Here is a 141997-nt window from a genome sequence, read left to right on the forward strand (position 1 = left end):
GAGCAGGGAGGTGAGGGGGGAAGGGACTGTCTGGAGTGGGGAGGAGGGGAGGAAGCTGGAGAAAGATCAGACTCCACCACAGCGGCATCCACCACTTTGAAGGTCTTAGAGTCCCAGGACAGCTTCACATACAGACTGTCATTTTCAGCAGGGTCAGGAAATGGAGATGCTCCATCCAGGTGCTTCACCTTGAAGTAAGGGGAGAGGAAGTTAAAGGGTTTACTCAAAATACAAAAAAAGAGTTTCTTCATTACTTCTAATACTTATTTATGCTTTATTTGTGAGGTTTGCATTTGCAGCTGTAGTAACAATTTAGTCGTTGTGCATTTAGATCAACCATCATCGGCAGGTTCCAGAATAAAGGTTCCTTTGAAGGCACATGAAGGGCCAGTACTAAGGCAGTACGTAACAGTACGACCATGCTGACGCAGAAGACATACACAGCAACACATGCTGATCTTTTGTGTCATGACTGATCAGTTTCATCCTACAGTTCACCTGCACAGGTCTGAGGATGGACTCTGCATCAACCTCATCGTCACAGCTGCGACTCTGATAGTAGAAGATCTCTTGTGGATGAGGGTCTCTGCCCAGCAGCTTCAGTTTGTTTGGAGGCACTTCGGACACCCGAACAAACCACTGCACCATGGCTTTCTTCTGCTTTCCACTCTCTGAAACAACAAGATGTAGTGTTGGGTTCTTGTGTCATATTGGAAGTATCATTATAATAATGAGCTTCTGACTTTTAAACACTGTTCCTGTCTACTTGGAAATAATAGTTATGTGTGGAAAAGCACAGATATGCAGGATTAAATTTTTACCTATAAACCTAAATCGGGAAAAAAAAAGATAATTTTGATGCTTGACATCAGACAAAGACCATTATTCTCTGCAGTTAAACCCAAGATAAGTGGATGTTGTGGGCACCTCTACCATCTCCAACTCACCATCGCCAAACAGCCTGACGACTTTGGCCACGTACGGGTTGTCTTCATCTTCGCCCTCTATGAGAATGTGCTGGCCCGTGTGAATGACGGTGGTCCTCGGGAGACCCTCCACGCTGATGGCCAAGGAGCTGGCACACACAAAATGACAAATGAACAGCTGCACTGAAACACATCCAGTTTGATTACGAAAGCTGGATTTTCACAATAAAAATATCTGCAGCCTTTGACACTACAACCTCGCTCTCAATATAAAAAAAAAAAAACTACTCTTCCACACGTTCGTATGCACTTAAATCGATTAAAAGAGGATTTCAGTTTGTGTTTGGGGTTGATTCAGTCTTGGAGGCTGTTTTTTGTGCTGCTGTTTAACTGTAGTGCAGACACAAGATTCTGTTATGTAGCCGGTCTTCACTGATATACTTAACGTGGTGAACAAAATAATAGATTTAAAAAACAGTTTCATAACATGCAGTTACAGCCAAACAATCAATCCCAATATCAGATTCTACTCTGGTTTCTATAACCATTTGTTTTGCTCACAATTTGTCACCTTCCAGCTGTGCAGACGTAGGTACAGAAACAGGTTAAAGTTGGAAGTGGGTTATTTCTCTTAATGCAAATGTCAGAATTTCACTGCTGTACCCTAACAGAGCTGAATAATTATAAATTAAATTAATTATAGTATAGGAAGATGTAGGAGGAGATTGATGGATTGAATGATAGAGAATATGAATTTAGTTGGTGTGAGAGAAGAGGATAGGATTAGATGGAGGCAGATGATTCGTTGTGGCGAATCATCTGAAAGGGAACAGCCGAAAGGAAAAGAGACATTTTGAGTCAACTGTTATTTGCTCCATTAGTTCCCCTTAGTTCAATTATGAATTCCTGGTAGATCTCAATATTTTAATATTAGAATAGTTGTCACATATTTTCTGTCGATTTGACCTTTAGGGTTTCAGGCCTGCTTCACTTTCTGTGTCTGTGTCTTTTCATTGATTGTTTATTGCTTTGTGTGGCACTGTACTTCTAATGTTTAATGCTCAAAGAATGTAGGATCATTTCATTTTTCACAATTCTTCTGCACCATAATCCATATTCTATGGATTCTAAAAATGCCACACTAAAGGCAAGAAAATACACTGGAATATATTTTGCCTTTCCACGTTCATTTTCTGTATCAGATGACTTTATAGTGATGTTGCGTGGCCCTGAGATCATTGTGTCTCTTTGTAGCAATATGAAAGTCTTTTTAAAATGGAAAACATCCAGAAATCCTTTAGTCCCTTGGCTTGTGCACTGTACACCTGCTCAGTAACCCCGGCATATTTAAAGGTTACCACGAGTTACTGGACATGTACTATATTCAATCTTGATTAATTCGATTTAATCTCAAAAACTAACTGTAACCTATATGCACGTGGCTACAGAGATGCTGAGGTTTAAGTAGAAAAAGATTAACACACCGAAGCGTGTTTAATTGTATTGCATTTTGTAAGAACAGGGCAAACCACAGTGCTACATAAATGTAACACAGGCACATAGGATGTAAAGTATCTGGACTGGAAACAAACGGTGCAGACACTGAGCCCTAGTGAGTGATGAGAGCTCTCTGAAAGCAGCCACGTAACAGCCCGCCGTCGTTTTCTGGATACGGGTGGTGTCAAATAAAGAGACAACATGCAACCGTGTAAAGAGTTCTGCTCCGACCAAAACACAAATCCTCACTGACGTTACTCACCCATAGTCATAGGTTTTTAACTTCCTGTTGAAACTCAGAGGCTCCCCAAGCCACCTGTACACTCTTCGGACTCGGAGTCTGGTGAAATATTTCATCACGATTCTTGTATCTGCTCCAAGGGCTCAGAAACCACCGAAATCACGGAAATCAACGCTAAAACACAACGAAAGCTGCGGTCTGAAGCCGCTTTAATTCAGAATAAGGAGCGAAAACGACGACTTGTGTAAACAGTCCGGAGACAAGACGCCGCCACAGCATTTCGCGCGAAAATTGCGTCGCTTCCGTTTCTTCTTCTTTGTTTCTAAAGGCGGCGAGGAACCAGCGAGTCAAGAGCTTTACCGCCACCTACTGCACCGACACCAAATAAAAGTACAAATACCTGTCTTAAGTAGTAGTACAACTAAAAAATTCTAATTCCAATTCGTATTTCAATTAATTTACTTAAGTTAAAGTACATGTTCTAAAAGTACAAGTACTCCTCTTCTCCACTCTGGCCAGGTTACTAATAGAAACAATGTATTGAAACACTGTTGAAATTGATGCTGTTGATAACATGAATGTACATACTTGTTTCACATGTGCCTCATAAATGAGGTTTCTGGAAACATCTAAAATGCTCAGGTCTTGTTAAGGTTAATTAATGTACAGATTCAAGGAGAAAACCTCATTTCTGACTTCTTCTTCTTCTTCTTTTCCTTTCGGCTGTTCTCTTTCAGGAGTCGCCACAGCGAATCATGTGCCTCCATCTAACTCTATCCTCTGCATCCTCTTCACTCACACCAACTAACTTCATGTCCTCTCTCACTACATCCATAAATGTCCTCTTTGCTCTTCCTCTAGACCTCCTGCCTGGCAGCTCCAACCTCAGCATCCTTCTACCGATATATTCACAGTTTCTCCTCTGAACATGTCCAAACCACCTCAATCTGGCCTCTCTGACTTTATCTCCAACACATCTAACATGATCTGTCCCTCTGATGTCCTCATTCCTGATCCTGTCCATCCTCGTCACTCCCAAACAGAACCTCAACATCTTAAGCTCTGCTACCTCCAGCTCTGCCTCCTGTCTTTTCTTCAGTGCCACAGTCTCTAAGCGGAACAACATCGCTGGTCTCACCACCGTCTTGAACATCTTTCCTTTCATCCTCGCTGATACTCTTTTATCACACAACACACCTGACACTTTTCTCCACCCGTTCCAACCTGCCTGCACTCGCCTCTTCACCTCTTTTCCACACTCACCGTTGCTCTGAACCGTTGACCCTAACTACTTAAAGTCCTGCACCTTCTTCACCTCTGCTCCCTGTAACCTCACCGTTCCACCTGGGTCCCTCTCATTCACACACATGTATTCTGTCTTGCTGCGGCTAAGCTTCATTCCTCTGTTTTCCAGAGCAGACCTCCACCTCTCTAGATTTTCCTCCACCTGCTCCCTGCTCTCACTACAAATAACAATGTCATCTGCAAACATCATAGTCCAGGGAGATTCTTGTCTAACCTCATCTGTCAGTCTGTCCATCACCAGAGCAAACAAGAAGGGGCTCAGAGCCGATCCTTGATGCAGACCCACCTCCACTTTGAACTCCTCTGTCACACCTACAGCACAACTCACCACTGTCTTACAGCTCTCATACATGTCCTGCACCACTCTAACATACTTCTCTGCCACTCCAGACGTCCTCATACAGTACCACAGCTCCTCTCTCGGCACCCTGTCATACGCTTTTTCTAAATCTACGAAGACACAATGCAACTCCCTATGACCCTCTCTGTACTTCTCCATCAGCGTCCTCAAAGCAAATACTGCATCTGTTGTACTCTTTCTAGGCATAAAACCATATTGCTGCTCACAAATGTTCACCTCTGCCCTTAGCCGAGCTTCCACTACTCTTTCCCACAACTTCATTGTGTGACTCATCAGCTTTATTCCTCTGTAGTTGCCACAGCTCTGCGCATCTCCCTTGTTCTTAAAAATTGGTACCAGTACACTTCTCCTCCAGTCCTCAGCATCCTCTCACTCTCCAAGATCTTGTTAAACAAACTAGTCAAAAACTCTACTGCCACCTCTCCTAGACACTTCCATACCTCCACAGGTTTGTCATCAGGACCAACTGCCTTTCCGCTCTTCATCCTCTTCAATGTCCTCCTCACTTCACTCTTACTAATCTTTGCTACTTCCTGCTCCACACCAGTCACCTCTTCTACTCTTCGTTCCCTTTCATTTTCCTCGTTCATCAACTCTTCAAAGTTCTCCTTCCATCTTCCCATCACACTCCTGGCACCTGTCAATACATTTCCATCCTTATCTTTAATCACACTAACCTGCTGCACATCCTTCCCATCTCTATCTCTTTGTCTGGCCAACCTGTACAAATCCACCTCTCCCTCTTTAGTGTCCAACCTAACATACAAGTCCTCATATGCTCTTTGTTTGGCCTTTGCCACCTCTATCTTCACCTTACGCTGTATCTCCCTGTACTCCTGTCTACTCTCTTCAGTCCTCTCAGTGTCCCACTTCTTCTTAGCTAACCTCTTTCTCTGTATACACTCCTGAACTTCCTTGTTCCACCACCAAGTCTCCTTGTCCGCTTTCCTCTTTCCAGATGACACACCGAGTACCCTCCTACCTGTCTCCCTGATCAAATTAGCTGTAGTAGTCCAGTCATCTGGAAGCACCTCCAAACCACCCAGAGTCTGTCTCAGCTCCTCCCTGAAAACTAAACGACATTCTTCCTTTTTCAACTTCCACTACTTCGTCCTCTGCTCTGCCTTAGTCCTCCTTATCTTCCTCACCACCAGCATCATTTTACACACCACCATCCTGTGTTGTCTGGCTACACTCTCCCCTACCAATGCTTTATAGTCACTGATCTCTTTCAGATTACAACGTCTACACAAGATGTAGTCTACCTGAGTGCTTCTCCCTCCGCTCTTATACGTCACCCTATGTTCCTGCCTCTTCTGAAAGAAAGTGTTTACTACAGCCATTTCCATCCTCTTTGCAAAGTCAACCACCATCTGACCTTCTGCGTTCCTGTCCTGAACACCAAACCTGCCCATAACAGTCTCATCACCTCTGTTCCCTTCACCTACATGCCCATTGAAATCTGCACCAATGACAACTCTCTCACCTCTCTGCATCACTTCATCTAACTCACTCCAGAATTTCTCCTTCTCTTCTAACTCACATCCTACCTGTGGGGCATAACCACTCACAACATTGAACATCACCCCTTCAACTTCCAGCTTCAGACTCATCAACCTGTCTGATACTCTTTTCACCTCTAGAACATTCCTCACAAAATCCTCTTTCAATATAACTCCTACTCCATTTCTCTTCCTATCTGACCCATGGTAAAACAACTTGAACCCTGCTCCTAAGCTTCTAGCCTTGCTACCTTTCCACCTGGTCTCCTGGACACACAGTATGTCCACCTTCCTTCTCTGCATCATGTCGATCAACTCTCTAGCCTTCCCTGTCATAGTCCCAACATTCAAAGTCCCTACTGTCAGTCCTACATTCTTAGCTTTCCTCTTCTCTCTCTGCCTACGAACACACCTTCCTCCTCTTCTTCTTCGTCTTCGACCAACAGTAGTCCAATTTCCACCGGTACCCTGTAGGTCAACAGCACCGGTGGCGGTCGTTGTTAACCCGGGCCCCGACCAATCCGGTATGGAAGTCTTTGTCACGATTCGCATGTTTGATTTGACATGTGTTTTACGTCGGATGCCCTTCCTGCCACAACCCTCTGCATTTATCCAGACTTGGGACTGGCACAAGAAGAAACTGGCTTGTGGCCCCTTGTGGTTGCATTAAAACCTCATTTCTGATTATTAACTGTAAAAAATAAAAAATTCACTATTCACTAATCGACCCTTTTAGTTATTAGCAATAGAAATGTTGGAACATTTGAACAGAACATTTGAAAATAAGAAAATGTTTATTTTTGAACCAATTTCACAATGAGATTAATTCCTGGTTTTAAAAAAGAGAAGATAAAAAAAGTTCTCAGATCCCTAGTATCTTAGAGTGGACGAATAATAGCTGCTGTCATGCAACAGTCATAGGACATATTCTATTTGCCATTTCTGTGTCTCATTTTCTGGCACTAATAAGAAATACTCAGATTACTCAGATACAATTAAACTGGATGTATTATTACCACAGTGCAGAAACACCCTGTTCCAACTACAAGACCTGCATTAAAGACCTTAGACTTCTTAGTGAATAAACATATCTAATAACTCAGATAGTTAAAAAAAAACACACTTGCTTTATCCGTAATAACGCAGCAATCCTACGATCATGTTTGACATTTTTTTCTTTTATTTGTGACCCGGAAGTGTTATTTTCGTTTCCGGTGGCGGTAGCGTTCTGTAGCTGTTTGTGTTTGTGCTAGCATAAAGCGATACCACATTTTTGGCGATGGCAAACAGAACGGTTAAAGATGCAAACAGTATTCATGGCACTAATCCGCAGTATCTGGTGGAGAAAATCATCCGGACTCGAATCTACGAATCTAAATACTGGAAGGAGGAGTGCTTCGGTCTCACCGGTCAGTAGCACGTTAGCCCTTTAGCCAGTGAGATAACGTCGGTTATTTCCTGTCGATAAATGTTTGCTAACTCATCGACAACTTGGGTTTCAAACAATCCTTTTTTTTTTAAGTCAGCGTTAACAGAACTCATAATCCGAAATTACGAAAGTATTACCAGAGGGTTACAAAAAATCCGTTTTAAGTGTTTGTGTCATTGCAACGTCCAGAGATGTTGAGCTCACACACACGATGAGCGGCTGAAACCCGTGAGTGTGTGTTTGTGTTTTAGCTGAAAAATGAACCGCTCTTCAGTTATTTACTGGATATATGACACCGAATGATTGAAAATGTACATGGCTTGCAAAATACCTTTGTCCTCATATTGTTTTTAACTTTTGTTCTAATTCCCATTCTCCCTTTGTCAGTAAGAGATTTTAATGCTACAGCACAAGTTGTCATTTCACAGTGACGGTAAATGTGAACGATGTCAGTGTTGTGTTCTCATTCACAGCTGAGCTGGTTGTTGACAAAGCCATGGAGCTGAAATTTGTTGGAGGAGTTTACGGCGGGAACATCAAACCAACTCCTTTCCTCTGCCTCACGCTGAAGATGCTGCAGATTCAACCAGAGAAAGACATCATTGTTGAGTTCATAAAAAATGAGGATTTTAAGTGAGTTGTCACATATTCATAGGATAAAATGTGAAAAGTGAATGTTTCCATCAGCACCAGCGTCATCACAACCACCGGACCACAACATATGGTCACTTTGTATGTATGTGGCCAAACCAATGGTTACGTAAATTACCTGGTTAAAATCACTTCTCTCCCATAGCAGATCTCTTAACTGCCATGTAACAGGAAGCTCAATTACTGTGACCAGATTTGGGAGATTTCCCCTGCTACAGTCTGTCTTGTATACATGTAACCAGGTTTATAATTCACTTTTTACAAGTTCACATATGCAGACAGGGAAGGTACTGGACTGGAGTGTCTGAATTTAAAAAAGTAAAAGAAATTATAAAAGTTAAAATTATCAAAGTCAAATTATTATTTATTAGCATTAGTATTTGTTAAAGTGATACGGTTCCATTTTAACCTAAGATGGCAACCGGAAGTTTTAAGCACCTGCTTAATCTGAGAATGCTGTACCTTTTCTCACCTTTTAGCCTTTTTCTTCCATCTTTTCTAAGATATGTTCGTCTACTCGGAGCAATGTACATGAGATTAACTGGGACTGCAGTGGATTGTTACAAATACCTTGAGCCTCTGTACAATGACTACAGAAAGGTCAAGGGTCAGAACAGAAATGGAGGTGAGTTTTAAAAGTCTGTGTGAATTTTCAAGTTGTACCGTATATCTGTAGGCTGTACAGACTCAAAAAGGCTAGATTTCCCTGTGTTCTCTCTTCGACTCGGCTATTTGAATGGACTAAGATAAAACTTCAGGTGGCATTTGGTGAGGTGTCCGAGCACTGACGAGACTCTGATTTAGTTGTAGATTTACAGTTGGAGCTATAACAAAACGAGTCCGTCAACAGAAAACGTATTCCAATAGTTTTAGTTTTAGTAATTTGTCTTAGCCAAAATATCAAACGTCCTCAGGATTAGGCTTCTTGAATCTGATTTTAGATGAGGCTTTTCTAGGTTCCACTTTTGTGTGCAGTTGTGAAACACCAAACCCATTTGTAGAAAAGTTGGGACACTGTTTAAAAAGCCAAGAGAGAGAATTAAATGATATTAGTAAGAAACTGTCAGTACTAAATCACGTAGATGGTAAATGGTACAAGACAACATATCAAAAGTTTAACCATTGAAATCAATGATGATCAATCAATGGAGAAGTTACATCACGTCGTGTTAACTGTTGTGGGATGCAGGTGCCATCTTGTGATCTATGCAGTCTGTTTCCTGATGCCTGCTACACGGGTTAGAATAGGTTGCCTGCATATCTTTAGCTAAATAGCTGTTTAAACCTTTCAAATTTAGGTAGGTAAGGCAGCAATGCTTTTTAGATTACCACAGAAAGTCGGAACACAGATTCCAACTCACCAACAGGGAGGCAGGGGGAACCTCACAAGATGAGGTCAACGTGCCCGAACAGTTAATACAGCGACAACAAAAACTATTTTTAGTTGTAGCCCCAGATACACTAAAACACTCCAGTTGCCAACATATGTCTTTATTTTTCCCCCTTATTCAGAGTTCGAATTGATGCATGTGGATGAGTTCATTGATGATCTTCTTCATGCAGAGAGGATGTGTGACATCATTCTGCCCCGGCTTCAGGTATGTTAACATCGTGTTTATGTTCAGAGTTTGGTTCACTTGCCCAACACGCTGATGTTTCTTTGTGTGTGCTTATTACAGAAAAGGCAAGTCCTGGAAGAGGCTGAGATGTTGGATCCACGGATCAGCGCTCTAGAAGAAGACCTGGATGAGGTGGAGAGCAGTGAAGACGAGGACGAGGACGATGAGAAGGTAAGAGAACCTTGTTTCCTGAGTAATCTGATCTGCTGTGGAGTGAATAAAGTGCTTTTAGACATCTTGTTTCACAAATGGCAGTTTGTTGTTTGTTGGCTATAGTGACAAACTGAATTGGTCAGCATGGTAAAATTCACCTTTTTCCACCTTCAACCTCTTGGGTCTCTGAGGCTTGATCTGCCCAGTAGGCCCATTCGATATTCTGCACACAGACAGAGAAACAGTCAAGGAAGTAAAACAGGTTTTGAACGGTGATGTCTGAAAACTGTCGCCTTAACAGACGGGCAAATCCACTTCTGAAAAAGTACTTTCAGAACTAATTTGTGGTCCCTTTAATGGTCTTTGAAATTTCTTGTTTTCTCCACCTCTAGATGGAGAGACCCCAGACCCCTGAACCCCACAGACGTGGTTACCGTGACAACGACAGACCTCGCCGCTCTCCGTCACCTCGGTACAGACGGAGCCGCTCACCTCGACGGTTTGTGTTTTAATTATATTTCCATCTACCTACGGAAACCGCTGGAAAATGCAAATTTTCTCCTAATAATAATGGATGTGGTTTTATTTCCTTCCAGGAGGAGCAGGTCTCCGAAAAGGCGAAGGTATGTCTGCTTCTGTATGTAATGACTACTTTAAACGGAAAAGCTCACAGTTCATTCTGAATAGATTTTTGATTTGTGTTGCTGTCTTTACTCAGTCCGTCACCCCGGAGAGAGCGCCATCGCAGCAAGAGCCCTCGCCGTCACCGCAGCAGATCCAGAGACAGACGCCACCGCTCCAAATCCCCAGGTAAACAAAGAGACACCAGCTCTGTCACGTAGGGATCAAAACTGTTAGACAGATTTTTTTCGGTCATGGTCTTGACGTTGTGTCTGATCAAAATTCACTGTTTGTTCTTTAAACACACTTTCATTGTTTACATATGTTAAAATTCCAATGTTGTTTAGTTTTGTTTTTTTCACAAACTTTTTTCTAATGTCATGTAAGAAAGGCAAAAACTTGGTGTACGTGCTTATGTTGGATAATGGTCGACTCTCATTCTGACATCTGCTTATTGTTGTGAACCAGGTCACCACAGAAGCCACAGACATCGCAGCCACTCAAAGACCCCAGAGAGGTGAGTGTTAACATTCATGTAAACACATTTTACATCAGCTCACCTGGTTGGAACAATTTCCTATTTTCCAAACGTTGTATGATGCAGTTTTAGAGTGTCAGTGCTGATATGACAGTAATCCCTTTTTCTTATCCCTATCATCTTATTTTAAAATATAAAAAGTTTCTCTCTGTTAAAGGATTTTTTCTCTTTTAACAAAAGAAACCAAAGTTACTAAATGTCAAGCACATGAACCAGTTAACAGTTTGAACATAAAGCCTGTACTTACATTTTTAATTTGTTCGATGCCACGTACAGTAGCTTAAGTCTCTCAGTGTTATTACTCTGTCCATTTAAAATCCCTTTGTTTTCTGTTACATCACAGGAGTTCAAAAAAGAGCCACAAGAAGAGTCGAAGAGGAAATGAGTGATCCCCATCCCTTTTTATACCTTCCTTTTTTTACCTCCAAACTGTCGGATATATTTGCTCTAAGTCTTGTGAGTTTTTCTTTTTCTTTTTTTTTTTTCTTTTAAAAGGGCAAGTAATTTTTTTTTTATATTGTTCCATTGCCCTCCGTGTAATATGTTGCAAATGTAAACCCGGGTCTCTGCAGCATTGATGTAGAGAGTCTAATCACTCTGTGGTTCAAACCCCTTTGACAGAAAAACCTCGGAATACTTTTCAAATAATTATGGTTATAACACTTTTGGCTATGTGTAAATATAGAAAATATGTTCCTGTATGTTAATGAGTTTCATTTGTCTCACAAATAAAGACCCTGACTCATAAGTTTTGTTGTGGAAGTTTAATTGAGAAAAATTAGAATTTACAATTTATGTTCTGTTCTGATGAGGGAACTTTGTCAAAACACAACATGGTGAAATATGACACCTGTAGTCACAGCTTTGTGCAATAAGACAACAACACAATAATATATTTATAATGAATTAATATTTACTTGACTTAAATTATGCTTGTTTTATTTTTATTTTCAAGGACCCCAGAATACCTCCTGATGATTACATTAGTACAAGAACAGGTTTGAAGGAAATATTGTGAAACATCAGGCAAGTAAAATAAACTTTTGCCAGAACTTTTCCGAAATCTTTGGACAAATGCTTTGACTAGATTTCAAAGCTGTCACTTGTGCACATTCCTAGTCTAGATAATGACTATTGTGCACAACACACACGCATCCAAACATGAAAATCATTAGGTTTTACATCAGGTTAATCATTAACATAAGTTTATTATTTTTTACTACAAATTGTATATAGAGTTTACTATGTATAAAGGTTTTACATAAACTATGCTTAGAAAAAGGGAATACAACAAGAATATACCAACTAGAAATGCTGCTCAGCCTGTGATGGGATGCTTTGATTGAGTATACAAGTGGCCATGTCGCAGCAAAGAAGGAGAAATTACTACAGACCACTATCTAGATGTTATTGTGTTTTGTTACTGTGACCAAATGGCTCCACTAACTTGGCTAGAAAATGTAAAGACCTTCATTTAAAGGACAAAATACTGATATTTTTATTTTGTGTTATCTTTCCAATATTTTCAAGTTTTCTTAATATGTACACTTTTACTGGGTAATGTAATAACTCATTTGCTCTGGACTTAGAGCTGGTGCTGTTAAAAACATTAATGCTTTATATCTAAAATCCTAAGAAACTCGTCTACCCTTCCCGCCATTCGGCGCTGGCTTCTCGCTTCAATCCTCTCCAGGGTTTCAATGCTGTTGTCTTGAAAGAAGGATTTGTGTGGTATCGCTACTGCCTTCTTGTGATACTGTATTGACCTCCGGTGGTCGCGCCGATCAAAGTGTAAATACTTTGCATACTGGTTGTAAAGCATCTGTCTTTCTCCAGGTTCCAGATCACTCTCCAGCAGCTCCTGGTACATCTCCTCAGCTTGTCCCAGGCCATCTTTCGACTTTGCGTAAATATTTGCAAGGTCTATTTTCTTCAAAATTGAAACATGATGGTAAAGAGAAATGACCTCCTTAAGGAGACTGATGGCTCTGTCAATCATGCTTTGCTGTGGACTGTCCCTGTAAAAAATGATCCTCCATTTGTAGCAGAGTGCAGCACATCTCTTCAGATAACGTTCATCTGGATGATGTTTCAGAGCCTCCTCTGCCAAATCAACGGCGTCATCAGCAGAGATGTAGTGTCTGTAAATCCTAAGTAGTGCTTTTATTCCACTGTAGCTGCTGACAGGATTCCTCAAAACCTTAACTGCCAACTCACGTGCTTCATGTTTGATTCTTTCTCCTTTCTTAGCAAGTTGTTCAAGGAAGTGAACAGCAAGGTACAAGTTCTCTGGATCCTGTTCCTTGGCCTTTCTCATCTTCTCCAAGTTATCAGCATCCACTCCTTCGTTGCTGTGTGTAAAACCCTTCACTAACCCTATGGCGTGGCTGGTCCGCCACTCCACCATGTCCGGCCGCATCCTGATGGCTCTTTCAAAGTGATCTCTAGCCAGTAGCCTTTTGTTTTCATTGAACTTCATCAGGGTCCAGGCTTTTTCAGCGTAGATCTCAGGGTGCAGCTCCTCCTGGGATGGAGATGGGTATTTATTCATCAGGGCGTCCACCTTTGACAGGTAAGCCTGACTCTCCGCTTCTTGTCCCAGGTGGTGGTGCAGCCAAGCCTGGTTCCCGTAGTTCACCATCAACCAGGGTCCCTCATCTGAGGCTGCTTTTCTCATCTGGTGGAAGCCCTCTGCAGCCCTGCGGAAGAAACTCTGGGCGTCTTCAGTGAGCCCCAGTTTGTAGTGGATGAACCCCTGCAGGTTGTAAATGTGACACAGCCAGCTGTTACCCTCATCTGCACCAATGTCCACCAACTTGTCCCTTAAACGGAAAAACTTGGACCTGCCGCAGTCGATGTCCCAGGTGAAGTGGCACTGCAGGGCCTCCAGTTTGGACTCCATTGGTGTTTGACTCTGAGCAGCACTGATTTCAAAACACAAAATCAATAGGTCAGTAGTTGCTCTGAGCTTGGATGTGTTTGGATAAAGACTGTTCCTCACAAGAAAAGAGAGCTGAGTAGGCAAGAAATTCAGTCAGCATTCAGCTGATGGCAAAAGAATATTAGGAGGAAAGGAACTGAGTTAGGAAGTGAGGAAATGGAAGGAGGGGAGAAGCATGTACTGACCAAAAATGAGACTTGGAAATGAAAAAAGGGGGGAAGAAAAGATGTGCACACAGTCATGAGGAGAAATGTGTGATTAAATGAAAATAAAATGAAATACGTGAAAAATAGAAAACAGCTGATCATCAGAACTATGACAAGGAGGGAAACAACAGGCAAATCAAGAAAAATAAGGAAATTATAAGGAAAAGAGGAGGCAGCAGTACACACACGTTATTACCGGTGCAGCTGCTACTCACCTCATAATGTGACTGTTTCCTTCAGCAGTTCTCTTAATATTAGTTCGTTTGAAGATTTGTGCAGGTTTGGGTTCGCTGTTGCTGGTCCAAGGTCTGTCCTGCTGTTTACGTGTAAAATATGTGATTGTGACAACAGATCAGATTCCTGACTGAGATTCTTATAGGTGGAGCATCACGTGAACTAAAAGGAGCCGCGAACAAACGGGAGTTCGCTGCAGCGGCGCCCAAACTGAAGCGACGGTGCGTCCGTGCGAGCGGAAAAGCTGAAGGAAGCTCAGTCCATTTATGTTAGGAGAAACCACACCGCATACGAGAGAAGCTGCAAGAAAAACACTGAAATTTTGAGAGATCATGTGGAATTTTGAGCCCCGTGAGAAGATTCGCGAGAACCAAGCGAAGCGGAAAGGCTTCGTGTTTGCAGCTCGGCGACTCTTAGGTTTCGTTTCCCCTGATTAGAAACTGGACACTGGACAAAAACAAAAGTCATCACTCAGCAGTTACTCCCTTAAGTTTCTATTCAGGTAATTTAAAGTCTTAAATCGTTTTTTGTTTTTTTTTTGGTTAAGCTTTAATGTCAGTTCAGTTTTACTTTGTCATATTACACAATTACAACCTAAACACGAGCAAAACATTGTTATATTACAAACCGTCTTCTACCACAGGCTCAGCACATAAAGATTCTGTCATTAAACACAATTCAAGTTTCTTAAAGTCACTAATCCACAAAAACCCATCAGAAATTATGTCCGTTGTATAAAAAGCACAGCCCTCATTTAAATGAACAATAGTGAATAAATGGACCTGAACCAAACACATGGGGTCTTTGCCTTTTAGCTCCATTGTTTCACACAAGGCTTTACACTAAAGTTGTCTTTTATCAAACAATATGTACAAACTTCAGGTTTACAGCACACTTCTTTTGCCCCCCAACAGCTTCAGCTGTGCTGTTCCATCCAGTCTCCGTAACCGCGTGTCCTGTTTATGGCCATGTGTTCAGTGGCACTGACAGCTCAAACTGAGAAAACACATGCAACAGAAAACAAAAAAAATAAATAAACAACTTCAGCAATTTGACAACAGAGACGCAGCTTTAATCTAAATGTCCGTCCCTTTTTAGTGTCTCCCAGATGTTTCCAGGGGACGTTATAAAAAGGAATAATATACATCAGAGATAACCATGGAGGTTTCAGGCAATTTCCAGGCTCTTTAAAGGCCTCCTCTAAGTGTTGTCCCTCTCTGTCGAAAATGAAGCATTTCAATAAGACGAATATCCTCTTTTCTTTTTACAAATGAATGTATAATTAATACATAATAATTAATAATGTATAATATTAGCATAAATGCGATGATTTTTTTATTTTGACGTTACGCTGAATTTGTGATGGAGCACAAAGTATGCATTGTTTTTCTTAAGAGAAGCTTGATGGGAAGTAGCAGTTCTGCTGTGAGAAGGTCAACACTCTGCACAGATACAGTCGATTCTATTTATCAGCATCCTCCCTCTTGGGTAACTGTAGGAAACTCCCTGCATGTTGAAGGACACAGCTGCAAGGTGCAGTGTAAGAGTGTAACAAGTGTAAAATACCAACGTGTCCATGTTTTCTCCAGAGCATTGAAAATGAGATTTTTTCCTGCTCTTGGTTTGTTCATGTAAGTGACAGTGTTAGGCACAGAATTTAATGACTTTTAATGGAAATGCCCATAAAAGGCTTAATTACTGTAGTCCCAACGTGTATGCTGTCAGATACTACAGTATGTACAATAGATTTCATATGATTGTGGATGACAGCTTTTGCTGCTGAGCCAGAAACTCCTCTATGTCTCCACACAGAAAGGTCCTGTTTCTGTCTTTAATCCTCTCCAGAACTCTGATGCTATTGCTTCGAAAAAAGGATTGTTGTGGTATCTCTGCTGCCTTCATGTGATATTTTATTGAACCCTTACCGTCGTGTTGATCGAAGTTTAAGTATTTTGCATAATGATTGTAAAGCATCTGTCTGTCTGCAGGTTCCAGATCACTCTCCAGCAGCTCCTGGTACATCCTCTCGGCTTGTTCCAGGCCATCTTTCGACTTTGCGTAAATGTTTGCAAGGTCTATTTTCTTCACAAGTGAAGAATGAGGGTAAAGAGAAATCACCTCCTTATGCAGAATGATGGCTCTGTCAATCATGCTTTTGTCTGAGCTCTGACTGTCCCTGAAATAAATGATCCTCCATTTGTAGCAGAGTGCAACACATCTCTTCAGATAACGTTCATCTGGATGTTGTTTCAGAGCCTCCTCAGCTAAATCAATGGCCTCATTAGCTGAGATATATTTCATAAAAACCATAAGTAGTGCTTTCATTCCACTGTAGCTGCTGACAGGATTCCTCAAAACCTTAATGGCCAACTCACGTGCTTCATGTTTGATATTCTCTCCTTTCTTAGCCAGTTGATTTAGGTACTGTACAGCGAGGTACAAGTTCTCTGGATGCTGTTCCTTGGCCTTTCTTATTTTTTCCAAGATGTCAGTGTGCGACCCTGTGTTGCCGTCGCTAAAGCCATGCAACAATGCTAAGGTGTGACTGGTCCCCCACTCCACCATGTCCGGCTGCATCCTGATGGCTCTCTCAAAGTAATCTACGACCAGCGCCTTTGTGTATCTGCTGAACTTCATCAGGGTCCAGGCTTTTTCAGCGTAGATCTCAGGGTGCAGCTCCTCCTGGGATGGAGATGGGTATTTATTCATCAGGGCGTCCACCTTTGACAGGTAAGCCTGACTCTCCGCTTCTTGTCCCAGGTGGTGGTGCAGCCAAGCCTGGTTCCCGTAGTTCACCATCAACCAGGGTCCCTCATCTGAGGCTGCTTTTCTCATCTGGTGGAAGCCCTCTGCAGCCCTGCTGAAGAAACTCTGGGCGTCTTCAGTGAGCCCCAGTTTGTAGTGGATGAACCCCTGCAGGTTGTAAATGTGACCCAGCCAGCTGTTACCCTCATCGGCCACAATGTCCTCCAACTTGTCCGTGAAACGAAAAAGCGTGGCCCTGCTAAGGTTGATGCCCCAGGTGAAGTGGCACTGCAGGGCCTCCAGTTTGGACTCCATTGGTGTTTGACTCTTAGCAGCACTGATGGAAAATAGTAAAAGGTGAAAAACAATGTTGGGAAATAATAAATTACGTTTGCATTGTTAGATAATGGTCATCTCGTTTGGGGAGAAGGACAATTTAGTACAGAGTATAAGACTGAAGGAAAAGAAAGGAGGAAAAAAGCAGTTATGAGTGTGCAATAGACAGTGCACAATAGGTAGGAAAGGAAGAAGGAGGCAGGAAAGTGGAGTAAGTTGCATTGTTTGGATATGAAGGAATTAGGGAGGAGAGAAGACAGAAAGGGAGGATGGAGTAGGAGATATTTCTGTCAATTAAATATACATGAAAACTCTTCGTATTTATACACTTTGAAATGCAAACTCACCTCATTATCAAGTGTGTTCTTACTCCTCTCTATGTTTTTAATGGGTATTCCAGCTTCTGCTTCTCTGTGTCTGCTGTGGATGTTGAGCACAGGTCTTTGCATGAGCACTCTGAAGCCAAGACGCTTTTTAAAGGGGCAGAGTCTATTTCAGCTCTGACTTTCATTTGTCATCAACCGAAACCAGAAGTCCTCATCCACTGATCACCGACAACATTAACACCACCTGGTGCTTTTAATGTGACTCCCCAAATTAGTGTCCTTTGTAAGGACACTTACCATAAAATGCATGTCTTTGGACTGTGGGAGGAAAACCACACAAACACTGGGAGAACACGCAAACTCCACACAGAAAGGCTAGATGTGCTGTGTTAGTGGTTGTTGTTGGCCTTGTTTCTGTGTGTCCGAGTGCTTTTACTGTAAGTATGTGTAAGGGCGATGCCAGCTGTTGCGCCAGGCCATTATCATGGGTTGGCCTGCAGAGGCCAGTAGAGCCCACACCCCACCGGAAAAGGAGGAGATCTGAGCTTTTTGACAAAGACATTAACATGGTCAGTGACAGTAATTTAATTCAATTGGATTTATGACCTAGAAGAGGTCAGAAGTTGAAATCTTTCTTCCTCATTTTATATGTCAGAAAGTCATGTGACCTAATTAGTGTTAATGTAGACCTATTATTTCCATAAAAATATAACAGATTTCTGGTGCATTATATCAGATCTTTCTGTTAATCTGTGTAACAAAATGAATAATATTTTGTAAATATAATATTAAATTTAAGTGGTGGGTATGAAGAGCAGGAGTTGACCAGGAGCCATCTGCAATATAACTACAACTGCTGACACCAGGTTCCCGTTTGAGCACCACTGTATAGTCACAGGTTTCTTATTAAATATTAAACATTTATGTTAGAAATAAAGGCTTATGTTCAACAACAAAAAACCTTTTCTCGTTTTGTATTTGTTAAGATTTTAACTGTAACACACTTTTTAACTTCATCATCATCAAACCAAACGTCACCAATATTCACCAATAGTTTACGTATAAAGACTACGCACGCTACGTAACGTAGTAACGACCAATCGCTTCCTGCGTGTGTCGTTGTAGTTCGTAATGGCGGAGCTCAAGGAGGCGGATGCTACTCAGCTACACCAGGAGGACGTTAATATTAAACGTATGTAAAGTGCAGCAGTTTGTCGATTTTTTTGTGTGATTTCAGGGCCGTAAAGTGCAGCAAAAACTGCCGTTCAGTGGTTGTCGGCGCTGTGCGGTGAATTCACGAAGATTTCGAGTTCGTAACTGCTGAACTAAACAAGGGCCTCACCATGGAGCTCCGTCGTAGGACCTAAATAGTCAACAACAACGGCGACAAAAGGGCTAGTGCTAATGGTAGCTCAGCTGCGGTCGTTACCAATTACCTACATTAGTGGAAACGGATTCGTAGACTCTTTGACAGAGCGTTGCGTTCATGTTGAAGCACACTTTAGCATTTCGCGGTCTCCTCACGGAGCTGCACATCAGGGCCGCTCGGTTTGGACTCTCCGAACTGTCCCGTTTTCTAACGGTTACACGTCCACGGAGCCGCTGCCCACAGCACAACACGGTGCCAGCGTCTCCTCACTGGGGCAGGAAACCGTCCGGGACTAGATGTGATGTGAACTTAATTTGGGACGTTTTATTTCGTCATTTAACAGTTAAAACTACATTTGCTGCAGATGAAGTTTGAAATTAAGTAAAAATTGTAATTGTAATTAATCAGCTAAAACAGTCAAACTCATATGAGTCAGATAGTTCATGTCTTTATGTTGCGGTATTGAACACTTCTTACAACTGTGGTTTTAAATGTCTGCTAGTATCTGATGTGTGTCATTTACTCCTTAACTATTACCTGTATGTTTTAATAAATATTAAATATCGAAAGCAAATATAACCTCAGTTGACCTGTAAACTGGACATCTTTTGGTTTTAGCCTTATGGTCAAACAGAACAAGACACTTGTGATGGATATTTCTCAGAATTGTATTAATGAAACACAGGCTTCTTCATGCACGAATCTCACTGGACTCGTTGTAAAACCTGCAGCTGTCAGAATGGTTTTCTTTCCTTCTTGCGTCTGCAGGTGGTGAAGCTGGTGACCAGGATGCAGAACAGGCTGTGAAGACTGAAGCTGCTGCAGATAATGATGCTAAACCCTCCACCACAACTACTGGTAATTGAATAACCGCTGCAAACCTGAGTTTAAACGACCTAATGCTTCTTATGGAGGAATATCAACAGGATGCAGGTTTACAGAACACATTTTCTGACAATGTAGTAAGTTTTCCCTTTTCCTGCAAACAGAGAGACACATCTCCATCCAGACTAAAGTGGAGGGCCTCGAGATGCTCGTCGACCTCAACGGTGGTAAGTTCAGTTCGTAACATGTTCATTGTTCTTCTCTTCATTTTTGGTTCTAATTTTCTGACAAAGAAGGAGAATTGGAAATTTTCCTTGGAATTGTAAAAAAAAAAACCTATTCATTCTATGTGTCTGAGTTAACACTTTTTGCTGCTCTTTATATTATTTTAGCTGACAGCAAAAACGATGTCTTTGCATTTTAAAGACAAAAAAGAATTGGCTTTAGGAAACAGCATTACAATTGGTACAATTTCTGACTTTTAAAAATACACAAATGTCCACTAATTAATATAGAAACTGAATCAGGAACTGAATTAATAATAGAATAACTCAGTGATTTTTGCGTTGTTACTCCTCAGCAGGACGTAAATCGTGTCCTCTGTGTCCAGAGGAGAAGTTTAAAGCCTGCTACAGCTACAAACTGAGACGACACCTGCAGAACCTCCACTGGAAAGTTTATGTGGAGTTTGAAGGTAGGACATCATCACTCGTCAGCGTTCGTTCTCTGCATCAGATCTTAAACATGTTGCCGGAAGTTGCTCAATCTTGATAGAAGCGGCATGTTTTCTTAGCAGTATATTGTATCCATTCAAACTATCAAACAGTTATTGGTGATAGCTTCATAAAATCTTGCTTTTAATCCTTTCAGATTGTTGCAGGCGGTGGTGGAAAAAAAGTGCGATTTTAAAAAAAGAAAAAAAAAATTAAGTTACTGTACCTGCAGTGTAGAAAGGTTTAACTGTTGGTTAAACACAGCAACACACGAACAAACACACATTCTAATAACATAAAGAACAATTAAATGAAATGACATAAGTAAAACCAGAGTTCCTGTTCAGGTTTTGTGCTGCCAGCTCCCACAATATCAATACAAAGATGCTATGTCCAAAGAAACAGTCCAATATAAGAGAACAACAGATTACAAAAGTTGCAGCAGGTTCATCTCAAAGTCAGTCCCACTGACATCAAATATTGTTTGCTTACATAAATGGAAATGCTGCAATGGCCAGTGAATACTTTGTACTTTGTACTTGTATTTGGTAACAATGAGCCTTATAGAAGCAGAACCTGCTAACTAGACATCATAAAACTACAATGTAGCACATGAATCTTATCCAAAGTCTCTGGTAGCTTTCATTTAAAATTGTAAGCGTCTGGACTCCCTTGCGTTAAAGGCATCTATGGTATCATCAAATGATACCTGCCTATAAACCTCATGAAAGCTGCACCTGAGGACTTGGACCAGCTTTTCATCATGACTATAGCAACATGATAAATATAAGGTATTGATCCCACAGCAGGGAAATTCACTCATTAAGCAGCTCAAAGGAACGGTATCAAGTTCAAAGATTGAAAAGTGGAATATACAGTGTGTATCCAAAAGCATTTATGCTGACAAAGCACTGCAGGGCATAATTTAAACCTTCTGAATGACTTACTGTGATTGAAATTTACTGTATATACAGTAGAATACAGGGAACACTTAATTTTATCTAAAATATCTTTGTTAAAATTCATTTTCACATTATCAGCCAATTTCTAGATCACTTCATAGTAATAATTATATCTTGATCTTTAGTCTATTCAGCTTTTAGGCTACAGCAGTCCAATGCTGACATTTGCTTTAAGAGAAATAACCCACTTTCTTCCAACTTTAACCTGTTTCTGTACCTACGACTGCAGCAGCATGACAAATGGTTATAGCAGCTAGAGTAGAATCTGATATTAGCATTTTTTATTTAGCTGGAAACTGCATGTTATAAACTGTTTCAAACAGTTTTCTCTATTTGTCTGTCCAGCACCGTGATTATATCAGTGAGGACTGGCTCCATAACAGAACCTCCTGTCTGCACTACAGTTAAGCTACAGTCTGTGCAGTAAACAAATTAACGGGATCAAAACACCTAAAGTAATTAATGAGGTTGACGTGTCGCCGCACCCTTAACATGTACTCAGTTACTTTCCACCATTGGTTGCAGCTTGTATTACTTTGACTTTTAGCTGTTAGTTGACCGAGAAAATAAGCAGCTTCAAAACGTTAACTTTGAGTGTTTTTTAGTATTTGTGCTATTTTTATAGACTTTAGAGTAAATGTATATACTGTAATGCTATGGATAAGACTTACAGAGAGTGCACACATAAGACCAGCACATCTCTGGAACATCTGGAAAAGTATACCCAGTTAAAATATGTTCCAGATGTGTAAAGCTATAGAAAGTTTGTATGACAGGAAATCATCAAATCCTGATTGAAACACATTAACTGCTGATCTTTGACCCATGATGTTAAACAGGTCAGAGGATGTGTATCTGCCACCTGCCCTGCAGAAACCTGAAGCCCAGTCTCAGTGGAGATCAGGTGAGGTGTCCGACACAGATCACGTTTAGTCTCAACCCTGTGGCTTCATACAGACTCACTACAGACAGAGTTCTTATCGAGCACCTTGCAGTTTCTTTTGTCTCTCAGTCTGCAGGATAAATTCACGCTGCTGTCTCACTTTACGCTGCGGCTCCTACTGTTTCTTACTAATTTACTTGACTGTTTGGTGCTAATTGAAAGGAAATGTTGAGTTAAAACTGATTAATGCATATACTTCATTTATTGTTGTGGTATGTTTTGAGGCATTTTTGCTTTTATTTCCACGCTTGTAAGAGAAGAGCTGGACAGGAAAGATAATAGAGATGAAGAGAATGAAATACCAATAAAAATTTTCAGTTCAAATTCAGTTTATTTTTAAATCATTGTTAAGACTGCATGAAACATTTAATAGGAATTCTCAAAATCTTACTACAGATTAGGAAGAGATTGCAGTTTGTGATGCAGTGAATGACCCTGCTGATAATTAGTATCACATAAACATGAGCTCACATAGAGGCCTGAGTCAGTTCCCACGACCTGTAAAATAAAGTGTTACTGTCATAAAAACTGTAGCTGAAGCTCCTTTGTTTCCTTCTTTTAGAGATAAATTGAGTATATTTCATGTTTTGTTTTGCATGAACACCTTCCAGGTGTCGGGGAGACACGTTGCTCACTACCATTGTGTGGTGTGTTCTGTCACCATCGCCCGAAAGACCGACATGATCAGTCACCTGAAGCGCCACGTCAACAAAGGAGAGACTGAGGCCAGCTACTCCGTTACCTCAGATGTGCCATTTGAAGAGCCAGGTGAATGATGTGTCCCTCACATCATTTCACACTGACTAGACGTTGTCTGGAGCTTTTTATCACTGGCATGCTAGTATTTGATAAACATGGGTTTCACTGGTTTTAAAAGCTGCATGTTGGTCAAACTTACTTGGTGACATGGTGTAACTGGTTGTGGTCACAGTTTCTAGATAAGTGGTCATTCATCCAACCTTTCATTTATTATCTGGAATTGCTTATCATCTTTAGTGTCTTGGGGGTTGGAGCTTATCCCAGCCATCATTGAGGGAAAGGGGATTTGAACGGAGCGTTGACTGAAGTTTCCAAAAATGAATACATGATTCAATAAATTCAAAGATTTTTAACTTTAGTCAACAAATTCCAAAAAAAAACGTTATTTTAATTTTAGCTCATTGCAGTGTGTTTTAGGGTGTGAAGTAAGCTAAGAGACCCCATCTACTAGAAAAGGGTGGACAAATGTCCAGCTTAGTTACCTTAAGGCTAAACTGGCTTATTTGTAATTCACACAAAAAAAAACAGCAGCTGTGTGCAGTGAATTTTTATTTATGCTAATAATGACTTAATCAATCATCAAATGTTTTTGATACGTTTTTTTAATTTCTATTGTTAGATTAACAAAACATACGTCTTTATAGTTATAAGATAGACCAGTAATATGGACTAATGTGTCCGCAGCTCCATCCGGTCAGGCCTATGAAATCATGAAAGAACTTGGAACGAACGTCCAGCTCCTCCCGAATCACACCACCCCGCAGAAGAGCGACACCTACTTCAACCGCAAGATGAAGACCAACAGGTGGGCACGGACAGGACATGAGTTCTCACACACCTGTTTCCAGGTGTTTGCTCTGAGTACAAACCTGCATCTACACAGTGTGTTTCTGTCTTAGGCAGCTGGTGTTCTGTTCACTTGCTGTTCTGGCTGAAGAGCGAAGCCCACTCGAGTGTCTGGATGCTTTTGGAGCCACAGGTGAGGCTGTAGAGATTTACTGTGATAACAAAGCAGCACTGGACTTTCATGTATGTGAAACGACGGCTTATTTGTAAGACGGCATTTTTTTTTAAATGAAGGGAAAAACTATGAGTGTAGCCTGAAATGAATCCTATCAGGAGGATGTTAGCATGCTGCTTAAACAAATGCGATTGATTCCTTTACCCAGTCTGTTCGCTTCTGATCAATTTTCAAAATTTCCTATGATTTCTGAGGATTTTTGTGTCGTTCACTAGTTTTCAAACTCTTTATGCAAAGTATCCAGCTGTAATGTGATGTCGCAGCTCAAAAATTGTTGATGTATGATTTCTTTAGGGGATCAAATCAGGTAATTTAGTGATTACGTGATTGGGCATTTTTTACCAGACAAGTGTGAGATGGTTTATGAGAAATGCAGTGTTCACATTACAAGAGGTCCAGGGGGTCCTGAAAACTGTAAACGTCTTTATATCTAAGCTCTATCTAATTTTATTTTTCATAGCTCATGAGCTGCTTGCTAACTTTGTGTGCATATGCTTAATTAGTGGGATTTAATGTCACGTCAAAGAGAACAGAGACCCCACCCCAACGCTAGTTGAAAGCCTAAATGTACATCGTGCTTCAGTTCAGTCCACTGTAGAACACAAATCTCCACCTCTGTGTTTCCTCTAAGGGATAATGGGCCTCCAGTGGGCAAAGCACCTTCGTAATGCAGTGAAAGTGACCATAACAGACATCAGCGACACATGCATCAAAATGATCAAGGAGAACTGCGAGCTCAACCGCATCAGGGTGGAAGGAAGCCCACGGGGCTCCCGGGCGCCTGAGGGGAGCAGCAGCAGCAGCGACGGCGACGGCGACGGCGATGGAGTTGCTACAGTGGAGGTCGCCAAGATGGACGCCAACGTCATCATGCACCTTCGTCCCTTTGATTACATGTTAGTGTTGTAATCCGATTATTCTGAGAGCTTTATTATTATAACTCTTTCTAACACGTGAAAGATTTAATTCATTTTCAGAACAATGATTTAGTCTTTACTGTATAATGGCTGGTTTGGGCCTCAATACTGTTTTTCAAAAAAATATCTATTCACACCACAGCAGAATGATCCTTTAAGCACTTAGGAAATGCCACAGTAGTAGCTGCCTGAGTCTGATTAGTGTAACAGAAATTAGGTTAACTAACTATGAAATAAGCATATTTTTACATTATTTAACATTTTCCTAATAACGATATGACCTGCTGAGGCTGTGACTGTGGCTCAAATGTAACATGAGTTTCTGAAACTCTATTTACTGTTTCAACCAATGAACTGAATTTTTTATCTTTGGGCAGCTTCATCCTTTATTTTTAATTCTTTTAAGAGTCAAGAAATTGTTTAGTATTTGCCCCACTGACAGATTTCTGTCTTAATGCTATATTTCTATCGTTTGCACCATATTTGCTTATGCTTGAGAGGTTTTGCATTCTGTATCATAAAACACACATCTTTTTAATTGAATCTGGCACTTTATCTTTTGAATCCTTCAGCCACTTGGATCCATTTGGTACAGCGGTGAACTACCTGGACGCCGCCTTCAGAAACGTCCGTAACCTGGGCATCATCTCCGTGACGTCCACAGACACCGGCTCCTTGTACGCCAAGTCTCCCAACGTCACCCTGCGTCACTACGGCTGCCACATCGTACGAACAGAGTACTACAAAGAGCTGGCTGCGCGCATGGTCGTTGCCACCGTCGCCAGGTAGAACTTCGAAACGTGTGTGTGTGTGTCCTGTCAGATGTGGAAATTCCCATGACAATTAAATCCTGATTCCTGGCTGCGTGTTTGTGTTCGGTCCAGAGCGGCTGCTCGTTGTAACAAAGGCATCGAGGTGCTGCTGGCAGTGGCACTGGAGCATTTCGTCCTGGTGGTGGTGAGAGTCCTCAGAGGTCCCACGCAGGCTGATGAGTCGGCCAAGAAGTTACGAAAACTGGTCCACTGTCAGTGGTGTGAGGAGAGAGTCTTCCTCAAACTAGGAAACATGGTGGATGGTGAGTGCAGCCGAGGTGTGTGTGTGTGTGTGTGTGTGTGTGTGTGTGTGTGTGTGTGTGTGTGTGTGTGTGTGTGTGTGTGTGATAAGATGACGTGATAAAAACATCTGCCAAATGATAAATGTAATAAAAATTCATCTAACTCCTCCTTTAAATTATTTCGGCCATAACAACATATGAGATCATGATTGTAGAGGTGGTCTTACTCGAATCTGACACTCCAGCAAAACTTTCCCTCCAAAGATCGTTGTTTGACGAACATTAAACATTTATTGTACTTGCTTCTCCACTTAGCCGATGACGGTTTAAGTACAGTAATCCCATCGTGTCACGTCGGCTCCCTTCAGTAGCTTCTTTCCGCAAACTTAAAAGATAAACTACAAAGGCAAACTATCTAAGCTGTATGATGTCACTAATGACATCATCAGTACGCAGAAACATAACACAACACATATTACAGTACAGTTCACAATACACACTACATAAAACAAAAACCTAAACTGAGGAAACCCTTGGTTGGCTCATGCAATGATAATGCACAACATTTTTATTTCAAATTGTTTTCCTACCAGGCTCACTATGAATGTACGAGTACTCACCTAAAATGCACCGATCACTTGTTAAATCCTGCACATTGCTGCGACCTTAGTTTTTTTTGCAGTCGCAATTTTAACACGTAATTTTAATCATAACCTACATTAGAGTGTTAGACGGTGTCTGCGGCTGCAGCAGCTCCTGATTGGAATGGATATTTAACTTTATATATATATGTTGTCTACAAGGAATAGTTTAATAATAGACTTGCACCAAGATAGTATTCAAGTCATTAGTTTCTACTAAACATCTTGGACTTTGCAATATATCGACTCTTGCTGTGTAAGCAGAGATTTTGCACAGATATTCTATTATTTGTCTGTTAATTTCCCGCCACATACAGACAGTTTATTATTGTTGAGCCAATGCAATGAAATGTCGTAAAAATGGGCACTTTTGTTATTTCAAGAAAAATAAAGTTATCTATCTATTATTGGCAAAGTCTTGACGCTTGCTGTAGTATCTGTTGCTCAACCTGCTTTATTTAAACTGAAGATGAGCGCAGGAAGCTAACGACAGAAAACTAAATCCCGTTCTTTCCTGTGTTTCTTCCAGACACGCTGCCCTGTAACTGTCATGGGAGTCTGCCTGGAAAGACGGCAGTGCAGCTGGGACCGTTGTGGTAAAACATCTACAGACACACGTCACCGCGAATAAATCCTACGTTATTGTTGATGTGGTCTGAGCTCGTCAGATGTCATGTACATAGAGGTCCCTGTGCTGTGTTTAGGTCCGGTCCTCTCTTTAACACGGGCTTCCTGAGGAGGATGCTGTCAGCCGCGGTGCAACACAGCATGGACGACATTCAGCCTCTCGTCAAAACTCTGATCTGCGAGTCTGAGTGCACCACCCTCAAGTCTTTAGTCCACGGGTCGTCGGCTCTCACCAACCAGGGTAAATGTCTGATTTCCCGCTAATCGTCTATTGTGATGTTTTGTCGCACAAACTTGTTCACAGAACTTTGTGTTTTCTGCACAGTGGAGTGTGGAGTTGTCATTAAGACCTTACAGAGCGGAGAGGAGTCGGGTCCTGCTGATCAGTCTGGTCAGTCACATTGTTTTATAAACCTTATGGATTTAGATAAGATTTAGTGCCAGTTTCTATCAGATTCCACACTGATATTTGTAAATTGTGATGATACTGTGATACAAACTAGAATCCACATCACATAAAAAACAACACTCTATGAAGGCACATTGTACATACTCGTAATATTCTTATAGTTCCTGGTGAGATTACATTTGCCCTATTTCGGCTTTTCTTTCTTTACATGAAGCGTGTGTCCACAGGTTTTTAACTCTGTAAATTACACAAAATACTATGTGAGGACGAGGAAGCTGGTAAAGCCTACAACTCCCTTCATCCACATCTGCTGTAAATACTGTAGCTCTCATTTCGCCCTCTGGGGGGCAGTATAGCCAAAATGTGTTGTTAAACTTAGATTTCCTCCTTTTTATGCTCCAAAAAAACCAAATCCCCCACACAGACAGTTCGACCTACTGTCTATCTGCTTGTTCCCACACTGAAGCCACAAGATGCCAGGACTCCTGACATCTGATGTTAAAGGCTGCACCATTATAGAACAGATCCAATCCCAGCTCTCTTCTGCTATATTTAGTGTCTTTAGAAACTCTCCACTAGGTTTTAAAATAAAGTTCTATGGTCAAAACAACGTGAGCTTAGTTCAAACAATGTACCACGTTTGACACAAATCCCTCCCAGTGTAGTTTTCTGTTCAGGTCTAATTGTTGTTTTTCTGCAGGGAAGAGAAAGACCGGAGAGGAGTCTGGGAATGTAGTAAAGAAGTTGAAGTCCGATGCACCTCTGGAACATCCACCTTTCTACTACAGCATCCACCGCCACAGCATCCGAGGCATGAACATGCCCAAGTGAGTGACCCTCATCCTCTTTCCCTCTGGGCTTCAAATCCCAGAAATACAAAACACCAAACCTCATTATTTCTCTGTATAGGTTAAACAAGTTCCTGCAGTACCTGACGGAGGCCGGCTTCAGGGTGAGTCGGACGCACTTTGACCCAACGGGGGTTCGAACGGACGGCACGCTAGTACAGTTTAAATCTGTCCTCACCAAGTACAGCGTCCCCACGTGCACCACCGCCACTCAGACCAGTGTGAGCGCAGAGAAAACGATGTGAGAACATCTGGGAGGAAACATGCCGCCTGCTCTCGGCCTCAGTTCGACTCCACCGCTGCTTCTTCAAATCTAAACAAAGTTCTGACTGCACTGATATCTACAGACTGCTTTCATTTGCTTTTTGAATCAAACCAAAACACGTGTGAATGTAGAATTTTATTAAAACTGCGAACCAACCCTACAGCACAGATGGATAAAATATATTCACTTTGTTCGAAGATTTGTATTGTACAAGTATTTCATTCTTTTCTAGTTCATTTATTTTTGTGCTTCTCTTGTCTTATACAATCATAATAAATTCTTTCTATAGAGGTTGACCTACTGTGAGCTTCTGTTGGCGAAGAAACAGGAAGTCAGCTCTTGACTTTGTCATTTTACATGAATTGAAGCAAATGTTTACAGTAAACAGAAGTATGTAAAGTCCAAAAGAGGCCAAAAGCTTTTTGCTCCTATCATGAAGCTGCTAAACCCGAGACGCTAGAGCCCATAACGCATGTAAATAAAAACTACATCACTCCACGTATGGGTGTAGAGGCAGTCGTACTCCCATCCGGTGGTCCAACAATCATCCACACAAGAGAGCCGTTGTATGAAGAAGACTGAACATTTATTGAATTCCACGTTTCTCAGCTCAGCCGATGACGGAGTAATTCTACAGTACACGTTTGCTGCCATGAACCTTTTTATCACAAAAATAAGGCCGAACTTTCATCTGCACTCAAAACTGCAGTCACCAAGCCGCTTCTTAAAAAGAAAAACACCTGAAACCTGGTTGGCACCTGACATCTGTCATCTCTCCTAAACGCAGGACATTCCTCTCTCATCTACAGTCCCCAACCTTGGTGTGAGCCTGGACCCTCAGCTAACATTCAGTAACCTGTGTAAATCATCTTTTGTCCACCTCAAAAACATTGCTAAACTCCCAGTTCCAATCTCAACCTTTCCGATGCAGAAAAGCTCGTCCATGCCACGGCAACCTGGAGACCCACCAACACTCTGAGACGAAGACTCATCCACTCGAAAGACCAAACATAGCGTATGCAGTCCAGTGCAGTGAGGAGTGTTCAGAGCTCTACAATGGAGAAACCAAACAGCCTCTACACAAGAAGATGGCCCAGCACCGGAGAAGCAACCTACACCTGAAGGACAAAGGACACTCATTTGAAGATGACAATGTCCACATTTTGGACGGAGAAGACAGATGGTATGAGAGAGTAATATATGACGCTGTTTATGTTCTCATGGAGAATCCTTCTCTCAGCAGAAGAGGAGGCCTCAGGCTCAACCTGTCTCCCATTTTTCCATCCATCCCCAGGAAGTTCAAGACCACTTCACACATCCACCTAACTATCTCCATCTTAGGGGTTCAGGGAGTTGGGGATGTAATCTTGATGACTCCACCCTGTTCCCACCTCCCACCCTAACCAGCTTATTCAGGCCAGGGTGGAACAAAGGCTACTCTGGAGGAAATAACTGGGTTCACAAGCCACTTTTATTCAGACTGAAGAAGCTGCTTGGATAAGTACGTAACGTTACTAACCAAGGAAAAGACAGAAGTCCAGTTGACATGAGTCAACCTTCAGATAACCAAACCTTGATGACTGAGAATCTAACTTTCAGCAACTTTCTATATACTTTGTTTCTACGCCAACTGCTTAAAAAAACTTAAAAGGTAAAGTTTAAAGGCAGTTGTCTGACGTCACTAACGACATCAAATAGAATTATACATATGCTTCTTAAAAGACCTAACCTACAATCCACAATATAAACAAAAATAGAGGACACACTGTTTGGCTTATAAATATCTGGGCCCATATTGTTCTCCAATATCAGAAACAATTAGTGAATTACTTAAAAAACACAAAAACAAATCATGCAATAAACTATAAACATGACCAATCTATGGTTCTAGGATCAAATTTTGGTTGTCTTGTGCCCATTTCTGGGCTCTGGCAGATATTCCTTAGTCCAAAGTTTCCAAAAGAAGTCTGCCATATTCTGGACTTGTCTCCATGTACGATGGGCATAAAGATCATCTTTCAGGAAAATTCCCGGAGGCAGAGATGGTTCGGTTTTTAAGAGAAAAATGTGATTTGGTGTCGATGCCTCCAAGTCATTTGGATCATTGGAAGTTGTAGTTCCAAAGTTTTTTGACGGCTTCCACTTCACAGAGTAATGTCTGCAGACCCTCTTCATCCAAACGTTGATCTTTCAATGAGTATTTTCCTAATGGAACAGATTAAACATCCACTTGATGCCATGCTGGATCAGCATATTTTCTATTTTTGACATGTTCCATTGTTTTAGAGACCTTTTGAGCTCTCGCTCAGTCCAAAATAAGTTTGTTCCATTGTCTGAACGTATTTCCAAAACCTTGACCTCTTTTTGTAATGAAGTATCGAAGAGCATTAATAAACGAGTCCGTGTCCAGTGATGCTGCCACCTCTATGTGGACAGCTCGGGCAGCCAGACATGTAAATATGACACCACATCTTTTTGCAGTTGTTCTTCCTTGGACCAAAGCAATCAGCTCCTGCTCTGGTACATATTGGTGAGACTGTTGAGGTCTCCTGAATCACTGAAACCCTATTAGCTGCAAATGTGCGAAACCTTGACGTGTCATTGATGCTGTATTTCAGCACTGCTGCACTAGCAGTCCAATATATGGAGTCCTCCTTAGCCTTGTGTCCACACGTACTGCCAGGGGACGATTGTTTGACATGTCTTTTAATGGAAGATTAATGCAGTACTGTCTGTTAACCCGTTTGGTGTCACTCAGACAGGAACTATGGCAAGATGCCCTCAGTGTTCCCCCCAGTATCCAAATGTTGATTACGTCAACTGTTCACAAATCAGCTGATCACTGTCTGTTCTTCCCCATCCACAGACTGCCTTTCCTCAACGGTTTTCTTTTCCTCGGGAGAGAGCAGGAGTCCACAATATGTCCAGCCTGCACACTTTTCATGTTTGCTCAGTTGAGACTGGAATCAAAGGGTGTTGGTGGAGGAACAGTAAACTCTTTTCTTTCGGCTTCATTATTTCGAGGCCTGTGCACATAAACTGGCTGCACTTCAGGAGCCAGGTCGAGCAGGTTCTGCGTGGTTCCACAAAATGCCACATTTATCCGGAATGATTAGTTTTGTTATTTATAACTTTACTTTGGGCAATTTTTCCACACACAAATGCTGCTTTCAGGTCTGTCGTTGCAGTCAGCAGTCAGGGATGTACAGTAGTCATTAGGCCTCTGGACCAGACCCTCTGACTTGACTCCTATTGGAAAACAACCAAAATAAGAAAAATGTAACTGAGAAGGCAAACGAGAAGAAAGTAACTTTAAACAACGTGGCTGCTTTCTAAGGGCTGATTGTCTTTAGGTCTGGGGGTCCTGTGGACAGCTGAGGGACCCTGAGCCGCTTCTCTCATAATCTGTGTGTGTGCACCGATGAAGACGAGGTCAAAACTCCAGGACTCCCATCACAGGAAGTGTTGCCGTGTTGATGTCACTTTTTAAATCAGCTGACGAAGCAACGGGAGCAGCTGCTGGTTCCCCGTGTTCCACCTTTTATCTGGAAAGAATTTATTTGCTGAAAAAACGATGAACTATCTTGGACCGATTGACGCTGTAGCTCCTTAAATGGGAGCTGCGGACATTGTAAAAGACGAACTTTTGCGCAAACATTCCTTCAGAAAATTTGGCCACGGATTCAGAGATGTGCGACACAAATACAAAACGTTTGCGTGAGGACTTTGTGTGTTGGATGTGTGTGTGTCCAAAGAGCTGTGGGTTAATTCCTGTTGCATCACATCATCGCAGCCTCGGTGATCACATCGGTTCCCGCGCAGGACGTGGGCGTGGAGGCGTCTGAAGGCTGGTGTGAGGACTGAGTCCAGACTTGACTTACCCCAGGATCTACTCCCAAGCTTTGGGATCATAACGGCCACTGCTCCTAAATCAGACACTCGGACTGAAACGGTCATTGTCAGACTTCGTGTGTCTCCGTAATCGTGTAATTTAATGTGTCTATTTTTGGTCATTATTTTTTTTTCATGTCTATGTTGGTTTGTTTAAGTGCCCACGTGCTCACGTTTCATCTCTGTGCATTTCTGCCACCTTTTGTGCACATTTGTGTCTGTTTTCTGTCTCATTTTGAGGATTTCATTTTCATATGTCTTTGCACCTTGAAACTCTTTTAGCAGAACAAATATTTACAGTCAGTCCACAGACATTCAGATCTCGGGGCCTTGTGGTTCCTCTGGCTGAGCGTCAGTGAATGACACAGTGTTCAGAGGAGGGGGAGGAGGCGTTTCCTCCTCCCTGCGTCCTCCCTCTCTCCCTTCTTCACTGCCGCAGACCTCTGTGACGCTGTTTGCACCTGAGGACTGAGCCCTACTTGTAGATCTTGTCCCGGCAGCAGCACCATGGGGAACTCCGCGTCCAGTCTGCTGGATGACAACGCGTCCAACTTCATTAAAGGTAAGAAAGCGAGAACGCGCGCTGGAGCGGCGCGGCGAGGACGCACCGCGTTCATCGCGTTTGTGTTGATTCAAAGGGGACTTTTCTAACTCCGCGTTGTTGTGAAGCTTCGTGTCCAACTGCTATCGAATGGTAGAAATCGGCCAATCGACCCGAGAAGCGCATTGTTCGAGTGCGCGTCAGAGGAGATCGGTGTCATTTGTCGTCTTCTCACGTGTTTCACACTCCGCTCAAACGGAAAACGGTGTTTTTTACTTCAGCATGTGTGGAGAAAGGTCATTGGTACATTAATGCTGCCCAGAAACCAGTCGGGCTGGTTCCTGAATCTTTCCACAGAGAGAGTCTCCGAGATTTACGTCCATGTTCCTGTGTGGAGTCTGTCTGACAGAGTAGAGACTCGGGAGGGGATTTAGTGCTTCTTTCAGCGTTTACAGCTCCCCGATGTGCGGGAAACAATCTGCTCACTCTGGACTTTCCAGTCCTACATGGGGAAAGGGAAAAACAAACGGAGAAAGGAAAAATTCCACGTTGTTAAGACCTGTTTGGGTTTCGACTGTGACCGTGTGTGGATGTGCAGACAGGCAATTAGCAGGTGTAGGTGCCAACAGGTGTCACCGAACAGGATGCTGCTCAACGAAGTCCCGCATCACTCATGAAGATCTGAGCAGAAAGTTGCTCGTTAGGCAAAATGATGCTGCTAGGACGTCATTCTCTGCATCTGTGCAAATAAGACGCAGCAGGAGGTCGTTTGGGGACAGGGCTGAAAGAAAACGTCAGTCAGAGTGTTGCAGTGTGTGTTCGTCGTGTTATCCAGGAGCAGCTGAAGCTCTGTGCAGACTGGTTAGGTGACAGTGTCTGAGCAGCTGCTAAAATCACCTGTGCAATGATTGAAAATTCATCCTCGTCCTCATCCTCTGTGTCCTCGGCAGGTACTGGACAGAATAAGAATCAGGCTCTGGCCTCAACTGTTCACGTGATCCCGATCAACGGATGTGTTCGGTGATAAACAGTTTAAGGACGTTTTCTCTGTAGTGGCTTTGTGTAGGAGTAAGAAGGGAGAAGTTATTAGAAGTGTCAGCGTGATTATGAATTAGGATTTTTCATTTGTGGAAACTTGATGCAGAATAAGTGGAAAGTCTCTTTTTTCCCTTCCTCTTCTTTCCAAAGTTTTGGTTTTATCCAGATTTGACAAAAAACAAAACAAAACACACCTCTGAACAGTTTATGTCCGACTTCACCTCAGCTCTCACTTCCTGATGGTGTTTCCATGTGATGTGTTCAGGTGCCCCCCTGACTAAAACCTTAGATGGACCCTCGGTGACCCCGTGGTGTTCAGCTGAGCGTCGGCTTCGATCTGGCACTGGAGGACTAAAATTGTCCCCCTGATCTGGAGCTGATAGAGCGTGGCTGCTAAAATAAATGTGGCCAGTTTTCGACTCGAGAATCACCTCATTGTCAAGACTGGCTCCACATCGACCCTCAGACGTGGAGCAGCAAACTCTGCCTGTTCTGCCACAAACAGATGCTAAAAGCAACAAGGAGGTGACTGTTCTCGCGTTTAGTGTCTGTCAGTCTGCAGCCTCAGGGTTCAGCTACTGCAGCAGATCAGAATGTGGAGGTTGGGTCTTTAGCATCAAATCTTGATTTCTGTGGATGGATCACAGGAATCTGACTGTAAACCAAACAGTGGGAGCAGAGCAGCTTTCAGATTCTTGGTTAATTAGTTTTTGTTTTTTTTTTATTCCTGCAGCTTGTCTGTGCTTTCGTGTTTGCCCCATCACTTTTTCCTGGCTGCCATTGAGCAGAGGGCTACACTCAGAAGTCGGGGCGGTTGGCAGAGCAGTGACACTTTAGATCAATTCCTCACGATGTGAAATGTTCCTGCTCAGTCTCTCTGTGTGTCTGTGTGACAGGGTGGAGACGGGTGTGTTGACTGTTTGCTGGTGGTTTACTGGGCTGGGCTGGTGCATTAAATGATCCTGCTTCAGTAAATATGACGAATGAGTTGACAGTGGTCCAGTTCTGGTGGAGGCTGATCTGATGCTGTGAATCCGTTTTTTTTTTTTTCTGATTGATGTTGTTTGTCCCGGTTGTGTTCGGGCTGTTCAGTGTTGGAAAATGTTTCTTCATTTCCAACTGCAGTTTGACATTTTCACACAGTTGTTCAATTGCTTGTGTCTGATCGTCCTCTGCAGCACCGTGCTGCCCGTCGTCCTTTTGTGTTGCTGCAAAAACTTGGTGGAAGAGTAGATGCACAACAAAGATCCGTGGATGCTCCAGTAATTTAATGTTTTTGTTTTTCAGTGAAGTCGGTTCATATTTCCATATTTTTAGCTGGTGTTTAGCTGATTGCTGTACAGTCACAGGGTTGTGAAGAAAATATCATCTCTGACTTGAAATACTTTATAATGAGGTTCTGGAGGGTGTTCAGCACTAATTGCTTCCACATGTGTGAGGAGTTTTATGGCGTCTCAGAGGATGTTTTTCCAGATAGAAACCTCCACATTGTGAGTGAGGATGTGAAACAGTGGTAAATACTCCAAACCCCAGGTAGAGCGGTTATTCACAGGAGCGATGAAGGTTTGAACGTTTATTTGTCAGAGCAGAAACGTTGATTGTCCACATCTGGCACAGCTGTGCTCCATGTTTATGGTTCACATATTTCATCCAAGAGGCTCAGCATGGAGCACCGTCTGCTCTGTGGAGTGTCTGCATTACTCAACAGTTGAATAGTTTCCTTCAGAGCGCCGCTCATCTCGCCGCGGCCACTCGGTGAGTCACGGACGCGCGCCGGGCACCACCAAGCACCAGTGGTGCGTTGGGAGTCTTTTCCCTGTGCTCCTCCCTCTGTGGCTGTGGTCAGGTCTCCGGTTCCCGACTGGTCCAAATGGAAATCCTGATGCTGTTACAGTCTCTTTGTAGCCGTCTCCTACGTTGTGGTCGTGGTTACATCCTGTGTGCTGGTGCATGGACACATCACAGGAAATGAAAACCCAGCTAATTGTGCATGTGTAGTAGTTGTGTTAATGCACACTGATGACCACATCCGGTGACTGTAAAATGCTGTTTCCTGGCTGTGACTCTGTAGTGGTCGTTAGGACAGTGTCCACATCATGATACAGATCCTAATTGGGCACAGGTTGTGTAAACACACGTGGAAAGACTTAATTCTTATTATATTTTCAATGACACCATTGATATAAATGAGGCCACGTGTTTGCACCTGCCAACCAAACCTCTGTTTCTCCACCGTGGGAACTGGGCTCTGTCTACCAGGGGCTGATGTAGAAATTAGTTTTATGTCGTGGTCACACTGGGGCACACAGTCAATACAGCGGCACGTTTGGAAAAAAGGTTTAGAAATAATAAACTGTGTATTAAGAGGCCGATGGTGTGTATTCGGTGTCAGAAATGTTAAATATGGAACTTGTTTATCATTTAAACTCCGACAAGCACCAAAGCATCTTTGCACATACACAATGTTTAGTCGCCGCCAGATGTTTCACCGCTGCTGATTTGACCTGATGCCGTTGGAGGTTGTGAGGGGTGAGCTGGTGTTTTCAGTGTGATGGAAGTGCAGAGAAGAAATGCAGATTTAAGTCATTACATCATCAGTTAGGACTGCACATAACTCACCTGTGTGTTCAAATATTCCCCACAGCAAAAGTACTGGTGGCTGCAGCAGCTGCAGAGACTCTGCTGTTCACGGCCTTTGTTTTTGCTGTCAGCGTGCCATTCTTCATGCTGTGTCACTCTGCCTCCAGCTGCCATTACACAATTGCTCAGACATCCAGAGGAGCTGAGAAACTGAGAGACTTTCCCCCCGTTTAGAGCTGAAGCCACAGCTCTGCACAAAGAGAGGAAGCTCTCTGCTGGAAACCCACCTGGTGTTTACCCAGACTGAGGCCCACGAAACAATGTGAGAGCAGCAAAACGTGCTGCCATGCAAACAACGTTTCGCCACGAGGCCACGAGTGTGTAACGGTATGTCTGTATGAGTCAGACTCAGCCAGATTTGCTGAGCTTCTGTGGGCCGTGTGCAGAGCTGGAGTCAGGATGTGGTTCGTGCAACTTTGCGTGAAGACAGGAAGCAGGGAAACAGCCTGAAGGATCCAGGATAAGTTTGGCTTCAGTTTGGAACTTAGAAACATGCTCATCCACTTTATGTGAACAGAAATGGATGATGTGCACATGTCATACTTCTTATAGCTGAGGATCAGGTCCAGAGTGATCGGTAATGGACAAAAGCTTAGTTTTAGTTCAAAATCTATGGTTTAAAAAGAAACACAAGTGGTTCAGGCTTCCAGCTGAAATTCATTTGTGTGTGTGTGTGTGTGTGTGTGTGTGTGTGTGTAGGCTGCTGTGACTGTGAAGGAATTTGGAGATGTCAAGGATAAATTCAGAAGTGGGTGTGAAGACCTCGACTTCATCTTGGTATGATGTTTGCGCGAGTGTCAAACAGGCTCTGCAGCTCGTAAGAGTCGCTGAAAGGCGGAGCGATCGTTGTTTTACAGCCAGTGGCATCAGATGGCGACGGTCGGCCGTGAGTGCAGCTCGTTATTGAAGCGCGCGAGACGTTTTCTCCCTGTGTTTTGTAACAACACTGCATTAAATTAGAGAAAGCTCAGACATTTCTCACGTGCTGAAAAACGAGATATGTTCTGCTTCACGGCAAAAAGTGAAAGAGTTCAGAATTTTTCATACAGATTTAGAATCTGAACTCTCTGACATGAAATGCTTCCTGAGGACGTCTCCAATGTTTGTTTTTAATAAATGAGACCCTCTTTAAACTCAGCAAGAGTCTGATGAGGTTCATCAGGTTCAGATGTTTTCCTCTGTGTCACAGTAATCCTGTGGGGGTTGTGAGCTGCTAATTCAGCACATTTTTAATGTAAACAGAGTGAAACTAAGCCGGGCTCCAACTAAAACCTGGAGCAAGATTATCCCCCAAGTACACCTGAGACAACCGTCCATTGGTGTTTGGTGACTGGAGCTGAAGTTTTGCACCTGAAGACGAGTTTAGAGCCTCACAGAGCTGCTGGCACGGCTGCAAACTCACTGCAGCTGCGGTGTACAAACCTTGTGGGGACATTAGACGTTTTCTGTTGATGGACCCATCGATCAACCCGGTGAATCTGTGAGACTCGGGTGATACAGTGCATTAATTTAGTTTTGAATGTGCGTGAGAGTCGCCCTCCGACGGCCTGATGAGGACAAACAACCTGAGGAATAAGTCACGTTGCGCTGGACATAGCTGCAGAACTCCAGCACCTGTCCACCTGTCCCCGTCCTGTCTCTTCTCTGGAGGCTCCTTATGCACATTTGTGCACATTGCAGCGTTGGGTAACGTGTGGGATGCTTTTTTTGGTGGGTGCTGACATGAGGTGCATTTTCTGCTGTGACTGATTCAGTGGAAACCTTGAACCATTGAGTCGACGTCAGCACATACTTGTAACTTTAGTCAGACAATGAGAGACAAAGTCTTTGTTTCATACCAAATGATGTCAGTCACAAGCCCTTTTCCATGTCATGTTGACCCTGCTTTGAGGCGGCTTTGGTTACATGTTGGAAAACCACTGCCGCTTTTAAAACAATCATGGTGGATCGACTGAGCAATCATAAGCTTACTTTTGCACTTTTACAACATAAAAAAAGCCCAAACTCTCAGTAGTTATGGTCACGGATTCAGTTTCCTGTAAGCAACATGCAGCAATAATCCCAATCTTTTCCAGAAGGTGCACACAAGGTGCCAGATTGTCCATCTTTGTGTTGGTTGAGCTAAAAGTCGCACCCTGGTCTCATTTGAATATTGTTTATTCCTGTAACTAGGCCAAGGACGTGTTGTTTTCCTGCCTGTCTGAGAACTTATCAACAGATTTCATTAATATTTGACGGAGAGCTCTGATCCAGGGTGAAATGAGAGGGACCGTGTGTGTGAACAGATTCAGGTGTGAGTTCAGCAGAAGCTGAAATGTTTCCCACCACAGTGCATGTGGGCGCAGCTCCAGTGAGGACTGTTCTGTTGAAAAGATAACGTGATGAAACCTGAATGGGTGTAAAGACTTGGCTGTGACGTTTGCTTAAGCTGGAAGAGCAGGTCTCTCCAGTGAAACGGGGGCTCGTGGTGAAGCTGCACACAGCCGTCCTTCATAGTTCACATACCAGCATACAGTATGTTTCATCTAAAGAAAATGCTGGCGTGTGTTCAGGCATCTTGTTGTAAAACTCTCATGCTAATATGTCAGAGCTGTAATCAATAGGCCACCAGCTGGTGTTTAGGTGGAGCAAACTAACAGATGCTGACTTACGTCTTGGAGCTGGGACGTCAGCCTCTGTTTGCATGACTGAATATATTCGGCATCTACAAAATCAAGTCCTTCACCCAAACTCGGCAGGATGCTAACATTTTTATTGAAGTGATCATTTGCAGCCGCGTCTAACCTGGCAGGGGAGCAACTAACTAGGGACTCAAGGACACACAAATGTTTTTTATGTTTATGTTGCTCTATGAGCTGGCAGCTTTAGCCAAGCAGCAGCTTTTATCGTATTAATTGACTGTCAGCACATGTTAACATGTCATCCACATCACTTTCAGTGTTTCCAGGCCAGAACGCCCCCGTTCAAAGGATTAGAATGATAGATGTTCACACATCTGACTCTGACAGAAACTGAGTGTAAAGTGACAGTAGAGCATGAGCCTAACCAGAGTCTGTGGTTAAGGTCACTGCCTGGACCACAGACGGACTCTGCTCACGCTGCTGTATGAGGACGGGACTGTGTGCTGCAGTCGCTTTCCTGGCACTTTGTCTTTATACGATGCCTCAGTTCAGCAGATAAATGGGCACATGGCTCATCAACAGTGATGCTGAATAATGAGACCTGTCTCTGAAAAGTAAGAAAACTGAAGCGTACGTTCAGCATAAGCCAGACAGTGAGTGGGTTTCTGCTGCTGTTGTTGTGCTGCTGACTTATTGCTTCCTCCTCTCATTTGACGCATAGCACTCATTTCTGAGCTGTTGTGATGGATTAGTCCTTATTAAAACCATTGTGGACAATGTCGTAAATCAGCACGTTGAACTGTGACATCTAATGTTTGCTTCGCTGTGATGAAGCTTCTTCCATATTTTCCAATTCCAGATGCGAGTGCTGCTCCTCTTCTTTCATATTAATCTGTCTTTTTATTGTTTTTGCAATGCAGCTAGAAGAATCTTCACAAGAACACATGGAAAAGCTTATTAGAGCATCTGTGCTTTCACTTGCTGAAGGACGTCAGTTTGTCTGATTATGTATTTTCCCCTCTGGCCACTTCTCTGTGTTTACATAAGCTCTTATTGTGAAAAGAGAAGCCATCAGACAAAAGCACCATCGGCAGCCAAATCCACTGGGAGCAGATGAACTCACAGGAGCGTTCATTGAAGGAGCTCCTCCTCCTTCATCCCGAGTTGGTGTCAAACAGCTGGAGTAGAGCAGACAGAGCCAGCTGACACTTATTTCTGCAGAGCTCCTTTCAAAGTCGGAGCAGAAGAATAAAACTGTTTGTCTGAAAGAAGAAACCTGCTGCATTAATGAGCCTCCTGAGTGAATCGTGGCTCCAGCGTCACCGGGAAAAAAGCTTGACCTTAACCCTGACTGGATGCTGCCGTGCACAAGTAGGACACCAGCTCCACAGACAGTGTTACAGCGAATCGCATGGAGATGTTGGCGTCTTACCTTCTAAAATCAGGCCTTGGAAAAGGCCCTCGACTGGGAGCAGGATGTCCACTCTGATTGGCTGATCATTGAGGGAAAGGGAGACGAGAGCAGGATTAACCTGTGCGAGGATCCTCTGCCTTACTTTCACCTCAAAACCACAATCCCTTAAAATACTCCAAATACTCTTAATTAATACTTTATTCCTTTAAATCACACAAAGTACAGTTTTCAAACACTGCTTAAGTAGTAACAAGCTGTTTAAAGGACTTATTTATGTATTTATTTTTAATTTAGTGTATTTGCTCCTTAAACTCTAAACAGATGTCTTGTATGGACTTCTATTAATTTACAGGTTCAATTAGGGTCAACTAACAAATTAATGTCCTAATTGATTATTAGAAGGTGTCTAAAGATCTTTTATCTTTTTTAGTGAATTCTTCCTACTTTAATATCACCCATCTAATTAAAACATTGTAATGGAATGTTGATTAAAACATCAAGGATTTCAACTTAGAACTTTTAAATGTCCTTCAAGTAATCACCTTAAAAACACTAAAAACAGCCTTAAGTCATGTAAAAGTCATGTAAGACTTAATGTACGACATTTATCATTTCAAATATCCACTGTCCAAACATGTTCAATATGTTAACTCATCACATTTCTGTAGTAATTAAGGTATTTTTCTCACACAGACCTGTAAAAGAGACATTTAGTCGTAAAGAAACTAATGAAGTTGACCCTCGTTTATACCTGCTCACACTGTTGTTTGTCTGTACTGTGGGATTTAAGGCTGTTTTTCTTTTTTAAATCTACTAATTAAACGTCTGTTACTGTCCACGTGATGGGTCTTTGGGAAATTTTAAAGGTGACTCTTCTTCTGTGCCTGTGGTGTGTAACTGAGCTACAAACCACATGTGTTTTCATTTCTCGACTTGAAACGCTTCAACCTCAGGATCTGTTTCCATGGGGATCTGACAGCGGCATCAACTCTACCATTAGCATCAGCTGAACCCAGAGCAGAAACGGACACGTTCATTCATCAGGTGTAGGACGTGTCAGTGGGACTGAATATCTACAGACTCTTACAGGTTGTTTAACGCTGCTAAACACTTGCTAAATGTTTTCCTTCTTCTCTCTTGAGGACGAGATGGGGTTTGACGAAATGACACAAAATGGGAGAAAATGAGTGACTGTGCGCCGAGGTTTGTTTTGTTTTGCTAAGAAACTGAATTTCTTTGGAAAAACCCTCCAGGAACCTGATCTGGTTTAGTAAGAACAGAGAGAAATCTGAGGGGACTTTCTTTCCTCCCCATAAAATCATGTTAATGTTCTTCCAGCAGTTGCACGCTGACAAACCACAGGAGCCACTGAAGAGAGAGGAAGGGGATCTGGTGGATGGTCTGTAGTGGGAGGAGGGGCCTTGGGGACTTGGACTGAGACACTGAGTCTGATTGGACGCTACGGAGACGACAGTAAGAGCCTGAGTGACCTGATTACAGCAGAATGCAGCGATCGCCTCTGGTGCAGGGTGATATCATCTGGTGTTTGTTATCCAGCCTGGAGGAAGACTTTTCCTCTGTGCTGTGACACACCAGAGATGGAAAATGAGCGTAGCAGTGAGCTCAGATTGGGTTTTTGGAGCACTCTGTTGTGTGGGAAGCTTTTGACTAAATTCTAAATGCGTCCAAAAAGTTCTGACCAGTGTCATGTGGCTTCTTTTCAAACAGATCGTATTTTAGTCTTTTTGTTTCAGATGAATGTTTTCCAGCACAGATAATTTGAATGTTCTCTGTTGTATTGCACTTAATGCTGATTATTGTATTGATAATTATCAGGCCTAACTATTAGGCACAGGTGCACCACCCAAAGGTGTTCGGGGGCTGCTGCTCGTCGCCTGCACAACGTCCCAGATCAAAATGACACAAATAAGCAAAAGATACAGTAAACGAACACAAAACGATTCAAAATGACGACAAACCTCTGCAGACTGACAGAAGTGATGCACAGAAGCCACAAAGCCACAAAAGATGCCAACAAACAGACCGAAGGGACATCGTCCACATAACTTCTATTGAAGGTTTCAGTCTGCATGGTCCCAAGACCACAGCTTTGGTTGGACTTTATAGATAGTGAGTCTGGTGTTTTCGTGCTTCAGTGTCCGGCCTGCAGGGGCAGAGGGAGCAGACCCTCCCAGAACACACTGCAGTCTTTCCCTTCATTCACAGTCCCTGTTAGGTTCTGTGGTGTTTAGGATTAGACTCTGAGCATCATGTTACAGTGACACTACTAACCCCCCTCAGCCACATTTCTCCCATTACATCCCACTCAGTTCCCCTAAATGTGGCCTATGTGGACGTTTGTGCCGGCTGGTTGTAGTCGTATGACGCGTGTTTTCCCGTCACGGTAGAGCCGAGCTGTTGACAGGTGGAGCTGCTCGTTGATGACAGGGTCCTGGGTTCTCTCCTCTTCGTTACAGAGCTCCGTCCTGTTGGGTTTGCTTCATTTAAGGCTGATTCTCACTCGTTTCATGCAGTTGTTCTGTCTTCAGCTTTCAGCATCCACTGATTTGATGTGTCAGTCAACTTGTGACAGAGCTTTCATTTGGACACGCTTTAGTATTGACATCTGCAGAAATTGAATCCTTAAAAAATCGAAACGAAGAACTGATCGTTCAGGTCTGTGGTTTGTCCGTTGGGCCCTGGATCTGTCCAGGTCCCTGCAGTATTCAGCCCCAGTAACAGATGTTTTCAGCGTGATGCATTTCTTTTCTCTCTGTGTGTTTGTGCAGCTCAGGCCGAGGCCGACCTACAGGAGTTCAGCACGTACTTCAGGAAGCAGTTCTCCGTGGCTCGGTTCTCTCAGGTCCAAGATGATCTGGAGCAGCACAAAGAGAAGATCACACAGCTGCTCCAGCAGAGGGTACGAGTCCTGATAGTCCAACTGCTCCCTGAGAAAATGTGCTTTAATGAATCACAGGTTTGGTAACAGGCTGGACCACAAAATCTGCAGCAATCAGCTCTTTTGCAGGTGTGAACAACATGTGCTGGAGCCGGAGTGAGATGCTCCACGTGTCACTGCAGCCACATCACAAACGCAGATTTTCTCAAAAATGCACTTAACAGTTTAATAACAGCTTTTTGTGTGAACCCGACTGCCCCAAATCTACAGAATATGATCAAATTTTTACTCAAGTGCCTGAAAATGTAATAATTTAATCCACAAGCCAAATGTCTCGCCACTCTGGTGAATCCTTGTATTACACTCATTGAACGTCTCAGCATTGACCGGTCTTCTCTTACATCATCAGAACAGGAACTTGAAAAGCAATAATGAATGACCAGCTCTTTGTGAGCACGTTTGGAATAGCTGTGTTCACTAAACGTGTCGCGTTGGTTGTGCAGGAAGCTCCTGAGGAGGCTGTGCTGCTTTATGAAGGGGACGTCTTTTACTTTGACGACAGCAGGAAGTGGAAGGAGAGGTACGTGGTGGTGAGAGCCAACTACTCCCTGGAGTGTCACGACAGCCTGCAGGTGAGCTCGAGCGTCGAGGGACAAACACGCACTCCCACACAACAGGAGGGTTTCTGCTGTTGTCCTCTCACCCTCCGTCTTCCGTCCTCTTTTTTGTTTTGTTTTTTTTCCAGAGTTTTGTTAAAGGGCTTCCTCCGCGCTACAAGCTGCTGCCCACAGGGGGCACGGTCCTGACCACAGAGGCCTCGTACATGGACATGGTGGACAAGTGTTTCCCCGATGATGCCAGTGAGTAGAAGACTTCACATTACAGCTGAGCAACAACAGAGTCGAAACATTTCAGTAAAAATCTAAACATGATGTCAAAGGATTTTTAGGTTTTTAGGGTTTAACCTCATAGATTACAAGTAATTTAGCATTTTTCCAGCATTTTATTACACAAAAAACTACTGTACTAAAATCTGTCTGTTATTACAGACACATTACACATATCACACGTCCATATCTTATTACAAAATATTACTGTGTATTATAATTATTACTATTATCTTGTTATTGAAGGGTTACCACTGCTTATCACTACCTAAATGTTACAGACCTATTATCTTATTACTGTATTATCTTTTTTAATGACCCGAGAACTAAAAAAACATCCCACCGTTATATATTTCAGAATGCTACACCTGTTACCTCATTATCATTCAAACTTTATTAATGAGATTTTTCTCTCATTACCTTATTACTATATTACCCTAAATAAAGGTTTGAAACAAATACTGAGTTATACTGTAAAGTGCTAAGTATCTGCTAAAAATGTGACAAAGATGAGCAAACAGCAACCGCGTTTAAGTGACCGGGGTAAATAAGCAGGATACAGCACCTGGGCCTAATTTTATTGAAGCCAGCTCACAGATTTATACTGTATAGTGACAGAAAATGGTGTGTGTGTGTGTGTGTGTGGGGGGGGGGGAGATAGAGAAACCTCATTTAACTATGAAGCCATTTGCCTCCATGTGGCTTATTTTCAACTCTGTTACCATGTTACTTTTATGACCTTGTTTTCCTCATAGTTGTAGATTAACCGTTTTCTCAACGGGAAGTTTATCTTTGCAAAACGTGGCTGTGCAGCCAGGATCCAACAATGCAGACAAAGTCATTACTGTGTCGCCCTTTTTTGCCTTCACTGGGACTTTGGCAAGAATTCCCTCAGTGTCCAAGTGCTGATTACGTCTGGGGATCACTGCCTGTTCATCACCGTGTGTTTTCACTGTGTTCTGGTCCTTGAGCAAATCTGGCAGTTTACTCTCTCCTCACAAAGTTTCAGGCACCTGAAGCACAAGTCTTTGCTGTGGAGGAAGTCTAGCTTATCATTATGAAGAGAATTCTGGACTTTTTTACACTCGCATCCTTTTGAACATTTACATTACACATTTGTCATTGCATTTCCACAACTGGTCAGGAAAAGAGCAAATGAGTTGAGTGCTTCACTATCATCAGCCTTAATTGTTGGCCAACTTAAAGCCTCATCCCTGTTGCTTGGCTTGAGGCATGAAAGATTTCTTGCTTGCGTTGTACCTCACTTGCTCTGGATAAAAGCCTCAACTATTGGCTAAATGTGAACGTAGGCTACAGAGATCTTCTATTCATCCCCAAAATGCTCCTTTAAAAGGCTCTTGGCTTTTTTTTTTTTTTTGGTACCCATGCTGGGTTGCCCACTTGTAAACTGCTCTAAAAACTAGAGTCTAAAAAAAAGTTAGGAATATTTTGAGGAGGTAGAGTAGACGACCCTTGATGTTTAACTCGAAATTCAGTAATGTGGCTCTGGCACTGTGTTACCGTGGCTAACGGCACTTTTGAGAACCCCAGTGGCCTGTTTCTGCCTCTGCATTCCCACTGGACTTGGTACTGAAATACCTTATATTAGGCCTTTATATTTATATAAGGCAGAGCCTTTTATATTTCTGCAAGATCTTAAGTTGAGCATCACAAGCAGCAAGAGCACCTTTCACCTCCAGCTCTTTTTAAAGCGTGTTTTAGCCCCAATGCTTCAGCCTTAGTTAATGAAGTTGCCCTTTCTAGTTCAAACTCAAGGCGTATTGTTGAAGCTGAGGATGCTACAGAGCGCAGAGGACGTGTTTTGGATTTTCTGGATGTTCCAGAGGACGCACTGTTTTCAGGACTCACACCGTCACTCGCCTCTTTAATCCAATGACCAACATCGTCACAAAATTCTCTGAAGGATTTTGCCCTTGGCTCAAACCAGCATTGCTGATCACTCTTTATTTCCTCTTCAGATTTAAGCTTGTGGAGTCGTCACAAAACTCCCCAAACAGTTGGTTGAACTCAGTCATCACTGTTTGGTTTCCAGCAGCTCCATCATCATCATCCATTAAACTAAGTATCTTGTTCTTTTTTACCTTCTGCTGACCTGATTTGGCCTTTCTTGCGTTTATCCGACCTTGCAAAGGATTCTCCATGGCCTTAAGACTTGGCTTTGTCTCTGGTTTTTCCTCTAGTTTCTATATTATTCACACCCAATGTTAATCCATGTGTTTAGTCCATGTGGAGACTGTGTAGTGTGTGAAAATGAATTATATCGACAGGATGTTTGAGTTAGAATCTGATATAAACTGACCCCAATATACAAACTGATTATTTAGATTAACCCAGAGGTGCTTCCCCTCAAAGACTGTAGTGTTTGCATGTTGCTCAGACTCTACAATTACCTTCCCATGTCAGAGCCCCATTTAAAAAAAAATAAAAAAATAAAATTGACTTCTCATGATCAGCCCTTAAACCCAAAAGTCATTTTAAAAATCTCAAATCCTCTTCCCTGCATCTGATATGTCCCAACATGACCACAGCCAGTGCAGCCTGATCATCCGTGGAGCAGTTTGGTTCGTTGGTGTGTGTGATGAAGATTACATCCTGACAGGCTTATGGAGGCTTATTGAAACAAAATGTCATAGCAGGCGTGTGAAAAACAATCCACTGAGTAAACAGCTGCTTCCAGAAGTGTCATTTAAATGTTTGCACACAAACATGTGCACAAAGATCACTGTGAACCGAATGAGACATCTACACACCCCTTTTTTTCTTTATGCTTTATCTGTGTGACTTCCTTCATACTAACAAGTATGATGAAGGAAGTCATGCAGACTTCAATTATAACATAAAAGAAGAAGTTTTGCTCAGTAACGCTAAAAGCAGCTCGGGGGGGAAACGATGAACTGAAGGAGTCGTCCTTCTCTTTACCTTTTATCATGTTCAGGACTTTAGTCTGGATTTGTTTTGCCTGAGCCTTATTTAAATAATGAAAATGCCACATTCAGGGGAATTAACAATGTTTAATCCTACCCACCACTGTCTACGTGGTCAGCTGTAGAACTGGTTTCCTCTGTAAATGGAAGCAGGTTTGAACAGGCGCCGGGCCAGACTGTTGAGTTTCCCACAAAGAGAAGTGGTGTGATTAGCACCATGACACAGTCCCTTCACACCACCACAAACACCAGATAAACATACTGTCAACATGCTCGATCCTTTTTACTTTCAGGAGCCATTTTCTCATGATGGGACTGAGTAAATGTACATTTCCATTTAGTCCTTTAGCAGACGCCTTTATCCAAAGCGACTTCCAAGTGAGGTACAAGGCAAAAATCTAAGTCAAGGAGAGAACATCCAAGCAAAGTGCTATCAGAGAAGTTTTTTTTTTTTTTTAATAGACTTAAGTGCATAGGCAGCTGCCTAATTGGCCTGTTAACAGGGCTCCACAAATCAAGGTTAACTAAAGTTTTATCAGCATTTCAGTTCATCCAGATTTCACTTTGAACCAAAGTACTAAACTCTCAAATGGATCAACTGCTGCTCGTGAGATTCATGTATGAGCTTGTTAAACGGTTTGTCACATTATATTTGTGTTTCAGATGTGAAGGAGGACTATGGTCCCCCTCTGTCTGGGCTGCCAGGTGAGTATCCGGTCTACCTGTATCTGCCCTACAGGAGCGACTCTTACTTCTGCTTCAAACAAGAGGACAAACAGGCCACCTTCCTGTCCATCCTGTCGGACTGCATCAGACACCAGAACCAAGGTACAAGTTTGAAATCCTCACACTGATAAAACCTACAGAAAAAAATCTGTAGTAGTTCTGCAACTTCAAAAAAAAAAGGTTCACTTTTTTCCCCCTTTGACTCAGTATTATGGGAAATCTTGGATATTAACTTTTTAAAATGCTGCCATTATGTTTCCTGAGCGGCAACTAATTAACACATTTTCATCATAATCACGTCTGACCAACAGTCAAAAGCCCCTAAATGAGTTCTCAGAAGTCTGTCAAAGCTTTCGAGAAGGTGTGAACTATGCATTTTTGGCATTTGCACTCACTGAAAAGACCTGGCTGCCCGAGGAAGGGCTGCCACGGTCATGCACAGTGAGGGTCAACAGGGTCTGTGCAGGCATGACTGACTGTATGAGTCATATCTGACTACAGCCCCTGGAATTCATGAGTGAGGGAGCTGCAAACTTTTCCATCCAACAAACGTTGGTTGTACAGCATCACCTAAATCCGTTTGGACAGTTGCTGTGGCAACAATCACTACACCGTTTCTGATCATTAATAATGTCAATGCCACCACTGAACAAAGCTGAACGTGTTGATGATGTAACACGTTGTAATTCAGCTGATAATGTTGCGTTGCTGTGCTTCATCGAAGCGAACACGCTGGCGTCTGGTGACGTGACATCGTGTTGGCAGTTTATTTGTTAATACCTTGTCTCCCCACATGTCTTCCCTCTCTGTCAGACTTCCTAAAGAAGATTACGTGTGAGGTGCAGGCGTTTCTCAAAGCCATCCAGCTCTACAGACAGGACAAGGGCAAATACGAGGCCTGGGACATGCTGATAGGAAGTGATGTCAGGGTACGTCACCATCTTTAAACTCACACAACAAACCCAGTATAAGTTTAAGTTTAGATAGTATACAACAAAACAATTCCAATTCAACCAAGTCTTTTCTGCTAATACGGCCTACGATCTGTACTGCCCCTGAATGCCTCACAGCAGAGCTGCAGGTGACAGCTCGCTAATGCTACTGTAGTGTTACTGTCTTACACTAAAACTTAGCAGAAAGACAAAATAAGACCAAAAGAACAAAAACAGACTGAGGAAACTCTCAGAATGTCCAGGAGAGGTAGAATTTCAAAAGCTAAAAACTGTACAAGGCCTGATTTTCTGTGCACGAGTGAGTGCGCTGCTCTTCAACCTGATGAAAACCTTCAAGTGACAAACACTTTACTGCAAAATGCACCTTGAGAACCACTGAAAAGCAATGACGACAGAACAGTGTATTCTTACTGGAACAAGTTGCAACAACTATTTTGACAAATTTTACTTGATCCCGCAGTGTTAATGCTAAACCAAGCCAACATGCATCGCAGTTTTTGCTGCAATCACACATTTTAGTTTGCAACAAGACCAAAACAGCTCTACAAATCCTGTAGGGACTGATGATGCAGGTTCAAAGTTCCTAGATGTTCAAGAAATCCATGTGGAATAAAGAGCAGATCTGACTGTGATGTGAACCCAGCCCATTTCCTGTAAACAGAAACCGTGCGTTTTCCTCACACGAGCTGATATTTATTTAAAAACAGAATATGTGGTGAGGACTTTCAATTCAACTTTATTTATATAGCACCTATTTACAACAAAGTCAAGATTATCAAGATGTATAGAGAAAACCCAACAATCCCCCCTTGAACAAGCCCTAAGCAACAGTGCAGAGGAAAAACTCCATTTAACGGAAGAAACCTTACAGCTGTGGTACATATCCAGTTTCTAAACGTAGATTGATATCTAATACGAACGTATCTATTAAGGGTAAAGCTTCATGAGCAGTCTAGTCAGAATAGGGTCTAACAGACAGGTTGTTAATTTAGATCAGGTAATATTCGAAGTTAGCTCTGGTTAATTCTTTATTTAGGAATAAAATTGTAGCTATTACAGAAAGTCATGAAGTCATTGCTGCTCAGAGTTAAGGGAAAACTGGGCTCAACAGAACTATGGCTCTTAGTCAGAATGAAAAGAAACCGGGGTTGTCACATTGATGATGAATAATGTGTTGTTCTGGCATCACATTTTCCAGGCCACGCGTGAATCTTCTAAATTTCTGGAACTCCACTTCCCTTTCTAACTTTCGTGACGCCTGCTTTCAGTTGCAAGTTCTGGTTTACTGCCTTCTTTTTCAGAGGGGCACTATTGAGGTTCCAGGGTGTGAGTGAAAAGGTGAGTGGGTTTATTTAGTCAGGAAATCTCAATGTGGACAAGATCTCTTCTGCTAGAGAACCTCAGTGACGAGTCAGCAGTTCATGTAAAAAATGAAAGTGGCTCCTGATGATAAGCTTGAGAGAAAACTGCACCGCTGTGTTTGTTTTTCTATCAGAGGCACCGTTTCCTTTTATGATGTAATATCAGTACATTATACTTAATCCATGATTAAAGCTCAGTGTGTGTGTAGTTAATTAGTGAAAGCAACTGCTGCATAATGATGATGGCTTCACCTGTGTGACACAATTAGTGAGATCATGTTCATTCTCAGGACTAACAGTAATTAGGTGGTGTTTGTACCCGTTAATGGCTAACGAGGGTCATCACGCATAATAAATGCATATTCATTTTCTGTGCGCACACTTCTGCTGTAATTTAACCTGAATTTTTAATATTCATAGTTGTAGTTATTAATTTAGATCACATACGCTGTAGTTTGGAAACGAGACAGAAAAACGGTTCCACTTTATTTACTGCAGACGATGCGTTTTCATGATGGAACAATGATTCAGTCACATCTGTGCCCTTCACTCAGTTTGCTCTATTCAATGGGCAGCAGCAGAATAAATGGAGCATTTAACCGAGAATCTTTTATTTGCTCTTTTCCTCCTCCTCCTCCTCCTCCACCTTCCTTCTGCTTTGTCACTGTGGTTCCTGCTCTGTTCCCTTTAAACCAGCAGCAGGAATGAAAGCATAATGCTCCATTGTGCTGTTGTTCATTCACAAGCGTGTTTGTTCAAAATTAGCCAGAGGTGAAAGGAAGTTTGAGTTAATGTAGAAAACCTTCCCTGGGGTCACAGCGCACAAACACACATACCAGTCAGTTTTAGACATTTCCTGTTGTTTCTGCTTTCAGCGTGTTGGTCACTCACTGACTTGTGTGTTCACATTTTTTAGTTGCATATTTAATTAAACGCCACCGATCTACTAAGCTGCAGCATCCACCCAGAGCCCAGGGCTGTAGCTAAGGTTTTAGAAAAACCCTGCGTTAACGAGTGCATTTTTGTGTGGTTTGACTTAGAAAAATGACTGTGAAACAGGTTCTTGCTTTTTGCAGCCAGACGGTGTCTAAAGCTCTTAGTGAACGGCAACGGAAAAATGCTTGGATGCAAAGAAAGCAGATGCCTCAGTAAAGTCAGTTATACGCAGATGAATCTCCTCATTGTTCATATGAACTTGGACTGTCTGTCTGTGACCCTCAGGGACCCTAAATTAATTGGAAATGAATTAAATGTATGTATATTTAGGTGGAAGCCCAGTTTCAAAATGCAGTAACTCCAGTTGACTTATTGGACAAAAAACAATGAATGAATAATCATGTCAGTCCTGTTTGTTTGTAGGTGATGGCTAACCTGCTGATGGAGCAGCTGCTGCCATCGCTGGAGAAGGACCTGCTGCCCCGTCTCAAAGCCAAGAAGGCAGAGAGGAAGAGGGTTTGGTTTGCTGTGAGTCAAACTGCTGGAATTTTCCACACACACTCTGACCTCAGATCATGCTGATGTTAATGGCTTTTCATTTTCAATCTGGAATTTTAAGAGCTGAACACCGAGAACAATCACTTGAGTTAGGGGGGGCTTTTTATTTCTGGTTGTGACTAATGCATGATTGCACTCAGACCGTTGAGGCAGCATACATCCTGGTCCAGGAGCACCAGTTAGAGGGACTGTCTGCATTGAAGGAGGAATGTCGGACGTCAGTCCAGCAGCAGGAGGTGCTCATGCACTCTGACCTGGACCAGATTCTCAACTCCAGGCGGCAGCTGGAGGAAAAAATCAGAGGTAATTATTATTCTTCTGTTCTGTTTCTTGCTAATATTCTCTGTGGTTAATGTGAATGAACCTGCCTCGGCTTTCTTCCTTCAAGCATGAGCTGAAAAAGGTTTGCGTTTCCTTCTGCAGCCAAAGTGTCTGAGCCGGCAGAGAAGCTGTGCTCTGAGTCTGTCCAGCCGTACCTGGGCTCAGTCTTGGATGAACTGATGGAGCCAATCAGCTCTGGTTTTGAGGACGGGCGACAGCTGAGTGAGAACATGATGGAGCAGGTGTGTCAGCACTTCCTGGTGGGAGGAGAGTACGACAAAGTCCAAAAGGTTTGTTCGTCTTTGGATTCACTGTAAATAGAAAGGCTGCAACTCTGCCACTCCGTTGTACAACAGAGCTGAACTGATGAGTTGTCCAGAACAACAAATGATGCCAGTGGATGTTATTACAGATTTACTGCTATACATTTTTATGAAACATAACTGCAGTGGAGAAATTGCCATCATCAAAAAAGGTTTTTTATAAAAACTATATTGCAGGACTATAAAATCTGCAACTCCACACGTATTTGGGGAAAAAAGTTGTATCTAGATGTGTCTGATTCGGTATTTGCCTCAAAATCTGTTGGAATCGGTTTTAAAACCCTAAAGTTGACCTTTCACCTACAGCTGTTTCCTCCAAGTACTTTCTGATCACAAAAGGCTTTAACGTCTCATGTAGCAAATAGTTTTCTATATTTAAAGCCGGTGTGAAGCTGGACTTCAGAATCTATAAAACGAATCCATCCTATTGCTTCAACAAGTGAGTTAATCCGACATGTGGGATGGAGGCTAAGAATCAGGCAGCAGAGCAGTTTGGGAGGATTCGCCTGCAGATGCTAATGCTAACAACGTAGCACAAATTGCAATACTAATTATGTTTGTGTACTTCAAATAACTGAAAACAACCTCTCCACTGTTTTTTTACAACTCCTAGTGGACATTTTAGAGCAATTGTTGTGCTACAAATATTTGCATAGATGCTGTCACCTATTGGAGGAACTGAACATTAAACATAATTTTACACCGACCTGTGTTTGAAATCAAACCTAATTTAAGAAAAGGAAGTAATTTCACAACTTATGGGAACCCTGTCACTGTTCTCACAGGCTCTTGCTGACATGGCAAGACCAAACCTGTTGAACTGCTACCAAAAGATTGGCTCCCTCCAGGAGAAGTTGCAGCACCTGCAGGAGAGATTTGGTTTCTGTAATGTCACAGGAGTCGTCCACAGCGCTCAGATCGACCTCCAGCAGGTACAGCTGCTCTCTCACTCAGCCCCTGAACATGAGTTCAACCTAGGCCCTAAGACTAAGCCTGAACCTTCACACACAGTCTCCTCCTTCAGCGAAGCTCCCGTGTCTCTGCTCATAGGTGCTGGGGGGGATTTTCTGACTCATTCCTTTGACAGCTACACACTCGTGACTGTAACCTGTTAGTACAATCATGACATTGACTCAGCATTTCAGTGCTTAAACTATTTGAGGGATGTTGATACCTGACACTAAAGTGATGGGTTTCCATTATTAAACTGCACACTGGTCTGACCTCTTGCTCTCTGTCTGTTTCAGCTGATGGAGAACGCAGCGTATACGTTTGAGCAGCTGCTGCACAAAGCAGTCCAGGACCACCCTGACAACGCAGGCCCCGCTATACAGAAGGCCAAACACAGAGTGCTCAAGGTCAGATTGCTGCTCATAGCGTGCAGAAACAAATGTGCCGATGCTGCAATGAAGTTTTAGTCAACAGTTTTTAAAAGGCCACAGAGATCATTCTGGAATCCTGTACATTTCTGACCTTTATTACAGAATTATGGAAGCCCACTTAGAGGTTGGGTTATTTGGTATCATAAGCTGTTCTTCACTAACATTACACACTAACTCTAGGAAAAAAAATTAAATCTCACGTACCACACATAGGATATATGAAGTATGATAACAGTCATGATTTGTCCTGGTGGAGGAAAGTTGTACCCCAGTCAGCCTCAACATTCATACCACCTTTAATGTTGTGGCTGATCAATGGATGATACGTCCAACTATAGTAATCAGATGGATATATCCTTTTGGTAAATACTACCATTTACAGCATTCTTGTAAATGTCTCACACCAAATTCCCCATTTGATGGACTGTGTTGCCATCGCGCCTGTAAAAGTGAGTATGCAACACCCAGCAAGGGCTTAGTGGTGGGGACAACTTCACTGAGAAGATTTTGAGCTGGTTATGAATGTTTTCATAGCTGAGACGGATGAGCTCTATATCAAAATGTTAAGAGTAAGAGCCAGGTAAAAAAAATAAATAAATCTAGTGATGATGAACTGACCTTTGACTTGTTATCTCCGGTGTTTTGCAGCAATATGATTATGACAGCAGCACAGTGAGGAAGAGAATCTTCCAGGATGCTCTGGTGTCCATCACTCTGCCCTTCATAAAGAAGAACCTTGCTCCCATCTGCAAATCTGTGAGTGTCTCTCACAAACACACACTGTATGCATGTAAATAGCATTTATAATTCCTGCATACACAAGGTAGTGTTTCATAAGTACTGTGCCTCCAAGTGAAATTATGCACAAATGCAATACACCCAAAATGCAAAATGACAGAATTTAACTCCTAACACTCTAACAATTACATTTAGAAACCATATTTACCACTGTCAGTGACTTCTGGATGGGACAACTTGATTTCTGCTTGTAGTTCTGAAGATGTTTTACCTCATGTAAATGGCTTCATCAGTTCATTTCAGACCTGATGCATTAACAATTATTGTTTTAGTAATTAAAGCTTGCTTCAAAAACATGCTGGAAATAGATTTAACTTCTGATCAAATCTGAAAAATAATAAAAAATCAGACTCCTGCAGGTATTTGTCAGGGGAAAAATTCCCAGGGAATACTGTACAGGGATCTCAGTTCCTGGTATTCAACTAAACTAGCCACTACTGACCCATCTGTCTTTGCTCCTCTGTGCAGGAGCTTCAGGGTCTGGAACAGTTCATCTATGCCGATTACTCCAACTTCATCCATGTGGAAAACGTTTATGAGAGCGTCCTACTGCAAATTCTTGACAAAGAGGTCACCAAAGGTACAATAAAACACACTTTTGATGTCAAATGAGCTAAACTCGCAGGGTGAGTCATCTCTAATCCATCATTTTCACTTTGGTCCTGCAGTTATGAAGGAGGCAGCAAACCTGAAGAAGTATAACTTGTTCACAGACAGCAAAGACCTGGTCAGCCAATCTAGCCGCTCCAGCCTCTCCTCGCCCTCCCCATCCATATCCACTCCTGGCAGCCCTGCCATGCCACTTGCCTCTCCTCCTAAATCATCCTACGAGCCCCAGCCACCCTCCCCCCTTGTGGTGAACTGTCTAAAGAGGATCAGTCAGAGGGCGGATGTCAGCCAGGAGAAGGAGACATCTGCACCCAAAGCCGAAGAAGTCAACCAAAATCTGAAGACGGAAAAAGACACATCTGTTACGCTTGAGACAGGAGATACAGTCAATCTCAGTGAGACAGTTAATGTAGCAGCAACCCCAGAGACTCTGGTCCAAGAAGAAGCGATCTTTGTTGAGACAGCTGCTGAGCCTGAGATGCAGAGCACAGATGTTCTACAAGACACAGAAAAAGCAATTTCAGAAATTCCAACAGTTACAGAAAACGCAAAGACAGATGCAGAAGAAGCAGCAGCACAAACAGAAGCTCCTGATCAGACAAATGAAACCGTATCTACAACAACTGCTTCTCAGCCCGTAGCCAGCAGTGAAGGAGAGACACCTTGTGAGAGCTCAGAAGTTGAGTGTGAAGCCCCCCCTAGTGGTGAAGCACGGGCAGCCACGCCTGAAGAAGTAAGCCTGGACATGATGGAACAGAAAGAGCCAGTTACCGAGTCAGATCCTAATTCTCTGGATGTGTCGGTAGGAAGTGCATCACCCGTCTCAGATATAGAGTCCACAGAGGAAGTCAAAGTGACACAGAGCAGCGAGGATGAAGTCTCGACAGCCTCTGATGTCTTGGAGCACGAGGCCTATGCTAGTGAATTACCAGCGAGCTTAGACAAAAGCACGAGCGACCAGCAGACCGAGGCTGGGAGCGGTGATGTTGGTGCAAACTGTGGAGCAGCAGAGAGTGTGAATGTGGAGGCATCAGTGGCAGCAATGGGCAACTCAAGCTCTCCGTCTTCTCAGCCTTCAAGCCCTGCAGATCGCCCGCCGGACTGCATCAAGGAGATCCGTGACCTGGTGGTGGAGGTGATCGAGGTGGTGGAGCCGATGCAGCATTACCCCAGTGGAGAGGAATAAAGCATCATGACCAATCATTAATACATTCTTCTTTCAGCAGGACAAGGGACAAATAATGATGTTCTGCTTAGATCTGCTGAGCCAAACGAATCCCTAAATATAACTATAGCTATTTCTGACAAGAAGCAGGAAGTGACTCCTGAGAAACCTTTACAAAGCTTTCGTGAACTATAACACATGAAGTTATCCTAAATTATTTATACAATCAGTATCTATTACACAAATGATCAGTTGTGGCAGGTGTATAAAAAAAAAAAAAAAAAAAATTAAATCCATCCGTTTCATCATTGAGTTTGACAGGATTGTTTGACACTTACTATTTTTGCACCAAATTGTTTTAGAGAATGTAGATTTAGAATTTTATTAAAAGATTGTAAATAAATATCTGAAAATATATCTTGTTGTGGTTGATTAAGGATTTTAGAGACTTTAAAAGGAGCCGGCAAACATTTGAGAATACACTTAAGAGGCATGTTGAGATTGAATGAGCTCCGTTAAAAGTTCAGAAATACTTTTTTATTCAATGTTGCTTAAAGCCGTCTACAGACATTACACTAAAAATGGTGATTTTAAAGGAGTTATTACATATTTGAATAATTTCTTGGCAAACAAGCCAGTTACAATGCTACAGTTATAGTAATTATAGCTGTTAATTATCTAGTAAAGCATAATAGTTCTCTGTAATATGAAATGGCACAAAATGCTAGTGAAGTACCAGTAAAAGTACAGTACGTTTTAAAAATACACTTCAGTTCATTACTTGCATTAGTGGTAAAATGTAACACACCTTTCGCTCCTTGTTGTTACAGATAAGCTTGTTTAGGCGTAAAACTCACCCTGAAATGACAAACTAATCTTTACTTTCAGGTTTGTGAAGAAAGAAAGAAAACTGAGCACATGACTGTTGAACAGGTGATAAAAGTGAAAGCACACTGAACAGGTAAAGCTGTCTCCCCCTTCTTCTAGTCTTATTTCGTGCCAACCACAGTAACTGCTGATTCCAGTTTAGCACCTAATCCCTAAATATCAACTGCTCGTTTGAACAGACCTGAAGATGCATTTGCACCACTGCCCCAAGGTTATTTGTACTGTTTTTATATTATTAAACCACAGCTCCCGTCAAACTCACTAAAATAATTTTAGAACATTTTCCATAGACTCATTGTTGACTTTGAGGGATTTGTTTAGAGGAGACTAGTGGCTTGTGAATCTTCTTTCAGCACCTCCCTGTTGCTTCCTTGGATCTCACAACGAAGGAAATCAGCTGCCCTTTGACAAACTGAAATCTGTGGACACCAAGCGACGTCTATCTGGACTAAGCATCTTGTAAAGACAGGGTTAGTGAGACACTTTACAGGATAAGTACACGGAAGACTTTGGCCTGTGCAGCGGTTTGTGTAGGTTAATGAAACGATAATTAATAAAATGAGTCTCAACCAAACTATTTCTGTACGAATGCATCATGCTCTGGTTTGTAATGTGTTAATGGTTTTATTTGCTGGTAAAACAAATACAGCCTGATGCTTCGACTATTTATTTATGGTCCACAACAACTATTAACAGATACTCTGTAGTGAGAACAAGTGAGCTGACATCTGTGACACATTAAACACTAATACGGTTTGACTGCAATAATATTCTATTGACCTGATATATCGTAGCGCAGACAAAATGTGTTTTATATTTCAGAGAGCAGAGGAATAATGGAATAAAAAAATAATGCAGCATATCCTTCGACATTTGTTTATATTTAAAAACACATTTTTCAAGATAAGACAAAGGCAGTTACACTTAAATTACATTCACAAAGATAAATTACATGTTGATCCAGTGCTTTTTACTGCAGCATTTCTTAGGTGGAGACATAAAAAATTTACAGTTCATTATGTTCTTGGACGTATCCTGGAATGAACTATGTAAATTGACAGCAACTATGTGGAAAAAAGGGAGACAAAAATGTGTGACTCGTTTCAGTTTGTAGGAAATAAATTACTTGAAAGGAGAAGCTCCATTTAAAAATGCATCTATGTATTTAGTATTAAAACATCAACATTTTCTATTTGCCAGATTCCAGGTTACATTAGTAAATAAATGGCATATGGCTAAACACTGCTAAAGTATTTTCACTACAATCTGTACCATATTACATAGCAGTAGCAGATGTCAAAAGGAAGAAAAAAAAACACCGAGTTGTATAATAAAGTGTTACCAAAACCAGAACCAGTTTGCCGAGAGCCACCGACAGAGTAGAAAAGAAAAATGTACTGAGACACTGCTGGTTTAACTCTGCTTATGGAATTTGTTGAAAAATGAGGAATAACACCAGACTTACATTTCAAAACACTCCATTCTGCTGTTTTTCCCCTAAAATAAATTTTGTGAGTCATCCCATTAGGCTGAGTGTGGTAAACTTTCAGTCGTGTAAAACCTAAAAAAGTCGGAGTGCAACTCAGTGTTAAATCAACAGCTGATAACAGTAGTTTATCATGACAGCTGTATGTAAAACTGCAGCTGAGACTGAACTAAATTAGAGAGGTCAAAGGTTGCAAGACTACATATGACTATATTAGTAAGTTGTATATTTCAATTTTGACTATTAAGGATTTGGTTATGGCTAAAAGAATTAAGATATTACATTTGGTAATAATTACTTGATTCTAAAAATGACAGACTGAAAATTGGGTGGTTTCTCTTCACAGTAAGTGCAGAATAAAAATAAGTGAACACAGAAAACACACATGTTGATAATTTTCCTCTCCAGCAGCACAGGCAGGACATCAGGGACACAGACTGAGCAGTGACTGGACAATATTCACCGGATGTATGAGACAGTGTGTAAGAAGGTCTGAGTTTACCGAGAGGCAGTGGTGTAGCTATAGAAGAACTGTTCCTCAGGACGGAAGCCATAGGCACTGACAGGTCGGTCTGTTGGGATCTGAACTGATGGGACAAATTGGTTTGACACACTGGAAAGACAAGAAAATGGGAGAGATAGGCAAAATGTATATAATGTGATACAGCAAATATACATGCAAATCCTCTAAGAAACGTACTGGTCCCCATTCCACAACATCTGGGATGAAGTGAACATTGACTGTGAGCCAGACCTGTGTTAGATTGGAAGCAGCCAAGTCCAACATCCGATCCAGAGACTAACACCAGAAGAGCTCAGGCTGTTAGATCAGTCCGCACAGTCAGAGTGACACATTCGACTATTAAATATGCTCGGGATAATTGGCCGTCCGCTTAATGTGATTTAGAAGACAGGAAGCTCACGTTGACAATTCATGGACCTTCTTAAACATGTAGCACACCACTAGGTGGAGCTCTGACACCAGACATATCCAGGGGAAACCCCCAACCCTGGGCCCAGACCAGTCACTCTGTGAAAGTACTGGACTCCAAAAAAAAAAAAATACACCAAAAGAAAAAAAAAGGCTCATAAAAAGTTAATGTAATATTCATCTGCCTTGATGCAGGTGTTGGACATCCACAGCGAGTCTGAGTTACAGACTGCTAATGGCTGGAGGGGTAAACAGCAGAGCAGCCAAGTCATAAAAAGCGCAGAGATGTCAAAACACAACGGTGTGACGGGGGCGGCGGCTGACAGCCAAACTTGGAGGACCTGGTTGCCCTCCGCCCCAGCACCAGAGGCCTGTTGAGGGGGATGATAAAAGACACCGTATCTACAGTGTATAAATCACTTACTATGGGGATGTGGATACGGAGGGAGGCGGCAGATTTCATGGCCCATCTTCTGAGCAGCTGCTGGGAGTTTGTATCTGGTTTTAGGGGTCAGAGTGATGGGCTCGGCTGCCTTGTCAGGACAGAGCGGCTGATGGATAAACTGGGCTCTGATGGATGACACCCTCTCTCACATGCTGGGAGAGTTTGCCGGCTGGCCCCTCGTCCTCTCCTGGCCCTCTAAAATATGAGCTGTTTGCTTTGCCCCTGCAAGCGCCTATAATGACGTGTTGTTTTTAGCCAAATCACTTCCAGCAATCAGTAACACAGCTGGCAGCATATCCCCCACCCATCCCACTCTCTCCGCCTTCACCCCCCTGTTGCCCCCCTGCCCCAACCCCAGTGCCATCTACTCGCTCTCCTCTCGGAGCAGAAATATGTCTTTTTCCTCTCGGCATGCTATGACTGTCAGGGGGGGATTTGAAAACCAGGCTAAAGGAGGAACACTGAGCTCTGAGTCCCACCATCTGCCTCCCTGCCTGCTTGTCGGCCTTCTCCTGTGGCTGACTGACTGCTTACAACCAGGCCTGGACTTTCAGGACTTGTGCAGGACCCGTATGACTGCTGAAGTATGGCAATGATACACGGGAATTCTTTACATCTGTCATCACTACTTAATAATATTGGTTTATTGTAATCAGGGTGGGAACATATGGTTTTCACTGATTAACCTTTTTTTTTTTTCTGATTGCAAAAAAATTAAGAGCTGTGATACAATAACTCAGGAAAGAAAAGACATGTCTTCACTAGTATAAATGTATTTTTTAAACAAGCTGTAGCTTTATTCCACAGGGTCAGTAATACTTTGTTACTTCTGTACATGTACCTGCGAAGCGATGTTCCAGGTAACTTCTATAGGACGTGTGTGAAATAAGTTTTAAGCCCAGCGGATCTGGAACAAGAGATGTTGGCTGACACAGCTGCCATCAGCTGGAACATGTCTCATTACAAAACATGCAAATCAAGCCGCCTGCCACCTTATTCACTTTGTGTGTGTCAGTGCGTTTTGTGACATGCTGACAAAATGAGGAAGGGTTGGCCGAGGGTCAATAAGACAAAAGGGCCCAGTGTTCCCACAAATGCCAGTTTGGCCCCAAGGGAGCAGCTGCTGGAGGCAGCAGGCTAAGCCGCAGGGACACGTCCCATCCCACTGAGAACATTCCTCGCTAGTGAACAGGAAAAGGAATCATGAGTCGTTCCTCCTCGGGTGCGACCCTTCGCCCTCTGCATCTGTCTCTTTCGGGGCCCTGGCCAGGACCTGCTTTGATCTCTCCTTTCTGTCACCGCTCAGGTTACAGCTAGCCAACACACCGGCACTGGTAAAGCTCCAGGTCTCTCCCCTGCTGCCCCTCCCTCCCGGCATATCCCCACGTCTCACCTGATTGTCCAGCCGTTGGGCTTTTCCTTCTCTTACTTCATTTTTGCATCAGTTCACTTTCTGGCGCCTCGTCACATCCTGACAGCTTCTCAAAGGGCTCATTGATTCTCCTGTTTGTGTGTTCATGTCCCCCCCTCCCACACTATCACGCCTCTTTCTATCGAAACCCTCCTTTACCTGACTACAACACTTTCTTGACATTATGTTGCATTTAATCAGAGCCAGAGCCTAACTTGAGTTATTAGCTCAATTCCAAAATCAATATTTGACTTTTTTAAGTAAATGATATCAGCACATATCCACCATGTAAACTCAGTAAGCATTGGATAGACTTCCATAACATGTGCTTCAGACATTGTTGTCCAGCAAACTCAGAGGACAACCACAGTAACATTGGTGATGCTCTGATTTGGAATATTGTACCACCATCTGGCCAAAGTGTACATTTTCACTTTACTTCATACTAAACACGTCAACACACTTCAAATTTGCAAGCGTGTGCATACAGCCAGCCTGAACCAGGAGGCTGTGTATTATAGCTCCCAAACATCAAAACACTGTATGGACATTGTAATCTGTTCACAAGCGTGTTCGCACGTCTTTGAGCACGGCTGCTTTTATAGCAATACAGGACATTTGTATTTTAATTTGTCATATTTTTACTTGATAGCACAAAACAAATTTGCTTTCTGGTTGTAGAATATAGAAATAATTTCACCATTCATTTTTCAAATTAATAAGTACACTCCACCTGGTGTACTGTCGCTAAAACAACGCAGTCCCACAATGAATCCTAGTTCTTGTTTATAATGACATGATTAGTACCATTTACCTTAGACAAAATAATAAAAGCATCTGTTAGTATAATGCAGCATTGTCACAAACGTCTCCTCTCCAAAAAGCAAACAAAACACCGATTATAACCTTGTTTTTATGAAAAAAACCCCGTTCATTGATTTGCCTGACTCTTTATTTTATATCATTGGTATAAAAGCTCACTGCGATTTTCACATTAGTAGCTTTGACTCAACAATACTAAGTCCACTTTAAAAGGTCCCATTCACACCATGTTTCACACAGTTTAAAATAAGAGGCTGAGCTGGCTTTGATTATTATGTTAACCTGGATCACTCAGAGTACAGCGGCCAAATTAAAACAGTCTCACAGACGTTAATTCCCCTGGCGTTTGCAGTATATTTAAACGGTATCGGTTACAAAAGCTGAGGGAGTGAGGAAAAGTGACTGAGAGAGAAAAGAAACAGACCAAAAACAGACACAATAAAGATTGTGATTGGGATTTATCTCTCGGATGCTAAGTCGCCGTCCTCTAACTGCACTGTGTGATGGACCAGTCACAGTTGGCCTCTCAACAGCAGCCAAGCTAAACATCACTGCTGGCAAAGGAGAACAAAAAAAAAAAATCTATTGACACGAGTTTATCGCACACAAAAAAAGGTTTGATAATAAATAGGACAAATTACTCACAATAAAATCTCTACTTCCTCAACTATTCTTCATCTCAGCAGCATATTGAATTAGCTGCTGCTGGGGAACAGAAACGGACACAGAAGAAACTAAGTCCGTTTTAGTGATAACAGGACTGATTTCTAATTCCCAGACTTCAGTTTCGTGTTTCAGACAGTGGAATGTCAGCAGTGTACTGGGACTAATGAAATATTGGAGCCAGGGAGGAATGAGAGTCAGAAAAACAGGGACATGGAGACACTGAGACAGCCAGAGAGTGTTTGTTCTCAAAGCTGGAGTATTGCTGTTGAGGGTGGAGCAATGCCTTTTGGGATTGGCAAGGGTTGTTGACTCAGACCCGGCCTGGTTCAATAACACCCATCTCAGCGAATAGCGATTCAGAATAACAATAAATGGAGGGCAGCACTGGCTGGTGGACAAGCCGACAGAGACACCGAGAGCCGAAGGTAAACACTCCGAGTTTAGCGTTTCCTCTCTGATGCAGCCAGTGTTTCTGGACAAAGACAACCTGCCCAGCTGACAGTCTCCACCATATACTCACTCACATTTACAATCCCGCTGGGATACACAGGGATCACGTCGCCTGTGTCTGGGTGTGTATTATTTGCATCGTTGGGTTCGGTTCTGATAAATGAATAAAATTTGCCTGGTGTCTGGTTATCGTACTGTAACATTTTCCTGCACAGCACAAAGATGGTTTACTAGACATAGAAGCTTGGAAGACGAAATCTGTCGCCATCAGCCTTGAGTTATGAATCAGTATTTGGATCTTGAAATATTAAAAATAAGATGTGCATATTTTAGCTGGTACAGCTGGTGTGTTTATCTGTGAAAAGCATATTTAATAAAAACCTCTAGATTTTTTCTTATATTTTTGAGGTTGTCGACAATTACGAAGGTGCTATATAGACCTTAGTGTTATAGCAGTGTTCCCGTTATTAAACAGGTGTGATAACTGATTTGACAAAAGCCCACCCTAGTTGCAGGAGAGAGGGTGGGTAAAGAGGTTTAGTACCTGCTCATGTATCCCGTCTGTCCCAACTCTCCGTTTTGTAATTCAGTGTAGAACTCAGGACTGATGGCACCATCTGCTGAGATGATCCCATCTGTACAGAGAAAAACAAGAAATTGGGAAGGAACAGTGAAGATTTACAACCACCAGCCCTGGCTGGGATACACACTGCAAAAGTTAGCTTTTCATATTTCACAGAACATTTGTTTCAGCTAAGCCACACTTGTCCTTGTGTTTAAAGTCCTCAGTACCTGCACTATAAAACAGATCATGTCTGTCCAGGATGTCTCCGTTGCCAATAAAGGATTCTGCGTCCTCCTCATACAGAAAAGGCTCTCCTGCTTCGTCCATCTGACGATTCTCCACCATCTCCAGCCACTGAGCGTTGTACCAGCGGAACTTCTCAGTCTGGATCTTCCTTCCCCACTCCTCGTCATATTCCTGGAGTGGTATAGAAGGATGACAGAGTTGGGTGGAGAAAGCAGCAGCAGGTAACAAAAAGCTAAAAAAGGTCAATAATATATTAGTTACTCAACCTCTGGATAAATAGAGGTTTTTATAAACATCTCCATGTTTAATGTTTGTATGGTAATGCAGCAACAGCCTCTATCTGGAATAAAACACATTATTACATTGAGCGGTTCAAACGAGTGGCAGCAGGACACGGATGTTTAACCTCAAGTAGTAGAGGAAGGTTGTTGTTGCCGTGTAAAAGTGTATCTCAGAAGAGCTTCTATCCATGTTGTACTGTACAAATACTCAACCATTACAACAACCCCAGACAATGGCCAAACGTGCACGTGACAAGTACATTCTCAGCACATATTTACTTACAACTTGGATTAACTTTTTCATTTTTATATCGTCTGTAGCCGTTAGTCTTAAACTTTTCTTTTGTTTTACTGAAGCAAATTGCTTATACGTATGTATTAGATACTTGGCAAATAACAGGCAGACAAATCACTAATTCGCATTTTCTCAATTTCAATACACCCTCTTTTCCAACTCATACTGGTGTAAAAAAAAATAAAAATAAAAAATCTGACATTTCTCTTAAGATCTTGGATGTATACATGGTTGAAAGAGCACAAAGCCAGATGTGTTAATGTTATATATAGAGCACATTTACAGTGACTTAAAGTGGCCCATCAACAACTGGCATATAATGGTTATTTACAAGAGACGTACACGTGTTAAAATCAACAACATCTATGAAGGTTATTTTAAAGTTATGGGTGTATTTTTTTGTGATTGTACTTGAAGACAGAAATGCTAAAATAATATGGACATTGACATTGGAGAGTTATTTTTTAATGACCTGCCTTTATCCCACAGTTTGCCAAGCTGAGGACTGGAATTTACCATTAGTAAGTAGGAAACAGCTTTGAAATAAAAATAATCAAATACTGCATGATAACATCATTTAAAAAATGATTTAGCTGAAAAGCTTCTAAAAGGACATCAAAAGCAGAAACCAACAAGTCAGTGAGCACCAGCACCACTAATCCAATTATTGAACACAAAGGATGTATAACCAAATATTATCTGTTCTAAAAAGGTTTGGAAGAGAGACATTTTGAGTAGCCTGAAACAAAAGGTGCCATTTTTTATGTTGTTCAACACAACATGAGAGGTGTCATCCAAAACTCTCGTTTGACATCCAGCCTTTGAGCTTAAATCCACATTTTTTTAGCCAACAACAAAACACTGAATAGACCTTGCAGTTCAAATACTTTTACGTGACTACACACCGTCTCCATCCTCTCTGCTGCAGGGAATATATAAACCTCCATCTGGCCTGCTTGAGTGTGTAGCTCAGTTGAGGACAAGCAGAGAGTTGCTTTCTCTTCTCTGCAGGGGCTAAAGGGGGAGCAATAAAGGTAGGCTTTGAGACTGCAGCACCCTGACCCAAAAGATTAATCATTCAGAGGCAAAGCAGAGCCCAAAAGGCCATGACAACCACCTGAGGCCAGGGACTCAAACAGGCCAATTGACAATCATACAGAAACCCCTGCCCTCCTACTGCCCCTGCATCGGAGTGGCAGTGACACATTCTGACATGAAACCAATTCATCAGCAGCTAAAGCGGCGTCAGAACTGAGAAATGACGTCTTTAGTTTAATATTACTGACCAGTTATTAGCAGCTGAGCTCATGACAGAATGAGCTCATTTCGGCACAGATGACAAAACGCACAACAGTCGTGGGCACTTCAACATATTCCTACAGAAATACGTCCAGGCTAAGAATATCCCCGTGAATTAGGCTGCTGTCCCACTTGGAGCACCCACAAAGGCTCTGGTGAATCCACGTGTGTTTGTACATGAGCAGGGCCACAATGATCAAAGGCCAACATTTCAGGACTGCACAGTTATGGCGTGTGCTGCCAAAAGGATCCCGCACAGCCAAGGACTAATGATTGTGTGTGTTTGTGTCCACAGCTCTGCTTTCTCTCTCATTTTGCCGTCCAGCTGCTGACACATTCCAGAGCACACTGGCTGCCTTTCATGTGGTTCACAGCTTAATAGGTCTCACTGATAATTTCAATGAAACACTTCCTTTGCCCTGCTACTCTGCCTGGTTATAATCTACAGCTAATTACGCTGATCTGAGGTCTGGCAGTAATCACACATCGACTGGGAGCTGACCACACCTGTCAGTCACAAGGTGATTCAGGGATTCATCGCTCAGGTAATCGCTGATGTCAAATATGACCAGAGAAGATCAAGAGAAGGAGATACTCTGTGTGACAGCTGAAAGAACATTTGAGCAGAAGGTTCAAAGGTTTGTTGAAATGAAATGAGTTATGTAAGAACATTGCAGAAATTAATGACTTGTAATTTTTGTGTTTATTAATAATTTGAATGAAAATCTCAAACATAATTACATCATTATTTTAGTATATTTATATTTGAATCCCATTGTATGACTTGCAAAATAATAAGTTTAAGAATGATTACAAACAAACCACTATCTTGGTAAGAACAGTGCCTGTCAGACAATATACAAATTGCTTCTGTATTCTATTTTTTGTTTTCCTCTTTTGACCCCGGGTGTTTGCAATGCAGTGAGAGAGATGAGGTTAAATGTGAGGACAGCGTATACATTTTGTACTCGAATATATGTCTACAACATTTTTATAGCTGATTTAAATATTAATTAGGAGGGTTTCCAAATACTCACAGCAATGATGTCCAGAGTGTTGTCACACACTTTGCGGATCTCTGCATTGTTATCATGCATCAGGTCAATGAGGTAAGCAGGAGCCTCTGCAATTAGGATTCAGTAAAGGAAAACTTCTCAGGGATTCTTTGATGCTGAATTAGTTATTTCTCTGCCCTTAAATCACCCGACGAAGGGAAAGATGAGGACATGGAAAGATGCAACAGCTTTGTCTGTATCATTCAAAGAGAGACAAGAAGCACAACGGTACTACATCAAAAAACAAAAAAACAAAAAAAACATTCACAATAAAGAAAAGGAAAAAAAAAAAAAAGAACATCAGAACATGCCAAAAGAGAACATATTTGTAATTTGACACAAACCACCACCAAAAACAACTCAGTACAATTACAGGCAGCTTATATATATTCAGGCTTTTAAAAAAATCTAAATCCACGGGTTAAATGGAGACAGATGGCAGCAGTGAGGAGGGGCACTTAAAGGGAGGCACTAGTAGTTAAAGTTCAAAACAGGAGTATTTCTGGAGTGCACCTTGGAGAAGTATGTAGTCAGTTTCACCACAACTGTCCTGAAAAGTATTTATAAGATTCTCTGTTATGTCCCTCAGCCTGTGTCTCATTCACAGCAGTTAAATGTTTACAATACTTTAGCAATGTGCAAAAGGATACGTGTGTCTTTGATGATAACATCTCTTGTAGCTTTGTGGAAAACCATCTGGTAGAAGACGTAGACGATCTGACACACAAACTCATCGTCCTCCTGCTGGGCTGAGATGGAAACAGGTATAAACATTATGCGTCATCGTTTACTATTGGGGAATCCAACCTGGGTTTTGGTTTGGACCTCGTTGGTGGGGGGCTTGAAACCCAAGGTTACCTAGCAGATTTTTCTTTCTCAATTATTCTAGTTCATCTGACTACTTTTAAACCTTTTAAAATAAATTACATTTAATTATTCAGGTCTACTCCAGCAGTTCACTGTTGCATATATTTGGGCGACTTTCAAAAGATATATCTGTAATTTATGCACAGATCTAATGACTTCGCTGGATCCTAATTGATGCCCAGTGGCTTCTCTTCAGTAGCCCTGGTGTGTCTGGTACTAAAACTTCTGACAACTTTCAAACTTAACACCCACAGTTTGTAATTTTGAATCATTTCATTTCAAACTGCGAGTATAAATCTCCCCTGGAGTCACATTACATCATACGTTTTAAATGTGGAGAAAAAAAAAGAAAAACCTAACAAGTGAAACTGAACTTTGTGTGTCAAATTGATGGTCATAATTCCAACCCAATTAATTTTAAAACTGATAGTGTCACATGACATAACACACACAAAATACAAACTAATATGCTGATCAGAAAACATTAACAGTCACAACCATTTCAAGTTATATTACTAAATATTAATAAAAGAGCTTGAGTTGTGTGCAATCAACCATGGGGCGCCTGTAGCTCAGTTGTAAGGCAGTTGACCATGGACCATAGGGTCAGTGGTTCGATCCTTGGACAAGACACTGACCCCAAGTTGCTCCCGGTGGGTCAGGTGAGCACCTCGCATGGCAGCCACCGCCATCGGTGTGTGAGTGAATGGGTGAATGGGAATCAACATTGTGAAGCGCTTTGGATAAAAGCGCTATATGAGCAACTATTTGACATTTACCATAAGCGAGAATGTAACTTTTGGTTCCTAACCCAAAAGCTACTTAAATAATGAAGCAATTGATGATTCTTACCATTGAGCAGCTCAATGAGAGCAGGAATGATGCCAGACTTGGCCAGCATGGCTGCACAAGAGTCATCCATGGAGACTGTGCCGATCATGATCACCACCTCCAGAATGAGATCATCCTCAGCAGAACCTGACATCAGGGAGCAGTACAAGTTGAGTGGATGACTGCACTGGCAAAGAAGCCTTACAGATCCTCGAAAACATCTGGCCAATGAATATGAAGAAAAGAGAACCCCGAGCCAGGGAAAACATGTCCTAATGCAAAGGCATTCTGGAAAACTATGTTCAGAGAATATACGATTCTTTTCCGATTATATTTTATGATATGACTTTGTTTTACAGAATCACTGAGGGCTCGAAAAAAGATCAAATAATAACTAGATATAATCCACAGTCCAGTACTGAAAGGGAGCTGGCAATGTAAGGTTCCATGCATTTTGCACCTTATGCATTTCTTGGCCATTTAAATCATAGTTTTGACAATTCTTGAACAATGACTCCTTCAAATTACTTTGAAAAACAAAACAAAACACAATAACCGCAAATTATTTTTTTCAATTAGTTACCCAAGTCAAAAAAAACAACACTACCCAGACTGTGGCAGAACTGAATAAATCCAAACTGAATGCGAACAGCTACAGTGCCAAAGCAAAACAATTAATAAGCAGAATTATTAAAATTATTTTACTCTTCAGTTTAGACTAAAAAAAAAAACCAACAAAAAAATGCAGTTTTCTGTGTTTAGATTCGTTTGGATACACACAGTAGTAATCGTTTCTTATGCTGAAAGTCTGTATGTTGTTAGTCTGTCCTGCTGTAGTGCAAAGAGTCTAAAACAAGTTACTACACTGGAACAGACCTTCTGAAAAAAGCTCCAAAGTTTTGTATTTTCATGTCAAATACGTCCTTTTATTTAGCTTTCGTCGTTCCTTACTGTTTGATGCCAGGCAATGCCAATATTTTGCTATAATTAAGAAAAAAAAATGAGGAGCCAAGGTTAGAAGGTCAGAATTCATTGACGGTAAAGATAATGTCCAGAATTTAGTGAATGTTCTCTGTCCTCACATCATCTATGTCCACTGACAAGTCACAGATAATGTGATTTAGAGTAAGTAGAGGTTAAGTCAGGGCATGGGAGAGACCTGACTTCATGTTTAAAAGCCAGTACTCTATTACTGTAACGTTTGGGTTAAGAATTATTTTGACACTTTTGTAAAAAAAAAAAAAAAAACAACTATCACGCAAAAAAACTATCACAAATGTGTGTTTCACAAACACCTGGTTTGAGTCGGTCCTTCAGATACGTCACCAAGTTGTACTCTTTGAGCACCAGCGCCCAGTCCAAGTCTGGAATGGTCAGGTTGGCCAATGTGCCCAGACACTCTATCACAAACTCCTCCGGCTCCTGCTCAGTGATCTGTATTGCGAGGTCTCCCACATGGTCCTATAAGCAGACACAGGAACATGAGTGGATAATCAGCAAGATTGCTGCTGCTCTCCATTTTTTAGGATAGTCATCAGAGAAATGTGTCTTCAATGGTAATGTTAAGGGATGTTAATATGTACTTTAAGCTTTTCAAACTTAATGTAGAAAACGTCTGTTAGCTGCAGGCTAAACCTGAGGTCTGTGACCTCATCACATTCACAATTTTGTGAAAATATATCAGATCAAAAGCCTAAATGCATTAGATGCTACTGACACTGCTCCTGCACTGTTACAACTGATGTATTAAAAACTTTGAATCAATGGATAACATCTGATATTAAGACATAGTGTACACAGACAGTTGGTGGCTGTAAGGCCACAGGTCAAGCAGTAAGAAGAGCCTTTATATGATTTCTAACCAAATATTATTGGCATTCAGAGGAAAATCTACTTTCCTAAACAAGAGCCAGTTGCAGGATCCAAGCAGTATATTGCAAGATTTGGATGCATCAGGGTTTGTCTGTATGAGGAAACTATAGAATGGGCTTAATTCTCTTTGCTTGTGCTGTAAGTGATTCTGGCTGGACTGATCTAAGTGCTGACCAGGAAGCAGCTCTTAGTGGGTCCAGTGTGTTGAGAAAGGTTCCTGATCATCTTCATCACCAGAACATCCTTCAGTTTCATAGCACGCTTCATCAGCATCCTCAGACCAGCACCTAAGGCAGCAAAGAAGACAACAAGTGTATTGGAAGATAATTTTTAAAAGTTACAAAAAATAAGTTGGTTAAAATGCCTATAGGTTCATACGAAGATTAATCTGTCTCCTGAACTTACCTTCACAGATGATCTGGGCATTACTCCTGTTAGCTGCTAGGTTAATGCAGAGCGAGATGAGTTCAACATCCATCTCCTCCCCACATTCAAACACCATCTTCATCAGCTGTCAGTGAGCAGTACAAGATATCAATTGACCAGTTTGTTTACACTAAAGCAAAACTAATTTGTAATGCACATAATTAAAGACGTTTTGTGCTCAGCAAGGCAGAATAACGTATCATCGGGTTTCTGTAATGTCCTGGAAAGTGGTAAGTTTGCCCCTTTGTGTCCTGGTAGTTGTGGTAGGTGAACAACCTTTGGATGACAAAGCTTTTAGATAAATATATACTCATGTGACCAACATGTCACCTTAATAAATTGTTTTGATCAACTACTTCTGCACTTCTCTAAAGTGAGATAAAAACTAACAGGTAGATGTGTAAGCCAACATCATACTGTGTATATTTGTGTTGATAGATTTAAATGGCAATTGAACAAAACAAAACAAAACAAACAAAAAAATATCCCTGTGTGGGGGGTTACATCATTTGGAAAATGATGTGCGAGTTTGTGGGTTACAAAGAGAAAAAGAGTGGTATAGATAAAGGAGAGGCAAACCCCCCAACACCCACTCCATCCTCCCTCTGTCTATCAGTCTCCCCTGCACTGATTTAACATTAAACAGGAAAAGCTTTGAGCTGGGGTGTGGGCGGCTGGTGTTGGTGCAAAGCTTCCCTGTGAGGAGTCAGGAATCAGAGAGTGAGAAAAAGGTTGGCCCAGGCCTGGGTTAGGTATCACATACCAGGGGCCCTGGACCCCAAATCAGCACTGTCTAGACTCTCTGGCACCTGCCTCTGCTTATTTACCACAGACAGCCACTGGAGGCCCCGTCAGGGCCGCAGTGCCATACTGCAATCAAACAACACAGCCACCTCCACCTCTAATCATCACTCCCTCACTCATGACATCCCTGTTCTGGAAACCCCACATCCAGTACACCAAATGTTGACCCCAATAAAAGCTGCATGGGGGGGCCAGGGCCAGGTCTGATTACCAAAGCATCTAGTTAGCAGTGAGTTACACAGAGAAAAATCCACCTGAAAAAAATTCTGGTTTACCTGATCCCCTTCCCAATGACCAATTTCACATTTACATGACAGTTCAGAAGAATTCGGACTGTAACCTCGTACTTTAAGTTTATGTAAATGCACTGAATCACAGATAGGGCAGTCTGCGTAATTGCAGGGCCACATAGCCTCTGAATTTGAAGCAGGTGTGTGTGAGTGTGTGTGTGTGTATAATATAATATGCATAAATATATATATATTTGGACTTTGAGCAAGAGTTAGCAGGCCTCAGGGTGGGGTCAGAGGTCACATCCTGGTCATGCTGGTAGCCAGCATCCCTTCTACCACAGGGGACCCTGATGTTCAGATTTGCTGCTGATGTGAGCTTCTGAACAAACAGCTGGCTCCCCTGACCACATGCCTAGTTTTACACCCAACCTCAACAAACAAAGATGAAATGCATTTAGCTAATCAGTGACTATGAGGGAAGTAAGTGAATGGGTCAACATACAGTGTTAATCTTAGGATTTAAAGCTCAAAGCAATCAGCCTGAGGGTGTTTCATATTCACCAATAAACTTCATTTCCATCATCACAAGTATTCAGTTTAAGACAAACCCTATTGTTTCAGTGCTCCTGTTTTCAGGAGGCGGAAAAGACAGAATGAGCGTGACTAAGCAGCAGTCCTCTGGTGAAGTTTTGTTCCAGAGGTGGTGTACGTTCTCGCTTTTTTCTTGTATTCATTCTTGAGTGTTGTTAGCTGCGGATGCCAGTGTTTTCTGGTCTGTTGGTGCTGTACATTAGCCAGCCTTACCTGCGGTATGCAGTCTGTGTTGGCAAACATGGACTTGAATCTGTCGTCCATGCTGATGTGGTACAGAATGCACATGCTGAGCTGCCTCTGGCCCTCATCAGCTGCAATATAAACAGAGGAGGAGGGAAGTCAATGGATAAATGACTGGTTGTGCTGTAATGCTCTCTGGGATGCCAATGACCACATGTAGGAGAGCTGTGTGTTTTCTGAAAATATTAATGGTCTGAATAGCCTTTTACACAGAGATTCCTGTTGAAGGTCAGTTCGCATTGAGAGCCGAATCAGCACCAGTCAACTGCAGTTTCTCAGTGTGTCGTGTCTCTTGGGCAGCTTAGCAGACAAAAAACAAAGTAGATGTGAACCAGGATACTGGCTTAACAATGCATGCTTTTCATGCTGCTTAAGAAGTAGTGGCAGATTACCAAAGGTAAAAAAAAAAATTACATTATCTTCATTTTTTTCAGTGCACGAAACATTCAGATTTCTACTTCTATGCCAAAACAATGGAAATAAATGGAAAATGGTTTGTGGTGCCGACATTATTTAATGACATTTTCTCAGGTAAAGTGTTGCCAACAAACTATTTAACGCACCCGGCCGTTGCATTTGGAGAGAGGTTTCCTTCATTAGTTTTTATTTTTACCAAATTACACTATGCTGTTTCCCCAAATACTCACCACAGCAACACACATGGATTTATATGTGACTGATAATAGCCCCTAACAAATACTCCATTTCCTCCTGTCTGCTTCCTATAAACTACAGCGAGCAGCTGTTTTATAAAAGTTTTTTAGTGGGAACCAATGGACATGAAAAGCCACAAAGAGTACGGAAGTCAGAAAGTACTACATCCTACAAATAATACTACAATAAATGTTTCTATTGGGAATGGAAAAGAGATTTCATGGATGGATTTTGAAGAATTCTAGCCGTATAATCAAAAAAATGTCTTGGTTAATCTAGATAACACTCAGACCTCTCAGAACAATTTCCAGTTACCATTTCTTTGGTAGAAAGCTTTTCCTAGTTAAACTGTTGACTATGACGTCTGTGGATTATCCTGTGTTACCAGTGACATTACTTTAAATCACACATTTACATTTACTTATTATTTAACATTAAAATATTGATTATTGCAACTTTTTTTTGTGTGTTATGAGTACCCAGAAAAAAAAAAACCTTTCATGTCTAGATATGTTGGAGACTCAATTATGAAACCTTGTAGTCCAAAAAAACAAAAAACAAAAAAAAAACACACAAACTATCTATTTATGGATACATACCGATAAAATACGTTTTTTTGGTTATGCTGTGTAATTTGGGGCTAATTGAGCTTTCAAGATTTGTCTAATAAAATAAGCATAATCCTTGTCCCTGGACTATTGAGATCTTATCAAGTATCAACCGCAGTAAACCTAAGAAAAAGGATTGAGTGTTAGACTGTCACTGAGCCCAGAACCTTTATGAGATTGACCTCTGACCACCTCTGGAGGCCTAGGGGCCTGAAGGAGGAGCCAGACAGGGACAACTAATAGTGTATAGACTACAGTTTGACCCAGGGACTTTTCATTAAGTAAAGTGTTAAGAGAGAAGCTCTTCATTGGACCATAACTACTGACAAACCTTCTGTAATGTCCACCTGTCTCAAAAGCCCAACATTGTCCTGTTAAAACTGGTCCCATGTTTGGTCACTGGTCATACCAGGAGCCTTATTGCTGAGTATTAGATCCAGATGTGCTCAGTGAACCCTGGGGAAAACATGAGGGAGCAAGGACCAAGGGGAGACAGCTTCTAGCTTTAATTGGGAAAACAGGAGGAAGCATCAATTTTACTACCTTTAATAAGTTTAAACTATGCTGCTCGCTGTTCTGGCCATGCATCCAGCGATTGGCCTGTACATGTGCTTCTCATTAGCAATCCTTTACCTCAGCCAGTATCTTAATATGCACATGAAAACAGGCACAGAGGCGCGTGGACACACACATACACACACACACACACACACACACACACAATAAGCTGATCCAGAGCTGCAGAACTTTTTCTCTGCTGGTAGGAACATGGAGGATCCTTTATGGCTGAAGAGAGAGATGCCATTAAATGTTCAAAACACTAGTAGGGTTGGGGCAACAGAAAAAAAAAGAAAAGAAAGAAAAGGTGACGGGAAACTGTTAAGCATTAACTAGACTGTTCAGGGACAGTTAGTGGGAGAGCTAAATTCCAATTACACCCCAGCCTGATTTAAACCTTCGTAAAATTACACCAGCGCACATTAAGAGGCGTCTAGGCTTGGTGTGTGAACAGCACTGCTCCATTTTTATGGCATTTTTTGGATAAATAAGCAAGCTGGTTTAGTCCTCCAAGACATCACACACCACATAACTGGGTAAAATGGTTGCCACCCCCACAAGTCTCCATATTTGTCTTTCCAATGTAGCAACAATCAATCTGCTGCATTACAGAAGGGAAGGGTTGGGTGAGGGGCAATGCTGAAAATAAGGCTGAAGTTATTTTGGTTTTAATTGAATTAAACCCATATTCTTTAAAGCTATGGTCTATAAAATATCATAAAGTGACAAAGTCTCATTTAAAAGCATCGAAAAGGTGAGACGGACTTCTTCTTTTTCCTTTGGGCTGTTTCCTTTCAGAGGTCTCCACAGCGAATCACGTGCCTCCATCTAACCCCGTCCTCTGCATCCGCTTCTCTCACACCGACTAACTTCATGTCCTCCCTCACTACATCCATAAATCTCTTCAAGGTGACACAGACTGAGTTTCTTAATTATCTAACAACTCTTGAGAATCTTTCTCTGTTAATTTCATTTAATTTGATTTTTCACTATCATACTGTAAGCAGGCGTGGAGATGTCAGAAAGAAGTCTGCATTTGCTTTCCTGGACATTGGCAGAGAATAAAACGTCATCACTCGAACCCTAAGCCATTGGATGATGTGCATGCATAAAGAACACGTTGAGTTAAAGGCCATGACCTTTGGTCAACTAAAAGGTCAAAAGTGTCAGTGTGAGCAGGATTTATATTCTTTCTGACATGGGATGGGCTTTTTGTGCCTGACGGCCTCTGTGACTTCATCCACTTTACTCAATGATTAACCAGTTGAGTTGAGGTGAGAAAGAAGCCAGAATATAGATTTTCATATGCACAACCAAATGCTACATAATGAAAGATTTCTTTGGTCAAAAATGCTCAGCATTATTCATGATTTTGAAATGCCATCACGTCCAATAGCTCTCCACAACAGCTGGATTGACCTGTTGGTCTGACTGTTCAAAAAACTACAACTATGCTTTGAATTTAATGATGTACACATCCTGCAATATACAGTAAAACACAAAGAAACAACAGAAGTGTCAGCTTTTCTGGGGTTTCTGCTTCAACAGCTGCCCAAACTTGAAAAAGGCATAAGCCAACCACACTGACTTGAACAGTTTCAGATTTAATTCACAACTCTTATCACGCAATCTGCATTTGCAGCCTGCTGCATCCAGATCACTTACACTACACGTTTGTTTTCCATCTTCCTGGAAACCATGCTTAAGTAGTCACATCCCCTTCCTCCTCTTCTCAATTACTATTATTAATAAGTTCCCCCCCCCATTTCTTGTAGCATTGCAGAGAGCATTTTATTGATCTCATTTTAGGTTGACATGACTTTTTTCCAAGTTTAACCTCACAGTAAGCTCACGCTGACACCAGACTATGTTTGGCATTTTTGCTTTTTGAGGAACTCAAACAAGAAACAGATTTTCATAAAAGATAAAAACCTATTTATTTAATTGAGGTGAATGACCCGCTGTTTAACATGCAGTTGGGAGCCTAGCTTTTCAACAGGTATGAAAACAATAAATGCAGCTGAGAAAGTGGAATCTTCTTATTCTTTTCAGTTTAGGTGTTGGTGGAATGAATCAAGTGGGAGTGGTGCCAAGTGGGGGCTCCCTTTATACTTTCATCTTATCATAAGAGGTTGTGACCTAAGGTCAGATCTGGATGGAGAGAGTGGAGGCTGACAGACCAGCCTCCTCCTTGTCTCTTCTTTTGGGAGATAAGACCAGAGTCCTCATGCACACTGTGTCAGTTCAAAAGAGGACAGCTGGCAGTGAGAGTGGATGATTAATGACACTGCAGCTCTCACACACAGAGAAATACACAGAGACAAAAATACACAAATACAGGCAAACTCAACAGTGTCAGAACTGTGAGCACGCGTGATATTTCAGTGTTAACTTATATTATATGTGTGCATTACTTCCTGAATGAGCAACCCCCACCCCTCACTTCCCAACAAAACAGCCCTCCCTAAATCTCTGAAGACCTCCACCTCTCCGGCCTGCTCCTACAAAAACAACATTTGTGCTGAGGCTCTGGCATGTTATTCTAACAAATATATTATATTAATTATGCACCGTTACCCGAGCCTCCCCCTGAGAGGCTTCAAAAGGCTCGTCAGAGATGCTTCTGACGTGTCATATGACCCCGTGTACTTCCCAGACCTAAAGCCACCTCTGTGTAAAAGCTGCACCTGCACACATATATCTCAGTAATAACAGATTAGAGGCTTCTTTACCGGCTCAGGTGAGTGTTTCTCATGTTTTGGTTTCGGTCTGCAGGACCCTGAAATATTAGTTCCCCTGACACTGAGGCAAACGCATACAATAGAACCCGAGCCATAAACACACAAATACACACACAATAAATCAGTCTAAAACACAACTGCAGGAATAAATGCAAAAACAAACACACGGTGGGGAACACTAACACAGAAACAGTAGTAAGAAGCCAGATTGGTTACCGAGCAGAGAGGAGAGTTTGGGAATGAGACAGGCCTGGACCATCTGGCTGCGCAGCAATGTGTCGAAGGAGAGGTTGAGCAGGAGGCGTAAGGTGGTGCTCAGAAGCTCCTTGTGCTCGGAGGGAACCAGCCGGGCCAACTTCTCAACAGCAAATGTCTCAGCCTGTGGACAACACAGATGGCCTAGATTTTTTCCTTCTCTGAAATACTGTAAGTAATGGAACATAAATCAGTCCCTCCAGGACTTCGGGGACATTTCTGTGATTGTTGCGGCCTGAAATGTCTGATTTTGTGACAGCTTTTCTAAAATACGTTTTTTAAAAAGTAATGCAATTTACATTGTTCATGAGGTTCATGGGAGATAGTTGAATTGATCACTACATTTCACACTCCTGGACAGACCTGGACATGGTTAAGTACAAATGTTTATGTTAAATTATATTTATTAGAATTATATTTAAATGGATGTACAACATAAGATATTGTGAGGTGTAGAAGTATTTAGAACCTTTAGATTTAACAGTGATTAAACTGTGCTTGCTGATTATTGTACAAAAATAAACAATGGGGTTATTGTTACATTACTGTCCCAACATGCAGAAAGTCTATCACAATTTTGTTGTATGAGGAAATTATAAAATACCCCGACAGAAGTTTCTCATCTAAAGCAACAGTGGCAATTTAGGAAGATTTGCACAGAATAGTGCATATGTTGCTAAAGGGTCTCAATGACCGCAGCCCTGCTTGTCTTCCAACTATTCCTGCTCTATCCACTGCTGATTACCTGGATCGTGTGTGCTCAGACAATCAGCAGTGAGTAGGAAATGGATAGTTGGAAAACAAACAGGCCTCTGACCCTTGAGGACCTGGAATGACTACCACTAGCATAAAAGCATTTAATTGACCTTTAGAAGTCTAGTCTTAGGAAAAGGTTCGCAGAACCTACAGGCAGGTGGAGGTGTTGAGCTGATGACACTAAATACAGTTCAAGCACCAACTTTCGACTGGTGACTCTCCATTAAGACGCTGTCCCTGAGATGGGAACATATTTAGATTGCATGCACAAGTTATTACTGTGACTCAGTGTGACACAGTCATGCCAATCTGTCCAGTCCTGCTTGTTAATATGTCAGCTTCCCTCTCCTGTGGTCTCCCCACAACCAGACGTCCCTGTGACGCAACCTGTTCCCAGTTAAAATGCACTCACTGCTACTGTTTGCAAAACCACCTCCAGTCTCACCATCACAAACCAGACCTCGAGTAGTGTAATCAACTGCAGCTTGTGTCAATTACCATTGACATTCCCCTTCCATTAGTGACAGCAGCAGGGGAAAAAAAAAAAAAAAGTCTTATCTGATTAGGAGAAACTATTTGAAACATATTTGCTGAGTAAATAAAACTCGTTGACATACTGTATTATTATGTGATCAGTCTTTTTTTTTTTTTTAAATAAATTAAACCTCAATGGTTATAAATTGAAAAATGCTTTCCCCCCTTGTGTAAACTGATAAATAAAACCTAACTAAGTTAAATAGAAGTCAAAGTGATGAAACCACTATTTTCCTGCTGGACACATGCTTGAGCGGGCCTAAACCCCCAGAAGGGTTCTTTAATCTGAATCAAAGATACACTGAGGGGAAAACAAGGAGATAAAACCAGTTCCTAACTGGGTCTGGCTTTGATAAAGACCTACAGACTGACTAAAATTGGAAACAGGTGGAGCTAGATTAGGGAAAAGTCAGAGTGGTTAGGTTCCTATAGAAGCGCTATGGGACATGTGGCCAAAAGTGGTCCCTCTTAGCATTTTTAAATTGAAATATGATCAGCAGGGTTTCCATGCTATTTCTAAAGAGTAACAGCTATTTGTCAAAATTTTCTTTGGAGTGTTTTACAGAACAAATAAATAATGTGCTTCCTTTAAATGTGACTAATTGAGTTTAAATTACACAAAACATTGTACATTAATTAGAGCACATTAGTTATATATATAAAGAATTAGGTGATTGATTTTATTGGATCAGTATAAATCCATGACTCATGAAAACCTCAAATGATGCCAGGTATTTTAAGAAAAAAGATGTTGGGCTGAGCTGCTCCAACAATCAGCTAATAAACCTACAAACGGAATGAAAAGTAAAAGACCAGACAAACTAGCAGTGAGTCTTTTAACAACGTGTTTGGTTAAATATAAATACTATGTATATTACCTCCAATGTGTAGAGTCTACCCACAATAACATTACTACTCATCTCCTTTTTTGCTCTGTTTCAATCTCACCATGTCATTCTTGTTCTCCAGGAAGATGGAGAGCTTCTTGAGGAAGGAGACGCTGACCAGCAGCAACTCCTCGTCGTCTCGGTCGAGAATCTTCACCAGCATGTGCACAATGTTTTTATTCCTCATCTTCAGCTCCGTGCGAGTGTCCTCAGCCAGGTTCAGCAGCAGACACAGAGCAACTGCAGGGTCAAAGATGACAGAGAGAAATGAGAGAATGAGCTACGAGAAAAGGATTCATATTCTCGGTTTAAGAGCAATTTCATATAGTGCCAAAAAAATAAAACTCAGACCCATATAACCCACCTCTACATTGCAGCATCGGGGATCATAGAATAATACTGTATGTACGTCCCTGGATATTCGATAAAGTTCACTGTACCTCTCAGAAGCTGCTCCTGTTTGGTAAGAAGGCTCTGGTACTTTTTGATTGACTTCTCATGTTCTTTCTTTAGATTTTGGTTCTCAGAGGATTCTTCATGTGAAATCAGTCAAGGAACTTACAATGTACTTAACGAAATAGCATAACCCCCAGGATTTGTCTTCTTATTTTCTGTGTGTTTAAATTCTAAAACACTTGCATCATCAATAAAATCTTTTACAGCTGAAACTCCTCCCAGGGATGCTTCCTAAGAAAGGATATAGGCCTTCTTCTTCTTCTGCAGCTCATCTTGCCAGAGGTCATACCTCTTCAGCTCATGCTCGATGATGTTCATGCACAGGGCCCCAATCTTGAAATGTGTGACCAGGCCGTGGAACTGGGAGAAACTAAAGAGGCAAATTATGAGGGAGAAAGAAAGAGACCTACATTTATCCTAAAGTGGATCTTAAAAACTAAAATCATATTTTGGATTCCAACTGGGAGCTGTCATTAAAATGACCCAATCAGTCACCCCTGAAGTAGTTTACAAAGTAAACCGTCAAAGTCAAAACACATTCAGTCAAACCGTGTGTCCTGGTCTGGCGTATAATCAGCCTAACTTGAAATGTTTCACAATCCAAATAACATAACATGGAGATGGACCCAAGCCAAGAATGACTATCAGTTTTCAGACGTACACGTCCTCTCGCAGCCTAAATCAGCTCTGACAGACGTTTATGTATTATTGGAGTGAGGGCTAATTTTAGTGTTTCCGAAGCCCCAGTTGGAGAGTGAAACTTCAGTACTAGGTACGCAGCCAAAGGTAGAGAACTACTGTAGAAGAGTGGGAGAGCAGTGAAATCAGAAGTATGCAGAGACAACTGACTATGAGGACCAGTGATGTTTAAACATAAAGTCAGACGTAGTGCTCACAAAGAGGCAAAATGTTTTGGACGGCCCTAACTTGAATTAGGGTTGTGTTCCAAATCTATAAAAACAACAACCCAAAAGTATGTAGATATACTTATGGCTCAGTTGGATCAGTTTTTCTTGGTTTGAGCTCCTTAGTTTTATTGAAGGCTAATCTTAATGCTACAGGATTTTTTTTTTGTTATTTTTTGTCCTTTCGCTTTATCCTGTGAGTTCAGGGTCGGAACAGCGGATCATTTGTCTGCATGTTGATTTGTTACAGTTTTCACGCCCTTCCTGACGCAACCCTCCCCAATTTCTACCGGGCTTGGGACCCGCACTGAACAGCTGGGGAGGGGAAAGGGCTGTTGGCGGTTCAGTGTCTTGTCCAGAGACACTTTGACATATAGCTGAGACCGGGATAACAGTGTTAATCAAGCATTGTTGGTCTGTTCCATTCAACATTTTAATTCCCCAATTTAAACAGCTCTGTGACGAAATGTACAGAACCTGACTGTACTGCACCGAACCTAGAACCTTCCAAAACCTCTGGGGTGAGTTACAATACTGTTTGCACGCTGGACTTCATGCTCATAGACGTAGACCTGATAATGATAACATGGCTGTAATGTTCTGCTGTCAATAAAACAAGTTCGGTTCGGTTTAAAAAAAAACAAAAAAGTTAACAGTGTGTTGGTACCACTTTGGTTTGTTAAGGTAGATTATTAGGTGATTGGCAGCAAAGTGGAAGAGTGGTAAGCACTCTTGCCTCACAGGTCCAGGGTTCGATTCCCGGACCAGACCTTTCCGTTTGTTTCCCCCGTGTTTGCGTACTGTAGGTTTTCACCGGACGCGCCGCAATGTTGTTGTACACCTTGTATGTACACTGACAAAATGAAGCTCTTAAAAGTTACGGAGGTTTGGTGTAACAACTGTGTTTCATGGACAAACACAGCCCCATTTATACAGTACATTTAGTATTTGCGTATCCAATACATTCACAGTTTTGTCAGTGTGTATGGATATGGGTGTATACATTTTCAGCAGCACATGGACAGTCTAATCCTCAAAACCCATAGCCGCTGCTACTGACTCCAACAAAAACATATATTGGAAGAACAGTCTATGTCATGCTAGAAAAGCATGGGCTGCTTTTCTGCTTTAAAACGATATGACACAACAAGGTACATCCGGTCTTCTGCATGTGTTGTGAATAGGTTTACCTGGAGAAGCAGAAGAAGACATAAATGATGGTTGTTGCTAGGTCAACGCTCTGCTTCCAGTCCTCCCTCAGGACTCTGGCCAGGGCTCCAAGGGCCGTCTCTGACATAATCAACAAAGATACACATAATGCACATACACAGAGATACTGAAATTGAACAGAACAAAGAGTCAGTTCAAATTAGAGCAAAGCGGCTGTGTGTGAAAGTCAGTCAGACTGAGCAGATGCGAGTGCAGCTGGAGGTTAATTTAAAGAAGCATGTGGGAATGTGATGAGATTGGAGTTCCTAGGGGTTTTGAGCTGTGGGTGCTTCTCAACATATTGTGCATCCCAAGGTTTTTCTCTTCTTTCCAGGCTGACCCCAGCCCTCTGGGTTCACACGAACACTTGGCTCTTATCAACACTGGACCGGTTGATGCTGTGCGACAGACAGATTGAGCTGACAATGCTTCATGACAGATACAAATGAAACTGTGCCATCTCACGAAGGCTGCAGAAGTTGATGGCTCCGTGCTGTTGCTCAAGAAACAGCCCAGTTGTCACGGAAGGGAGCAGAACTGAAGCTGAGCTGTTTTCTTTGCAAGTCAAGGAGGAGCAGATTGGACAAGCTGATAAAATTGAGCTCATATTAGCAGGCAACATATTATGTTCTTTGAATGATTTTCCTCCAAATATTAGGTTTGCACTTGATAACTGATGACTTGGTTTCCAAGGAATTAAAAGCATTCAAAAAAATAAAGGAAATAGTACTATGTCAAACAACACTTCACATGGAGCATTCATTTCCCTCCCATGGTCTTTCTCAGCAGATGAAATCAACAGCTGACTGTTTGTTCAGCTGTTTGCTCAGTTAGAACTTCAAATGATAACTGTACCAACAGTCAGCAGATGGCCATAACACCAAACCCTTCTTTAAACAAATACAGGAGATATCAACGATTTACTCCCCATATGTAACCACCTGACAAAGGCTTCAAGTAATTACTAAAAAAAATTAAAAAAAGTATTACTACGAGCCCAATTCCAAAGAAGTTGGGACAGTATGTAAAACCTAATTAAAAACAGAATGCAATGTTTTGAAAATCTGATGAACCTAGATTGTATTCACAATAGAACATAAACACCATATCAGATGATGAAACAGATATTTTGCCATTTCATAGAAAATATTATCTCAGGCGCAACAAAAGGCTGGAAAAGTAATTGGTACAAATCAAAAACAAATGGAGCACTTGACAACTAATTCGGTTAACTGGCAACAGCTCAGTAACACGACGGGGTATAAAAGGAAAATTTCAGAGAGGCAGAGCCTGTAAAGATGAGCAGGGCTTCAATAATCTGTGACACACTACGCCTAAACTGGTGGAACAATTTCAGAAAAATGTTCCTCACTGTAAAACTATGAAGACTTTGGACAAAACTGGATGCGTAGGAGCTTTATTACAGACAGTTGTTAAAGGAAGAGGGGATGCTACACAATCGCAAACACCCTCCTGTTCCAACTCATTTGGGATATGTTGCTGCCATCAAATTCAAAATGATCTAATATTTTTTAGAAAATGTATGTACATCTGATATGTATTATGTCCTATTCTATGTTATGTTCTATTATGAATAAAATATGGGTTGATAAGATTTGCAAATCATTGCATCCCAACTTCTTTGGAATTGGAGTTGTATTATTGTCATCAATAAATATTGCAAATTATTCTCTCATTTAATTTATTGATCGGTCAATGAGAGGACCTTAAAAAATGTCCTTGATTGTGTCCTGGAGCCAGCCATAATGCCAAAACATATTATTTGACAACCAAGCCAGAAAAACAACAGGAAGAAGTAATAAGAAGTGGGAGACAGCTGTTTAAGATGCTTTTATCCAAAGCGACTTACTGTACAAGTAAAAGTCAAGGAGAAGATATTGAAGCAAAGTGCTATGAGAAGAAGCATTTCTGTGTCATGAGATCCAAGCGCAAAAAAGGACAGATTAAAAAAAGTTCTAAGATTTAGGTGCATGAGAGGTTGCGGAGGAGTATTGTTGTCAGTTATTTGAATACTGGGAGTGAGGCTGCTGAGTGTGCAATGTTAGGTGGCTTGTTACACCTTTGTGGGACCACAGAGCTGAAGACTTGTGTTTGGGAGCTTTTGTGATGGGATCATCAGATGCCAATCATTGGCAGAATATTTGCAGATACAACCTTGTGTTGGTGCACAGACGACTTCCAGGACTTTGTACTACAGACATATTTTAGTTACTACCAAAAAGTGGTATTGGGATTCAATACGCAGCCTTTTGGATCAGCAGTTAGAGAGCATCAACATGCTACATACTTGCAAGCCATTTTTAATACTTTAAAAGTACATAAAATACATAGTATTCTATATTATACTAAATGGGAAATATTTTTCTTTTTTAATTTGGGTGACCTGAATATTTACACTCAAAGTGCCAACTAAAACAGAACAAGGTACCGTTCTGTAAGAGTTCCTCCAGGTTGTCAGGATTACGAGCAAGCTGGAAGATGAGTGTGGCTCCTCTGATCTTCTCCTGGATGTCCTCATAGAGCAGCTCCACATACTCATCAATGTTGTTGATGCTTGCCTCCTCATCCAGCTGGAGGAAGTAAAAACCACACAGTACGCTCAGCGTCAGGACTGGGTGACTTCTATATTGTACTCACGAGTATAATTTACAATGGAATGTACTAAACACAATATGGACATCAATCATTCCTCTCTGATCCTACCTCTACTCCTGTGTAGGGCTTGAAGTCTCGTGGTGAAATGCATTTCTTTTCTTGGTTTTCTGTAAATGGCAAAGCTAAGCATCACAAAGAGGCCTGTGGTGACAGAACGATTACAATGTGGAACACTTTTAATGATGAATGTATCGGCGTGTAACATTAACTTGATGCGGTCACACTAAACTCTCCAGTACCATTTGACTGTTTTCGGTTTTGCAGATAGAAGAGCAGCTGCTCCACCTCGCGGAGTTTAGACGGGTGAATCAGCCGACATTCCTCCACCACCTTCTGAGCCAAGGACGAGGTGTCTGTGTTCGCATTTAGGCTTTTCAGGCGAATACTGAGGGCAGCAAAGATGAAAACAACAATAAATCCCAGGTTTTCAGAGAGTACAAGCTTCAAAAACACTATCTGGATGACAAAATCATGATCCTAAAAAAGATGCAACCTGGGACTTTGATAATCACACACAGAGGTAGTTGCTCTTTACTACAATAATCTGTGTCAAAGGTAATATTCAAAATGGCATTATTTAGACAACGTGTGCCATTTTTACATTTTCTGACACTCTTTGCGTTCTCCAACCATGGGGTCTCCCAGCTCCCCCAGGATAGTTGCCTCCACCTCATACTGAACAACCAGAGCTTTCTCAGTTGGGTGGACATCCAGAGTACAGCCCCTCACGCGCCTGTGGGTAACACACAAAGATACAATTCACATTGACTAAAACTCAAATAAGGGTATGTAACAACATTTGCCATGTTGGCCTCCGACTGTGGTAAGTAGATCTTGAGGCCACTGCATGTTTATGTGACACGCAGAGCTGGAGAAGACAATGATGCTCTGCCAGCTTCCAGATTGTGATGGTTCCAACGGGACTGAGCTGCATCAGAGCTACACGTTTCCACAGCAACACAGATGAGGCCTGTAAAATCTCCCTAATCAGGTTAACGTTGAAAAAGCCCATTGGAAACACCAGGTCAATGTTAACGTTGCCGCTGCACCTTTTCTCCCTCTATTCAAACATTTTCACAGAACCCGAACGTTATTTTAAGCAAAAGTGAAAACGGTCACCAGCCAGACGATAACAACAGCTCGATTATCTTTGGATGTCACGCGTCTTTTGTTCGTTCACATCCTCAAATGACTGGATCTCGTTGCCCCGTTGCCGTTAGCCGGTACACGGCTAACACTGGGCTCTGACGGCTAATGTTAGCGGTGGCCACTATAATCTGCCAACAAACGCTCTGTCATTGCTCTAAGTCATATAAAAAAATAGAATTATTATCAATATTTTTGCTGTCACTTGGGTCCATAGTCAGTTATCGCTGCAGTCATTCAATTAAATGTGCTGTCGTGCTGTCAACGAACATCCCGCGGGCGTTTTATTGACGAACCTAAGGATTAAGCTCCCAGAGTAAACGCGCTAGCAGCCGCCGTTACCTTTTCAGATAGCGCGGGTCTCCGGGTTCCATGTTAGATGAAAAACTAAGAGCGAGTTTCTCTCATGTCAGGCGGCCACGGCTGCTGGTGAGGGGCGGATGTTATTTATCTCCTCAGCTTGTTGCCTAGGAGGCGGCGCCGCTCCCCGGCATCCGAAACAAGCGTCCCGGAGACACTGCTGCCACCTGTGGCTCCGGAGGCTGGAAGTCCGCTGGAACTCACCCCCATCGGATTCACGTTCAGAAACTATGGGAAAACATACACATTTAAAATTGGTAAATAAAATGTATATAACAAAGCCTAATATAATATACTACCCGTGTAAAATAAAATGTTATAATATAAAATGTTATATATAAAATAATATATACATACTTCTGTTAATATTAAGTTACATTTTTTATTTTAGGTTATTTCATTTTCCACTCGAGAAAGATATGAGAATAGGCCCAGAGCTGAATAGAATCATTTAGTTGAAGAATGAGTTATTAAAGCATTAGCAACATATTAGTAACCGCTGTCATCTCCAGACTGTCCTCCGATGACTCAGCTGTGTCTTTCATCATGGACTTTGTGAACTGCTGTGAGCACATCCACCTCTGCTTAAACACCAGTAAGACGAAGGCGATGGTGATAGAGATCCGGTGAAGGACACTACCTCGAACACCAGTGAACTTCCAGGGCCTGGACGTTAAGAGAGTGGACAGTTCTAAGTACCTGGGTGTTCAGCTCAAGCATAAACTGGACTGGTCCCACAACACAGGCCCCCTGTACAAGAAGGGCCAAAGTCTGAGGAGACTGATCCCCCTTGGAGTGTGCAGGCCTCTGCCAAGGACATTCTATGATTCCCCACTGTGGAATTAATAAAGCTTGATCTGATCTTCTATATTTTTAAAAGGTCCGACAGGAAATAACTCGAAATAAGTTTTAAATTATGTGTAAATGTGTTCAACAAAATACAAAACAAATATCTGATTTACCTTGTTACATATGCTAGAAATACTCGGGTAGGCGCTATAACAACTTCAGAAACACCTTGATAGTTTTTAAAACCTGTTTTAAGGAGCCAGGCTTTGTTATTTGGAACCTATCAATAGATTTTATTGGGCATGGACCACAAAAACACAGGAGTTGAACTAAGTCTGTATGTAGTGTGTTTGTGCACTGGAGTACACTCGGAGATCATTCTATGATAAAACACTGAACATTCATTGAATTCCACGTCCCACAATTGAGCTGATAACCAGAAAATTCTAAAGAACACGTTCCACAAATTAATTCCACAGAAACTTCAAAGGTAAAACACTTCAAAGGCAGTTATGTGACACTTTACATACATTTCTTTATTTACCGAACCTTTTAAGACGCAGTACAAACGGAGAACCAACACAGAGAAAACTCCCGTTGGCTCGTACAAAACCCCTGAGTCCAATAAACCAACACCTCTGTGCAACGTTAATTAAAAATGTTTCACACAGGACTGTTGTGTTGAATCCCAAAACAGTACAGTACCATATTTTCTTTCCAAGTGAAAGTGCAGTACACACGTGTTTTAAAGCAACAGAACCAAATTTAGGAAGAAATTTTAGGATGAAAGTCAGAAACTCTCCTTCACTGTGGTTATTAAAATGAAACAAATCTGGGCTCCGTGTGCAGATGATGGATAGTCTGGCTACAGGGTGAAGTCACAGAGGCCACCAGGGTGAGTCTGGGTTATAACACTGAACATAACCTGAAGTAAGGTTAAAGAAAAGGACACGTGAGCTTGAGACTAATTAGAATTTTTATGCAGCCTGAATTTTCTCTTTATGACACATTGTATCTCTGTGTATGGATTCCGTTTAAAATCCAAACATTAGGTCACTGACTGCAGCTTATCACGTAACTTAACAGCAAACAGTGGAAAGTCTTAAAAAAACCAGAACTCTCGCACATGTGCTTATTTATGCTCACTGTACTTTGTGTTGTAGAGAAGCTTATCAGAAAAGTTCCTAAATCGAAAACATTTAGAACAATCTGTTTATTTCCAATATAATGCAATTGATTTATTACAAGCCTGAAATCAGCATTGTGAATGAAGGCAGAATGCAGCAGATCACGGAACAAATCACGGAATATCCACCATCCAACTCCTGTATTTACTGTAGTTAAGTAAGAAATAAACAAAGGCCCATTACATAGAATAGATAGAGTAACATGGTAGATCTGCTCTCCAGGAGCTATTTGCTTGTCTCTGCATCAGTCATTCCCGAGCTATGTGACAGCTGATGTCACCTCTCTAAATTTGGCTTGTGGCTCATGATTGATACATCAGAATATTATTTGTGTTAGAGGTCAAATATAAAGTGTTCCCTGCTCATTAGGTGAATGACTGTGTTACAAGAATATGTTCCCCTAATTAGTTCAAAAGTCAGTATCAGTTGCTGCGTTTCTCTCAGGCACAAATCAGGCACATCTACACCTGTTATGGATGTTTTCCGCAAAGCTGCAAAGTGAATTTATTTGTTGGGTCAAGATTGGGAAGTGCTAACAGCTCGTTAAACCATCAACCTACTGTAACTCACCCCAACCTGAGCAGGTAGTGGAATAAGTGGTGAGATGACAGAAGTGAGAAACTCAGGCAGAAATGCTGCATGTTGAACCTCTAAAGGAAAAGATGAATGAATGATGAATGTCGTCTAAGATATCTCACAAATATGTAGTTTTATTTTTATAAACAAGGGTAATTTATTCCTTAAAACTGTCGGCTAGCGTAGTTTTCAACAGGTTGACAGGAGGAAATGGAGCATTTGTTGGAGACTATTTTCAGAGGCGAGCAAATCTACTGTTGGTGCTCAAGTTCTTTTTTTTTTGGTCTTGGGAAGAAAGTGAATAAATGCATAAATGTTGAACTAATTTAGCCTGGCTGGTTACCATTCCAATACTATTACTTAACAGGTACAAACTGGGGTTAAGTGATACAAAGGCTGTAGTGACAACCGATAGTACATTTGCATGCAAACAGGAGAAGACGTGACTAATTTTAGTGCTGCATTACATGACAGGCAAGGCTTAAGGTTGGATATACGTCCACTCATGTTCTTCTGGCCATTGCTGCCTGCAGTCCAGTCACCTTTGTGCATGCATGTTTGTTCCCCCCCACTCCTCATAAGTGTCCCTAGCAGGTGATCTGTAAATCTGGCGGGATGTCCTGAGCACTGCCCACTGAAAAAGATCTCTGCTTATCACTTGAACTGGGCAGAGACGTGCTGAACACTCCGCTAGACAGATATAGCAGCAGCTGGAGAAACAGTCTCCCAGACGGGCACCATAACACGCAGAGTGTTTCTCGATTCTGACAGTACTAAGGCAAAATCTTCTGGATAACGCACAGCCAAAATGGACATTTCACTTGAAGATGACGGCAGCAGCTCAACACCCAACGTTGAGTACAAGGGGGCTCACTTGGCGTTCAGGGATCGTTGGAAAGGAACCGATGACACCATGTGCCGCCACAGCATGTCCTTCCACCTGCACCACACGCTGAGGAGCGAGTTCTTTGCCAGCTACCTGTACCTGCTGGAGAAGATTCCACTGGGTAAGGAGAGCCTCACAAAGGCCCACCCTGACATAGTCAAAAGGTCCAGATTTACAAGCGTTGACCCTTCTGAGGAATGGACCAAACAAACAGCATGTTGGTTGCTTTGCATCTTTTGGTTTTGACGTATACAGTAAAAGTTTAAATATTGTAGTTCACTTTCCTTTTCAGTCAGTCACAGACTTCTGGTCAAAAACTTATAAGGACTTTGAACTTGCACCTCTTTAACAAATATCTTCATCGCACACGATGTGAACGTGGATATAAGTTTTTGCCGTAGAGGATTCTGCAACACGAAGTTGCAATGTTTAGCAAAATTCAACATGCATCATTCATGCAAGGTGATTTTCACATTGAAATAAAGAGACCGAATCACTGCCTGGGAAGTAGGAAAGTACTTTGACATGCTTCCATATTTTGAAAATGGCTAAAAGGAACGTAAAGTATGCAGGATTTGAGCCAGATAGTTTGAACTGCAACCAACTGAAGAGCGTCCTGTTTTATAAGAATATTAAAATGACTATCAATGAATACATAAACATCTTCAAAATGCTAATATTTTGGAATTCACTAATATAGAATTCTTTCATTTTTATTTTCTATAAAACACACGACAGTGAAGCTTTGCCAAAGGAAGTTTCAGACAGTTGCCCTACAAAGGACATTTAAAACCAAACACACGTGTCAACACAGGGGGTCTGTACTTACTCATGCTTGTGTGTGAACATGATTGTTTGTGCTGAGACCAAATACCATGTGCATCTGTTACTGTTGTGTTTATCACATTTTAAATCAAGAGAATCTTGGACAAATAACAAAATATACAGTTTACATTGTCCTGTAAGTCCAAACGACCCACTCCTCAGTAAAAGGTATATTATCTGACTTGAACAAGGAGCATTTTGTTAGCATTGAACGATATATTTAGTTACTAATCTCTCTATGGGTAATTAGAAGTTGCTGAGTCAAACTGAGAAGCTGGTGCTTGCACTTCCAGAACACCGACATGTCGCACTGACTATTTAAACCCAGATACAGTAGCTGCTTCCAGTCTGATGTTCATAAGAAAGAGGTACTGTACTGTTACCAACATAATGCTGAATTGGAAGTGGTGGCTTCAATTGTTCTTATAAGACACATTGCAGCAGTGCAAACAGCTCTCGCTCTATTGTAACTCACCACCTATTCATAAATAAAGGCATCACTGAGTTTGTTGAAGCTTCCAGGACCTGCCAGTCTGGACGTACAGACAGTAACGAGGTGTAGGTGTGTTTGTGACTCGCCCCTCTCTGTTCACTAGCAGCCAGTGTCTGTGTTGCTGAGTCTTTAACAATGTATTTGTCGGCACCAGATACTACTGCATTATACTGTCGGACCCTCTATTACTTCTACTTTGTGATACTTCTAACACAGTCAGCATTTTCTTGTTGAATTCCACTTTTTCAACTTTATACACACTAACTTTTGAAAATCTGCATGTTTTTTCCGTCTCATCTCTCTCCACATAATTTCTTCAGAAACTGCTGAAGCTTTTCTAGTGACAGAATAAATATGTCAGTGAGTGAACTGATGGAAGGTCTTTTCTAAGCATTTCCAGTCATTAACTACCCAAGAATTAGCTAGTGAATCTACATATTCTCTTAACATAAAGGCAACGAGTGGAGGCTTTGGTTTTGAGTCAGTTACCAAGCATATCATAATTGTGAAAATACTCTTCGTTGATGAAGGTGTGAAGTTTGAGTGGAAGCTTTTCCTCTCTAGTGTGTCACTTGTTCATCATGTGATCAAGCTGCATAAAACAGGAGAACTCAATCTGCTGGCCACTCTGCCTCACAGACGCTTTACTTTCTTACCACTAACTCGATACAAGGCCCATTAATGGTTTGGCGTGTCAAGCATGAAAGCATTAAATCATGTCACTAAGTGCTATACAAGGCAGCCAGAATACTGCAATCAGACTAGGGAACTTTAAATGAACTTCACCAAATATTTGTTGTTCTTTTTTCAATGCCTTCATGCACTGAGTGACAAGCAAAAGATAAAACGTGTCAGACGGGCGTGATTATATTTAAAACATAAGCCTAAGACTTTAAACTCCAGACTCATTTAACCACATCTTCTTCGGTAACATGAGGTAGTAGGTCAAAGGTCATCTTGTGTTGAACTTGTCCACTTTGAAGGTGAGTGATAAGACAGACTCGGTGGCACTGGATTGACACTTCCTTGGCAGACGTCCTTCCTCCCTTCTCGGTCTTGCTCGATGTTTCTATACTTACCCTTCCTGAGGGGTCACATGATACGTGGCAGGATTTGTCTGATTCTACACCTTGTTTTTAGCGTGAATCTCGGCTCTCTGCCTCACACTGAGGCTTCTAGCATGGAGGAGGGAGTCCAGCTGGTAATGAATCCCCCCTGGTTATATTTCACTGCAGTCTCATGAATTCTGCCCCTTGAGATTCTTGACAAGTGGACACACATTCCCCATGACCCCCACCTCTCTTATATCAGGAACATGTCACCTAAGCCTGTAGAAACGGTGCATTCATCCTGCAGGATTTATTCTTTTCTTACGGCTGGGATCATTTAGGCAGCCAGATGTGACGTTTATTAATGTCAGTGTCGTTAAAAACAGATTATTAACAAAAAAAGTTGTAGTAAACCTTTGAAACAGTATCTGCCCTGAGTGAGAACTCTTGTAGTTTGGCTACAGAAGGATCCTTTGAGGCTCGTAGTTTCGTAGTAACACTGTAGTAACTAATTATCCACCTACAAACATTCAGAAATGCACAACGGTGTATTCGCATCAGCAAATCTTAGAACATGTAACAGGTGGACCGAGTGCAGGATTAGAGCAGCGTCTTTATTTATAGTCTTTGGGTAATCAAATTATCATTCTACATTTCCTGTGAGATTACAGTGATCTTCTCCATGCAGGGCCAGTCCACTGCTGTGGTGTATGTTGCAAATAGCCTGGCCGTACATCATTATGAGCAGCCTAAAACTGGATCTAATTTACCTTTTTCATCTATCCACGGCCACTAGCCGGCAGCTTATATAGTGTTAAGGGTCCAGGGGAGCCAGTCGCTGCTGTCACTGAGCAGCCACTATACTGTAACCTTACATTTTAGCAGTCATCATTAACCATTTTTGATTGGTGGCGATATTTTCCACTGCGTGAGTCTGTTAAAGGCTAAAATTACAATTCACTGTGGATTTTCATGGTCTCCAGAGAATGTGTCAGTGGTTTGGGCAGACTGTTATAAAATTGATTAAACGTGGTCATGCTGGCTATCACATAAATAAATAAATAACAAGCGAAGATGAGGCAACATTACATTTCCCGGATTACAAGTGTGTGAATTCCCACTTCTTTTTTTTCTTGTTTAAAAAAAAAGAACACAACATGTGTGTTCCTAACATCTTTCATAGTCACGGATGGATCACCAAGTGGTCCTAGGGAGCCTGACAGGACAACAACTGGCACATTACAACTACAATACAAAAAAGAAGAGAAAATGTAATTAAAGACACACAAAATGACCACAAACAGTTGTTAAACATCAAGAAGACACAAACATTCAGAGACAACAACAGACAGTTGCAAAATAATTTCAATTAAATGACTAAAACACTATGCTTGCGCTAGTTCCGTGGCCCTTCTGTGTCTTCGGTCTGGGCGTCCTCAGGGTGGGGGGCTTTTTACCTCTATCTCTGAATCAGTCCATGGTTATAGTGAGAGCCGCTTTTGTAAACTGACATACGGGTGAATGCTTGTACATGCACATGTAGCTGCAGTACCCAAAAGAGAGCTCAGGATATTAGTGAACAACAGTGAGACGAGGAACTAATTAAGGTCACTTTTCTGTCACAACCGATCCTCATCTGGACTCAGTGTCGACTGTAACTTCTGTTGGACGTCTCTTAAATAGTCCAGACAGCAGCCCAGTTTGTACTGTGTTTGCTTCATCCTACCCACCTGTCTTCTGATGTGTCTCTGTGTGTCCGTGTGTCCCCACAGTGAAGCTCTACCCACTCACCTGTGAGTACATCAAAGGAGAGAAACAGTTCTACTACAGAGCTCAGAAGTTTTACGAGGACGTCCCTGCCTCCGAAGAGGGCATGATGGGAGATTTTGTTGAGATATCCAATATTGATCTCGAGGCATCGCGGCAGTTTCTCAAGAGGTTTGTGGTGAGTCACAGCTCACGTTTTAACTTTATAATCAGGCTTGGGGGGAATCTGGGACACGCGAGAAGCTCCGCTGCATCTCCATCGTCTGTATACTACTGTCCACCAATATAGTGATTTACAAGCTCTGTGTCAAAACCTATTTTAGGTTTTACTGTATAAAAAGATTTCCACCTTTTTTCATGTGGGAGGAGGCCTTGGTGCAGTGTCTAATAGTAGGACAGACTTGATGCCAGCCTCATAAACACCCACACAGAGCACGCTGAGCCTGTAGCTGTTAATCAGCTGGTACTAGGGTCATTTTTACAAGCACTAATTTGTTCATAGTTAAAAGGGAGGGACACTCTTCTTAATTTTCCAGAGGAACTACATTTTCTGCATTATGAAAACCTCCTGTGTGCACACATGCATCTCTTTGTGCACTCAGTGTGGACTGAGGTTTTTTTTTAGATGTTGGGAGAGTGCAAGTGCTAATTCAGGAGAATGGTTTGGCCAGGAAGCTAGGTTATTCAGAGGATCAGTTTTACAGAAGCTCTAATTATAAACTGCTTTAAAGGGACTACAGATGACTAAGTGGCTCCATTTCCACTGGTGCTAATGTAAACACAACAAGCTCTGGTTTAACGCAGCTCAGTTTCGATCCAGTGTTCACCACTAGTGGTGAGCACAATACCGTACAGTGGATATGTTAAATGTCACTTTTCTATTCTCAGCATTCAAGTTATGTCTGTCACAAGATTGTAGTCACTCGCAAAGTAGGCTTCATAATAATGACTATAAATAAGGTTCAGGGATTTTCATGGCAAAAAACGGGATCAGTGCTGCAGTCAAATTATTTATTCATTAATCTGTATGGAATAGCAAATAAAATATTTGAAAAAAAATAAAAAATAAATGGCAATTTGAAATGTTTAAAACTAAACCACAAAAGGCTGCAAATTTGTGCTTCGTACATTACTTACAATGCTGATTATTGATTAACTTTACTGATTAATTGTGATGATTGTTGAAATTTACTGGCCTAACCAGTGCTCTGCCGGGCTGATGTTAGGGCCAGTGAGAAGCTGCAGAACAGCACTGTTAGATAATGGAAAACGAATGATTATCAGTAAACTATAATGCATTCAGATTCAGACTGCAGCACATTCAAATCTGAGTTTGAGTTTTATAAATCAATCAGAACAATCCACAATTGCACAGGGAGCACGTTTGCACCACAAAACGTGGACCTAATCATCCACAACTAAGTGGAATAAAACTAAACAAAACTCGTGGCTGACTGACATTGTTTACATATAGTGAAGACCATTAATCATAGAAATATGGTAATGGTGCTAATATGCTAATGTCTGGCGCTGGAAATTCTTTCTCATTGAAAGTTTCTTTTAACTTTGACTTTTGTTTCTGTTGAATGTACAGAAGGTCTGTTTTTAACTTCCCTCTTGAATGCAAAGAACCTGACTGATGAACCAAAAACTTGTGAATCAACTTGTGTAGCGTGTGCTCAGCTGCACATCACCCTCGTCTCCGCCTTGGCTGTGAACAGCTCCTGTTTATACCTGACATCTCCATTAAAAATAAGCCCGGTAGCAAATATATTTTAAATACATACAGATTAAACCAAGTTACATACACATGGAGCAATATGGCAGTAATTCACAGAAACCAGGAAGCCTGTAACAAACTCGGAGCTCCTCGGGGCCCCATTTTTCATATAATGATACAATGGGGCCCCTGGTGTGGAGGGGTTGGAGTGAGGTCAGAATAGCAAATGCGGAGTTAAAACCCAGCAGGCTTCATGTGAGGGGACTTTTGGTTTGTCTGTGATAAAGTTCATAGTTTCTTTGCCCTGAGGAACTGAGCTCAACTCGTTTGTTCTATCGGTGCTTTTGAGGATCTGAGTCTTGACATCTGGCAACACACAATATATATATATAGCCCCTTTATGACATGTCATGTGCTGCAGGAAAACTGAAATTAATATGTACTTTTTAGTTTTTTGTGAAATGAAAATGTCTAATTTTTCTTCTGTGGCTAAACCTTTAAATAAAGTTGTATTTTCTTACCCGTAGGGTCCTGGTAAGGCTGGCACACATTGCGCCCTGGACTGTGGCTCCGGGATCGGCCGTGTAGCTAAAGGCGTCCTCCTTCCTGTGTTTGAGAAACTAGAGATGGCAGACATGATGGAGCACTTCCTGTTGCACGCACACGAGGAGTACCTTGGCGATGACGCCGACCGGATTGAGACGTACTACTGCTACAACCTGCAAGATTTTACACCCCCAAAAGACAAGTATGATGTCATCTGGATACAGTGGGTGGCGTGTAAGTACAAGAGCCATATGTAGAGTAGGTGCATAAATCCGACAACTGAAGCTGGATGAATAATAAGAGCGAATGGGCAGAAACATTATACTGTAGAACTGTGGAACCACTCCCTCTAAGCTGCAGTTACAGTCCCCCAGTTTAGAGTCTTTCTTCACTCGAACCTGAACCGTGACTAGCGATGTCCTTAGTCGTCCCACAGTCCTGTGCTGCAGGAAGTGGCTCCATAGACACAAGCGTCCTCAGACCGGACGAAACCCCTCCACTTCCCTTTATGGAGTCGGCCAACGCTTCTGTACCTGCACTGCCCCATAACCCCCCATCTCTGCTGTCTAAAACTCCTTAGCTTGATACTCCTTGTTCCTCAGCCAGCTGGCGTCTCCACATGCGAGCCCAAAAGTGTGTCGCCCAGGTGGATGTGTATTCCAGTGAGCCATCCAGCTGCCCCCTTACCTCACTACTAAATTCCTTGTTCGCAGTCACTCTCTGCTGGGATCAGACCTTTGTTAACTGGATCTCCTTGCCTCGGACCTTGGTGGCCTTTCTCCCTTCTTTACTGTGCTGTAACTAATCCTCTACTCGGTAATATTCCTTCTGTTCGCTTCGGGCCGACTCTGCCTCCGCCTGCAGCATTACTTTTGGACAAATATATTCTGAGTAAGCAGAAGGCCTTTGGTTTCGTGGCTGGCAGCTCCAAGAAACAGTTGTCCTTGTTTGTTTCCTTGCTCTTGTTAAAATTCTGCTTGTTGTTCGAGTGGTTATTTAGGTTTGTTGTTCATGTAAGAGAAGTTAGGTTTTGCTAATGTTATTATGTAAATGAACTCTAGTTATAAGCACCGTGGACCGTTCAGGTGGTCCTGCATTTGAGTCCATATACTGAATCATGACAACAAAGTAAGAGGTGAGACTGATATTTGTTCGTGTGCAGAGGAGAGTTCAACCTTTGATCCATTTGATTTTTCCATAATCATTTAACTTTCCTCTGCTATTTCCAATGATTCTCTCAATGATAAAGTACTTAATATATAAATGAATTCAAATTAAATACCTCAAATGTTTCTTTTATTTTATATAAATATTTTACAGCCAATAAAATCTAAGTATTTAGCAGCAAAGGACTTGCAGAGCAATAAAGCTAAAAAAAAGAGAGAAAATAAATGCATTATATCCTTCGTGTTACCTTTTAACATCGAGACCCATGACTTTTTTTCAAATTTGTAATGATAAATGATCAGTTTAACTTGCTGTATCTAGACCACAACTTTGCTGTTTTGGTTCCACCTACTCTAAAGAGCACTACAAAGCCACTGAACACACAAACAGACACCTAGAAACCACATGGTGAAGAGAGTGAAACCTTTAGCAGCTGAAGAGCCAGAAATCTAAACACTTGTCCAAATCCTCACCTGTCATCAGGAGCTTTAGGTAGTGTCCAAAAGATCGAGACAACCGACAGCAGGTGGGCAGTGTTTCTGCGGATCTGAACACCCACAGGGAGCTTTAAGTGCACTTTCTGTTCCTTTGAGATGAAAGGAGCCCGCTCAGGTTGTTCAGGGGCCCCATGTTGTATTTCTCTAGGAGGAGCTGGGCAGAAGGATTTGGGGCCTAATTTGCTTGAATGAATGACTGGGAACAAATGCAGATGTAATGTCCACGCCTGTCCTGACCACACGAAACAAAGAGTGCTGTGTCTCTGTTGTGATGGTTTTGTTTCTTGATTCCTTGTGTGTTTTCCACTCCAGGTCACCTAACAGACAAGGACCTGATGAATTTCCTGATTCGCTGTAAGAAGAGCCTGCGTCCAAATGGCGTCATTATAATAAAGGACAATATGGCACGGGAGGGCTGCAAGCTGGACCCCATCGACAGCAGCATCAGCCGCCACATAGACATCATGAGGAGCATCATTGTTACGGCTGGTCTGGAGGTCCTGGCTGTCCAGAGGCAGGAAGGCTTCCCTGAGATCATCATGCCAGTCTGGATGATCGGGATGAAATAGAAGAGGCATTATTGCCGTAAGAACGTTAATATGAAACACCAAGAGGAGAGGTCATCGTAATGCTGAATCCACATTGGTCCACTTGTGTTAAAGTCTAAATTTGTGATTAATTCTCCAACCGTTAGAACATAACAGAACTAAATCTTCACTATGTCACCAAGAGATAAATTATGAAACGGCAGCAAGGAGGGTGTGATGGCACCCAGGGAGATTTTATGGACAGAGGAAGATTTTGTCTGCTTAGTGCGGATATGAAATAATGCTGTTACCGGGAAATTAAACCTCCACAGTAACACCGCGTCCACAAAGCCCGACCGTAATTTATCGTCTGGCCAACCACCTCCAGGTTTTCAGTCTTGATGAAATCCAGGACAGAGACTCAGTTCTCAGTGGGAGAAGCTTTTTCCTGTGCCTGAACCACAACAATGGGAATTCAGAGTTACTGTGGTTTCTCCTCTCAGGGAGTGACTTGTATCGATTGTTGAATAAATTAAACATGTTACACTGTGAGCCCAGCATATCAACAACTATCAGGTTAGACGAGATTTAAAAATTGTACATTTATGTGTTCAGTACAGTTAACATGTGTATCTACATTTATCTGGATAGTGACATCTTCTAACAGGCCTTGACATTTACACCTGGTTATGACGGGAACGTGGACCATCCAAGGTGGGATGGCAGAGAACTCCTAAGAGATTGCAAAGCAAGGGTCAACAGATGGGCAGTTAATGACTGAATTTTCATCAGTTGGCCAATCTGAAAGAGAAAATCGTGCAGAGAATGAAAAGCAGCACAAAACCTTTCAGCAGATGACGAGGAGGTTGTGGAGGCAACATGGGAAAAGTACAAAACTCACAATGAAAAACTGAATTGAACAAACCTGCCTCCTAAACTGAACTGCAAATGTGACACACTGGATGAATTAAATTCCCATTAAAACATAATTTTTCACTAAATACATTCACTGACAGAAAGAAAATATTTCCATGTATTGGGGAGTACAAGTACAAACACACACACACAAAAGCAGTATAAATCACTCAGCTATGTAAAGTCTAAGAAAATGCCTTCAGCTGGTTAGTCGGTATCATTTCAGGCTGAACACTTGCTGTTCAGTCTCCTCTGTAGCTGCTCCTCATCTCTACATGAGGCTCGAGCAGTTTTTAGACCCCCCCTTCCCTTTTTTCATGAACACTTACGTACATGTGATGTCTGTTTTTTTTTTTTAAACATTCTGTTTTCACTTTGTCATTTTGAGGGTATGAGTGTAGATTAATGAGAAAAAAATGAATACAAACATCTGTGATATCAGCATAACATAAAAAAAGGGAAGTGGATCTGAGACGTTCCAAATGCTGCTTTTCAACTTTGCCTACTTTTTTACAAACGTGTCTGTACTGTACTCGTTTCGTTCAAATCTTCATTTTTGTGTTTCTCCACATCCAGACCACATGGTGATACCAGGTGGAGATCGGGCCTTATTGTAAATGCCATGTAGACACTGTCCTTTAATTTGGCAGAGGAAATAATATGAATTAAGTGCATGGAACAGAGACTAATCAGGTGTAAATATTTCATTTGTATCAAAGTGTGTGTTTTATACTTTTGTGTGATGCTCAGACTTTGACTCAGTGTGTGTTGCTTTAAATTTCCAGTAAAGCATCAATGTCATCAAACTTCGGTATATTTGATGTTCCTGGGCTGAAGGGATTTAGTGGCATTGTTTTGCATGGAGAAAAATTCAGAAAGCATATGGATGTAGTTTTATGATTTTTGAATGCTCTTTTGGTTTATAATGTTTTTCTTCCCATGTTTCAAACAAAGGGTAACTGGATTAGAGATGGCTAATCACCGCTGACCATTACAATCAAGGCTGGAACATAAACGCTGCCCAATTTTCCCTAAACATTCCTTCAGTCGCTCCACACCCCTGACAGTGACCAAGCCGCAGTCTTCCAGGATCAAAACACACCAGATAATTGAGATCCTTTCAAATGGTTATGGTAATTCTCCTTAGTATTATAACCATTTTTAAGACCAACAGTAGAACCAGCACATTGTTTGGGGCTAATGACTTTCAGCTGGGCCCTTGAGGTGAATGGAGGGGGTCGATTATTTCCTGCTTTTGACAGACAGTGCCCGCTTTCATATCTGCCCTGGCTTCATTTTCAGGCCTGTCAGGTTGTCTGCATGAAACACATCCAGGAGTCGCCTCAAATATTCCCCATGTGCGTGCGTGAGCTCTCAACGGGAGCAGCGTGGAGTTGTTGCTCCCTCAACTTTTTATGAAAGGATAGTTTGTCAATGAGTAGCTCGACACTGAGAACGCGCAAAATCGTCTAAAGTGTCAAAGGCGAGATGGCGTGAGATGATCTCGGCGGCGTGTTTCCCTCGTCAGAATGACTCTTTTGAGATGTGAATAGACCGAACACATTTTCCACATCCCGTATGAATTATAGTTCAAAATGCCCCAAAGTTAAACTTGTAGGTGTTTTTTTTTTTTTTTCTCTCTCTCTCCCTGAGCAAATAGCAGCCAAATGTGCTGTCACCTTTTCAGGAATGGTTAGCATCGCTGACAGTCAAGCCTATCATTTCTAATACTGCTCAATATCCTTTGCAGCCGTTTGGCAGCAGTTTGAATATATTAACCGAGTTACATTAATTTGTCCAGTCACATCAGCGGAGCAGAGCTTTGGGCTCGAGTCCAGATCGAGTCTGTCTCAGGCGGCTTTCAGAGGTGAGGAAGAAGAGCACAGGGGGGAGAGACCAAGACTGTTTGCAAGTCAAGTGTGATTAAGACACGAAAGTCTGCTGGGAAGAGTTCAGCTCGAAGCCAGAGCATCAACTGCACAAGTAAAATGTCAAAATACGGGATCAGAAGTGGACAGACTCTTCTAACGGCTTGATTAACGCTGATTAAGGCAGAAACATTTTGTCTGGTTTGGGTGGAGCCCCCATGACTGGAGGGAACTGGATTGCAAACAGCAAAGAGGCAGATGGCAGACAGTCATGATGTTTGTGTAGATGCATTGTTCCATCGTGGATTAAGACTGAATATGTTGCGATCATCTAAGGCAACATTAGATTTTTACAGTTTTAAGAAATCTGCACACACAAAGAACAATATGCATAAAAGCTGAGCAAAAAAGTTTATTTTTCATGCAACCACAGCAGCAGAAAATCTATCTATCCAGGCGTCAAGGGGTTTAAACACAGGACAACATGAACCACTGTCTGCCACTAAATGTTGCATGTAAACTGTTAGATGATTTTTTTTTTTTTGGAGAATCACTACAGGACCACAAACATAACGTTTCAATACTCAAGCGTATCAATAGTTTTTTCCACACCTGATAACTAGCTGAGACTAACCAGTACCAGTATACACAGATTACAATTCTTGAGTCATTATCTCATATGAACTCCACACACTCATGAGGACGTTAGGTTTATGAAATGATGCACAGTATGCTGGGAAATCAGTTGTCTTGGGGCTTAGAGCACATCAAAGCAGATCCAGTCACATGATGGAAACCATTCTCCGGACAGTGACCTGCTCTATTCACACATGGGCTCCATTATTACTAATTACAGGCTTTGTACTAAGGAGCTGGCAGAGTGAAGTCCAACTAATGTCCGGTCCAAGTGATTCATACATCAGCTCCTCCAGGTGTCTACAAACATTCAGGACTGCGCTGTGTGTCTGGAAGGATCATGCACCTCAAAACCGAGGTCGAGTGTGAGCAACACACTGTCTGCAACCACTGGGGGCTCTGGCAGTGGACAAACCCACAAATCGTGGGAGCAAAAAATAAAATCACGTGGTCTTGTGCCAAACAAATGATGTGCAGTGCAGTTTGCACAGGAGTTCAGAGCCACGCTTTGTGATTTTCTCTGCTGACTGTCAGCACAGAGTCACCCGCACTGGAACACACGCTGTCTCCTAAAAAACATGTCTCTGTGCATCTAAACTGTACTTACAAATACGTTTTCCCGGAAAAATTAGACTCCAGACATTTGGACCACTACTGGCCATAATCTCATAGCATTTGGAGGAAATACTAATGGTCCCCAGAGGATGTTTGTGAGTGTCTGTGACATCTTCTTTGTCCAGTGCCACCCTCAGGTAACAACTGTCAACTTTGTCCAAGTCTCAAAGTGTAGAACAGGTCTGAAATCCTGTATACTGGTTTGTAATTTACTAAGGAAGACAGACAAAAGTTATTGGACTGAAAAGCCCTGAATACTTTAGCCTCCCTCACCAGGCTTTAGCCTTATTCTAGCACTTTTACTCCATGTAGTACACACACTAGTACTGGTACTTCTAAGTAACACGTCTAGAGGTTCCAAACGAGCTGAATGTATATCAGGTGATGTGAAAACACCACAGACTAGTGCAGCATCACTGCTACTGTGCTCACTGTCTGCTCATCTACAACAGAGTATTTTAAAAACTCTCCTGACAACAGCACTTTGTCTTGCTGCCTTCAGCCTCTTCTAAAAAAAGGTCTTTTTGCTGTAACAAACAGCCACTTCTGACAGTTAAGTGCAGCATTTCTTGGATATGATCCATTGTTTCTGTGTGTTTCTGTGCGTCGTGTTGACAGTGACATCACCACATGCGGCAATCAGGCATAAGATTACGACCACCTGTGCAATTTAATACAATCCAATACAGCAGCTCCGCCATGAATTCTACTTTTACAAGGTTGTTCCTTCCTCAGTATTTAGGTTGAAACTGTCAGAAAGGTCATAATTCTACCATGTGTTTATTATTGAGGTCAAAGCGGGTGGTGGAGTCGTACTGGAGTGCATTAGAAGAAGAGGTGGTTCTATTGTTTTGGCCTGCTCGTTCATTTTAAACAGGCCTGATGGGTTCAGTTGCAGCAGAAAACAGAGCACCTGATACCAAAGTGAGTAGATCTGAGGTGAGCTGGTACCGCTGTTACCCCCAGACTGAAAGAGAAACAAAGCCACTAAATGTCATTTGGGATTTTCTAATGTCTTTTTAGTCTTTTTTGCTTGTTTTCCTCTTTCTCTCCTTTTTTTGTCTCAAGTTGATTATTTCATTGTCACTTTTTATTTATTTTTTTTGGACAGTTTGTCTCAGTTTGTCTTTTGGGTCTTCTTTGTCTCATTTTGCTAATTGTCTCTCTTTTGGGATCATTTTGCTTCTTTATAGTATGAATAGACCCCAGTGAGCATCTTTGATGAGAATGAATGGACGCCATGGTTTCCACTTCTTATAATACATTAGTGGTATTTACTGTAGGCTGAGAACATGGAACATACTACAGGTATTGCTTCCTCCCGCATGTGAACACAGTCAACAACTGCCGCAAGTCGAGTTTTTGTGAAATCCCTGGAGGGAAGGGAGTCGGTCTGTGGATCTGGGAGACAGAGAGAGAAGCAAGCCTGTCCTCGACTCCCTGGGAGAATTCAGACTGAAGGAATGTGCTTTCTCTTCATCTTCAGTTCTCATAGTAAATCATGTCACTGAAAGGAGAAAAAAAAATCAGACGTGATGATTTTTGGGCTTCTTTTTCTTTGGCTGCCCATCCAGGGTTTTAACTCTCCCAGCATGCATGTCGATGAGGGTCTGAGGGTGGGTGTTTTTTTTCTTTTTTGCCCCTCTCAGCTCTCCTCAGCTCAGAGGGCAGGGATTAGTTACACTGACTTTTTGTTGGCTCGGCCCTGAACATGTAATATTTCATTTAGCAGTGTGGGTTTGGAGCCTGGATCAGGTGCTGCTGACTTTAAGGGTTTAATCTCGGAGCCACACAAACGATGACGAATGACGACATCCTGACTGCCCTAAAGCCCATACAGTAGGCTGTAACTCCAGCCCAATGTACTGTAATGACTAAAGCTGTTCACTCATAAGGAATCTGTGCAACACAAAGAAGGAATCATTCCTCTTCCTGAAAATGACCTTCCTGCTGAGCAAAGTTTGACGGAAAGCATTGCTCACAACAACAAAAAACAAGGAATTTATTCCCATCTGGAGCTGGCATGAAAGACTTAGGGTGTGTGTGTGTGTGTTTGGGTGGGTGGGTGTATATGCGTGCGTGAGTATATGTGATTCACTGTGACTGTGATGAAGCAATGCTGGGTCAGTATGTTCTTGGCTATATGCACAGACCCTGAGGCCTATACGCAATAAGACACCAGTGTGACATTTCTGCAATGTGTGTGTTCTGCCTTCTAGAAAGATTTCACAACAGAAAAACAACTTTTCTGTCGACAACAACTGGTCTTTTGTGTAATTGTGTGGCTGTTTGTTTCAGTGTAGTTAAAAAAAGGTACACGGGCTAAGTGACACTTACTGTGGTGGAGGAGTGAAGTGGTTCGCACTGCTGCCTCAAAGCCAGAAGGTCCCCGTCCAGATCCCGGGCAGCTTGCGTTGGTTTCCTCCAGGTACCACAGTCCAAAGACATGTTAGGTTAATTGGTTTAAATTTTAAAAAAACTGCCTGTAGCTGTGAATGTGAGTGTGAAAAGTTGTCTGTCTGTGTATGTCTCTCTGTGTTGGCCCTGAGACAGACTGGAGACCTGTCCAGGTGGACCCCACCTCCCACCCTATGACAACTTGGATAGGATCCAGCCCCCATGACCCTGAACAGAATAGGTGGTACAGATAATGGCTGGATGTATATGCCATCATGGAGGAAATGTTCAAGAACAGTTCTGTTCCTAAGATACTGAGATAGTTGGAAAAGTGAATCCTCACACTTTCTCTCTGATATTTAGTACTTCTGCTCTTGGTTTGTTATTCCAGGTCCCCTTTGATCCAAAGAAGGTCCTCTGATAAAACCTCGTAAAGCAGCATGGTTAACTTAAAGGAAATAATTTGTTAGGGTTTGGGTTGGGGATCGGGTTAGTGAAAGACTGAGTTTATAGTCTTTAAGAAAGACTAACTTAGATTGCAGAACATCATCATGTCCATCCAGGACATCACAGCGCTGGACAAAAATCACAAGCTATGTAATCAACAAGGCAACGCCTCTCTGCTTCTTTAAGAAATGGGTGGACAGGACCCTGACCTCCACCCTATCCTGCACTGACTGTGAGCCTGGTTCATCACACAACCGCAGTGTTAGATCCCGCTAATGTAGCTGAGTTGGAAAAACTCTTGGAACAGGTTCTAAAAGATGCTCTCAAGATAAAGAAGAGTCAAAAAGTCACTGGAGAACATAATCGTTAAAAAATATAATCGTGTTTGGAGTTTAGTTGCATTGGAAGATCAAAAAAGTTGAGTGTCTTTGATCCATAAACATAATCAGTGTCTACTAATGAAACCATTCTGATGATGAAACTACCTTAGATTTAACAAAACCACGATCTTTACCTGGTTAAAGAAGCTGTTTTGGTGACAGATCCTTATTCTTTACACATGCAAACACAATCGCTGTAAGCGTTCGACACATGTGCACCACAAAACACAATTGTGACTCCGAACATAGGGAATAATTGTTAATTGTATTTGACTGAACAACATGAAAAGAGAAAAAAAAAATGAAATGAAATCAAACAGGATGTCGATGGGGAGGTTATGAAATTACCATCACGGGCAAACATCAGACTATAGAACAGGTTTACTTTTCAGCACTGATTTACAGAGACATCCACTGATGGGTGTCAGATCAAAACACACTGGTGACTCACTGGAGAGGGCACGGACAAAGAACATGTTTTATCATTTAATCCGGAGGACTTGCGCCAAAATGTGGTGCAAAGCCTGAAACCACAAAAGTGGAGCAGCAGACGCCCACTGTGTCGCAACCACATGTTCACATGAGCGAGATGTTTGAGTATCCAAATAATTTTGGCCTTGTGGTGCATGATCTGTAAACAAATACATTTGGCCTCCAAAAAACAATCAGCAGGCAGGTTTGAGCCCCACGCAGCCAATCACAGCTGGAAACAAACACCCAAAGTGTGTGTGTGTGTGGTAAGTGCAAGTGTAGACATGAGTTCAGTGTAATTTGGTACAACAAACACCTCATTTCATTGCTCGCAGTGAGGTTTGAGAGCAGAGCCACCCAATTAGATTTACCCACAATTCACGCTGCTATCCCCCCCACCCGTCTGTGTTGCCGTGGCAGCGAGCTGTCTGACAACATGTGGAGCCGCTCTCGATGCCCTTGCAAGCTTCGTCCCCTCATGCTGTTTTCAATTCCATAACCTTTCAGATCACAGTGTAATGAGTCGAAATGGCTCGCACATGCACGTTATGCCCAGACGAATCATTCTTCCACCGAGCCAATTTACTCCCATGATTAAGTCTCTTTTTCCTACATGAGTCAGAGCAGAGAGCCAGGCGAGGCAGAGGCTCGGAGAGGGTTGTGTGTCTTCTGGGAGTCAAGTGTGTGTCAAATGTTTGTGCGAGAGTCAAGTGTGCGCGAACACGTTTGGACGGCGATGGAGTCGCTGTGTTCTCACAGTGCAGTTGGGAGGATTTGATGTTGAGACGCTTCAACCTTTACTGCTGTGGCGTCTCAGATGGAGGTGTTCGTTCAGTGGCACTGTGTTTATCTGAGGCCTGAGTTACTCTTCAGTTAGCACATTAACTAATGTGACATTAAGGCGTTTTCCCGCTTTTTTATCGTATGTGTCTTTTTCACATTTTGTTCCCGTAATTTCCTTTTTCTTTGCTTTTTACTCTTTTTTAAATATTCCTGGATTCATTTACTTTTTCCTTCCTTCCTTTCCTACCTCCTCTCTATTTTCCCTGTTTTTCTCAGCTGAAACATTTTTATTCACACACATATAACCATAATCTGATAACTCTTCCTTCTTTCCTTCTTTGCTGCTCCTTTATTCCTTCAGGTAGAGGAAAGATCCTCTTTTTTTTATCCCCTCTTCCTTTTAACCTAATCTGTTCTGCAGGGTCAGTCTGGCTGAACCTCCGGCAACATTTACATGAACTCAAATATTGTTTACGTAATGTAAAAAAATGTGTATAGCTGTATTCTGTCCACCGTCGGTAGAAAACAAAATAACCTATTTAAATGGACAGTAAAAGCTCCTGGGTGGCAGTGTTGTGGGGGAGGGAGGTTGTGCCACCTCAAACTCAGTCCTAGGCCCAGTCTGGCCCACTACTAAAACTGGTCTGGTACCTTCGCTACTGTTATAAGAGCATGACACCCCCCCCCGACCCCCCAAAATCCTACGCCAAATGTCTTCATAGCAAGCATGTTTGTGGGTTGTGGTCCCTGTAAAGGGTCTCCAGATAAATGAGAGGGTCGATGCAATCATCACACTGCATGACCAGCTCACCACTCAATTAAACTTTGGCCATAAATAGTGATGAGGAGCAACATGTGCCTAATTGATTATGTTATTCAAATAAAAAAACGTTGCAGAATCATTTGTTATTTACATACTTAAAATGATAGAAAAAATGTGTTATTTAGCATTTAAAAGTGTGTGTGTGTGTGCATTGATGTTTGAGTGCGACATATTCATGAGGAGGAGGCCAGAGAAACAGGCCTCGCTGCTGGAACCATTAGCTGCTCTAGTAAATCTGCTGGGACCTGAGAGTCGGCCTTTCGGCAGCAGGTATTTCCTGTCTCTTGATCTCAGGAGGCAGAGCTCATTTCTGCTGGTGGGGGGCTCAGCCTTAATAATAAGTTGCAGTTTGATGCCAACAGTTTATTATTCAATTTCATTTTGTGGAGCCTGATGTGTGAATGTCCCCCCCGCTACATATTATACTCACTGGCAAATGTTTTGAATATTTACAGCCAATTAAAGCAAAAACCAATTATTGCTGCAATATTCCTACATTACAACTACAGTATAATAAAGTATGGCTATTAAAGGCAAAACACATATTTAAAGTTTCACTAATCACATTTTTATATTACCAATGACTTTCCGTTCTCCCCTCTTTCACTCCTTGTTCTGGCTTTGCAGCACATTTTAACTCTTATATCTTTTCTGCCTCAGTTTCTGTGTTTCCAGCAGCAGCAGCAGGAAGCCGCTTTATTAAAGCAGCTCTGATAAACCCTGTCCCTTTGTCTCCATACTACAAATACAGGTAGATGTAAATGGTCTGCGCTTGTATCGTGCTTATATATTCTACCTCAAAGTACTTTATGGTGTTTCTCATTCAACCATTCACACTCACAGTCACACACCGACGGGGGAGCAGCTGGCCAACGCCCACCCGGAGCAAATAACTTGGGGTTCAGTGTCAGGGTCAAGGACAATTTGACATGTGACAGGAGGAGCCAGCCAACATTCCTGGGATTGGCGGACAACTGCTCTACGTCCTGCAGTCGCCATGTAGGTGAACGCAAACCACACCAGACCACTAATCACAAACCTGTTAGTTACATTTACCTGAACCATGTTAAAAAATGAAAAGAGAGTCCATGTTAGTTTGGAGGCACATCGATGCCTTCACTGTATTTAGGTCCATTGTGGAACAGTCATGGTGGAGCATTTAGGACCTAAAGGTCCTCAGAAACTGGTGGAGACCAAAGCAGAGCTACAAAGAGGATCATGTTGCCTTACAGTTTATCCATCCATCCATTACCAATGCCACTGATCCTGATTAGGGTTGCAGGGGGGACAGAGCCAATCCCAGCTGCCACTGGATGCACTGTCCATACACAGGACATACTGCATGTGACATCACATTTCCATTTATGCCACATTTAAACAATAATGTGAACAGACACAAAAAAGTTTGATCTCAGCAAAAAAAGCATTAAGAGCTGCAGTCTGAACGGATGCTGTTTGCAAATCCGTCGTTCATTTGCTCTGTTGGGAATCAGTGGACTAGTTTGTAAACTTGGTCCAACATCTACCTTTCTGCTCTTTCTCGCACTTGCATCTTGTGAACTGTGAACACTTTTCTAATAGGACTTTGCTTTGATGTTTTCTCCTTGACTTAGATTTTTGCTGCCTTGTACCTCACTTGTACGTCGCTTTGGATAAAAGCGTCTGCTAAATGACTAAATGTCTAAATGTCCATAACAATGCCACTTCTGTCTTGAAGGAGACACACAGGTTGTCTTAGGTCTTTCTGGTGAGTCTGGGTGTTCCCGTTGCTTCAACTACACTAACCAAAGGACAAACCCGACCCCTGGTTCAGTCTGCAATGCCTCCCCAGTCTCTTCCTACCACACAGGAACAGACAACAGCATCTTCAAGTTTCTTGTGTGTTTTTGTTTCCTCTCCTGGTTTTAAGGCGCTCAAAGCTCCGCAACCACAAGCAGGGTTTTTGCATTTAGAGAAAAACAGGATGTGAACTTTTAAGACCACACTAAAGGAGTTTATTATGGAGGGAGACATTGTTCCAGCATGTTCCTGGGCTTGTATACAAGGGGAACATTGAAACACCCCAGCGGTTAAGATTTGAGGGGGGAATTTATTGGACTCACATGGGCGACATTTTAGTCAAACCTAATAGTAATTTGCATGTCATATGGGAGGACTGTTCTAGGGAAGTAGGACAGTTAGAAGTAATTTGGGTATGACTGAGATGCTAATTGTGTAGCTAATGACTGAGTAAAAGCCTGCTTCAAAGAGTTTCACAGCTAACATTAAATATTTCTGAGTGATGTGGATAGAAAAATACCTTTCTTCGGCTATTAAATTGTAGTTTACTTCTTACAAGTGTCAGTCGAGGTTTATTTGTCTGGTTGGTTACACATATGAAAGCAAAAAAGAGAAACTGCAGTGGTTTTAAAAATGGAATGTGAGGTAGAACTGTAAAAACCCACTGGATTCAGCGAATAAGTGAAGGTTTATTCATGTAACACCTCGGAAGAGAAGACGTCTTTGGCTGCTTTTCAGTAATAAGTCATCGGCAGAAACTGTAGGAAAACAGCCTTTTCTGCAGCCTCATCTAAATTATGACAAAGCTGCATGAATTGACTTTTTCGGCACTTGAGGGCAGTGCGTTAAAGGCCAGAAACATTAGTCCTACTCAGACTTTGAACATTGCTAATATTTAAAAATTGAAACAACATTTTGCCAAACACTGTGTCTCATGGATTTATAGTGTTGACTTTGTTCTGTAAAGTGCCTTGTGATGACTTTGTTGTGAATTGGCACAATACGAATAAAGCTGAATTTAATTAAATTAAGATAGAACTGTATTTTCCTTAGATGAGAGCTACTTGGATGTGTTACAGAGAAGTCCCTTATTTTGAAATGGCAAAAAGAGTAAAACATTTTTTACCAACATTTCTGCCTTTGGATAAAAGCTTCTGCTAAATTACAAAATATAAATGGAAGTTTGTATCCACTTACATGTCCTTTCAAAATGAGGGGATGATAACTTTTGCACCAACCTGCATGAAAAAATAAGCTGTAGTTTTTCAGATGTTGAAACAAATTCACTGATACACTTCAAGAAAAAGTGATCAACATTGCTAAATGACAGGCTGCATTAAAGCTACAGTTAGTAACTTTTATTATATATTACTATTATTTATTACTACAAATTTGTTCCAAAACATGTAATGTGGTTTTTGAGTGAGGCACACTTTACCAACCATGTGTCATGCGTGTGTCATGTGTGAGCTATGTCATACCTTACACATCTAGAATGAAGTCAAGTATTCTGGTTCTTTAGATGCTTGGTGTTGCACTTAGTGGATTAATTCAAGCTGATTTGATGAAAGCAGCCATCAATACACTCAACAACCAGTAATAACAAGTGATACCTTGCTTAAAAAATGTTGGGGTGGGGTTTGGGGACTGGACACCCTGACCCTTAGTCCTGCCTCCCCTATGAAAATGGTCTCCAACCGCAAGTGTTCACATTACAGCCATTTGCAATTCAATATAAACACATAGAACTAGATTATTCAAATCTGTTGTTATGCAGCTAAACATTGAGCCACTGTGGGAAATTGGGCCTACAAGCCATCTAACAGGCCCGACATGATGTCAGGTCCACTACGGGAAGAACAACCTGTTCTCAAACGTCGGCCTGATAATAAAATGTTTCAAGGGGCAAAAATATCAATTTTAGATTTTTTTCCTCAGGCCTGCAGCAGCAGGTTGCTGAGCAGTGGGCCTGTATCTGTGCAGGCTGACGCTCTGTCCCACTAAAGTCTCAATCATCACAGTATTAATGGTTTGTGGAAATTTGCTGCCATGTGTACTGGAGCCCAGACCTAAACCTGAACCTGATGTGAGCTGAGTGAGCCTGACCTGGGATGGCAGCTCACAGGTCATAGCAAAAACTACCGCCAACTCATCTTCCTCTGTGACAGAGGAAGACGGTGGGGGGGGGGGGGGCAGCCCTACTAATTTGAAGCAAGTTGGGAGATTTTATGAACTAAGCTGTGAAATATGACTTTAATAATGGTTGCAAATGGCAGCGCTGGCGTCTAGGAGCACGGGAGGGAGATCAGCATGGAGGGAATAAGAGTGTGGAAAATAAAGAAGTCAAGATTCCAACACTGGGATCAACACCAGCTTGCCGCCGCCTCCCTCTGCCTCCACCACCACCCTGGCAAAGCCCACAGGCTAATGAAATGTGAAAATACTTGTGGGTGCGGCGACTATGGGCTCAGCAAAATCCTGCTCCATAAACTGATGATTAAAATCGATGTCCCTGCGGCGGGGGCCTAATTCTGAATAGATGCTCCACTTTGCTTTGCAGGACGAAGCTTCGGCCTCGGAGAAGAGGAGCGGAGCGAGACAACCGACGTCTGACGAGATGGTTTAACGGGTACCGCGGTGCAGTTTAATGGGGCTCTGCGGCACCACCCTGGCTTCACCCCTGTCCTGTGGTTGGAGTTTTAAAACCATGATGTTGATGCTCGGCCTCTTTTTATAGCTTTTCTGGCCTATATTTAGAAAGTGTGAAACAAACTCAAAATAATGATTCTACAAAGTTGTACTAACAAGCTTTTAATCAACTCAGCCCGTTTTCTTGTTCAGAGTAATGTGGAGCATTTCTCCCCCTTCCAGCAGAGACACCTCCCTGACAACATAAAAAGCACATGTTGGGAAAGTCCCCCAGCCTCATGATCCTCCTCTTCCGGTGGACAGCATCGACGTCTGTGTGTGTGTGTAAACAAACACAGGACGCCTGTCATTTGGGGCTCAATGGAAAACATTTCTCCGATGAGAAATGAGAGTTTAATAACCGCGCCACCACGGGCTGCTCCCATCGACCAGCCATCCTGAAAAAGAGTTAAGGGATGTTGTTCATTGTCACATGACATTAGGAGCACCGACAGAAACTCTCCACCTCCTCATGCTCTAAACCGCCTCCTCCCTCCACCCTCTTCCCTCCCTCTGAACCCCCAGCCCCTCTATGCACATCTTGCCTGCAGATGTGGCGAAACCACAAACACTTCAAAGTGCCTCCCCTCAGACCAACAGCGTACCCTGACGCCAACTGTAAATGTCCTGGACACAGTGCACGGAAAATATTAAGCACCCCACCACCACCCCCACCACCCCCCCACTTGCAATGAACAGCCGGGCTGAACAGGGCCGGCAGGGGACTGGAGGTGGGGAGGGAAGCAGACATCTAAAAAGGCCTCCTAAAATCACTTAATGACTCATCATTCTGCTACGCAACAACAAGGCAGAGTCATCTCTGCTGTCCGTGGGCCAGAAACACGGCAACGCTGCGGCTTCTTGTGTTGTGACTGCATCACTCGCTCACCTGGCATCACAGAATCTCTGCTGTGAGTCAAAAGGAAAGCGTGCAGAAAAAGAGGCGAGGAAGCAGGAGAGAAAAGGGGCTTTTGCTCTATGATGAATGTTCATCTGATTGTGTTTGGAGAGAAAAGGTCTCGAGGCCTCTCCTCAGTCAACTTGGTTAAAATAATGATGTAATTGGCTGGGGCCCCTAAAGGGTTCTATTACACACACCCAGTTTGAAAGAAAAAAGAAAATTTGAGTCTCATTTGGTAGTTTTCACAATTATTCTTGTGTGTTTTAAGATTTTACACGGCAGCTTTACAATGTGGGCGTTGTGTTGTCTCAGGAGCAAAAGTCCAATTCAACACACTGATTTCACTGAACTCAGTGCTGAAGCTGATTTTTTTATTATTATTTTTTTTTTACATCTGTCGAATCAATAACACTCCACCGAACGTTTGATGCTGTATTTGTCTTTACTCTGAAGTAAGTGAAGAAGAGTAAGAAAAAGAAAATAGTGAGTATTGAGCAACATCTACGTTTGGGTGTGTGAAATCCTCTGCACCAGCACATGTGCTTGCTGGCATGCTTTGCATGTGCATAATATGTGGGATTGCGTGCTTGCACAGAACTCTGCACGCCACCTCGACTCTGCAGCTCTCTGCTGTTTCTCATGGAAGATGAAATGCGCTGCTCGCTATCCCAGAGGGGGTGCTGGGAAGGGTTGGAAAACGAGGGGGGTGGGGAACATGGCAACATCTCTTCTGATTCCACATCCCAGAGAACTTTGACCTCCAGCAGAGAAACCAAAATAAAAATCCCCTTCTCACCGCCAAGCCAGCACAACAGGAAGATGGGGTCGTGGAGGAGAGGTGGAGGGAGGGAGAACAATGAAGCCTCTCTCTTTGCCTCCAGATGGGTGCTTTCTGACAGCTCAAAGCTTTTGTTCCACTCAAATAAAGGGGCATTGGTGTGCTTTGCAAAGTTGCCAGACATTCTAGGTTTCTCATGATGAAGCACACTGCCAGGATCCTCACAGCACACAAGGCCCTCTACCAAGGAGAAGATGTGGTAAGGAGGGAGCTCTCGCCACTGTGATGCATTACCGCTTCTCTGGGTTTTTATTCCCGTCACCATGCAATGCACACACGGCGCAGCATGCATGCATACACAGACAACACGGTCTCTGCACATACGCACCGATAAAGGAGCCACAAAGACAGAAAGGTGAACCCTCTCTTTGTGTTCACGTTGTTGTTTCGTGTGAAACTTTTAAAAAACCCTCATTTGGATGATGCAAATAATCAATATCAATCAATCAACCTCTATTTATATGGAACCTTTCGTACACATATTTAAGTGTTTTACAGATGATTAAAAGTTGAAAGTTGATCAAAAGGTGAACCAAGCAAAGGCAGATAGGAGATAAAAACGGACAAAACCGTGATAAAGTTGCCCACAAACAGGATTTAAACTAAAACAATAAGAATAACAGAAAAGGTGACAACAATGTGGGAGACATCCGAGATCAAATATATGAAAAATCGTAACAACTACCAGATGTGCGATACTGAATTTTGGCATTGGGGCTGTTGTAACAACACTTGGATGCAAGACACTTATTTTAAAGTTCGGCTTTTCTATGCTTCGCTAAGTGGATTTGTTTTTTTCCTTAGGGTCCCAGGAGGCCTCGGGCCTGTCCTGGGAGTGTGCACTCCTCTGGGTAAATGTGTGTGTGGCTGTTGTCCAAAGGTTGGATGGATGAGGTGTGATGCCGGCTCTATTCTCCCATGACAGAGGAGCAGCCAAGACACAGGGCAGCAATTCGCGTGTCTCCGTCTCACATGATTCCTCACTCTGACTGACGGAGTGGAGGAGGCAAATAATGACTTAACCTCATTATAACTTAGGGAAAGAAAAGGAAACTACTATGTGGATTTGTTTTCAATTACAGTCTAATTTAGAGCCAGTACCCGTCCCTGAACACACACAATAAGACCAATCTATACTTTTCTCATACTGAATATGAAATGTCTGTGTGTGCAGCCATAAACATTTTATGGCACAAATGGGATTCAGATCTGATTATGGGTTTAGAGACTGTGTGTGTGTGCGTGCGTGTGTGTGTACATGTCACGACCTTGGACATCGTTAAGCCAACAGATCCTCCATTTATAAAATCAAAGTGGATCCATGTGTTTTTGTTTTCCCTTGTCCTCATAAAGCATATCACACATTTGACTCACAGCGTTGCTGTAATCTCCATTGCAAGTCATTCTTCCTGTGATGGCTTAATGTGTGTGTGTGTCTGTTTTCATTAAGCTAAATTCTTGTAATAATCTGCCTTCTGCAGGCCAGAGGTTAGTCAACTTGTTGTACAAAGCTCGGCAGCGGCAGCAGTGATCTCTTCACCATAATTCAAGCCATACTTGTGCACAGTAACAGACGTGAATGTTAACAGGTGTCGTAGTTTGGCGTCAGAATTACTTCAATCATGGCAAAGCCGTGTGTCTGTATGTGTGTTTGTTTTGAGGGGAAACAGTGATCAAAGCTCTGCTTGTTTGCTGTAAGACACATGGAGAAATGTGAGCATGCTAGTGGCCCCGGGACCAGTACTGATGTGTCCCCTTGCCCTACCACACCCCATATGCTCCTTTGGTGCCATTTTGCTCTGAGTGACTGACCACCTGCTCGGCCCTAACGGCCAGTATTTGGCCCACTTCAATACTCCTTGGCTGATTCCTAGCACCATCTTGTTGGATAATGGCCTTTATCAGATCAGGAAGTCAGCAAGTCCCCTCTGGTTGGTCTTTTAAGTACAGCATGGTACTCAGGGGACCCCATTTTAAGCCATATCGCTATGACTGGCTCAGATGCCTCCATACTGCTCCACTCCCTGGTCCAAAGATTGCTATGATTTCCCAGTGTCCCTAAACAGGCCAAGTTCGAACGTTTTTCTGATTGGGCTGTTTGCCTCAAAGGTGGCCTTCGAAACCCTAAATGAGACCCTGGTTCTCCATGCAAAAGTGGAGCCTCCTTCTCCCTTTTACCCCTGCATTTCAGAAATTCTTCAGACCTCCACAGACACTCACACACAGACACACAAACACGCACAGTGATTGTCAGCCGTATCTATTACCAATTTCCATGTCCGTGGATTTGGATTGCAGGAATAAGACAGTACGTGTAATGACAGCTTTGAGGCTTGTTCTGCATATATAGTGTTTCACAGAAAACGAAGACAGATGCTTTTCCCTCGCTGCTCTTACACGTCAACAGAAATAAGGCAAAAACACATTCCTGGTGGCTGTGTGTGTGTGTGTGTGTGTGTGTGTGTGCGTGTGTTCTGCCTCGGCACTTGAAGGGACCAAATAACAGGCGATGCTGGATGTCTTGACTTGGAGCCGAGGCTCCTTGCCATCGTCAGCCGGTAACGTGAGTAATGAGCTCTGTCAGAGTCTGAATGCTGACTGATGTTTTCCACCGCAGACGAACCTCCCTGAGAGCTAACGGCCACACGCTAACGAAAGATCGCTGCATGCAAACGGCAGCATAACTGAGCAGTCCCTACGGACCAAGGTGATGAGATGATTGGTGTGAAACGCCCACCGGAGTCTCAGCTCAAGGTCACGACCTGGTGGAGTATTCGGTACTGTATGAGTACAGCAGTGGGAAGAGAGCACGCCGTCAGGACCAGCGTCCACTTCTGTCACCTGTAAGACTTTTGTGTCTGAACAATTTCAACTTACAACTGCCAAAACTTGTTGCAACATCAATATGCGTGAATGTGACTTAAGTGGTTTTGAGTGGGAAACGCACAAGAAGTTCAAAACTCTGAGAGACCACAGTGGGGTTTCTGAAAATTATAAGTCAAGAAAATGGGACTTGTTTTTGTCAAATTGCTTGGAAAGAGCAGGAGCTCAACTCCATTTGCACGTTAATATACACAAAACCCTGTCAAGTCCTGCACCAATATGTTTCCAATTTTTCACTAAGCCTCTGACTTGTAGCATCTTCTGCACCTATAGTCTATCACAGCCCATCATCTTCACATAGACTGAGGTTCTTACACCACAATGTGGGTTCACCCAGAGAATCAACGAATCAGCATCTCTTACAGAGAACAACATGAATATTTTCAGGGACTTCTCCTTAAATGGCCACACTCGCACTGATGTGACCGACTTTTTACCCTTTAGGGATGAAGCTTGCAAATTTCACCTCTCATCCTGCTGTGACTCAAACTAATGACGCCTCATTTTTTTTCCCCTGTCACGTCAGAACCCGACTGACGCAGACTAATGACCGTAGAGATAATGACACAGCACAATGAAAGCTGGTTTGGTGTGAAGGCCTGCAACAGTTTGATTCCCACTGACAGCCGAGGTTCCAACAATGAAGAAAAAAAAAAAAAAGGTTTTACAGTGAGTGATTGTTTCCCTCGTTGGGCTGGTGGAAATGTAAAGAGAAGAAACCAAACAAACAAAACAGCATTAAGGACGTCTCCTCACAGGACACACCCTTTGTGTTTCTAACACATTAAGGAAACCTGGAGGCGGCTCGTAAAATAAAACAACATCTTTTTCTCTCAGCCATAAAATAAAACAAGATTGGCTGCCTCTGCAAAAAAAAACAGGCAGCACTTTTCTCCCTGTTTTTCCTCTGAGAAGAACGATTGTAAAGCTGCAATTAAATAAATAAAATAGTCCCAGGTAGTAAATCACTGTCCCGCACGGCTGTGTGTGTTTGTGTGTGTGCATAATGGCGAGCAAACAAAATGTATAGAGACGTAGGTGCATGCAGTTTGTGGTTAAGGGTGAGCAGGCTTCATAAATGCTCCCCAGTCCTGAGGGCAAGGCGCTCACTCAGCATTTACCTCTGGCGGTTAGTTAGTTAGGTGAGGTGGTGGGGGGGGGCATTAGGTTTTGATGCATGGTGCCACTTTCTGCCATAAAGGCATTAAAACGCTCCTCATTAAGCTATTTTGGGCACAGGGGTTGGTGTGGTGGGGAGTGTTGGGAGGGGGCACAGACGTTAAGGCAGAGGCACTGGCTGCCAGTGATTTTGTGCCAGGGCACCTCTATGTCACTGGTGGCTGCAGGGATGTAATTACAAGCACATGGTTTTTAATGAGGCTCCAGGGGACCTGTGTGATGAGAGCAAGGAGGCTGAGAGGGGGAAAGCAGCATTTAAGGGGGTGAAAGAGAAAAAGCTTCAACAGTACACAAACAAGAGCACGTTCATGCTAATGCAGATAAACGGTGAGAATTCTTGTTCTCCTGGTTTTGCCCTTGAAGTAACATGGAGCTGATTGGACTCTCAGAAATGAGCCCCTCACTTGTTTGATCGAATTACATGTTCTGCTCTAGTTTTACAGTAAACTGCAAAACAAGAAGTAACATGACTTCGTTATGAACCAAAACAACTCTGTGGGCACCGGTGACCAAGTGTCATGTCCTGTCTCCTGCCAACATTCAGTGTTTGTTCGTTGAAACGATGTGTCCCAGACTGTGCTCCGCTCAGTCCTCCCTCTCCCTGCTCCGCTCTTCTACCATCTCTGCTCCACCGTGCTCTGCACAGCCCTTCAGGAATTACTCATTATCAAAGTACAATCGAATAAAAAGCTGCGAAACTTACTGATCAAGCAGAAATCATTGAAAGTCTCTGATTGGTTCAAATGGTGAGCCTCACTCACTCTGTGTCGCTGCTCTGGTGTGTATTTCTACTACAAATACTTTAAAATGATTCACAGGCTGTAGCTTTAAAGCCCCCCGTACCGTTGCTGCGTGTAGTTCACGTTTATACTCTAGTTGCAAACAATAGTTGTGGATTGACCACTTCTCATAAACAGTGGTACATGTGCATTTGCAGCCCGTCCTCATTCGCAAGACATGAAAAAGTGCTGCTTTGTCAAGCCCTTCAGCGTTACATGCTGATCCTGAACGTACCCATTTGGGTCGGTGATTGACGCTCAGAGCTTTTACTGCAGTTAATTAGAAACCATGTCGCTTCAGAATTTGACGCCAATGTCAAAGATGCAATATAAGAAATGAAAAAAAGTCTCATAGGGAGGGGGACGAGATGGTGGATGGTACAACAAGACACAGGACTTTTCCACAGGAGACCAGGGTTCGACTCTAGGGCGAGATGTTGTTCACTTTATTGATGATTGTTTTACAATGTGGAGCACGTGGTTACCATATTCAGGAAGCATGTGTGTGCGTTTGTCACGTGTATTTATATCATTTGATTTCTAACTGGCCACTAAGAAGGTAAATGGAACTTACACAGCACTTTTATCCAAAGCGCTTTCAATGTTCCCATTCACACTCACACACCAATGGCAATGGCTGCTACGCAAGGTGCTTATCTGACCCACCAGGAGCAACGTGGGGTTCAGTTTCTTGCCCAAAGACACTTCGTCACGTAGCCAGGACCCGGGATCAAACCACTGACTTCGAAAATGAGCTACAGCCGTCTCCTAACTTGACCTTACCCGGACGTTTTTGTGCGATTTGTGCGTCAGAGTAAACAGAATTAAGCTGCTAACTTTACAAACTAATCTCGCAGGAACAAGGCTTTGTGCGATTACACTGAGAACAACCTGGTGTTTTTTGCAGCACTGAGGACCTTGTTGGCTCAGACAACTGTCCACATTTGTGATGTGCAGAGAAGAATCAAAAGAAATGCCTGAAGACATCCTTCACAAATCAGTATTAATAGTGATGAGTCACACTATGATCCCATGGGTTGTTTTGCAACCGAAGAGAAACAAAAGAGTCTTGTTATTATGTATGATTTGAAAAACACTCAAATCAAACATGACAAATAGAGACAAGACATTGTCGTGCACAGATCTGAAGTATCAGACATTATTGACAACACCTGTAATGTGCCATTCGCTGGACTGAAAACCCAAATCCATTATCAGAGAGAGGATGGAAGGCAGAACAATGCTCCATCCTGCTGAGAGACCAATTCAAAGAATAAGCCATGTTTGTGCCAGATGCTGGTGGAAGACGAGGAAATTGAGCTGTTTTTCTGTTGTTTGGGACTTTTAGAAAACAAAGTGCAGAGGTGGAAAAAAAACTGGCACATAAAAGAGATCTTTAAACGTATCGGCATTAGTGTGGACTAACCCTAATGAGTGCAAGCATGCGATTGAGTCAACTCAGTTCACGTTGGTAGGAAACTTGTGTTCTCGTGTCAAATGAGACGAGATAATTCCAGAACCAGCTTGACATTTAGGAATTTTCGGCTCAACTGTATTGAAGAAAAGTGGAATCAGGAGCTTCTGATTGATGTAAATAGTGAGTAGGGATTGTGCAGCTGTGGCAGACATTGTTACCGCGCCTGATGATGATGATGATGATAGGACGGCAGCCCCCCGTGTTTACATCCAATGCGTGACGTACGAGCGGCTCTGCTCTGATGTGGTGCAGCGGTAATCGTGTCACCAGCAGACTGAGACAGACAGAGACGAGGAGAAGCTCTCTGAGAAATGATCAACACCAACAAACGCACTGATGAAAGAGCTTGGCCGCACATTCAAACGCCTCATTTCATGGATACATTTAGACGGGCGTTTAGAAAAAGTGCTGCGGTGGCGACAGCAGATACATTTATGAGGCTGTAACTCAAATTAGATAAACAAATGGCAGAAATCTAATTACTCTGCTGTCTATTGTGTTTGACGAAGGATTGAGTCCGTGGTGACTTAAGTTTCCATCAGACACAGTTCATATGTACGGATATAAACCTTTCTTTCAGGTTAATGTGACCTTTTTCTCAGACTATTTGCAAATTACTTTTTCCAATAACACAACTTATCTACAGGAGCCTTTAGCTCCCAAAACATGACCTCACGCAAAGAGCAACACGGCGTGTTTAACCAATAACCAGAGCTCAACAAATGAGTGAAATCCCAAAGAAATAAGCAGCTTTAAATAGAAAGTCTTGAGACGTTGTCTGAACTTCATGCAGCTCAATGCAATTTATAGCTTTACTGATTAAACACAGTACGGATGCAAACAGCAGAGACGGTGCACATGAGGAAAAACATGAGCAAAATAAAATGAAGCCAATAATATGGATACAACCATATAAAATGAAGCTAGATTAAATACATAAGCAAAACTAAAATGACATTTAGTGTGTCTGTTTCACGTTTGGCTCTTACAAAGCAAACTCTGCTTTAACTGAAGCTGAACTAAGTAGGTTTTTCATTTCTGCCAGTAACAGTAACATACACCTTCTGTGTATGAATCTGTTTTTAAAAATCTTACTTTTTCTGCCATTGGCTCAGATATTCTTAAAGTTTTTCAATGTATCTTAAAACCACACTCAGATGTCAGTATAAACACTAAAACAGGTTTTACTTTTGCTCTGACATACTAAATAAACAGACTTTCAATTTGGAAGATTCTGTATCCGACCTGTCCAGGTTGGACCGCGCCTCTGTCCCAATGACAGCTGGGATACAGTCCACCTCTATGTGGCCCTGACCAGGATTGGAGGTTAAGATAATGGATGGATGGACAGACACGCCTGTCAATAACAAAACCATACAATGTACTTAAAATGTCATTTGAACCTTTCCTACAACTAACTGTGTAGATATTTTCACTCATGTACAGTCACAAAAAAGTAATAGTAGTCTTTAGTTGGTCCTAAAATCTGATTTGATCTTCACCTAAGTCACAAATATCAACAAACACAATATTTCCAAACTGATAAAACACAGAGCCACTACAAAAGGTGAGTTTTGTGTATTTGAAGCCCTTCTGTAGTAGATATACTTCAGTGTAATGGGTCATTTGCCTTCGGCATAATCCAGCTTCTTCTGAGTTTCAGCTTGCAGACAGACACCCTGACATTATCCCGAAGGACACCTTGGTAGACTTAGGAATTCATTTCCCCTCCACAATGGTGGCAGAGGCTCCAAACCATGATGCTCCGTCCACCGTACTTCACTGTGGCGATGATGTTATCATGTTGTTACCATACTGTACTGCTGTGTGTTCCACCTCTGTCCACAGGACGTTTTGCCAGGAGTGTTGTGAAGTGTCAAAGAGGTCTTTGGCAAACCTCTGGCATACTGCAATGCTGCTTTTAGAGAGCAATGGCTTCTTCTGCAGTGTTCTGCCAAAGATACCATGACTATCGTATGTCTTGCGTATCGTTGACTCATGAACAGAGACATTAACCACCTTTAATGAATCCTTCGAGTCTTCAGCTTTGACTCTTGGCTTGATTTTTTTTTTAACCTCATTGACCATTCTGTGTCATGGCTGTCCACCCACTTCTATGGAGATCATGTCCATCATGTGTCTTTGAGATTACTCACACCTGACGTCCTAAGATTACGACTGAGCTGAAGCAGTTCTTTCAGGAAGAATGGTCCTTAACAATGTGCGGCTCTAATCCACAGCTACAGGAAGTGCTGCCAAAGGAGGTTCAACCAGCTACTAAAACCTGGCTGCCGTTACTTTTTCCACCATCACTTTGTATGTTTAAGAAGTGTGTTCAATGAAAACTTGAAAGATCATGACTGTTTTTGTTTCATCAGCTCGGAAATATTGTGCTTGTTGACATTTGTGACTCAGGTGAAGATCAATTTGCAGAGAGAGCCTTTACTTTTTCTTGTGAGTGTACACAGTTGATGAACACATGAGCAAACCCAGTGGTGTGTTTGTTTGCGTCTTTCGTTTGTACCATTATCAGTTTGTGTGAATGTTTCGGATCTGTGTAACTGGTTCCCATGGTATCAGACCACCGTGTTCCCAGTCCCCCAGAATCAGCTGGTCTGTTGTGGTTTGACGATGCAACTCAGGAATCTGTCACCCAGAGCAGAATGCACCAAGATGTTTAGAATCGGGGCCACAAAATATGGAGGTGGTTTCTGAGGGGAAAAGCTCCGCGACTTCATTCCTGGATCTGATTAAGTGTGTGTTTGTGGGATATCTTGATCTGTGTGTGTGTGTGTGTGTGTGTGTGTGAGAGAGAGACCATTTACTCTGTTCTTCTTCATTTTACCATCGCCTCAGATTCTCTTCTCCTCATGGTTTTCTTTCAAGTAGCCGAGGAGGAAGCTTTAATGGAAGCTACACGTACAGTGTACGACCGCATACAACTACACTATTACAAGTAAAATGTTTCAAACTTGTGCACAGAAGTAAACAACATGTGTTGCAATACAGTACCTGTAGTGTTTGGGGTGACAAAAAGGAGAGAGATGGAGAAAGAAGGAATGAAAAAGTGAAATAGATACAATGAGTTTACATGTGTTAGGTTTTACATTTGAGGACATAGTGGGAAAGGTGAGGACAAAATTACAGTCCTATGACACTTCACTGCTGTTTTGTTGGGGATGTGATCAGTGCGGGATTATGTTCAGACGCAGAATAGTTTTTGACAGAAACAGAGGAAAGAAAGTTGCGTGGAGGTGGGTGAGGAGGATGGCGGGTGAACTGCAGGACTGTGCCTATGCAAGAAAAGCACATTGGTTAATGATAGAAAATAAAAAAACGTGGTTTTGCGTAAAGGTTAATAACCAAGTGAAGTTCATTTGTTATACAGACCGTGCTCTTGCTCTAACCAGGTTTTTTATGGTTCTGTCAAAACAAATTCATAATCATGCTGCTCCGCAAGATGAAATCTTTTGGTTAAAAACAAAATCTGCAAACCTTTCAGTATTAATTTGCAACTCGACATTTATGTTCAGTGTCAACATATCCTAATTATGTTCACAGAAAAACATAACCCGGCTGCAATTATGCTCAGTATGGGCATCTGCAGTTTGGTTATTTTTAGCAGACAGCGTTGGCACTGAACATCTTTTTTACATTTTTCCTTTTCAAGTGAGACCAGAGAACAGAGAGTGGCAGTGGACAGACTGGTAGTTTGAAACATTTTTGTGGCATAAATAAATAAATAAATAAATAAGTTAAATCAGTTAACTTACACTTAAACTTTTGTGTCGACGCATAATGATGACGTTAAAAGAAAATAGGGACTTTTGTTAAGGGAGGACATTTTTGGATGAGGAGAAAATTTGGGAGAACAAAGTGAAAGTTTGAAAACTCGCTGAAAGTAAAAACAACTGGGGGGATTGGGGGTAATAATTTTATAAAAGTGAGGTGGGGATTCTGTTGGGAATTCGTCGACTTTCTTCGCGCAGACTTTTCTTTTGTCATTTTGACATCTGGTGGATCATTTTGTGAAAGTAGCGGATATTTCTGTAAAAAGAAAAGATATTTTGGAACACAGGGTTATTTTTAGAAAAGGACATTTTGGAAAACTAAAAAATTTTGGTATGTGCCGGGACATTGTGTCCGTTATTTATTTCTCCGTGGCTGGAGAAGAGTTTGGGTTAGGGAATGAATTATGTGTGTCGGTGGTTGTGGTTTTGGTCACGGTGGTGTTGGGGGTTGAGAGTTCATCATCATCAGAACTTCCAGTGTTTGTCTCCTGATCCCTCCTTGCTGATTTTCTATAGGAGAAACCAAACCGAGCCAGAACCAATTTAAAAACCCAACCTTTTAAAGACAAAACAGCATGAGAGATGTTTGAAGAAAAGCTTGTTTGCTGGAATCCTTTATGTTCATCTATTTGGAGATCGCTTTCAAGTGTATGATGTCTTGCTTTGTGTCTCCAATCCTGTGAAATCCCAACAAAGTGTGATTCAGAAATTAATCAATCCACTTTTATGTAATTGTTTAGAGAGAACATAAAAAGGCCTAACGAGGGAAGGCCATAAATTAGCCTAATTATGGACTTTTTTTGTTCAGAACAATGACTCATTATTGCTTTGCGTACCCACAAACACAACACATACTTGGATTTAATGTGATGAACTCACTGCATTTCTGTGCCATAAATTTCTATACTCCGCTGACACTACCGGCTCCTTACCGCCAGCTCTGCCAGCAGTCCAATTGAAATGCGCGGCTCCCGTTCATTTGGTTTTTTGCCTCGTAATGATATCAGATAATTGGAGTGCGGCAACGGTGTGAGCGAGCCCTCGTATACAACACGAAACTACCAGAAACTCCGGGGGAGACGGGGCACTGCTGTACCTGTGCCAGAGTCTGCTAATAGGCATTCTCTCCCTCTCCATTTCCTTGATTGGGACCAGATGTGTGTGCGTTACACTCTGGGAAATGGCTGAGATGAGAGACGGCGAGGCCGCCAGAGCCACAATAAATTCGTGGAACGGCTAATGAATAAAACAACAGCGGATTAAATGTGCCATAGCTAAAAATAATTTGATTAAGAATCCCATTCAGCGGCCAGATTGTTGGAGGCCATGCTGGAGACAGCTGTATCTTTATTTGAGCTCTGGAGTACACGACCACATTTTCCCTCCTAATGAGCTTCTACAAGACTCCGATCAAGCTCTTTTTATGGGGATTTCTGGGCAAAGCTTGAGGCCTGATGAATCAGTTGTCATCACGTGCGACTGCCAGTTTTAAAAAGTCCCAAACTTTATGACTCTGTTGAGCCAGGTTCAGCCAGGGTCAACCCGAAGTCAAAATCCTGCCCTTGTTTATCTCTACACACAAATGGCACCACCCCCCAATCGTGGAGAAAATGGGCCAATATGCCAACTGTACATAGGCCCTTCAGACTGAGAGGGTGTCTCTCTTCAGTCATTTTCTGATAAGCTTGTTAAGTTTGTTTGCTTGCTGTCCCTCTTTACTTACCCTTTGTCATTGTTTTCCCAGTTTTTTTTCCACAATTTTTGGAACATCTGTGTCTCATTTCAGTCATTTAAGGTCTAGTTGGGATTATTTTGCACATTGCCAGTCACAGACTTGAGGCCTGTTCGTGGATCCATTCGTGTTTATAGGAACAGGTAAAGAGAAACACGGATTGGTCAAAAATGTACCTATTCATGATTTAAAGGACTTCATTAATCACAGACAGAAATTGCTTTGGTAAGAAGTTAAACACTCTTGTGGCTCTTGTATACAGGTCTATAAGTGTGAAAAGTTAGAATCGCTGTCCCTTCTCTCCTGGCTCTCAGTGTGAAACCAAGACAGAGACCAGGTTGAGGGCTCTGAGGCTTTCATGCAGCTGCACACTTCTACTTCCACTACTTCTCTCGTGATCTTTTGTTCTAGTCTTGACGTCCTCTCTCTATCTTATCCAACCCCAACGCAAAATGGCAGGCTGTCTCCACCGGGGACTTCCACAGATCCACCCTCCTCTTTGCCGGGGCTGCAGCTGCAGCTCTGCACCTGGGACAACCCTGGACGTCCGGACATCACACCATTTAAGGGCCTGATGAAATGGCTGATCGCTGTCCAAAGAGCTCAACAGCACGTACAAAAGGGCCCACACACCGAAGCGTCTGCCAGGGGAAATAGAGCTGGAAGGCAGGTGAGACAGGGAGGCATTGATTGTCCGTGTTTCTCCTCCTTACAGGTGGAACTCCTCAGAGTCTGGAGTACAGACCTCTCTTCAGATGGACAGGGACACTCTCCAAGAACATTAAGAGGACTTAGCCTGAAGTTGGCATGACACAGACTGAGAGCCAAGTCTGGAGGGAATGGTAATCAGAGGGAGTTTGGTGGATTTAAACTGCTGATGTTATCTGCAGTGTTGTGTACATTTGAAATTCAAGAGCCAACAGGAGCAATAAAATGTGAGTTAAAACTTTCATTTGAAATGTTTTTATTGCCGCAAATAAAGAACTCCTTTTATAGAATTTACAGGGTTGTCTTGACATAAATTACATTTGGTGCGAAAAACAGATCTACAGATGATCAATCATAGGAAATTAAAGATTTTCTTAGGTTGTGTGGTAGCAGCCAATCTCTTTAGACGTGACCTGAGAGGGGGAAACCTGTCACATGCAGCCATTTCTTCGTGTTTTCACTGTTTTATTACTTTTGATTCTAAAATTCTCAAGTTCTAAAAAAAATTTGTCACACAGTTGAGCAGGTAGAGTAATGAAAGTCCTATTTTTCAGAGGTCAAACTGTGTCTATGGCAGTTTTCAGAGTGACTTTGTGTCACATAGGTTACAATATTTTTCCTGGGGAACTGGAGCAGAAAAACAGGAAGTTCTTGTCCAAAGACACAGAATGCATATAAACTGTTTCGTGGGGATTTGATATGATTTTCAGATATTTAAACAAACCCAACTTTAGTCCTGAGCTGGAGCAGGTAGAGTCAGAAAATACTGTAAATGTGACATTTTTGTAATGCTAAAGCAACTTTAAGGAATAGTTTCCCACCTATTGCAGCTGGCCAACAATCACCAGGAGAAACTAAGTTTCTTGCTCAAGGACACTTCAAAATTTGACCAGATGAGCTGGGGATTGAACCCACAACCCTGGGATTGGTGGACGACCGCTCAACCGCTTACGCCACAGTCGCCCCATCTACTACTGCTTTTTATTTATAGTAGAAGTAGAAGGTTAATGGGAAAATCATTGTACAAAAGCTTAAACCATGAGTCTCCTACAAAGAGAGAATTTCCGTACTTTCTGTGTTAGAGACAATGGAGTGCGAACATTTACAGAGCAACACAGAGACACTGAAGGTGTAGAATATAGGAGATAAAGGGAGAACGTGTGCATGATGTCAGGTTGCTGTTTAGTGCTGCAAACTGGCAGCAGATGGTGGAACAAAAGGTCAGTGATGGAAATTAAAGAACAAATTCCGAAGAACGGCAGTGGGGAAGAGGAGGCGCGTTGGCCAGAATGAAAGGAGAAGGTCGAGGGTTCAGCTTGGACCCTGCATACATATTTTTTAAACAGCAATTAGAAGCTCCTCCTGCGTCCAGCTCTGAGCCGCAGCGACAGCCTGACCTCTAATCATCAACAATCTTTTGCAGGCTCTGAGCCTCTGATACGCGTCTCCTCGGACCCGTTGTTTATTTTTCACAGTGGTTCCTGTTTGATTGAGCACCTCAGGCTGTGTGTCTGTATGGATAGCGCGAGGGCAAAGGTCACAAGCACACTTACTACACGTGCTAAATCATCCAGTACCACAAGCAGCCAATCTCCTCTTCAAAACAAATTTATCTCCCAAATTCCCATTCCTCTCACAGAATGGGGACGCCGCTGTCAAAATAATGGTCATCAACAACGGTCATTAAAGGCCAGAGACTGGTGTTTCTGTTATTTTCCAAACTTGCCATACAGAGACTAAAAGTCAACACTGAGCTGCATTTAGTCTCCGGGTCCACAACCAGGGTTTATTTTATTAGTTTGCGCCATAAAGCTCCTCAAAAACACATCAGGGAGCCACCCCATAGCATTAGACTCTTCTTTCATTCACTTCTGCTTCAACAATCTAAGCTATGTAACTCCTAAATGTAGACATTTCTGTGGCCAACATTAGCAAGCCAGCAAAGAGCAAACAATATCTTACTGTGACAGTGTTGGAATTATTGGGAGTCTCATTTCAACCTCCAAATCACACAGCATCAACTGAGGATCTTCAGTGATTGTTCCCACAAAGTCTGCCAGAAATCTGGGGGTCATTATTGACGACCAACTGCGCCTTACTCTCCACATCTACTCCATCTCTCAGGCAGCAGGTTTACTCAGTACAACATCAGCGATATCAGACCCTAGTTTTGTCAACGTGCAACTTGGCTCCTGATGCAGATACTGCCCATTTCTTACCTCGACTACTGCAAAGCCCTGCAGACAGCGCTGCCAGCAGCACAATGAAACCTCTGAAGATGATCCCAAATGCAGCAGCATTTCTCAAAGCACTGTTAAAGACAGACAAAATGTTACTGTAAGTCGTCCCTGCACTGAACAGGTCTGTTGACTGAACACAGGATGACATCAACCAACGACAAATATTGTAATTACTCATATTCAAATTTTAATCCCTTAACCTAATTTTACTGTGAAAGTGAGTGACACTTGTTGTGTAGAAGAGTGGAGGAACTTTCTTCAGTTTGTGGAAAATTGGCCTCGACACACGTGGACGACAGCTCTGACATGTTGAACTTCTGAACTGAGTTTGCTCATCATGAAAACCTCCTTGGCTTCTATCAGCACAACCATTCTTACAGGGGATTTATACACTTCCCCCACCTCTAACCCTGATGTGCCTCCACAGGTCATCTCCGTAATGAGCCATGTGGTCCCCTCTGGCCCTTACTAATCAGGGATCCAAGGCCGTCCCATCCTCAGCCCGATGCCGCGGTTCCCCCCCTCTGCCATCTGGCCTCCATGCCTGGCCCTGTCTCCACTCTGCCTGCGATTTACGCCCTCCTGAGGTGTTTCGCCTTTTAACTCGCACGTAATTGGCCCCCAGATGCAAAAAAGATGTGGAGGCCAGTTTTTATTGGTTGCCAAGCAGAGGTCATTGTTTTTGCATCGTTCTGACTCAGCACTGCCAAGGTTAAAAAGACAAGCTTTATGTCTGTACCCCTTGACCAATTACTGAACAAAATAAGGAGTGTGTGCAAAGTTGCACAAGGCAATGATGAACTACAGAGGCAGTGTGCAATGATTAAACATGTCCTGCAGACTTTGCCTTTCCCATCAAAGCCCTGAAACACCTTTAATCATGTTTCCTGTTCACAGACTTCACTGCCACCTCCTGACTGACCTACTGGACATGATACTCCTGCTGTCAAATTGTATGAGATAGTATTCATTTACAAGAAAAGCACGACATGACAGAACAAAAAAGACATTCAGCAGCATTCTGGGTAGCTGGAAGAGTAGTGTGACATAATTTCAAAGTTAAAACCCCCATAGGTGGTAAATGGTGGAAGCTGTTTAGATTGACATTTGCACTGCGAGAAAAAAAACATAGATCATTAATTTAGTTCAGTGAAACCCCGGTAGTGCGCTAAAAACTAGATTTCTTTAAAAACTAAACTGGAACTACTAAACCCAGTCTCCAAAAAAACAAACAAAAAAAACAAACGAGGAAGAAAAATTTAAAATAAAAAAATATAAAAATTTGAAACTATCATAATTTTGGTTATAACAAAAATAACGCGCATTTAGACAAAAAAAAACATAGGGTAGAACATAGTTCTGATAAATAACAGACTTTAGAATAAAAACAAATTCTGAAGTGTAAAAGTTTGGAAGGTTTCCTCACATTGAGATCCCTGGATTATATTTTAATCTCCTCTTACAAACCTAAAGCACCACAAAAACCAGTACAGGGCTTCATCTCATGTAGTGGTGTTCTGAACATGGAGCAACTACAAACAGCAAAAACTTTGAATCAAATTGTGTCTGATCTGGAAAGAATCAAGCCATTCATTAAGGAGATTCACCTCCCATCAGCCCATAGGCGAACTTCTACCTTGTAGTAGGTTCAGTAGGTTCTCATCATGCCATACAGTAGTAAAATAAATAGTAGGTTTAATATCTATCTATCTATCTATCTATCTATCTATCTATCTATCTATATATATATATATATATATATATATATATATATATATAAAAATGTGCCGGTTGGTGTGATAAATGAGGAATTTGAATGCATCACCGTGTCCTTGTTGCTGTGTGTTTTCCTGTTTAATATTCCAGATGAGTTCCTTTACTTTTCTAAATCACAAGCCTGTTACAAACAAGGATCCAATTAGCCCTACTCCAAAAACAGGTGTATCTAATTCTCCACTTTGCAGAAAGGCCTCTAAAATTTCATGCTACTTTCACATGAAGCAGTTGTTTAATTAACCTTTAACCCATCTGACCCACAGGCAACTCTGTAAAGATATTGAGACAAAATAGTGAGAAGTGGAAGAAAATTCAAGTTTACAAGCTAAATAATTTGAATTATTTCAGCATCAAACAGTACCTCATTTGAACTTTCACTAGCTTGTAATCTAACCATAAAACCACAATTTACACAAAATAAAAATCGATTAGCTCACGAAAACTTTCAAACAATATTAATGGAGCCCATGTAGCCGAGCATAAGCAGGCTTTATAAATTATTAACCACCATATTCGTTCTGACAATTGATGTACACGTAAAAATATTAAATAAATATAAAAGGTTTTATAAGAAGGTCGGCAGTAATTACAGACTCAATCCGGCATTATTCGTGTTTATATTTTACATTTGTGTTTTTTGTTTTGGTTTTTTTATTCAGGCGCTACGTGCAACTCCAGTCTCACGGGTCCTCTTGGGGTCCTTGACGTGGCATTAATAAACAAAGATGGCGGCGGCTTCTGGAGCTTTATGAATTTGTATATTTTCAGCGTTATTATGGTTATTATCCCCTGTCGGGAGTTACAATATTTCCTTTGTGCAATATTGCTCTCGTCTTCTTTGGTTTTTTGGTGTAAAGTCGTAAAATGAGCGGTTGGGCGGGTTTTTCTGACGACGAGCTGAGAAGGATGCAGCAGAAAGGTACTTTTCTCAACGCTCAAACACCAAAGCGTTTAACACTGCTTCAGCTTCCCTCGCGTTTAATTAATACATTCATTCATATTGTAACACAGCTGTTACATTTAGTCGTAGTTATTTCTGTAAACCCTGTCAAATGAACGTCTTTCAGACTCAACGGCCGCCCGCGGTCGGAAACCGGCTCCAGTCAACCGGAGTCGGCAGCAGGTACAGCGCGAGAGGGCTCTGCAGCTAGTCGCACAGAAAAACTCAGGAGAGGGATCAACCGGTTTGCCGCCGGAACAACAACTCACCAAACCCACGCTCATGGAAGCGCCTCAGCCCGCAGCAACTCCGGCTGTCATACAGAAAGTGCAGGAGAAACCTTTAGAGATGAAGCCGATTGACAATCATCAACCGGCTGCAGCGGTGGAGACCCCGGTTGTCATAGAGCTGGAGAGACAAGAGGTGGAAGTGTTAGTATGTTTTTACCATTCACACCGTAATTCTTTACAGGTGGCTTTATGTTATTTGCTGAGCCAGAGGTTTTGTGATAGTACACTTGTTTTATCCTTTAATGTACAGTATGTTGAAATAAGTAAAAATTATTATCAGACCTGAAACCCATCTCGTGGTGTGTTGTTCCTCCTTTTTTGAATGAAAAATGCATTTTTGTGTTTTAATTTCTCTTTGTGTCTTAATATAGACGTGAGAAGACTCGTCTCGAGCAACTACAACAAGACCAAAAAGTTATGGAAGAGAGGAACAAGCGCAAGAAAGCTCTGCTAACAAAAACCATTGCTGAAAAGTCAGTGCAGATTATTGTCCTGATCATAAAATGACATATAGGAACGAACAAAACTGAACTAAAGGATTGAATTTACCCGTAACTTGTCGATCTCCACAGGTCCAAACAGACACAGGCAGAGGCTGTAAAGCTAAAGAGAATCCAGAAGGAGCTTCAGGCCCTTGATGACATGGTGTCCAATGATATTGGCATACTGAGAGGGAAGATAGAGCAGGCCAGCTGGGAGTACACTGCTGCGAGGTAAAGATTCTGTACACGAACAAATAAGAACTAATTTCGTTTTTATAAGAAAATGAGTGTGTAATATATAGGGAGAGGAAAGTCACATCTGATTGGGAGGTAATCGCTAACACCTCTCTTTAGTTGTTGCAAGATTCTGCTGTTCCGGCAGACATGTTAACTTGTCAAAGCAGGAAAAGCATATGAGGATTAAGTGGGAGTGTTAAGTGTAAAGGTTCTGTTTGGTTGAAAAATAGGAATTTTGAAGTATTTATTTAGGCAAACATCAGATAGTGTGAAAGACAAGCATCTACTCAAGTTACTGTATGTAATGATGAAACAATGTCTTCAGTGTTGGGCTGAGCTTCACTCTGCCTGCTGCTGTGGATGAGAGGAAACTAAAAGTACTTACAATTTCTTTTATTCAATAAAATTCTTCTCCATCATTGTTTTGCTTCTGTCTAGTGGGGTATGATTGCCATACAAATGCAAAGTCTTTAAAAGACCTCCCTATAGTCCAAATAAAAATTATTACTACCAGATATATATATATATATATATATATATATATATATATATATATATATATATATATATATATAAAATCTTTATACACATAAAAAGTCTCCTTTTAAATCCTAGAAACACTGCCCCCTGCAGACTCATTCCAGTACCCATGTAACTTTTTCCCTCCTAGCACTGGTAATACACAAACTGGAGCATCTTTCAGAGAAGCCTTCACACCCACATGTTCTGCACCATACAGAGCTAAACTAGGCATCAGTATAATAAAAATGCTGATTTGAGAAATTCTAAATGTATTATATGTTTAACTCTCTGTATTTACTTTTAAACCAGTTTGCTTGTAAGGTTTCACAACAGCTGCGGGTTTGGAGACTGTGTGAACTGTCTCATGAGTCATGATCTCCAGTGAATCTGTATTTGACCTTGTAGCTGTGGCTTCTCAGTGCAGCCTGTTGTGTGGTGAGATTAGCTCCGTGTCATGAGCACTTCTCTTTACAGATGTTTGTATAAAGGGAAGAGAGGACCTGACCTTCACGCTTTCATTGTCCAGGACTCTGTTATGATCATGCTGATTTGATCAGTTGTTAAGATTACAGTGAGGTACAACACAAAACCCCAAGGTGAAATGCAACTTTCAGAAATGTTTGACATCATTTGGTTTATTGCCACAGTTTCCAAACAGCATGTGGTTTTCCTTTTCCTCTCAATTAAAACAATGTTTCTATGCTCTGACATGGTGGGAGCACTTCCTCAGTATCCTCTGTAGGGCTACATTTGAATCTTGGTTTTAATACAGATATGCAGAAATATATGAAGCTATTTTGTTGGTAGAAATATTTTATATTAAACAAAAGAAGTTGTAGTTGTCCGATTTTAAAATGTATTAGATTAAACACTGGTAAGTAAGATTCCTTTTTATTTGGTACAAGTATTTGTGCTTGAAAGTTTTCAATTCTCTGCCACTAATTTGCCTGCAGTACAAACACATGTCATGTTCAGCATCTAACCAGAGCAGCAGCAATCCAAAACCATCATTGTTGGCTCAGTATGCAGAGGTAAAGACTATATCATGCTACACAAAGACAAAAAAGTGAGAGGGGCCAATGTGCATTGAACCAAAGTTAATTTTAAAAAGAGTTATATACACAGATCTAAAAATATGAGTTATGAGTTCTTCAGTGCACAATAATTATTGAAAAGCTTGCAATGAATTGAGCATTTGTTTCAGCACTAGCTACATCTAATCCTAGTCTGTAGCTTTGTCTAATATCCTTACCAGTGCTGAATCTTGTATAAACCAGATATGCAGTTGTTGCTAACTTTAAATGAACATTTTAAGCGAGCAGAACTCTGACATCATTTTTGCTCATAAGTCTTGCATTTTGACAAAACGCAGGTATGAACAGATGAATAGGTTTTATAATATGCACTCAGCATATGTGGTCAAAGTGCTTATTATGAACGGTCAAGGAATGCAGATGGGAGCACTTGGATTAGTTTGAGCAAGTACCCTAAATGAAATTAGCACATCTGTACCCCCACAATGAATTCTTCATTGGTAAACTGAGAAATATGTGCAGTACAATGCAAATAATTTATGACAAGCTGTTTTGTTGGTTTTTCTATTTGTGTTTTTTGTGATTTCCTCACATTTTTGTGCCAGAAAGCGTTACGAGAAGGCAGAGGCAGAGTATGTGACGGCCAAGCTGGACCTGCACAAAAAGACGGAGCTGAAGGAGCAGTTGACAGAGCACCTCTGTGCCATCATCCAGCAGAACGAGCTCCGTAAAGCCCATAAGCTGGAGGAGCTGATGCAGCAGCTGCAGCTGGAGGCCACTGAGGAGGAGCTGGAAAGGCAGAAAGAGAAGGAGGAGCAGGAAAAGAGTAGAAGCTGTGTGGAGGCGCAAGGAGATGGGAAACAGGGAAATGGTGCAGTGCACAATCAGGAAGGAACCGTGCAATCAGCCAAAGACTGTAAACCCAAAGAGGAGGAGATTGTGAAGGAGGAGAGGGGAGGTGATGTCCAGCAAGAGCACAAACCAAAGACTGAACAAGACTGTAAAACAATAGGAAACTGCATTCAGCATGACACTGTGGTCTCCTGATGCTTAGTCACCTGTTCTGTAGAACATCTGCACATTATGACTAATTGTCCACTGTAGGGATCAATATAAAACACTACCACACTTATACACTAATGTGGAGGGCTGGCCTTTAAAAACCTGTGCACTCACAATGGTCACAGCCTGTACACCAAATGTGATTGGGTTTAGGAAATAGTAGAACTTTGGTCGGCGTTTGGGAGAGATTGTGGATTTGGTTAAATTTTAAATTCTCGTTTGTGTGACTGTTGTGTGACCGAAATGATACGTTTTTCCCAAACTTAATCGAAGCGCGTTGATTGCACTTTGAAATGAACAGAGAGAAATTTAGAAAGTTTTATTTTTTTTTTTTGAGAGGTAGAACTTGGGCTCTGGAGCTAAATGAACACTCTGGTTGCTTCTTCATGGAACGACATTCCTCAAAATGCTCCTCAAAAGGCTGCTGGTCTCTTGGGTAAAAAAAAAAAAAAAAAAGTACAGGGGAAATTGGCCTTTAGTTGTTAGTTTATATATCTACATAATTTTAAAGGACATGTTATCTTCTTTTATTGTACTGTAATAAATCTCTGGTTAGGTTTAGAAACTTGTTGAACTCATCTTTGATTAAATAGTTTCTGATTTAAATCCACATTGTGCCAGTTTTAGGAGCTATGTTATTCGGATGCATGTGTACAGCTGCTTGTATTTAGGCCTATAACTTATTTTATTAAATAGAGAAGGACTGTGTAGAAAGGTAACATAAGTATCCGTATCAAATGTTGATTACTGTATTTGAACTAGTATTGAAGTAGTCCAAATTATGCCCAGCCCTCAGTATATTTGCACATACAGCATCAAACAAAGCACTATACACCAAGAAGTACTGTATCGCCCAGCCGTTATCTTCCATTGGTTGCTTTTTATGTGTGTGTGCTTCGAACAAGAGCTGCTCTTCTAAACATGTGGTTTTACAAATCAGGTGAATTATCTCCGTGAGCAAGAGTTAAACTCAACAGATGACGGCAGTTTTTGATTGTTGTCTCTTTGGTGACGAGAATGAAGGACGGGTTCTGTTTACTTCCTGGAAGAAACTCCGTCTTTCATGCCACAGGAGCTGAGGCTTAATCTGTGTCCACTGTAAGCAGAAACTCTCCTGTCTCATACGTTGTAGATGAACATGTTAGCTGGCTGGTTTTGTCGGTGCAGCTGAGGAGCAGCAGGCCTCCTGAACGGTAAGATGATATCTGTTAACGTATGTACGAATGCTTTGAGCTGCATGTGTTTCTATTTCTGAGTTTACTTTCCCTCGCTGCACATGGAACAATGTGTCCAAAATAATATATGACAACAATCTAATGTTAAAGTTTGTATATGTGGGCCTCATCAAAGCCTCATTTATTAGTTTGAATGTCCTGAAGCAAATGCAAAGATGTTTTTTAACTGGGGTTAATATAAAAAAGGGAATATTTAGAAAGACACTCAAGTATAATATTTTACTAAAATAAAGAGCATATTTTTCTGTTATGAAGTTTGTCCTCACCTTATTGTTTTACATTTTGGTGATGAGTTGTCTGCAGGACTGAAGCTTGTGGTCCTGGAAGGAATTTGCACAGGAGAGAGAGAGAGAGAGAGAGCACCCTGGGATCCCCGTCACTTTTCAAGTCATTTTTAAAGTGCAGTAAGTGTTTCTGTAAAGCGCTTAAAGATTTTACAGCACTCTGGTCACATCTGGCCATCTGAGGGAGAGACCATAAAAGCAGCTTTTTAAATTAGTCTGGAGGTAGAAGGTCACAGAGGGAGACTGGCCACTGAGTCTGTCCCTGCAGAAGCTGCAAGGTCATGTTTGAAGTCCTCAGAAGCAGATTCCAGCTCAAAATGTGACCACATTTTGTAAAGATACTTAAATTACTTGATTGTCTCATTTCCACTCAGTTGTCAGCGTGCGTCCCTGTAAGAGCAAAAATCAATCATAGAATGTAAAATACACATATATATTTAATGAAGAATAATTTTGACTAACTTTTGTATTTTTCTCTACATTGTAGAAGGAAATGTACTTTTTAACTCTACTAGATTTATTTGACAGCTGCCGTCACTTTATTCTTTCAGGTTCCTGAATTCGACACATTTATGTCCTCGTGTGGTGGTTAAAAATGCATTCAAACAAGACATTTAAGTCTCAAATTGAGTCAAATTTAAAAAAAAAAAATCAGTATTTTAAATGAAATTACTTAAGTCTTGTTCTGTCTCCTTCAAAACACAGAAACTCGCATGTCTTTGCAACAGTTTTAAATCATTTAGATTTACATTTATATTTTCACTTGCTTTAAGAAAACTGGGATTTTGGCAACTCAGACACTTTTTATTCGTATTTGAAACACTGCTTGCTTTTGAATGCGCCAATAATAATAATCAAATATAGGATTATAGCTATAAATGATATAGATATGGGGCCTTTTAACATGCTGAGTACTTTTGCTTTTCATACTTTGAGAAAACTTGTGCACTCGTGAATTCTATTTTACATGCAGGTAATACAGCATCTTCACACTGTACGTTTTATTTAAATAAAGTATCTGAGCAGCTATAATACTTGAAAAAAAGTCCCATTTAGGTTTTGTTGTATTAAAAAAAAATAATAATCCAACCAGTCTCTCAAAGATGAAGTAGAAAAGCAGAATCTGGCGGCATACGTTGTACAAACTGAACGTAAGCTCATCTGTGCGTCTTCGTGATCCCTTCACTGCTTCGGTTTGAAATGGGAATTCCAACAATTCATTGTCACGGTTTAATTGCTCAGCGGGCTTATTGTGAAAAGAAATGTGCTCTTGATTAGGACAAAGAAAAACGAGAAGATAGAGGATGCGGAGGTGAAGGCTCGTACGCCGAAAACACGTTTCCACCGGGGAGTGCCGTTTGTGTGTGTGTGAGTGCGCGCGCGCGCTGGGGTCCTGGGCCGGACTTCAGAGAGCGGAGGGTTTATAAAGTAAAGTGTGATTTATGTGGCGCTGGCGTCCCCCGACAGGTCGAGAAAGACCCTGAAACCCGAGAACTCCGAGAACCGAGAAGAAGAGAGAGAAGAAAAACCAGCTTTTCCTGAAGGCCTCAGCCATCTGGACGCGCCGGGCTTCAGCTCCAAATCGGCTTAACCCGAACTCACCGTCGGTACCACTGTGACCCAACACGGATCCTCTTCTGTTCATGGTATTTGAATGACCGGCGTCTTGTCCAGATGGATTTAACTGCAGCATAAAGCAGGTTCCAGGCTTCATGGAGCAGCATTAATTACATTTTTCCTAAAAATTCAGCAGGAAACTAGCGAGTAGAAAAGTAGAAAATTCACCTCGTTTATAGAAAAAACTTCATTCGAATTTTGTCCTTTTTGGGAGGGGGGTGAACAAATAGAACCGTTAAAATAAATGAGATCTGCTGTCAAAATATTCCCATCATATCAAACTCATGGCCGCACACACGTCTGAACCAAACCGCGCGCTACCTCCTTAATTAATTGATGAGTTAATTGATGTCATGGCCTCTGGTGATCCCGGTCTCCTCAGAGCGGGGTCTTCTTTTCCTGGGGGGGGGGGGGGGGGGGGGGTAATAAAGAGAATCAGAGCGGCTGAATTAATTTCACACGGCCACTTGCTCTGTAAACTCTGCGTGTTGCGTTAATCAGGAGCAGATTTGCTTTTTCTCTGTCGGGCCGCAGCACAGCGTTTACAGTTCCAGCAGTGCAGCATGTGAGGAAACAACAGCAGAACAGCGCGACTCGTAAAACCCAGAGAGGAGACACAGACACCCAGTACAAGTACATTGAATCACAATTAAGCACAATTACTGTCAGTGCATTTTCACACCACATTTATCTGACAGCTGCACGTCGTAAAAATGTAAAAACATCCAGTCTTTCCTCTGGAACCTCTGGCATCTCCAGCCACTTTTCAGCAACTTTGTAATGAGACAATGCATGACAATGATGCATCTATCTTTTTTGGGGGGGGGGGGAAATCTCGGACCTCCAGTTTTGAACAGAATATTTACAAAATCTCCTGCAGCTTTGAATTGATGCGTAAAAAACCGTTTTTCATTGAACACTTAAAGACACGAGTTTTGCTGCGTATAGTTGCAAATGCAGTACGAGTTCTACTTTAATAACAATAGTAAATGAAGGTTTGTGCCACTGGAATATGTCAAAATCCACTTCTAAAATAGAATTCACATGTATGTCCACTGTCTGGTCTGCACGTTCAAAATCCCGCTTCTAAGAAAGTGGAGCGCACAGAACACACTGGCTTTTATTTGGACCGAGTCGTTTCTGTCTCTAATTGAGTCCCAGAAGAAAATAATTGGAATGCAGATCGGTTGTGGATGTGATGAACAACTCACTGATAGATCTGACACACGGTCAGAGCTGAAGAAAACGTAAAGCTCCTCTGGAAGCTGCAATCAGCTCAGAGTCTGTGGGCGCTGGGATCTGCAGCAGTCGGGACGCGGAGAAATGCCGGTGCAGCCGCTGCAATCAGGCGGGGGTTGTGTGCAACATATGGTTCCCTGCACAGGATGTAAAGAGTCAACAAGGAGGCCATTTACTCCCAATTAGGGAAATAAAACAGGACAGGGGCCAGAGCGCTGCTCCAATCAGCACCAGGGGTCACTGGACAGCGGCGGCGGCAGGGTGGCGGCCCGGGCCCGACGTCATCAGCCTCCTCAGCCCGGGGCCAGGACTGAGCTGACACAGCATCAGCAGCTTGTAACGAAATATGTGCCGGGACTGACAGGTCTGATTGGGACAGTCCTCACTCCGCAGACAAACGAGAAACTTCACGTTTGGGTTTAATGTTGAGCCGTAGAGATGGAGATTTGATATGGACAAATCTTAGTTTTTAATCTACCAGAAAATGAAGTAGAGCCAAGTTTCTCCGACAGTGCTGCATTCAGGACCAACCCGATGAGAGACTATAGACCCTTAGTAGTCACGTGTATTATATTTAATAAGAGGAACCTTCAGAAAAACTATGAAATATTTGAAACATACCTATAAAATATTATATAAAAATACAAGACTTTTGCTCAAAAACAGTTGTTGCCTTAATTAGATCATTTTTTGAACAAGTGTCAGATAAAAGAAAAGATCAGTAAATACACTGTGTGTGTGTGTGTGTGTGTGTGTGTGTGTGTGTGTGTGTGTGTGTGGGTTCATACATGTAGGCAGACTTCACCAAAGTATCACTTATATATGTGAAAGCCAACTAATCCTTGTAGATATTTGCTGATAATTTATTAAAGCTAATGTGCGGACACTTTAGTTGTAGTGAAGTTGTTGATATTATGTTACGCGTTTCCTACTTGTTCTTCAGGAATTTCTAATGTTAATAATACGTCTCTGTCGTCTGTGTATTTGTGGTTGATGTGTGATCATTTCCGGAGTTGTTTATTGTAAGAAACACATGTTTTCAATATGACTGTAATTCAGAATTTTAGCGGAGTGAGGAGTTTTAGCCATTTGTCGTATTTTAATGTTAGAAGCTCCTGACAAAACACCACAGCTCACATTCAAAGTAAATTCATAACAAAAATATAATAATAATAAAAAGGTTTCCAACATAACTAATAAACCTAACCATAGCTTCTCTGTTGACACAGAATAAGTAAAAGTGCAGACATGTTTCTGTCAGTGTCCAATGCTGCGTCCTCACTGACTCACTCTGTGACATTAGCAGAATGTGCTTAATGACAAGACGTCAGTGTATTGAAGCTTAGTTATTCAGGCGATAAATTAAAAAAAATAAATAAATAAAATTAAATTGAAGCGTCTTAAAATTATATTATTCTGTCCTGTTTTCGGATTTTCTACATTTACAAGTTTCCTTCTTGAAAATAAACTAAAAGG

General features: G+C 42.0%; 9 protein-coding genes across 14 annotated transcripts in view; 5 read left to right on the plus strand and 4 right to left on the minus strand.

Annotated features, from left to right (window-relative positions):
• Positions 1 to 2971, minus strand: part of orc1 (origin recognition complex, subunit 1) — a 14616-nt gene extending 11645 nt beyond the window's left edge. The window contains exons 1-4 of the mRNA XM_067513824.1: positions 2686 to 2971; positions 948 to 1075; positions 499 to 671; positions 1 to 188 (exon numbers count right to left, since the gene is read on the minus strand). The exon at positions 1 to 188 is cut by the window's left edge and continues 257 nt beyond it. Coding sequence (XP_067369925.1) covers positions 1 to 188; positions 499 to 671; positions 948 to 1075; positions 2686 to 2780 — 584 coding nt within the window. The 5' untranslated portion in view covers positions 2781 to 2971. The remainder of the gene's footprint in view (positions 189 to 498; positions 672 to 947; positions 1076 to 2685) is intronic.
• A 4061-nt stretch (positions 2972 to 7032) lies between these two features.
• Positions 7033 to 11570, plus strand: prpf38a (pre-mRNA processing factor 38A). The gene is made up of 10 exons (XM_067513955.1): positions 7033 to 7241; positions 7735 to 7894; positions 8416 to 8537; positions 9425 to 9510; positions 9592 to 9702; positions 10077 to 10183; positions 10281 to 10307; positions 10403 to 10494; positions 10774 to 10822; positions 11187 to 11570. Exons 1-10 carry the CDS (start codon positions 7112 to 7114, stop codon positions 11230 to 11232), a joined length of 930 nt encoding a protein of 309 aa, XP_067370056.1. The 5' UTR covers positions 7033 to 7111; the 3' UTR covers positions 11233 to 11570.
• A 166-nt stretch (positions 11571 to 11736) lies between these two features.
• LOC137131991 (interferon-induced protein with tetratricopeptide repeats 1-like) lies at positions 11737 to 14600 on the minus strand. The gene is made up of 2 exons (XM_067513954.1): positions 14206 to 14600; positions 11737 to 13767 (listed from the first exon to the last, which is right to left on the minus strand). The coding sequence occupies exons 1-2, from the start codon at positions 14208 to 14210 to the stop codon at positions 12453 to 12455; spliced, it is 1320 nt and encodes a 439-aa protein (XP_067370055.1). The 5' UTR covers positions 14211 to 14600; the 3' UTR covers positions 11737 to 12452.
• Positions 14601 to 15149: 549 nt separating this feature from the next.
• LOC137131990 (interferon-induced protein with tetratricopeptide repeats 5-like) lies at positions 15150 to 17784 on the minus strand. Of its 2 annotated transcripts, XM_067513952.1 has the most exons (3): positions 17653 to 17784; positions 16150 to 17306; positions 15150 to 15220 (listed from the first exon to the last, which is right to left on the minus strand). In XM_067513952.1, the coding sequence occupies exons 1-3, from the start codon at positions 17655 to 17657 to the stop codon at positions 15216 to 15218; spliced, it is 1167 nt and encodes a 388-aa protein (XP_067370053.1). In that variant the 5' UTR covers positions 17658 to 17784; the 3' UTR covers positions 15150 to 15215. The 2 variants fall into 2 exon arrangements, with proteins under 2 accessions (XP_067370053.1, XP_067370052.1); XM_067513951.1 differs by having other exon boundaries at positions 15150 to 17306.
• Positions 17785 to 18695: 911 nt separating this feature from the next.
• Positions 18696 to 29274, plus strand: trmt1l (tRNA methyltransferase 1-like). 2 transcript variants are annotated; one of them, XM_067513949.1, is made up of 16 exons: positions 18696 to 18823; positions 19769 to 19858; positions 19990 to 20052; positions 20406 to 20519; positions 22340 to 22404; positions 23055 to 23211; positions 23887 to 24007; positions 24102 to 24181; positions 24855 to 25119; positions 25713 to 25925; positions 26025 to 26215; positions 27365 to 27431; positions 27540 to 27703; positions 27788 to 27853; positions 28572 to 28698; positions 28781 to 29274. In XM_067513949.1, exons 1-16 carry the CDS (start codon positions 18763 to 18765, stop codon positions 28962 to 28964), a joined length of 2028 nt encoding a protein of 675 aa, XP_067370050.1. In that variant the 5' UTR covers positions 18696 to 18762; the 3' UTR covers positions 28965 to 29274. The 2 variants fall into 2 exon arrangements, with proteins under 2 accessions (XP_067370050.1, XP_067370051.1); XM_067513950.1 differs by having other exon boundaries at positions 20409 to 20519.
• A 4005-nt stretch (positions 29275 to 33279) lies between these two features.
• Positions 33280 to 57409, plus strand: niban1a (niban apoptosis regulator 1a). Of its 2 annotated transcripts, XM_067513943.1 has the most exons (14): positions 33280 to 33437; positions 43919 to 44049; positions 44532 to 44660; positions 44774 to 44888; positions 48524 to 48688; positions 49400 to 49515; positions 52260 to 52364; positions 52535 to 52697; positions 52818 to 53005; positions 53824 to 53970; positions 54286 to 54396; positions 55069 to 55176; positions 55687 to 55798; positions 55887 to 57409. In XM_067513943.1, exons 1-14 carry the CDS (start codon positions 33383 to 33385, stop codon positions 57011 to 57013), a joined length of 2772 nt encoding a protein of 923 aa, XP_067370044.1. In that variant the 5' UTR covers positions 33280 to 33382; the 3' UTR covers positions 57014 to 57409. The 2 variants fall into 2 exon arrangements, with proteins under 2 accessions (XP_067370044.1, XP_067370046.1); XM_067513945.1 differs by lacking the exon at positions 53824 to 53970.
• A 1473-nt stretch (positions 57410 to 58882) lies between these two features.
• On the minus strand, positions 58883 to 87598 carry kifap3a (kinesin-associated protein 3a). Of its 3 annotated transcripts, none has more exons than XM_067513946.1 (21): positions 87427 to 87598; positions 86540 to 86671; positions 86178 to 86323; positions 85987 to 86045; positions 85712 to 85853; positions 83244 to 83343; positions 81392 to 81518; positions 81133 to 81229; positions 80754 to 80932; positions 78477 to 78639; positions 73670 to 73770; positions 71808 to 71913; positions 71577 to 71689; positions 70826 to 70991; positions 69552 to 69677; positions 68483 to 68581; positions 67815 to 67900; positions 64884 to 65073; positions 64636 to 64726; positions 59869 to 59979; positions 58883 to 59441 (listed from the first exon to the last, which is right to left on the minus strand). In XM_067513946.1, exons 1-21 carry the CDS (start codon positions 87456 to 87458, stop codon positions 59405 to 59407), a joined length of 2403 nt encoding a protein of 800 aa, XP_067370047.1. In that variant the 5' UTR covers positions 87459 to 87598; the 3' UTR covers positions 58883 to 59404. The 3 variants fall into 3 exon arrangements, with proteins under 3 accessions (XP_067370047.1, XP_067370048.1, XP_067370049.1); XM_067513947.1 differs by having other exon boundaries at positions 58883 to 58944; positions 87427 to 87597; XM_067513948.1 differs by lacking the exon at positions 69552 to 69677 and having other exon boundaries at positions 87427 to 87597.
• Positions 87599 to 90570: 2972 nt separating this feature from the next.
• On the plus strand, positions 90571 to 101215 carry ntmt2 (N-terminal Xaa-Pro-Lys N-methyltransferase). Its single transcript, XM_067514588.1, has 4 exons — positions 90571 to 91003; positions 95022 to 95194; positions 97264 to 97516; positions 99259 to 101215. The coding sequence occupies exons 1-4, from the start codon at positions 90805 to 90807 to the stop codon at positions 99513 to 99515; spliced, it is 882 nt and encodes a 293-aa protein (XP_067370689.1). The 5' UTR covers positions 90571 to 90804; the 3' UTR covers positions 99516 to 101215.
• A 31072-nt stretch (positions 101216 to 132287) lies between these two features.
• On the plus strand, positions 132288 to 137631 carry gorab (golgin, rab6-interacting). Its single transcript, XM_067513421.1, has 5 exons — positions 132288 to 132498; positions 132647 to 132950; positions 133181 to 133282; positions 133382 to 133522; positions 135690 to 137631. Exons 1-5 carry the CDS (start codon positions 132444 to 132446, stop codon positions 136129 to 136131), a joined length of 1044 nt encoding a protein of 347 aa, XP_067369522.1. The 5' UTR covers positions 132288 to 132443; the 3' UTR covers positions 136132 to 137631.
• The last annotated feature ends 4366 nt before the right edge of the window (positions 137632 to 141997 follow it).

This window comes from Channa argus, chromosome 8, assembly GCF_033026475.1.
Source record: "Channa argus isolate prfri chromosome 8, Channa argus male v1.0, whole genome shotgun sequence".
Taxonomy (NCBI): Eukaryota; Metazoa; Chordata; class Actinopteri; order Anabantiformes; family Channidae; genus Channa; species Channa argus.

What these genes read in the sequence shown, in the direction of transcription:
- ntmt2 (XM_067514588.1), top strand. Translation starts at nt 90,805, where the DNA reads ATGGACATTTCACTTGAAGATGACGGCAGCAGCTCAACACCCAACGTT. An exon ending in GCTGGAGAAGATTCCACTGG is followed by an intron (nt 91,004 to 95,021) that starts GTAAGGAGAGCC and finishes GTGTCCCCACAG; the next exon opens with TGAAGCTCTACCCACTCACC. An exon ending in CTGGATACAGTGGGTGGCGT is followed by an intron (nt 97,517 to 99,258) that starts GTAAGTACAAGA and finishes TTTCCACTCCAG; the next exon opens with GTCACCTAACAGACAAGGAC.
- niban1a (XM_067513943.1), top strand. Translation starts at nt 33,383, where the DNA reads ATGGGGAACTCCGCGTCCAGTCTGCTGGATGACAACGCGTCCAACTTC. An exon ending in CATCAGACACCAGAACCAAG is followed by an intron (nt 48,689 to 49,399) that starts GTACAAGTTTGA and finishes CCTCTCTGTCAG; the next exon opens with ACTTCCTAAAGAAGATTACG. An exon ending in CCAAACACAGAGTGCTCAAG is followed by an intron (nt 54,397 to 55,068) that starts GTCAGATTGCTG and finishes GGTGTTTTGCAG; the next exon opens with CAATATGATTATGACAGCAG.
- prpf38a (XM_067513955.1), top strand. Translation starts at nt 7,112, where the DNA reads ATGGCAAACAGAACGGTTAAAGATGCAAACAGTATTCATGGCACTAAT. An exon ending in AGGTCTCCGAAAAGGCGAAG is followed by an intron (nt 10,308 to 10,402) that starts GTATGTCTGCTT and finishes GTCTTTACTCAG; the next exon opens with TCCGTCACCCCGGAGAGAGC. An exon ending in CCACCGCTCCAAATCCCCAG is followed by an intron (nt 10,495 to 10,773) that starts GTAAACAAAGAG and finishes GTTGTGAACCAG; the next exon opens with GTCACCACAGAAGCCACAGA.
- gorab (XM_067513421.1), top strand. Translation starts at nt 132,444, where the DNA reads ATGAGCGGTTGGGCGGGTTTTTCTGACGACGAGCTGAGAAGGATGCAG. An exon ending in ACAAAAACCATTGCTGAAAA is followed by an intron (nt 133,283 to 133,381) that starts GTCAGTGCAGAT and finishes CGATCTCCACAG; the next exon opens with GTCCAAACAGACACAGGCAG. An exon ending in TGGGAGTACACTGCTGCGAG is followed by an intron (nt 133,523 to 135,689) that starts GTAAAGATTCTG and finishes TTTTTGTGCCAG; the next exon opens with AAAGCGTTACGAGAAGGCAG.
- kifap3a (XM_067513946.1), bottom strand. Translation starts at nt 87,458, where the DNA reads ATGGAACCCGGAGACCCGCGCTATCTGAAAAG. An exon ending in CCACTAAGAGCTGCTTCCTG is followed by an intron (nt 70,992 to 71,576) that starts GTCAGCACTTAG and finishes GTCTGCTTATAG; the next exon opens with GACCATGTGGGAGACCTCGC. An exon ending in GAAGGACCGACTCAAACCAG is followed by an intron (nt 69,678 to 70,825) that starts GTGTTTGTGAAA and finishes CCCTGATGTCAG; the next exon opens with GTTCTGCTGAGGATGATCTC.
- trmt1l (XM_067513949.1), top strand. Translation starts at nt 18,763, where the DNA reads ATGGCGGAGCTCAAGGAGGCGGATGCTACTCAGCTACACCAGGAGGAC. An exon ending in CCAGTCTCAGTGGAGATCAG is followed by an intron (nt 22,405 to 23,054) that starts GTGAGGTGTCCG and finishes AACACCTTCCAG; the next exon opens with GTGTCGGGGAGACACGTTGC. An exon ending in TGTGCCATTTGAAGAGCCAG is followed by an intron (nt 23,212 to 23,886) that starts GTGAATGATGTG and finishes ATGTGTCCGCAG; the next exon opens with CTCCATCCGGTCAGGCCTAT.